General features: G+C 48.6%; 1 protein-coding gene and 1 non-coding gene across 3 annotated transcripts; both read right to left on the bottom strand.

Annotated features, from left to right (window-relative positions):
* Positions 1-65,582: 65,582 nt before the first annotated feature.
* LOC144511755 (monocarboxylate transporter 1-like) lies at positions 65,583-119,597 on the bottom strand. 2 transcript variants are annotated; one of them, XM_078241999.1, is made up of 5 exons: positions 119,395-119,597; positions 89,754-89,987; positions 72,262-72,405; positions 68,272-69,102; positions 65,583-66,868 (listed from the first exon to the last, which is right to left on the bottom strand). In XM_078241999.1, the coding sequence occupies exons 2-5, from the start codon at positions 89,968-89,970 to the stop codon at positions 66,618-66,620; spliced, it is 1,443 nt and encodes a 480-aa protein (XP_078098125.1). In that variant the 5' UTR covers positions 89,971-89,987; positions 119,395-119,597; the 3' UTR covers positions 65,583-66,617. The 2 variants fall into 2 exon arrangements, with proteins under 2 accessions (XP_078098125.1, XP_078098124.1); XM_078241998.1 differs by lacking the exon at positions 119,395-119,597 and adding an exon at positions 99,448-99,584.
* trnak-uuu (transfer RNA lysine (anticodon UUU)) lies at positions 115,761-115,833 on the bottom strand. Its single transcript has one exon. It is a non-coding gene; the product is annotated as a tRNA-Lys (tRNA).
* Positions 119,598-144,179: the final 24,582 nt, after the last annotated feature.

Raw genomic sequence — 144,179 nt, 5'->3', positions numbered from 1 at the left:
TGAAACTATCACTGCATTCAGAAGCTTCTGGCCTATTTTTAAGTCCACCTGCTCTGCATACTGAGAAAGGGGAAATTAATTTGCACCGTATTTAATTAAAGCATGAAGAAGCTTTGTGTAATCCCCTTGAGGTTTCTATTGATCATTAGTCAGGAGTTTGCTTCAACCTCGAAGCAATGTTGACTTTGATTGACTTTGTGAGGGAAAGCAGTTCACCGAGTGCTCGATAGAAAGATCTTCTTGGGGAATCTGAATCTCCCTCTCAGCTACCTGTCCAGAGCGAGCAGACTTTCACCTGTCTCCCAGCATGACAACTGTTGTGACTACAATGTTCTCTCTCCGAGTTCTCGGTCTGAGACGCTGACAAAATATTTAATTGGATCATTCCCCTATTCTGTTATCTGAGCTGCTCTCGAGATGTCTGAACAGATTTGTGCTATTAAAAATTTAAATATCTCTGCCTGACAGGCACAGGAGATGAAGCAAAGTGAAAGGCTAATGCTCAGACACATCCCCACGGCATTGACTATTATTCATCCTGAATTCCCCCCCCCCCCCCCCCACCCCCACAATGTGACCTCTGACCTGTTCTATCCCCATTCGCTGGATGCTTCCAGTTTTAATCTTGGCCAATCCATGGAGCTGGAGTGGGGGGGGGTTAACATTAAAATGGCCACAGTGACTCAGTTCATCCCAGCCTAGCCATAGAGTCATAGAGATTCACAGCATGGAAACAGGCCCTTCGGCCCAACTTGTGCATGCCGCCCCTTTTTTTAAACCATTAAGCTAGTCCCAATTGCCCATATTTGGCCCATATCCCTCTATACCCATCTTACACATGTAACTGTCTGAATGTGTTTTAAAAGACAAAATTGTACCCGCTTCTACTACTACCTCTGGAAGCTTGTTCCAGACACTCACCACCCTCTGTATGAAAAAGATTGCCCCTCTGGACACTTTTGTATCTCTCCCCTCTCACCTTAAACCTATGCCCTCTAGTTTTAGACTCCTCTACCTTTGGAAAAAGATATTGACTATCTAGCTGATCTCTGCCCCTCATTATTTTTATAGACCTCTGTACGATCACCCGTAAGCCTTCTACGCTCCAGGGAAAAAAGTCCCAGTCTATCCAGCCTCTCCTTATAACACAATCCATCAAGTCCGGTAGTATCCCAGTAAAGCCAGTGGGATTTTAATTTTAAATCGCTGGTTTGAGCAGCAAGATGAATCCTTCTTTAGCTCTGTAGTTCAGACCCTGGTTTTTAACCCAAGGTGCTCACAGGGGAAGCAGTCCTGGCTTTGTACTGTGTGCAGCAGCCTAAAGCCATTGAACTTGGGTTCTCTCTCGCTTTTGTTCTCATTGTGAACCCTAACCACATCTGATTGCGCCTGGCCGACCCACACCGTATGCTATATGTCGTCACCAAACCACCCACTTCCTTCTCTGTAACACCATCTGTCTCCCCACCCCCCACCCCCCCCGCCTCCCAATGAGATATCCCCATTCCCCCCCTCCCCACCCCCCACCAACCCCCACCATCCCAGCTCCTCTGCTGTGGAAACCTCATGCCACTGTTTATTGCCTCCACACTCGACAGTTCCAACACTTTCCTGGCTGACTTCCCACTCTTTATAAACTTGAGTGCATTCAAAACTCTTCTGCCTGTATCCTAACTTGAACCCAGTCCCATTCACCCGTCACTCCTTGACCTTTCTTTGCTCGCAGACCATCTACACTCCCAATTTTAAAATTTCTACCTTTGTTTCCGCATCCCTCCAGCACCTCGCTCCTCTCTTTCAGTGTAACTACCTGCAGCCTGACAATTCTCCAATACCTCCAATCACGACCCCTTCCACCTCCCTGATTTTAATCCTTCCACCAATTGTGGCTGTGCCTTCAGCTGCCTGAGCCCTATGTTCTGGAATTCCCTCCCTCAACTTCTCTGCCTCCCGACCTCTCTCTCCTCCTTTAAGACCTCCTTTAAGACCTATCTTTTGTTGTAATACACCTTTAAGAAATAGCAGCATGATGTCATTAGAAGGGAATGTATCATGTGATACATGACAAAGGGTCGTCGGGACTTGAAACGTCAGCTCTTTTCTCTCCTTACAGATGCTGCCAGACCTGCTGAGATTTTCCAGCATTTTCTCTTTTGGTTTCAGATTCCAGCACCCGCAGTAATTTGCTTTTATCCAGTGTATCATGTGATCCAGTCTCAGTTTCACTTTTACCTTTGAGCAGAGCACATACACACAGCTCTGCTGCTGATAGCTTCAAACTTTCTACCATCATATAAATGTGCTTAGTCTAAATAAATGAACCCACAACATGTTTACATATTCCCTTATCAGCGATTGATCTGTATATCATCATAAAAACACAACATGGTGCTTAGCAGTGGTCAAACAGCATGGCAGCATGACTAATTACAGGTACAACATGCTGAACAGCCTTAGATAATACTACATGTCCTGAGATGACCCTTAACATTCTGGCCTGACCACAATGGAGTCACAGCATTGGAGCATTAACATCATACCACGGTGACTGTGATGAGGAACATTGAAGAACCCCTCTTCTCTCTAGGGCTGTCGCTCCTGATTGAGAACAACTTTGTATCAATCCGTTTTATTTATTTCTTCACCAATCTCTTTATCTCCAATTTATTCCCAACTAACACCCTGTACATTTCATTCACAATTTTCTGACTTAAAATCAACGAGAAAGTGAAATATCGGGACACCAGGACGCTGTCACCTCTCTGTCAGCTCACAGTGCGGTTCACTCATCTCGGCTTCGCTGGGTCATCGCCTGAATACTTTGGAGCCCAGCAATGTTTGACAGTGTTTTCCCTGCAGTATTCCCAGTTGGTGCTGTCAGTTGGCCGATTCTGTACTGACCTCTGTGAGAAGCAACCTGGACTGGAATTTGAAGTGTTGAAGCTACCAACAGTTCAGCAATGATAAGACTGTATACTTGGTTTGCAAGAGAAATCTCTGGACAGGAGCACGATGCTGCCTGGGCTGGAGTGCTTCAGCTATGAAGAGAGGCCGGTTAGGCTGGGGTTGTTTTCCTTAGAGCAGGGAAGACTGAGGGGCGACCTGACTGATTCATAGAATCCCTACAACGCCATTCAGCCCATCGAGCCTGCACCAACAACAATCCCACCCAGGCCCTATCCCCATAACCCCACATGTTGACCCTGCTAATCTCCCTGACACTAAGAGGCAATTTACCACCTCACTTACACTTCTTTGGCGTGTGGGAGGAAACCGGAGCACCCCGGTGGAAACCCACGCAGACACGGGGAGAATGTGCAAACTCCACACAGACAGTGACCCAAGGCTGGATTGAAGCCGGGTCCCTGGCGCTGTGAGGCAGCAGTGCGAACCACTGTGCCACCATGCTGCCCGTGTACAGATTGAGGTGGACAAAATAATGAAGGACATAAATAGGGTAGGTAGGAAGGAACATTTCCCCTTAGCAGAGGGGTCAATAACTAGGGGTTGTAGATTTAAGGTAAGGGGCAGGAGATTTAGAGAGGATTTGAGGGTGGAGGGAATCTGAAACTCTCTGTCTGAAAGGGTGGCAGAGGTGGGAACCCTCACAACACTTAAGAAGCATTTAGATGAGCACTTGAAACGCCATAAAAGGATACAATCCAAATGCTAGAAAATGAGATTAGAATATATTAGTACTTGATAGTGTGGACCCAATGGGCCAAATGGCCTCTCGCTATGTTGTTAAACTCTATGACTAACAGCAACAGAGTGAGAAGGAGGAGTTCTGAGTCTCAGTAACTGATAGAGCAAAGGATCCCCTCTAAAACGATTTGAGAAATGCTTTGGACATTGTTGTCCAATTAAAGCTGGGACCCAGCAATCGCTGGACCTTTAGTCTCCATGATGTAGAACATGTGTGACACCGAGGAGGATTGATTGGACTCCAGGACCATGGATCCTGCACACGGACTCAATGAGCTGTTGCACGCTGACAATTTCACAGTAGTAGGTTCCACCATGGCCTTCCACATCTCTGGATACATAACTTTTAGAACTATCTTTTAGAACAGTTGTTGTATGTTGGTGCTTACCCCTGTGTCAATCTTGGCCAACAATGAATAGAATGAATAGGGGCGGCACGGTGGCACAGTGGTTAGCAGTGCTGCCCTCACAGCGCCAGGGACCCAGGTTCGATTCCAGCCTCGGGTCACTGTCTGTGTGGAGTCTGCACGTTCTCCCCGTGTCTGCGTGGGTTTCCTTCGGGTGCTCTGGTTTCCTCCCACAGTCTGAAAGACGTGCTGGTTAGGTGCATTGGCCATGCTAAATTCTCCCTCAGTGTACCCGAACAGGCGCCAGAGTGTGGTGACTAGGAGATTTTCACAGTGACTTCATTGCAGTGTTAATGCAAATCTACCTGTGACATTAATAAAGAAACTTTAACCTAGTTAACAGCTTTCTTAGGATAGATAGTTTGATTTTTGACCTTGGATGGTGAGATGTCATCTATATTGTCCACGAGACTGATGGTGTGAAACTGCTTGCTTCGTCACGCACATGATCGTGATTTTCTGGTTTGCCAATCACACCATGTGTATGTTTCTGACTGGACACCGACTGATCATTCTTATTGGTTGAAGGTAGCTGTTGTATACGGTCTGTTTGGATCAGTATACGGCTCTCTGTAGCTGCATCAGTTTTGGCTCTGGTTCACTGCCGCTGCCAATGGCCCTTTCTGCCACATGCTCTGCAGAATTGGTGGAAAGCTGAACATTTGCCACTTGGGGAATTTTGTGTACCTTCTGACAATATCAATCTCACCCTCTTGCTGCAGTAGTGCCTGGGGTGAGTGTTTCTATAGCAGCTTCCGCACGCTCTTTCAAATCTCCGCCTATTATCATCGCAACATTCCCAGGCCCCATTTTTATTACCTTTTTTTCTTTTTGTTTGACTCTCGCTCACATGCTGTCGATCTGACCACACGCGAGCCATTCACTTTTCCTGGCTCAGGCAACCTGGGCTTGGTCCTATTGAGCTGTTCCACTCATCACACAGAATCCACCCACTTACCAGCTCTTTGCTTTGAGCACTGCCCCAGCAATGGGTGGGCACAGTGGTTAGCACTGCTGCCTCACAGCGCCAGGGACCCGGGTTTGATTCCCGGCTTGGGTCACTGTCTGTGTGAAGTCTGCACATTCTCCCCGTGTCTGTGTGGGTTTCCTCCAGGTGCTCCGGTTTCCTCTCACACTCCAAAGATTTGCGGGTTAGGTGGATTGACCACGCTAAATTGACCCTAGTGTCAGGGGATTAGCAGGGTAAATATGTGGGGATACGGGATTATCCTATCAAAGTGATCTCCCCCTTCTTATTTCTCAGTTCTACCCATATAGATTCAGTGGGTGAACCCTCAGAAATATCCCCTCTCACTACTGCCTTGGTGTTCTCCCTAATCAAAAACGCAACTCCCCCTCCTCTCCTATCTCCTGTTCTATCTTTTCTATAGCATTTGTACACTGGAACATTGAGCTGCCAGTCCTGTCCCTCCCTTGGCCATGTTTCAGTAATAGCTATAGTATCCCAGTCCCACGTACCCATCAATGCCCTGAGTTCATCTGCCTTGCCCATCAGGCCTCTTCCCTTGCTCTCTGCCCTGCTCTTGCCTGACCCGTCTAGTACTAGGATTACTGACCCTGCCTTTACTATTTTATATGCTCTCTTTAACTTCTGTGCTGTCCTCAGCCTTCTCTTCTGTCTGCCTACTGCTCTGGGTCCTATCCCCCTGGCAAACTAGCTTAAACTACTGGGTGAAACTGGCAAGGGCACTATTTATTGCCCAGCCGTATTTGCCCTTGAGAGAATGGTAATCCACATTCCTGATTACAGAACAGCTTGCATGGCCATTTCAGGGGGCAGTTAGGAGGCAGTCGCATTGCTGTGGGTCTGGAGTCACATATAGGCCAGACCAGGTAAGGGTGACAAAGTTTATTCTCTAAAGGGCATGAGTGAGCGGTGTTTTTGCTGCAAACTAACCCATGGTCACCATTACACAAACTTGTTTTTTAGTTCCAGATTTCATAAAATTGATTGAATTTAAATTCCCAGCTGCCATGATGGGTTTGAACTCAAGAATTGAATTAATAGCCCAGTAACGTAACCACTGTGCTGTAATTCCGATCCAGCTAGCTAAGTACCAATATCCAAAGACAAGCTTTTGTAGAGATTTGTTAGCATTTTAACACTGTTACCATGTTATAACCAGGGCGATTATCCAATACGTGTTGCAGACAAACATTCAATAGTTAAAGTTTATTTATTAGTGTCACAAGTAGGCTTACATTAACACTGCAATGAAGTTGCTGTGAAAATCTCCTAGTCGCCACACTCCAGCACCTGTTCGGGTACACTGGGGGAGAATTTAGCATGGTCAATCCACCTAACCAGCATGTCTTTCAGACTGTGGGAGGAAACCAGAGCATCTGGACCAAACCCACGCAGACATGGGGAGGTCGTGCAGAGTCTACACAGATAGTGACCTAAGCTAGGAATCAAACCTGGATCCCCGGCGCTGTGAGGCAGCAGTGCTGACCACTGTGCCACCGTGCCAGTGGTTAGCACTGAGATACAGAGTAAGGGTTAGATACAGAGTAAAGCTCTCTCTACACTGTCCCATCAAACACTCCCAGGACAGGTACAACACGGGGTTAGATACAGAGTAAAGCTCCCTCTACACCGTCCCCATCAAATGCTCCCTGGACAGGTATTATTATAACATATTATATCATTATAATATGAAATCTTAATCATCTGATGTAAGTTCTTGCACCGCACCTCAGAATCTCACACCCTTCAATTATTGACAATTGCTCTGAATATTTCATCAGTACAATCAGATCCTGAACACCTTGCCTTCCATCCCAGAGACAGATTCACCAACATCGAGATTCCACCTATCCTTGCAGCCAATGCTGCTGTTTATAACAATAGATTCTCAGCGGATTCCTCTAGGTGGTGTGGCTGCACAGGAGGTTGTTGGTAATTGAGAAGGTTAAACAGACAAAGTTCCTCTTACTCCAAGCAGTGAATGTCAGCAGCTCCTGTTGAACAATGAGAAACGCAGACATTCACAGCAGCTTACAGCAAGAGGAGTGGAGGCTAGGAAGAAACAGAGGGAGAAAGAACAGGTTAGATACAGAGTAAATTCCCCCATCAAACACTCCCAGGACAGGTACAGCATGGGGTTAGATACAGAGTAAAGCTCCCTCTACACTGTCCCCCATCAAACACTCCCAGGACAGGTACAGCACGGGGTGTACCCGTGCCTCACAAATTTGATTGAATTTTTTGAGGAGGTAACTAAGTGTGTTGATGAAGGTAGGGCAGTTGATGTCATATACATGGATTTTAGTAAGGCGTTTGATAAGGTCCCCCATGGTCGGCTTATGATGAAAGTGAGGAGGTGTGGGATAGAGGGAAAGTTGGCCGATTGGATAGGTAACTGGCTGTCTGATCGAAGACAGAGGGTGGTGGTGGATGGAAAATTTTCGGATTGGAGGCAGGTTGCTAGCAGAATGCCGTAGGGATCAGTGCTTGGTCCTCTGCTCTTTGTGATTTTTATTAATGACTTAGAGGAGGGTGCTGAAGGGTGGATCAGTAAATTTGCTGATGACACCAAGATTGGTGGAGTAGTGGATGAGGTGGAGGGCTGTTGTAGGCTGCAAAGAGACATAGATAGGATGCAAAGCTGGGCTGAAAAATGGCAGATGGAGTTTAACCCTGATAAATGTGAGGTGATTCATTTTGGTAGGACTAATTTAAATGTGGGTTACAGGGTCAAAGGTAGGGTTCTGAAGACTGGAGAAACAGAGAGATCTTGGGGTCCATATCCACAGATCTCTAAAGGTTGCCACTCAAGTGGATAGAGCTGTGAAGAAGGCCTATAGTGTGTTAGCTTTTATTAACAGGGGGTTGGAGTTTAAGAGCCGTGGGGTTATGCTGCAACTGTACAGGACCTTGGTGAGACCACATTTGGAATATTGTGTGCAGTTCTGGTCACCTCACTATAAGAAGGATGTGGAAGCACTGGAAAGAGTGCAGAGGAGATTTACCAGGATGCTGCCTGGTTTGGAGGATAGGTCTTATGAGGAAAGGTTGAGGGAGCTAGGGCTGTTCTCTCTGGAGCGGAGGAGGCTGAGGGGAGACTTAATAGAGGTTTATAAAATGATGATGGGGATAGATAGAGTGAACGTTCAAAGACTATTTCCTCGGGTGGATGGAGCTATTACAAGGGGGCATAACTATAGGGTTCATGGTGGGAGATATAGGAAGGATATCAGAGGTAGGTTCTTTACGCAGAGAGTGGTTGGGGTGTGGAATGGACTGCCTGCAGTGATAGTGGAGTCAGACACTTTAGGAACATTTAGCGGTTATTGGATAGGCACATGGAGCACACCAGGATGATAGGGAGTGGGATAGCTTGATCTTGGTTTCAGATAAAGCTCGGCACAACATCGTGGGCCGAAGGGCCTGTTCTGTGCTGTACTGTTCTATGTTCTATGTTCTAGTTACAGAGTAAAGCTCTCTCTACACTGTCCCTATCAAACACTCCCTGGGCAGGTACAGCACGGGGTTAGATACAGAGCAAAGCTTCCGCTACATCATCTTTTTGTTCATACATGGGACGGTCCGAGGAAAGCTGAATGTCTGGAAAAGCCGAGACCTGACCAATTGAAACAATCCATAAAATACAACTCAACTGCCAACACCAGAAAATCCCAACTCCTTTCCTAATGCCCCTTTAAGGCAGGAAGGCTGCTGTCCTTATCTTGTCTGGGAGTTTACCTGACTCCAGTCCAACACCAACCTCACTACCCAGTAAAGTGACTCAGCCACTCAGTTGGTTCACTGCCACCTTCTCAAGGCAGCCGACAATGGAATGGTCCAAAAAAAACTGGGTTGTCCAGTGACGCAAGTGTTGTGAATCTGTGGAATTCCCTGCCCAGTGAAGCAGTTGAGGCTACCTCATTGGATGTTTTTAAGGCAAGGATAGATAAATTTTTGAACAATAAAGGAATTAAGGGTTATGGTGAGCGGGCGGGTAAGTGGAGCTGGATCTACAAAAAGATCAGCCATGATCTTATTGAATGGCGGAGCAGGCTCGAGGGGCCAGATGGCCTACTCCTGCTCCTAGTTCTTATGTTCTTACATTCTTGACATCTGCATCCTGAGAATGAATTTACAAAAGCAGTTTAGGTCAGGAGTCCACCAATATTGAGACCCCAAAGACCAGCTGTAGCACAAGCGAGTAGCTTTCTGTAATAGAAACTGTGAAGCTCTTAACTCAGCACAACTCAAATGGAATGTTTTTGATTTGATTTGATTTATTATTGTCACATGTATTAACATACAGTGAAAACTATTGTTTCTTGCGCGCTATACAGACAAAGCATACCATTCATAGAGAAGGAAAGGAGAGAGTGGAGAATGTAGTGTTACAGTCATAGCTAGGGTGTAGAGAAAGATCAACTTAATGCAAGGGAAGTCCATTCAAAAGTCTGACAGCAGCAGGGAAGAAGCTGTTCTTGAGTCGGTTGGTACGTGACCTCAGAATTTTGTATCTTTTTCCCAACGGAAGAAGGTGGAAGAGAGAATGTCCGGGGTGCGTGGGGTCCTTAATTATGCTGGCTGCTTTCCCAAGACAGTGGGAAGTGTAGACAGAGTCAATGGATGGGAGGCTGGTTTGCATGATGGATTGGGCTACATTCAGGGCCTTTTGTAATTCCTTGTGGTCTTGGGCAGATCAGGAGCCCATACCAAGCTGTGATACAACCAGAAAGAATGCTTTCTATGGTGCATCTGTAAAAGTTGGTGAGAGTTGTAACTGACATGCCAAATTTCCTTAGTCTTCTGGTGTATCAGGCCTGGCAGCCCTGGTTGCATTTCTAGCAGCTTTCATCACATGCTTTCCTGCATTCAACCACCCCCACTGCGTAAGTCAGCTTTTCCTTGCACCCCTTCGCCTCACACCCCCCCAAAACCACGACCCCCGCTGCACCCGGCACCCATCTGCAACTAATAAACAAGGATGATCTGAAAAAACCTGAAAGAAAGCACATCCCTCTGAATGCCATTTTGTCCCAGAGTTGCACTCAGCAGTGTCCCAGAGATTGATGTTTAGATCTCGGGGAATCCAGGGCAATCCTGGCGGGACACTAACTAATTGCATCTTGATTTACGAGACCCCAAATTCATCCATCAGCCACATCAATCACCATATGTACTGGCGTAAAAGTTAATCTTGTGTAAAGATCGACTCAAGCTTTTCAGCAATCAAACCGTGTGATGATTATTAATAAACTACGGGTAATTACTACGGTTTATTAATTTGAGCGTACACACAGGAAGCTTTAGATTTACCCTCCACCAATTCCAGCGGCAAACTCCCAGCCAATCAACAAGACCTATGTCTCCCACATGGTCTGGCATGACATCAAATGCCAGCTTTGGCAAAGGGTCATCTGGACTCGAAACGTCAGCTCTTTTCTCTCCTTACAGATGCCGCCAGACCTGCTGAGATTTTCCAGCGTTTTCTCTTTTGGTTTCAGATTCAGATTCAGACGCGTCCGCAGTAATTTGCTTTCATAACAAATCCCAAGTATGCAGTTCAATTTTAAAAACAGAAGTCGTATCATTCTCCGAGAATACTCATAATTCTACAGCAACGAGAGAGTTTAATGTTTCCGAGAAAATAATTAAAGATTGGAGAAAGACATCTAATAAACTAGAAAAGATGCTGAAGAATAATAGTGTCAGCAGAGGAAAACTGAGCAAATAGCCTTGCCTGAAGAAAAATAACGGCAGATTAAATTAATGTCACCCACACGCACAGCCATCTTTAAACACTAAGGAACAATTTAGCATGGCCAATACACCTAACCTGCACATCTTTGGACTGTGGGAGGAAACCAGAGCACCCGGAGGAAACCCACGCAGACATGGAGAGAACATGTAGACTGCACACAGATAGTCACCCAAGGCCAGAATCGAACCCGGGTCCCTGGTGCTGTGAAGCTGCCGCCCTATCTAAAAGTTATGGAACAATTAGGTACTGGAAGATGAAGAGACATAGACTTTTTTTAAAATTCACTTGTGGGACATGGGTGTCGCTGGCTGACCAGCACAGTTTGCCCATCCCTCGTTGCCCGAGGGCAGTTGAGAGTCAACCACATTGCTGTGGCTCTGGTGTCACATGTAGGCCAGACCAGATAAAAACGGAAGATTTCCTTCTCTAAAGGACACTAGTCAACCAGATGGGTTTTTCCGACAATTGACAATGGTTTCATGGTGATCAGTAGATTCTTAATTCCAGATTTTATTTTATTGCATTGAAATTCCACCATCTGCCGTGGCGGAGATTCGAACCCGGGTCTCCAGAACATTAGCTGAGTTTCTGGATTAATAGTCCAGCAATAATACCACTAGGCCATCGCCTCACCTGAGGGCAGGAATGTGTGAGGACCCTCATTAGCAGCATTGTGTCAATGGGTCATAGGTATGTGGAATGAACTTAGTCTGAATATTGTCTAAAATGGGGAATACCAAATCCACTCTCCATACCAAGGATGATAACTTGTGGAGTGATGATGCCGAAGTTTCAGTCTACAAGTAATGAGGATGATAGTGATGATGAAGACGAGGAAGATTGACATGATGATGTGATATAACCAGGATACTGGGGTGAATTGATTGGTGAATCAGATTAATTTAGAAGGTTTCAATGTGAAATGCTGCAGTGAATTGGTTATGTTGTGTATTTATATTACCCAGGGTTATTCCAGCAGCACAAGGGGCTGGGAGACATCAGCAAGGAGCCTTTTGCAAGGACACCGGTCGCAAGTCTCCCAGGCACTTTTTTTTAGTGCAATCAGTTCCGCACCGAAAATCGAAAACTGGTGCGGAGCTGATTATCATGTGGAAATATAGAACATAGAACAGTACAGCACAGAACAGGCCCTTCGGCCCACGATGTTGTGCCGAGCTTTATCTGAAACCAAGATCAAGCTATCATCCTGGTGTGCTCCATGTGCCTATCCAATAACCGCTTAAATGTTCCTAAAGTGTCTGACTCCACTAACACTGCAGGCAGTCCATTCCACACCCCAACCACTCTCTGCGTAAAGAACCTACCTCTGATATCCTTCCTATATCTCCCACCACAAACCCTATAGTTATGCCCCCTTGTAATAGCTCCATCCACCCGAGGAAATAGTCTTTCAACGTTCACTCTATCTATCCCCGTCATCATTTTATAAACCTCTATTAAGTCTCCCCTCAGCCTCCTCCGCTCCAGAGAGAACAGTCCTAGCTCCCTCAACCTTTCCTCATAAGACCTACCCTCCAAACCAGGCAGCATCCTGGTAAATCTCCTCTGCACTCTTTCCAGCGCTTCCACATCCTTCTTATAATGAGGTGACCAGAACTGCACACAATATTCCAAATGTGGTCTCACCAAGGTCCTGTACAGTTGCAGCATAACCCCACGGCTCTTAAACTCCAACCCCCTGTTAATAAAAGCTAACACACTGTAGGCCTTCTTCACAGCTCTATCCACTTGAGTGGCAACCTTTAGAGATCTGTGGATATGGACCCCAAGATCTCTCTGTTCCTCCACAGTCTTCAGAACCCTACCTTTGACCCTGTAATCCACATTTAAATTAGTCCTACCAAAATGAATCACCTCACATTTATCAGGGTTAAACTCCATCTGCCATTTTTCAGCCCAGCTTTGCATCCTATCTATGTCTCTTTGCAGCCTACAACAGCCCTCCACCTCATCCACTACTCCACCAATCTTGGTGTCATCAGCAAATTTACTGATCCACCCTTCAGCCCCCTCCTCTAAGTCATTAATAAAAATCACAAAGAGCAGAGGACCAAGCACTGATCCCTGCGGCACTCCACTAGCAACCTGCCTCCAATCCGAAAATTTTCCATCCACCACCACCCTCTGTCTTCGATCAGACAGCCAGTTACCTATCCAATCGGTCAACTTTCCCTCTATCCCACACCTCCTCACTTTCATCATAAGCCGACCATGGGGGACCTTATCAAATGCCTTACTAAAATTCATGCATATGACATCAACTGCCCTACCTTCATCAACACACTTAGTTACCTCCTCAAAAAATTCAATCAAATTTGTGAGGCACGACTTGCCCTTCACGAATCCGTGCTGACTATCCCGGATTAATCCGCATCTTTCTAAATGGTCGTAAATCCCATCTCTAAGGACCTTTTCCATCAATTTACCAACCACCGAAGTAAGACTAACCGGTCTATAATTACCAGGGTCATTTCTATTCCCTTTCTTAAACAGAGGAACAACATTCATGGAAATTCACATTTCCATATGATTAGCAGGCCCAGGACAGTATTCTCTGAACCCGCTAAAGTCTCACTCCCCCACTTAACCCCTCCCCAACCCCCACCTCCGACCCCCACCCCCCGCCTCCTGACCGCTGGGAGTAGTTCCCACCGTTAATGGGGAACAAGCATACTCATCTTGCTGGTGGGGACAGTGGCCATTGAGGGCCCCAGTGAGGTTGGGGGTAAAGGGGGGGTGACCTTTGGGCAGTACCAGCCTGGCACCCTGGCACTGCCCATGTGGCAAACTGGCACTGCCCATAGGGCACCTTGGCACTGCCCACCGAGTGCTGGGCAGTGCCACGGGGCAGGGCCAGAGGGGCGGGTCATACTGGTGGAGGGGCCTATTGGGGGCAATCGCAGGGGGGGTGAATCGGTGCCACTGCACTGGAAGCAGTGGGAGAGAGAGGGAGGAGGGTGAATGGGGTTTGGTCATTGGTGGGGGGGGGGTTGGTTTTCGGGCTCGGGCTTGGCCATCGGGGTGGGGGGGGGGAGGTGGTCTGGGCTGGCCGTCGGGGAAGGGGGTAGTTCAGGGCTGGCCCAGGCGGGGAGTCTGATAGGCCAGCGATGGGGGAATGGGGTTGGGAAGGCGAGCATTCCAGGGAGGTTCTGGGGAAGGCCAGCGATCGGGAGGCCAGCGATCGGGGGCCAGCGATGGCGGGGAGGGTGGGGGGCAGTGTGCATGTGCCAATCTCTGTGCTGACAGATCGGCGCACACACTGTGTCCCGCTCAGCACTGTACTGCCGGCCTCTCCAGTGGGATCAGGCCCCACCCCCAGCTTTTCAGCGTGAATCTCTCTGTGGCGTTCTGCATTGCTGAGAGTGCCGGAGATTCATTCTGGGAAGCACACCCAAAAAACAGAAATTTCTCCCATTTTCCTGCCCTTTGGGAACCCAGTTTTGATTTGGGAGAATCCCAGCCATTGTGTTGGATGAAATGCGGATAGTTTGCAGTGTTTTAAAATAAATAAACATGGGAGGATTACTATGAATTATTTGGTGTTGTTGTTTTCACTTCATTCCAATCTGATGGCCTTTTTTTTGGGGCTCAAGTTAAGCACAAGTCAATCCCTCAAAAGCATCGCCAGCAGTGGAAAAGTCGACCTGACATTTGATCTAAAAATTAGGTTCAGATATTCGACTTTTGCACAAGGATACGGAGTATTAAACAGGGGTGACCCTCATTCATCTCATTGCTGCTTTTGTGAATGCACTGTGGCAGGCGGACCGTCGCGTTCCCGTACACCACAACAGTGGCCACACTTTGAAACAAGTTCAATGTTGGCTGGGGGTGCTTAGGGCCGTCCCGAGGCAGCTATTTAAATGCAAGTTATTTCTTCTTAACTGTTTGCCCTTCGTGTGAGAATTAAAATCATCCAATTGTTCTGATGTTCTGGAGCAGAAAATTAAAATTAAAAACATGCAAAGAATGTTGGCAATGCCGAATCTTTGAATGAATAATGAATGCAGCAAATCCTGCTGCAAACTGCATCACATGCAATTAAAGAACTTGTCACACACCCTACGGTTCGAAAACACACAACTGCAAACTCTGCAGTTCACTCTCTTCCCCAATTTTACACCCAGACTAAATACAACTCAGAATCAGAGCAAAAGAATGAAAGAACAAAGAACAACGAAAATTACAGCACAGGAACAGACCCTTCGGCCCTCCAAGCCTGCACCGACCATGCTGCCCGACTGAACTAAAACCCCCTACCCTTCCGGGCACCATATCCCTCTATTCACATCCTATTCATGTATTTGTCCAGAGGTCCCTCAAAGGTCACTCTCGTATCTGCTTCCACAACCTCTCCCGGCAGCGAGTTCCAGGCACCCACCACCCTCTGTGTAAAAAACATGTCTCGTACATCTCCTTTAAACCTTGCCCCTCGCACCTTAAACCAATGCCCCCTAGGGGACTTGAATCTATATATGCATATATATATCGGATTATGGTATTGGGATATTTGTTAAAGTTTATTGGGTTAATGACAGCTATATGAACGGAGTGGGAATGGAGGGATACAAAAGAGTGGTCTAGTTTGGACCAGGGAGCGGCGCGGGCTAATTCTTCTTTGTTTCTCGTTTCAAGGCTTCATTCTATGATCATCTTGCTGGTGCCAGTTCAGAGCGAGACTGCGGATAGTTGGGAACCTGTCTCGGGGGCAGGGAATTCATATGGTGTTCGTGGAAGTGGAAATGAATAGGGTTGGGAAGCATTTTCCGATCAGGGCCAGTGTGATCTCCTGGACTCGTTTCGATCGCCTCAGGGGGTCGGAGAGGAATTTCCCAGATTTTTTTTTCCCCATATTGGCCCTGGGGTTTTCACTCTGGGTTTTCGCCTCTCCCTGGAGATCACATGGTCTGGAATGGGGGGGTAGGGGTGAGTTAATAGGTTGTGATGAACAAAGCATCATAGCTGTGAGGGACAGCTCGGGGATAGGATATTAGTATGTAGATAGGCTGGAAAATTGGGCGGGGATCCTGGATTCAGGATTCAATCCTGGACCGGGGAGCGGCGCGGGCTTGGAGGGCCGAAGGGCCTGTTCCTGTGCTGTATTGTTCTTTGTTCTTTGTTCTTAAGACGGAACCTGTATTTATATCGTACACCCCACAGCTTCAAGACATTCCAAAATACGCAATCATTTCCTTTTTGGATGTATAGCTACTGTTGCAATGTCAAAGCAATGGCAGACAACCTCTGCACAGCAAGATCCCACCAACAGCAATGTGAAAGTGACCAGATAATGCATTTGGTGGGTTTTAGGTGAAAGCTATTTTCCAAAACACCAGGGGGAAATGAGCCTGCCCTTCTTCAAAACAGCTGTTGAAGGATCCTTTTTTATTATTATTCATTTGTGGGACATGGGCATCGCTGGCTGGCAACCATTTATTGCCCATCCCTAGTTGCCCTTGAGCTGAGTGGGCAATTGAGAGTCAACCACATTGCTGTGGCTCTGGAGTCACATGTAGGCCAGACTGGGTAAGGATGGCAGATTTCCTTCCCGTTGTGAACCAGATGGGTTTTTTCTGACAATCGACAATGGTTTCATGGTCATCAGTAGATTCTTAATTCCAGATTCTTTTTTACTGAATTCAAACTCCACCATCTGCTGTGGCGGGATTCGAACCCGGGTCTCCGGAGCGTTGGCTGAGTTTCTGGATGAACAGTCTAGCGATAATACCACTAGGCTATCGCTTCCCCTTTACATCCACTTGAGAAGCGAGACCCAAGATTCTCACACATGATGAAAACACTAGGGGCTGGTATTGCGGATCCTGATGTCTTCAAGGAACTGGACTGGTTCTTGACTGAGGCAGTTCACACCATAAGGAAGGAATAGGATTAACACAGAATAAACAACTGGATTGACAGATTAACAGATGTGACACAAGTGACCTCCTGACCCCAGTTCTGATCCCCTGAGGGAATCAGACAAAAACTTCCCTGAGTTTTTTTGACTTACCTTTTCTCCCGCTTCCCCTTTTCTACATTCCACTTCTGTCTCCGCCCCCCTCCCCAACATCTTTATCTGTCACAGATTACAGTTTCTCTGCCGTTTGGCCATTCACACCCTTTATTCTCTCTGTGGACAGCTATTAGCAGTCTTTTCCCCTGGTTTCTGTGGCTATGACTCATCTTTCATTCCCTCTCCCTGCAGTATAAATATCTCCTACTTTCTATGCCTTTTAGCTTTGACAAAGGGTCATCTGGACTTGAAACATCAACTCTTTTCTCTCCTGACAGATGCTGTCAGACCCACTGAGATTTTCTAGTGTTTTCTCTTTTTTTTCTCTCTTATTGGTCCTGGGATTATCTGGGTGTGGAATGGGGTTGGGTGGGAAGTGTCTCATTCTAAGGCTCTGGCCATCATGCCTTTAGAGAGATTCCTGATGGACGTGCCTATCAATAATGCTTGTGTGTTTATCTATATGTGTTTGGATGTTCCAATGGCATCCACAATACCACACAGTCACTTGGTTTACTCAGATAGTCTGTGGGGATGGATATACTCTCAGTACAGACCGATCTAACAGTGACGCCAAGATATCCGATCTCATCTAATTCTGGTCACTTGTGCATCCCCGATTTTAATTGCTTCACCATTAACAACCACGCCTTCAGTTTCCAAGGCCCTAAGTCATAGAATCCCTGCAGTGCAGAAGGAGGCCATTCAGCCCATCGAGTCTGCACCAACCACAATCCCACCCAGGCCTTATCCTTGTAACCCCCACTCATTTACCCTGCTAATCCCCCTGATACTAAAGGTATCAGCCAATCAACCTAACCCGCACATCTTTGGACTGTGGGAGGAAACTGGAGCATCCGGAGTAAACCCACGCAGACATGGGGAGAATGTGCAGACTCCACATAGACAGTGACCCGAGGCTGGAATTGAACCCGGGTGCCCAGCGCTGTGAGGTAGCAGTGCTAACCATTCTGCCATCATGCTGCCAAGCCCTGGAATTACCCATTGTCAACTCAAACCTCTCTGCCCGTGGTGATTGTCCCATTAAGGGTAACAGATTGCCCTGCTCCCTGTCTCTTAAAACCCTAGCTCTCTGACCAAACTTTGGGTTTGCTTTTCTAGTATCTCATTATGTGGCATAGTGTCAACTTTAGATTGATAATGCTGCCATGAAGAATTTGGATCTTGTATCGCTTTCCAGATACAGTGCGAACACAAGTTGTGCTTGTTGTTGGAGTTCATTCACTCGGCAAATTAATGAATTTATTGGGGGGGATTGGATTGTAGAGCAGGGACGGCCAATCAGAGAAATCACAACTCCTGATCATTGAAGAGGAATTCTATCCTTGCCAAGTGAAAGGATATTTCAGCCACTTGAAAAATGCCCACCGCTCCGCCCTCACCCGCGGCAACCCCCAACCCTGGCACCCTCTGACCTTTCAGCACTGAGCTGCCAAGAGGCAGATGCCGATCTGTTTCAAGAGGCAGAGACAGGGACCACATTAAAACACTCAGCACCTCCTCCGCCTCAGTCTCCTGTGCACTCTGTCAGGCATCAAATAGGCAGAGGCATTAACAGAGGTCACAGGAGCAGCAGCAGCTCCTGAGAGCTTTCCCAGCTAAGCATTGCACCTCCCTTTAAATTCTGCAATGATTAAAGAGGCAGACATACCCACAGACTGGGAAAGAGAAAGCCAGGAAGACTCGCTATCATATAGTGCCTTTCAAAACCTCCCAACGTGCCAAAGTGCTTTACAGCGACTGAAGTATTTATGAAGCGCAATAGTTACTGGATGTTAAAATGTGTTGGGAGTACCTTATGGTTTAGGGAGTTAAGGCATTTTCCCATTTATTAGAGCAGTAAAGTATTACAATATTTATACAAACTTACAGGATAAAAATTTTACCGTCCCGCTAGCCACGGGAATCGGAGCGGGCAAAGGGCGGACAATGAGAAAGTCTGCTGATCTCAGGTGGGTGGGAGGGCACGGTGGCACAGTGGTTAGCACTGCTGCCTCACAGCGCCACGGGCCCAGGTTTAATTCCCGGACTCAGTTCACTATCTGTGTGAAGTTTGCACATTCTCCTCGTGTCTGCGTGGGTTTCCTCCGGGTGCTCCGGCTTCCTCCCACAGTCCAACGATGTGCGGGTTAGATGGATTGGCCATGCTAAATTGCCCCTTAGTGTCAGGGTGACTAGCGAGGGTAAATGCATGGGGTTATGGGGATAGAGCCTGGGTGGGATTGTGGTCGGTACAGACTCGATGGGCTGAATGGCCTCCTTCTGCACTATGGGATTCTATGATTCTAATCCCATCCAAGGGAGTTTGAGATGGATCTATTGCACCTCTCACATCCTTAGGAACCCCAAAATGAACTGTAGTCACTATTGTAATGTGGAACCACAGCAGCCAATTTGCACACAGTAAGATCCCACAAACAGCAATGTGATCAGACCCGCTATTTTTCTGAGGGTTGAGGAATGCATATTGACCAGGACACCAGGAATGACTCCCCTGCTCTTCCAAATAGTGTCCCGGGGGCAGAGAGGGGCTCAGTTTAAAGTTACAACCAAAATGTCATCACTTAAGGGATACGGTGGGGTAGTGGTAATGACGTTAAGCTACTAATCCAGAGGCCCAGGCTAATGCTCTGGGGACAGGGGTTCGAATCCCACCAAGGCAGCTGGTGGAATTGAAATTCAATTAATAAATGTGGAATATAAAGCTCGTCTCAGTGAGCACGAAACTTATCAACGATTGTTGTAAAAACCCACTTGGTTCACTGGTGCGCTTTAGGGAAGGAAATCTGCCATCCTTACCTGGTCTGGCCTACATGTGACTTCAAATATAATTGAATCTTAATTGGCCTAGCAAGCCAGTCAGTTCAAGGGCAACTTAAGAATGACACCCACATTCATAGAAGCATAGTGCAGAAGAAGGCTATTCAACTCATCGAGCCTACACCGACAACATTCTGACCCAGGCCCTATCCCTGTAACCGCATGTATTCACTCTGCTAATTCCCCTGACACTCGGGGGCAATTTAGCATGACCAATCCACCTAATCTGCACATCTTTGGAGTGTGGGAGGAAACCAGAGCACCCAGAGGAAACCCATGCAAACTCCACACCGACAGTGACCCAAGGCTGGAATTGAACCTGGGTCCCTGGTGCTGTGAGACAGCAGTGCTAACCACTGTGCCACCATGCCGCCCTTATTCCATAAAAGAATAAAGAACTTTCAACAGCGCAGCACAGTGGCACATTGGTTAGCACTGCTGCCTCACAGCTCCAGGGACCCAGGTTCGATTCCTGGCTTGGGTCGCTGTCGGTGTGGAGTCTGCACGTTCTCCCCGTGTCTGCATGGGTTTTCTCCGGGTGCTCCAGTTTCCTCCCACTGTCTGAAAGACGTGCTGGTTTGGTACATTGACCCGAACAGGTGGCGGATTGTGGCGACTAGGGGAATTTCACAGTAACTTCATTGCAGTGTTAATGTACTTGTGACCCTAATATATAAAATTTTAAGAATAAACTCCACTGGGAGTTTCAATCTAGATTCCCTACTTCAACCTTAAAGACAAGCTGTGCTACCAGTGGGTCACTGGAACCCGCTTGGCAAAGCTCCTCCCCGAGAGAGCAGACCCCAGATTTGGTCCCAGCTGAGACTCAGTGATTTTTAAAGGATTATCAGGGAAAACCAGCCTAATTTTCAGATTCATTGATTTCACACCTGGGACGGAGGGTGAAAATCTACCTCGTGAAAGATTGTTGCTGTGAAATAGCAATTCTTTCGCCTTTTCGTAACTCGTATTAGAAATCTCAATTAATGTGACAAAATATTCAAACAAATCTGCTCCACAGTGACCCCAAGTGTCTGGAGATTGAAATTACACTATCACATTAAGGGGAAGAAATTATTTATAAGGTGACGTGTTCCTAGATTGAAACTCAGTTAATATCTGATAGTCACACGGGCAGCATTGACTGCTAAATGAAACAAATAGCAAGACAAAACAATTTAAGAATAAATTTCATATGTAAGAATATCGATATTAATTGATGGGGGCGAAATATTGGAGTAGGGATTGGTTAAACCTCTCAGATAGCTACCACAGATCTGACGTTGTCTACCTGATACGCTGAAGGAATGGATGTCCCGAGGCATGGTACATCGGTGAGACCATGCAGACACAATGACAGCAGATGAACAGACACCGCTCGACAATCACCAGGCAGGAGTGTTCCCTTCCTGTCGGGGAACACTTCAGCAGTCACGTGCATTCAGCCTCCGATCTTCGGGTAAGCGGTCTCCAAGGCGGCCTTCAAGGCACACGACAACGCAGAATCGCCGAGCAGAAACTGATAGCCAAGTTCCGCACGCATGAGGACGGCCTCAACCAGGATCTTGGGTTCATGTCACACTGTAACCCCCACAACTTGCCTGGGCTTGCAAAATCTCACTAACTGGCCTGGCTGGAGACAATACACATCTCTTTAACCTGTGATTATCCCTCTCTCCACTCACATTGTCTGTATCTGTAAAGACCTGATTATCTGTAAAGACTCGCATCCCAATCAAAATTGTGTCTTTGCCTATATATGCCGTGTTTGTGAACCCAACTCTCCACTCACCTGATGAAGGATCAACGCTCCAAAAGCTCATGATTCCAAATAAACCTGTTGAACTTTAACCTGGTGTTGAGAGACTTCTTACAGATCTGAAGGATAGATTGTATTTTTTGCTCGCTCATGGAGTGTGGGTGTCACTGGCTAGGCCGGCATCTATTGCCCATCCTTAATTGCCCTGGAGAAGGTGGTGGTGAGCTGCCTACAGAACAGCTGCAGTCCATGCGATGTAGGTACACCCACAGTGCTGTTAGGGAGGGAGTTCCAGGATTTTGGCCCAGTGACAGTGAAGGAACAGTGACATATTTCCAATTGGAGTGAATTGGAGAGGAATCTCCAGGTGGTGGTGTTCCCAGATATCTGCTGCCCTTATCTTTCTAGATTGTATCAGTTGTGTGTTTGGAAGGTGCTGCCTAAGGAGCCTCGGTGAGTTTCTGCAGTGCATCCTGTAGATGGTGCTCACAGCTACCACTGTGCATTGGCGCTGAATGTCTGTGGATGGGCTGCTAATCAAGCGGATTGCTTTGGCCTGGATAGTGTCAAGCTTCTCGAGTGTAGTTGGATCTTCTGCTATAAAATCGCTTGATTCCAGTCTTTAAACATGGCCTGATTTCCAGTGGTGGCACAGTGGTTAGCACAGCTGCCTCACAGCACCAGGGACCCAGGTTCAATTCTGGCCTTGGTCACTATCGGTGTGGAGTTTGCACGTCCACTCCAAGTCTGCATGGGTTTCCTCCGGGTGCTCCGGTTTCCTCCCACACTCCAAATATGTGCAGGTTAGGTGGATTAGTCATGGTAAATTGTTCCTTGGTGTCCAAAGATGTGTAGGTTAGGGGGATTAGCGGAGTAAAAAAAAGTTTATTTATTAGTCACAAGTAAGGCTTACATTAACACTGCAACGAAGTTACTGTGAAATTCCCCTAGTTGCCACACTGCGGCGCCTATTCGGGTCAATGCACCTAACCAGCACGTCTTTCAGACTGTGGGAGGAAACCGGAGCACCTGGAGGAAACCCACGCAGACACGGGGAGAACATGCAAACTCCACACAGACAGTGACCCAAGCCGGGAATCGAACCCGGGTCCCTGGCGCTGTGAGGCAGCAGTGCTAACTACTGTGCCATCATGGGGTTATGGAGATGGGGCCTGGGTAAAATGCTCTGTCGGAGGGTCGGTGCAGACTTGAATGGACTGAAAGGCCTCCTTCTGAACTGTAGGGATTCAATGAAAGGCACTGGGGCCAATTTTAGGTCCTTCCACCTGCACAGGTTAGCGAGTTGTGACCATGTGGATCCGTATGAAACATCAGGCGATTGTCAAGGATTAAATAGAACGGGTTCTCACGATCTTCCCACCCAGAAAGTTGCATAAAATCAGCCCATTGTCTAGAATAAATACAAAGATAGACTGGAAGATCTCAGCGGGTCTGGCAGCGTCTGTGGAGAGAGAAACAGAGTTAACATTTCAGGTCAGAATTGAGTATCTGCTTCCCACAGAGGTCACGGGCTTTTGACCCCTACTTGTGATTGGCTGGAAAGCCTCCCTGCTGCTCACCTTATCCAATAGGTCAGGTAGGTGGGGGTAAGAAACAGTTAGCCGCAATCTAATTAAACCCAGAACAGTTTCAAGGTGCTTACCGGACCACACTATGTTTATATATTCCTGCTTATGTTGCTAATTCCAGCGTTGCTACTTCCCTACATTCCCAGATTCTTCCATTGCTGAGGTTGGAACACACCAGCACTCGGATTCCTTGAAGCTCTGACTAAGTTTGGACAAGTTCCATTTTCTGGACTCTCTCTAATGAACACATAAATATCAGCACCGCAGACGGTAGATAATCCGGCAGTGTTATTATCCGATGAACAATTATTATCCCCCACAATGCAGAATGATTCAAAAGTAATCAAATTATCTGAAAGCTGATGGACACCCGGGGACGGGTACAGGGGACTGGCAAATGTCTGCGACCTCACTGTTGTGGAGGAGCTGCAGACAGAGTCAGAATCAGAGATTTATATCTGTGAAAAAGATAAACAAGTGTCTTCCAAGCATCATAGAAATAGGGGAAAGCCATTCAGCCCATTGAGTCTGCACCAATGACGGGGCGGTACAGTGGAACAGTGGTTAGCACTGCTGCCTCACAGCGCCAGGGACCCGGGTTCAATTCCCAGCCTCAGGTCACTGTCTGTGTGGAGTTTGCACATTCTCTCCGTGTCTTTGTGGGTATCCTCCGGGTGCTCCGGTTTCCTCCCACAGTCCAAAGATATGGGGGTTAGGTGGATTGGCTGTGCTAAATTGCCCCTTAGAGTCAGGGGGACTAGTTAAGGTAAATGCATGGGCTATGGGGATAGGACCTGGTTGGGATTGTGGTCGGTGCAAACTCGATGGGCCAAATGGCCTCCTTCTGCATTGTAGTATTCTAAGATTCTATGATTCTGCCCGCGGCTCATCGGACCTCGTGAAATTATCAAAAGTTCCAGAGGAATGAACTATAAGTAAACCCAAAATTGGGTGAAGTGTTGAGGAGTCTTGGCCAACAGCTTCCTGTATTGGTTGGAGAGAAGCTTTGTGGATGGGGGGTGGGGGGGGGGGGATGTGGGGGGGTGCGTAGAGAGAGAGAGAGTGGGGGTTGTAGATTGGTAAGGGACCATGATTTCCAACAATGTCACTGAGGACGGAGCGACCCCGGGATCGATGCCCCTCCCATGGGACTCCACATCTACCCACCGCCCCCCCCCCCCACCCCCCTCCCCACCATGGCTGCCGTGTGGGTCCAGTGTACAGGCGGCACAGAAGTGACTCCCCAAGGTTACTGTAAGCAGCACTTTCCAAACCTGCGACTAACAGCACTCAAATGTGAGAGCAACAATGTCGTGGGAACGGTATCACCTCCAAGTTCCCCTCTGAGTCAGGCACCAGGCTGAGTTGGACAGAACCCGTCATGGCGCTCCCTAAATCCAGCTCACGTTGACACAGTCTCTTCTTTTCATCTTACTCAGAAACTGTATTGATTTTGTTCTGGGAATTAAAAGCGACCTTAGCCTTTTGAATCTCTTAAATTAAGACCTGTATTAAACGGTTTGCCTTTGGACTGATGAAAACTGACTGTTTAATCCTCTCTGCACTAAGGTAATGAAACATCACTGAGAGTTGATTGAAGTCTTTAAGATAGGAGGAATTACAGACTTCCTGGTCACAGACGCTCCACTCCGCTCACTGGTTTATCACAAGTTTAGCAGCATTCACACTCAGGAAGTGGTAGGGAAGGAGCTGCCAGGTGTTTCATAGAACCATGATTACAATACAGACAGAGGCCATTCGTCCCTTCAAGACCATGTTAGCTCTTTGCATAAGCCATTTATTTAGTCCCTCCCCTTTTCCAGAACTGCTTTTTCCCTTTGGCTAATTATCCAATTTCCTTCTGTAAGCAACAACTGAACCTGTCTCCACCACACTCTCAGACAGTACATTCCAGACCCTAACCACTCGCTGTGTGAATCTGTCTCCACCACACTCAGACAGTACATTCCAGATCCTAACCACTCACTGTGTGAACCTGTCCCCACCACACTCTCAGACAGTGCATTCCAGATCTGAACCACTCGCTGTGTGAATCTGTCTCCACCACACTCTCAGACAGTACATTCCAGATCCTAACCACTCGCTGTGTGAATCTGTCTCCACCGCACTCTCAGACAGTGCATTCCAGATCTGAACCACTCACTGTGTGAATCTGTCTCCACCACACTCTCAGACAGTACATTCCAGATCCTAACCACTCGCTGTGTGAATCTGTCTCCACCACACTCTCAGACAGTGCATTCCAGATCCTAACCACTCGCTGTGTGAATCTGTCTCCACCACACTCTCAGACAGCACATTCCAGATCCTAACCACTCGCTGTGTGAATCTGTCTCCACCGCACTCTCAGACAGTGCATTCCAGATCCTAACCACTCACTGTGTGAATCTGTCTCCACCGCACTCTCAGACAGTGCATTCCAGATCTGAACCACTCACTGTGTGAATCTGTCTCCACCACACTCTCAGACAGTACATTCCAGATCCTAACCACTCGCTGTGTGAATCTGTCTCCACCGCACTCTCAGACAGTACATTCCAGATCCTAACCACTCACTGTGTGAATCAGTCTCCACCACACTCTCAGACAGTGCATTCCAGATCCTAATCACTCGCTGCGTGAATCTGTCTCCACCACACTCTCAGACAGTGCATTCCAGATCCTAACCACTCGCTGTGTGGAGAAGATTTTCCTTATGTTGTCATTAAATCTTTGGCCAATCACTTTAAGTCCATGTCATCTGGTTCTCAATCCTTCTGCCGACAACAACAATTTTTCCCTCTCTACTCTCTCTAAACTCTCCATGAATTTGAACACCTCCATCAAATCTCCTCTCAACATCCATTTCCCTGAGGAGAATAGCGCAGCTTTCTAAATCTAGTCACGGAACTGAAGCTCTTCATCCTCAGAAATATTCCAGCAAATCTTTGAAATGATCACAGAATCATAGAATCCATACAGAGCAGAAGGAGGCCATTTGGCCCATTGAGTCTGTACTGATTCTCTATTAGAGCATTTTACCCAGGTCCTAGCCTGTAACCCCACACATTTACCCTGTTAATTCCCCTAACCTGCACATCTTTGGACAGTAAGGGGCAATTTAGCACGGCCAATCCACATAACCTGCACATCTTTGGAGATGGGAAGAAACCGGAGCACCCGGAGGAAATCCACGCAGACACGGGGAGAACATGCTCACTCACACACACACACACACACACACTCGCTCACACACACACTCGCTCACACACTCACACACACACACTCACACACACACACACACACACACTCGCTCACACACACACACTCGCTCACACACACACACTCACACACACACACACTCGCTCACACACTCACACACACACACACACACACACACTCACACACTCACACACACACTCACACACACACGCTCACACACACACTCGCTCACACACTCACACACACACACACGCTCACACACTCACACACACACACTCACACACACACACACACACACTCGCTCACACACTCGCTCACACACTCGCTCACACACTCGCTCACACACACGCACACTCACACACACGCACTCACTCACACACACACACACACTCGCTCACACACTCACACACTTACACACACACTCACACACGCGCACTCAGACACACACACTTACACACACACTCACACACACTCATATACACACACTCACACACACACACGCCCGAAGACACACACTCTCACACACATACTGACACACACGCTCACACCCAAAGACAGTCACACCGTCACACACACACATACTCACTCACACAGTTCATTGTGATTAGCCGATATTTCTGTGACTATCAGGAAACTCGATGCTGAACTCCGTGGATTCTGTTCTTTCTCCATCCTCCATTTCGACCCGTGTACCGAGTAAATATTAATTCCAGTCTCGTCAATGTTGAACGAGCTGAAGGGGCCGAATGGTCTCTTTCCTATTCCTGATGATCTCCTATTTGAGTTCAGGACGAGTTAACAAGCAAATTGTAACAATGCAGCGACTGAGCAAACACCGCTCTAACAACCAATGAAGTTAAATGGAAAGACTGCAGTCCCAGAGAATCTGAGTATTAATCAAACATAGCAACAAATTCATCATTAATTCTGTGTTTATTATAAAATAACAATTGGTCATCTGTAACTCTGCCTCAGCAGTGCAGTGTTTACATCACATTAACACCCAACTTCATTTCAATTCACATTTCTCTGCTTTTAAATATGGAATATTAGTTGTGAAAATAATATCCAATGGCTCATTCACATGGATCTGTTTATTCCGTAAGGATTGCCTGCATCCTTTTATTTGCGTTCCATTTCCACTGCCATCCATGTGTGAAGTCTTAAAGATTAGTTAATGTTTTTAAAAAGTTAAAGTTTATTTGAGTCACCAGTAGGCTTTCATTAACACTGCAATGAAGTTACTGTGAAATCCCCTAGTCGCCACACTCGGCACCTGTTCGGGTACACTGAGGGAGAATTTAGCATGGCCAATGCACCCAACCAGCACAGTCTTTCGGACTGTGGGGGGAAACCGGAGCACCCGGAGGAAACCCACGCAGACACGGGGAGAACATGCAAACTCCACACAGACAGTGACCCAAGCCAGGAATCGAACCCGGGTCCCTGGCGCTGTGAGGCAGCAGTGCCAACCACTGTGCCACCGTGCCGCCCCAATAAATAAAGGAACTGAACTCAAATCCTTGTCAGTCACTGACCCATGTTTGCCTCTTCCCCACCACGCTCGGGAGAGGCCATGTGTGACTGGAGCGCACCGGCCTGCATTAACCTGGCGTTGTTAAAACTCTTACTGTGTTTATCCCAGTCCACCGCCGCATCTCCACATCATTTCACACATAATGGCAGGGGAGGAGTGTGCGATAGGGGAAGTGAGAGGCCCCCTCGCTCTCGCCCGTTTAACTACGTCAACTCAAGCATCCACTTGACAGGGTGGACGCTGAGAGATTGATTCCATTGGTCAGGGAATCTAAAACATTGCGGGGGGCACGGTGGGGATAAGAATTTAGGGGTGGCACCGTGGTTAGCACTGCTGCCTCGCAGCGCCGGGGACTCAGGTTCAATTCTGGACTCAGGTGACTATCTGTGCGGAGTTTGCACGTTCTCCCTGAGTCTGCGTGGGTTTCCTCCCACACTCCAAAGATGTGAGAGTTAGGTTGATTGGTGCGATTGTTGGTGCGGTAGAGGCTCGATGGGCCAAATGGCCTCCTTCCGCACTGTGGGGATTCTATGGTTTAGGACTGAGTTAAGGAGAAATTACTTGACTCAAAGGGTTGTGAATCTTTGGAATTGTCCGCCCCGGGGGGTTGTGGATGCTCCATCGCTGAGTATATTTGGGATCGACAGGATTTTGGTGTTTGGGGAATTAAGGAAGATTGGGAGCAGGCAGGAAAGTAGAGTTGAAACACAAGCTCAGCCATGATCGTATTATTGAATGGCAGAGCAAGCTCGACAGGCCGTGCGGACGACCCCTGTTCCTGTTTCTTGTGTATTCACGTTCAGCTGGCTAATTAGTGTGATGCACAGCTCCTTCCTGACAAGAAAACCCCGCACACCAATATCAAGGTCCCCTCGCCCTCTCACTCTCTCCATAATCATTCTGTCAGCTGGTAGGACCTGAATAAATCAAATATACTGACAGCCAACACTCCAGTGTGAGGGTGTTTAGCAGAGCAAGGTTTAACGTGGGACTCCAGAGCAATAAAGCCCAAATATGATGGAGAGAGTTACACGATGATAGACTGTGCGTAGACGAGTCAAGCGGAAACAGGGCTGTATGTTGGAGATGTGTGTGGTTCTGGGATACCAATAAACGGTTCATGTTCAACTGTACAAGTCTCCGGGTATATTAGTGAGGCACCACACAACCTTACAGCAGCCATCTCTCGCAGGAGACCCTGCTGCTTGACGGGCCCATGGAACCACCTACAAGTCTCTTCATTCATCCCTTTGCCAACTGGGCGATGTCTGGTGCCATCATTCATTCCCAAAGCTTTCCCTGTGCACCTCACGTGAAATGGAGTTGTCCTCAAAAAGTTTCAACCCTTTAACAATTTGTTCAGCTTCCGATTTTGTGACCTGTTCCTCTCTCTGTCTCTCGCGCTCTGTGTGTCTCTCTCTCTCTCTCACTCTCTGTCTGTTCTCTCCCTCTCTGCCTCCCTTTCCCTATCTCTGTTTCTCTCTGTCTCTCTCTCTCTCTCTGTCTCTCCCTCTCTCTCTCTCTGTTTCCCTCTCTGTCCCTATCTCTCTGTATCTCTATCTGTCTCTCTCTCTGCCTCCCTTTCCCTATCTCTCTTTCTCTCCGTCTCTCTCTCTGTCTCTCCCTCTCTCTGTCTCCCTTTCCCTATCTCTCTTTCGCTCTGTCTCTCTCTCTGTCTCTCCCTCTCTCTGTCTCCCTTTCCCTATCTCTCTTTCTCTCTGTCTCCCTCTCTCTCTGTCTCTCCCTCTCTCTCTCTGTCTCCCTCTCTGTCCCTATCTCTCTGTATCTCCATCTGTCTCTCCCTCTCTCTCTCTCTGTCTCCCTCTCTGTCCCTATCTCTCTGTATCTCCATCTGTCTCTCCCTCTCTCTGTGTTCTAGTAGTTCTGTGACTCTGTGATTCCCGATGTCCATACGTTGGCCATAGTGAGTAAAGGAGCTGTTGCAAACTCATCTCGGCTACCAAATAAACCTGTTGGAGTTTAACCTGGTGTTGTTAAAACTCTTACTGTGTAAACCCATCTCACCAGCAGGTGTCAGCCTCGGAGTGCTTTCTCCCCCAGCTCCAGCAGTGGTTCGACGAGACATTGGACTTTAACCAGCTTCAGATCCAATCACAGTCTTAAAGCAAAACTGTGAGCGAAGCCCCTGAGACAATGTCCATCATCTGAATGCCGCTGGCTCCCACTTCCCCATCCTCAGTCAGTAGATCATCAGTTCAAGCCTTTCTCCGAAGACTATTTCAGATTCAATTCACATTTTGGGTCACTGTCTGTGTGGAGTCTGCACATTCTCCCCGTGTCTGTGTGGGTTTCCTCCGGGTGCTCCGGTTTCCCCCCACACTCCAAAGATGGGCAGGTCAGGTGGATTGGCCGTGCTAAATTGCCCCTTAGTATCAGAGGGACTAGCTGGGTAAATGCATGGGGTTGTGGGGGTAGGGCCTGGGTGGCATTGTTGTCAGTGCAGACTCGATGGGCTGAATGGCCTCCTTCTGCACTGTAGGGATTCTAGGATTCTAAGTCACTAGACCACAAAATCTAAGCTGCTGCACTGAGGAAGTGCTGCACTGAGGGAGCGCTGCACTGAGGGAGTGCTATACTGAGGGAGTGCTGCACTGAGGGAGTGCTGCACTGAGGGAGTGCCGCACTGAGGGAGTGCTGCACTGAGGGAGTGCTATACTGAGGGAGTGCTGCACTGAGGGAGTGCTGCACTGAGGGAGTGCTGCACTGAGGGAGTGTTGCCCTGAGGGAGTGCTGCACTGAGGGAGTGCTGCACTGAGGGAGTGCTGCACTGAGGGAGTGCTGCACTGAGGGAGTGTCGCACTGAGGGAGTGTTGCCCTGAGGGAGTGCTGCACTGAGGGAGTGCTGCACTGAGGGAGTGCTATACTGAGGGAGTGCTGCACTGAGGGAGTGCTGCACTGAGGGAGTGCTATACTGAAGGAGTGCTGCACTGAGGGAGTGCCGCACTGAGGGAGTGCTGCACTGAGGGAGTGCTGCACTGAGGGAGTGTTGCCCTGAGGGAGTGCTGCACTGAGGGAGTGTTGCCCTGAGGGAGTGCTGCACTGAGGGAGTGCTATACTGAGGGAGTGCTGCACTGAGGGAGTGCTGCACTGAGGGAGTGCCGCACTGAGGGAGTGCTGCACTGAGGGAGTGCTGCACTGAGGGAGTGTTGCCCTGAGGGAGTGCTGCACTGAGGGAGTGCTGCACTGAGGGAGTGCTGCACTGAGGGAGTGTTGCCCTGAGGGAGTGCTGCACTGAGGGAGCGCTGCACTGAGGGAGCGCTGCACTGAGGGAATGCAGCACTGATGGAGTGCTGCACTGAGGGAGCGCTGCACTGATGGAGAGATGCACTGAGGGAGTGCTGCACTGATGGAGAGATGCACTGAGGGAGTGCCGCACTGAGGGAGCGCTGCACTGAGGGAGTGCCGCACTGAGGGAGTGCTGCACTGAGGGAGTGTTGCACTGGGGGAGTGTCGCACTGAGGGAGTGCTGCACTGAGGAAGTGCTGCACTGAGGGAGCGCTGCACTGAGGGAGTGCTGCACTGAGGGAATGCAGCACTGAGGGAGCACTGCACTGAGGGAGTGTCGCACTGAGGGAGTGCTGCACTGAGGGAGCGCTGCACTGAGGGAGCACTGCACTGAGGGAGTGTCGCACTGAGGGAGTGCTGCACTGAGGGAGCGCTGCACTGAGGGAGCGCTGCACTGAGGGAGCACTGCACTGAGGGAGTGTCGCACTGAGCAAGTGCTGCACTGAGGGAGTGCTGCACTGAGGGAGCACTGCACTGAGGGAGTGTCGCACTGAGGGAGTGCTGCACTGAGGGAGCGCTGCACTGAGGGAGTGCTGCACTGAGGGAGTATCGCACTGAGGGAATATTGCACTGAGGGAGTGCCGCACTGAGGGAATGCTGCATTGAGGGAGTGCCGCACTGAGGGAGTATCGCACTGAGGGAATATTGCACTGAGGGAGTGCCGCACTGAGGGAGTGCTGCACTGAGGGAGTGCTGCACTGAGGGAGCGCTGCACTGAGGGAGCGCTGCACTGAGGGAATGCAGCACTGATGGAGTGCTGCACTGAGGGAGCGCTGCACTGATGGAGAGATGCACTGAGGGAGTGCTGCACTGATGGAGAGATGCACTGAGGGAGTGCCGCACTGAGGGAGTGCTGCACTGAGGGAGTGTTGCACTGGGGGAGTGTCGCACTGAGGGAGTGCTGCACTGAGGAAGTGCTGCACTGAGGGAGCGCTGCACTGAGGGAGTGCTGCACTGAGGGAATGCAGCACTGAGGGAGCACTGCACTGAGGGAGTGTCGCACTGAGGGAGTGCTGCACTGAGGGAGCGCTGCACTGAGGGAGCACTGCACTGAGGGAGTGTCGCACTGAGGGAGTGCTGCACTGAGGGAGCGCTGCACTGAGGGAGCGCTGCACTGAGGGAGCACTGCACTGAGGGAGTGTCGCACTGAGCAAGTGCTGCACTGAGGGAGTGCTGCACTGAGGGAGCACTGCACTGAGGGAGTGTCGCACTGAGGGAGTGCTGCACTGAGGGAGCGCTGCACTGAGGGAGTGCTGCACTGAGGGAGTATCGCACTGAGGGAATATTGCACTGAGGGAGTGCCGCACTGAGGGAATGCTGCATTGAGGGAGTGCCGCACTGAGGGAGTATCGCACTGAGGGAATATTGCACTGAGGGAGTGCCGCACTGAGGGAGTGCTGCACTGAGGGAGCGCTGCACTGAGGGAGAGATGCACTGAGGGAGTGCAGCACTGAAGGAGTGCTGCACTGGGGGAGTGCCGCACTGAGGGAGAGATGCACTGAGGGAGTGCTGCACTGAGGGAGTGCCGCACTGAGGGAGTGCCGCACTGAGGGAGTGTCACACTGAGGGAGCGCTGCACTGAGGGAGTGCCGCACTGAGGGAGAGATGCACTGAGGGAGTGCCGCACTGAGGGAGTGCTGCACTGAGGGAGAGATGCACTATCGAAGGTGCCGTCTTTTGGAAGGAGCAGTAACTGAGGCGCTGCCTACTCCCTTTGGGAAATGTAAAACCCGACAGCACGATTTTATGAATGAGTTGGGGTTTTACCCCCAGTGACACAAAGACAGGAAAATGCTGGAAAACCTCAGCAGGTCTGACAGCATCTGTGGGGAGAGAATAGAGCCAACATTTCGAGTCTGGGTGACCCTTTGTCAGAGCTGAGGGGAAGGCAAGTCTGCAAAGATTTATCCTGTGAGAGTGGGGACGAGGGGTGGAATTTTGCGTTTATTTTATCCCAGTGCCCTGGGGCCCAAAATCACTAAAACCAGATGATCGGGTCATTATCACATAATTGTTTGTGGGATCTTACTGTGCACACATTGGCTACTGCAAAGCTTACTCTATAACAGTGACTACACTTCATTGGCTGTGAAGCTCATCTGATTTGATTTGATTTATTATTGTCACATGTATACAGTGTAAAGTATTGTTTCTTGCGTGCTATACTGACAAAGCATACCATTCATAGAGAAGGAAACGAGAGAGTACAGAATGCAGTGTTACAGTCATAGCCAGGGTGCAGAGAAAGATCAACTTAATGCAAGGTAAGTCCATTCAAAAGTCTGACAGCAGCAGGGAAGAAGCTGCTCTTGAGTCGGTTGGTACGTGACCTCAGATTTTAGTGCATTAATTAATTCCAGGGACATGGGCGTCGCTGCCTGGCCAACATTTATTGCCCATCCCTAGTTGTCCTTGAAATTGAGTGGCTTGCTAGGCCATTTCAGAGGGCAGTTGAGAGCCACATGTCGGCCAGACCAAGTAAGGAGGGCAGATTTCCTTCCCTAAAGGACATTAGTGAACCAGATGGATTTTTCCGACAATGGTTTCATGGTCCTCTGTAGATTCTTAATTCCAGATTTTTAAAAATGAATTCAAGCTCCATCAGTTGCCATAGCCGGATTCGAACCCGGGTCCCCAGAACATTAGCTGAGTTTCTGGATTAATAGTCTAGCAATAATCCCACTAGGCCATCACCTCCCCTTGTCTGGCTGTAACTTGCTCAGTGATACTCTGAGCTTCAGACACCCTCTGATACCTGTACCTGTATCATCCAGCCAGGAGGGCAGACAAGATCTGAGTTTAATGTTTAAACTGCTTAGTCATCACCTCCAGCAGTGCAGCACTCCCTAAGTACCCCACTCCCTCAGTACCGCACTCCCTCAGTACCCCACTCCCTCAGTACCGCACTCCCTCAGTACCCCACTCCCTCAGTACCGCACTCCCTCAGTACCGCACTCCCTCAGTACCGCACTCCCTCAGTACCGCACTCCCTCAGTACCCCACTCCCTCAGTACCGCACTCCCTCAGTACCGCACTCCCTCAGTACCGCACTCCCTCAGTACCGCACACCCTCAGTACCCCACTCCCTCAGTACCGCACTCCCTCAGTACCCCACTCCCTCAGTACCGCACTCCCTCAGTACCGCACTCCCTCAGTACCGCACTCCCTCAGTACCCCACTCCCTCAGTACCCCACTCCCTCAGTACTGCACTCCCTCAGTACTGCACTCCCTCATGACCCCACTCCCTCAGTACCGCACTCCCTCAGTACCGCACTCCCTCAGTACCGTCCTCCCTCAGTACCGCACTCCCTCAGTATCACACTCCCTCAGTACCGCACCCCCTCAGTACCGCACTCCCTCAGTATCACACTCCCTCAGTACCGCACTCCCTCAGTACCGCACTCCCTCAGTGTCACACTCCCTCAGTACCGCACTCCCTCAGTACCGCACTCCCTCAGTACCACACTCCCTCAGTACCCCACTCCCTCAGTACCGCACTCCCTCAGTACCGCACTCCCTCAGTACCCCACTCCCTCAGTATCGCACTCCCTCAGTACCGCACTCCCTCAGTACCGCACTCCCTCAGTACCCCACTCCCTCAGTACCGCACTCCCTCAGTACCGCACTCCCTCAGTACCGCACTCCCTCAGTACCGCACTCCCTCAGTACTGCACTCCCTCAGTACCGCACTCCCTCAGTACCGCACTCCCTCAGTACCGCACTCCCTCAGTACCGCATTCCCTCAGTACCGCACTTCCTAAGTACCCCACTCCCTCAGTACCGCACTCCCTAAGTATCCCACTCCCTCAGTACCGCACTCCCTCAGTACCGCCCTCCCTCAGTACCGCACTCCCTCAGTACCGCCCTCCCTCAGTACCGCCCTCCCTCAGTACCGCACTCCCTCAGTACCGTCCTCCCTCAGTACCGCCCTCCCTCAGTGCAACACTCCCTCAGTACCGCCCTCCCTCAGTGCAGCACTCCCTCAGTGCAGCACTCCCTCAGTACCACCCTCCCTCAGTGCAACACTCCCTCAGTACCGCCCTCCCTCAGTGCAGCACTCCCTCAGTACCGCCCTCCCTCAGTGCAACACTCCCTCAGTACCGCCCTCCCTCAGTGCAGCACTCCCTCAGTACCGCACTCCCTCAGTACTGCACCCCCTCAGTACCGCACTCCCTCAGTGCAACACCCCCTCAGTACCGCCCTCCCTCAGTGCAACACTCCCTCAGTACTGCACTCCCTCAGTACCGCCCTCCCTCAGTACCGCCCTCCCTCAGTACCGCACCCCCTCAGTACCGCACTCCCTCAGTGCAACACCTCCTCAGTACCGCCCTCCCTCAGTACCGCCCTCCCTCAGTACCGCACTCCCTCAGTACCGCACTCCCTCAGTACCGCACTCCCTCAGTACCGCACTCCCTCAGTACCGCACTCCCTCAGTACCGCACTCCCTCAGTACCGCACTCCCTCAGTACCGCACTCCCTCAGTACCGCCCTCCCTCAGTGCAGCACTCCCTCAGTGCAGCACTCCCTCAGTACCACCCTTCCTCAGTGCAACACTCCCTCAGTACCGCCCTCCCTCAGTGCAGCACTCCCTCAGTACCGCCCTCCCTCAGTGCAACACTCCCTCAGTACCGCCCTCCCTCAGTGCAGCACTCCCTCAGTACCGCACTCCCTCAGTACTGCACCCCCTCAGTACCGCACTCCCTCAGTGCAACACCCCCTCAGTACCGCCCTCCCTCAGTGCAACACTCCCTCAGTACTGCACTCCCTCAGTACCGCCCTCCCTCAGTATCGCCCTCCCTCAGTACCGCACCCCCTCAGTACCGCACTCCCTCAGTACCGCACTCCCTCAGTACCGCACTCCCTCAGTACCGCACTCCCTCAGTACCGCACTCCCTCAGTACCGCACTCCCTCAGTACCGCACTCCCTCAGTACCGCACTCCCTCAGTACCGCACTCCCTCAGTACCGCCCTCCCTCAGTACCGCACTCCCTCAGTACCGCCCTCCCTCAGTACCGCACTCCCTCAGTATCGCACACCCTCAGTACCGTCCTCCCTCAGTACCGCACTCCCTCAGTACCGCCCTCCCTCAGTACCGCACTCCCTCAGTACCGCACTCCCTCAGTACCGCCCTCCCTCAGTACCGCACTCCCTCAGTACCGCACTCCCTCAGTACCGCACTCCCTCAGTACCGCACTCCCTCAGTACCGCACTCCCTCAGTACCGCACTCCCTCAGTACCGCACTCCCTCAGTACCGCACTCCCTCAGTACCGCACTCCCTCAGTACCGCCCTCCCTCAGTACCGCCCTCCCTCAGTACCGCCCTCCCTCAGTACCGCCCTCCCTCAGTACCGCCCTCCCTCAGTACCGCCCTCCCTCAGTACCGCCCTCCCTCAGTACCGCCCTCCCTCAGTACCGCCCTCCCTCAGTACCGCCCTCCCTCAGTACCGCCCTCCCTCAGTACCGCCCTCCCTCAGTACCGCACTCCCTCAGTACCGCACTCCCTCAGTACCGCACTCCCTCAGTACCGCACTCCCTCAGTACCGCACTCCCTCAGTACCGCACTCCCTCAGTACCGCACTCCCTCAGTACCGCACTCCCTCAGTACCGCACTCCCTCAGTACCGCCCTCCCTCAGTACCGCACTCCCTCAGTACCGCCCTCCCTCAGTACCGCACTCCCTCAGTACCGCCCTCCCTCAGTACCGCCCTCCCTCAGTACCGCCCTCCCTCAGTACCGCCCTCCCTCAGTACCGCACTCCCTCAGTACCGCCCTCCCTCAGTACCGCCCTCCCTCAGTACCGCCCTCCCTCAGTACCGCACTCCCTCAGTACCGCACTCCCTCAGTACCGCACTCCCTCAGTACCGCACTCCCTCAGTACCGCACTCCCTCAGTACCGCCCTCCCTCAGTACCGCACTCCCTCAGTACCGCACTCCCTCAGTACCGCACTCCCTCAGTACCGCACTCCCTCAGTACCGCACTCCCTCAGTACCGCACTCCCTCAGTACCGCACTCCCTCAGTACCGCACTCCCTCAGTACCCCACTCCCTCAGTACCCCACTCCCTCAGTACCCCACTCCCTCAGTACCGCACTCCCTCAGTACCGCACTCCCTCAGTACCGCCCTCCCTCAGTACTGCACTGGGAGTTTGAGTCCAAGTGCTCCAGTCCTGGGGTGTGGTTTAAACACACAGAATTGTAACTCATTGCATCAAGTTAGTGTGTAAATAGCGCACGGTCAGTTATGCAATTGACAGATGGTGCATCAGCTGAAATCAATAATGGAGCTAATAGTGGATAAACCTTCTCTGAAATCCTTTCCAAAGCAAAGGTCAGAATCTCTCTTTTTGGAACCGAGCTGACAGGTCACAGAAAGTTTCAGCAGTTGCTGTATCCCCTGTTTGCAGCAGAGGGCGCCCGATCATCCACGCGTCCACCATCTTCTGCTCTTTGCCTAACAACAGCTCCAACCCACGGCCCTGCAACCTCTGCCACAGCGAGTGTCCCAATCCAGTCGGAACAGGCATCACACCCCGTGGCATCAGTCTGATCCACACCAACCAACCAGCCAACTGCCCCCCCCTCCCCCAACCCACAGAGGGTCCGAGTTGCCATGGAGACAAGCACTTTCCCATGCTCCCAGTCTGGAGCTATGGACAGTGATGGTGGAAGCTCCAACTTCCTTTGCATTACACAGCTGGCACGGCGGCCCAGTGGTTGGCACTGCTGCCTCAGAGCGTCAGGAACCCGGGTTCGATTCCCGGCTTGGGTCACTGTCTGTGTGGAGTTTGTACATTCTCCCCGTGTCTGCGTGGGTTTCCTCCGGGTGCTCCGGTTTCCTCCCGCAGTCAGAAAGATGTGCTGTTAGGTGCATTGGCCGTGCTAGATTCTCCCTCAGTGTACCCGAACAGGCGCCGGAGTGTGGCAACGAGGGGATTTTCACAGTAACTTCATTGCAGTGTTAACGTAAGCCTACTTGTGACACTAATGAATAAACTTTAAACCTGGAGACTCTCTCCCGCTCTTACTTCCAGCCATTGCTTTGTGCTGGAAGGATTTGGCAGGTTTAATACCCAATCTCTTTGTCCCACCTTCCTTGGCCATCAAGTCCGGGAGTGGGACTCGAACCCGAAGCTTCTGGCTGGAGGCAGAGATGTCCCAGTCTCTGCCCATTGACTATGGACCCAATTGAATCCTATCAAATCTACTTCCATCATCCTTTCAATCAGCATAGAAATCATAGAATCCTACAGCACAGAAAGAGGCCATTCGGCCCATCGAGTCTGCACCGACTACAAGCCCACCCAGGCACTACCCCCATATCCCTACATATTTGCCCACTAATTCCTCTAACCTACACATCTCAGGACACTAAGGGCAATTTTAGCATGGCCAATCAACCTAACCCGCACATCTTTGGACTTACAGCAGCTTTGAGATCACGACTGTCCACTACAGGAAAGCCATGACGTGGAGATGCCGGTGTTGGACTGGGGTGGGCACACTAAGAAGTCTCACAACACCAGGTTAAAGTCCAACGGGTTTATTTGGAATCACGAGCTTTCGGAGCGCTGCTCCTTCCTTCTTCTTCTTGGAGATCCTCTCCACTTTGAGCTAGTGGTTTGTGGTGTCGGTGGTAGCCATGATGTGAAGATGATGTGGTCCACTCACCTGAGGAAGGAGCAGCGCTCCAAAAGCTCGTGATTCCAAATAAACCTGTTGGACTCTAACCTGGTGTTGTGAGACTTCTTACTATGCCCACCCCAGGAAAGAATATTCTCCTCGCATCACCTCTGCTTCCTTTGCCAATTATTGTAAATCTGAGGCCACTGGTGACTGACCCTCACGTATCTCATTACCGACACTACCAGGACTCTTCATGGATTTTAAACCTCCATGGAATCTCCTCTGAAGCACTTGAGCTGAAGGTTGAGCCCCAACAGATCTTTATCCAGAGGAAGCAGCAGCAGCGAGTGGGTTCTGGATTTTATTTTCCAAGTTTAAAGGCAGCTCATTCAGAACACTGGTTACTTCCAAAGTTGCACTTTATTGGCATGTCAGATGCTGGTTGAGATCAGGGAAATGGACCACAGTCACACAGAACGCTGTCTAATCCACTAGAAATAACAGGTCCTTCCAAGTAGCTTGAGGCAATATTTGTAGGTGTGAGGTGTGAGCATAGTCACCTGACGGAGTCAAGCATTTTCCCAGGCATTGAATGAGTCTGAACAATTTGTTACTTCCAGGCATATAAATACCCATTCACAGGGCGGCACAGTGGTTAGCACTGCTGCCTCACAGCGCTAGGGACCCGGGTTTGATTCCTGGCTTGGGTCACTGTCCGTGTGGAGTTAGCGCGTTCTCCCCGTGATTGCGTGGGTTTCCTCCGGGTGCTCCGGTTTCCTCCCACAGTCCAAAGATGTGCGGGTTAGTTTGATTGGCCGTGCTATATTAACCCTAGTACCGGAGGGTAAATATGGGAGGTTGCATGAATGGGGTCTGGGTGGGATTGTGGTCGGTGCTGACCCGATGGGACGAATGGCCTCCTTCTGCACTGTAGGGATTCTGTGATTCTATGATAACACCAACAACCAAATCACAGCTGAACAAATGATCCAGGGAACTGGAATGCGTAATGGGTTACGATTCTGTGAGGCATTAATGCACGGTCCCTCTCTTCCAACCCTCTTAAATCTCCACACTCCTCCAATCCTGGCCTTATGCACTCCACAAATTTAATCACTCCGCCATTAGCGACTGTGCCTCCAGTTGCCAGAGCCCCAAGCTCTGAAATTCCTTCTCCAATCCTTCCCATCTCTTTCAGCTGTTCTAAGACGCCTTCTAAAATTTGACCAAGCTCCTTATCACTGTCTCTTTATGTGACTTGGTGCCAAATTCCGCTGATTTGCTCTTCTGTGAAGCACCTTGCAACATTTTACTGCCTTAAAGGTGGCTATACAAATGCAAGTGGTTGTTGTATTTGTTTCGAGGCTTTTCCAGCTCATCCCACTTCCCCCATCGGCAGGAGAGCAACAGCTGACCCGGAATCATTGATCCTACCACCTCAACGCAGCCCCTCGGTCCCTCACTCCACCTCTGGCATTTACAGCCCACTGGAATATTGAAATGAGGCCGGACAGCCGGTTTCGGGCTGGTTTTGGGTCTGCCGGGCTGGTTATTCCGATCAGGGAAGGAGACTAAAGCAACTAAACAGACCAGATGATGGAATGCTTTCTCCATCGGACATGCTTCACGGCGCCAGGGACCCGGGTTCGATTCCCGGCTTGGGTCAATGTCCGTGCGGAGTTTGCACGTTCTCCCCGTGTCTGCGTGGGTTTCCTCCGGGTGCTCCGGTTCCCCCCACAGTCCAAAGATGTGCAGGTTAGGTGGACTGGCCATGCTAAATTGCCCCTTAGTGTCAGGGGGGACTAGCTAGGGTAAATGCACGGCGTTATGGGGATAGGATAGGGCCTGGGTGGGATTGTTGTTGGTGCAGACTCGATGGGCCAAATGGCCTCCTTCTGCACTGTAGGATCTTTTTTTTATACATTTCCAATTCAATCAAATCAAATCCAATTCAGAGTCTCAACAAGTTGAGACATTTCAGATCCAGGCTGACAAGACAGGGCAGGCGACCAAACCACCCTGTCCTGGGCCTGATCTACATGAGCCAAGCTGATTGGAGAAGCGGGAGGTTCCTCCTCCAAGACTTGAGCTCATTTGCATCTTAGCCAAAAGGCCGAGATGCCGCTTTTAAAAATTGCTTCATATGAAACATATGAAGCTTCAGTGTAACCTAATGACCTCAACCAAGTGCAGGCGATCCATACTACACTTGATCTTAGCCAAAAGGACTGTAGGATTCTGTGATTTTATGATTATGATGTGGAGATGCCGGCGTTGGACTGGGGTAAACACAGTAAGAAGTTTAACAACACCAGGTTAAAGTCCAACAGGTTTATTTGGTAGCAAAAGCCACACAAGCTTTCGAGGCTCTGAGCCCCTTCTTCAGGTGAGTGGGAATTCTGTTCACAAACAGAACTTATAAGACACAGACTCAATTTACATGAATAATGGTTGGAATGCGAATACTTACAACTAATCCAGTCTTTAAGAAACAAAACAATGGGAGTGGAGAGAGCATCAAGACAGGCTAAAAAGATGTGTATTGTCTGGAGACAATACACATCTTTTTAGCCTGTCTTGATGCTCTCTCCACTCCCATTGTTTTGTTTCTTAAAGACTGGATTAGTTGTAAGTATTCGCATTCCAACCATTATTCATGTAAATTGAGTCTGTGTCTTATAAGTTCTGTTTGTGAACAGAATTCCCACTCACCTGAAGAAGGGGCTCAGAGCCTCGAAAGCTTGTGTGGCTTTTGCTACCAAATAAACTTGTTGGACTTTAACCTGGTGTTGTTAAACTTCTTATTTTATGATTAACCAATATTCGGTTTACAACGCACAAAATGTGAATCAAATCAGTTTCTTCCAGTACTGTATGTTACATTTACAACCGCAGTTAATATTTACTCATTACAAGTCGGATGTACAGACCGGTGGGGGTGGTTTCATCCCCTCGGTGTATTAGACAGCAACATTTCCCGACTGTGCCTTTGAGACGTCTGCCCCAAGCTTTAGTGCGTCTCTCGGCATGTGGTCCTGGACCGAGGAATGTGCCAATTTGCAACACTGCGCAGTGGATATCTCTTTGCACTGAGTCCCAGTGGAGACCGGAAGGAAAATATAAACATTTATGTACGCCAGCTGGGCTACTCTGAAAAATTATCATTTTTGTGTTTAAAAATGGACAAGCCATGACTCATACCAGAGGAATCACTAACCTTCAGGAAAACCAACAGAGTTTCCTTAAAAAGACACTCAAACCCCTTCCTGGAGTTGCACAAGACTTCCTTGCATTCCTAAAGGAGAATTCAAGTCACCAGCAAGAGTGTGTCTCCGAGAACTAAGGCAGCTGTTTGTGACCTCAATGTGGTGTTCATGGCCTGACCGTTACCTGCTCCCAAACACAACGCGTTTCAGCCAGGGTTTGGTCAATCCAAAACTACACGGTTACATGACCAAGAAGCGAGCCGTCTGAATTCCTTTAATTAATAAACTGTTGGATCTTTTACCTTCAGTCATTGCTTGACCTCCAAAGAGAATAGGACACCAGAGAGCAGTCTGTTTCTGTCGACCATCTTACCATTGAACAGGTAGCAGCAGAAGGAGCTCTGTCCAGGTGCAGTTGTCTGGCCCTCATTCTACACTGTGGATTACGGGAACACTGGAACTGGGGCCTTCAAAACTAATTCAAGCCTCTCTGCTTCCCCCCTTGGGGAGGTTTTCACTTCAGGAGAGACGGATCACCCTGCGACAGTCAACCAGTTTACCCTCTGAACAAACCCTCCATTAGACTTTTGATTCTGGAATCATGCAAAACCATAACTTCATAGAAATCATCATAGAAACCCTACAGTACAGAAAGAAGCCATTCGGCCCATCGAGTCTGCACCGACCACAATCCCACCCAGGCCCTACCCCCATATCCCTACATATTTTACCCGCTAATCCCTCTAATCTACGCATCCCAGGACACTAAGGGGCAATTTTAGCATGGCCAATCAACCTAACCCGCACATCTTTGGACTGTGGGAGGAAACCGGAGCACCCAGAGGAAACCCACGCAGACACGAGGAGAATGTGCAAACTCCACACAGACAGTGACCCAAGCCGGGAATCGAACCCAGGTCCTTGGAGCTGTGAAGCAGCAGTGCTAACCCACTGTGCTACCGTTGTATTTTTATTGTGGTCTGGCCCTTATCCCTTGTGCAGACATTGTGAAACCTCTTTTTCACATTTTGTGTGTGTGAAATAAACCAACACCTTTTATCTTATCTTACCTCGAGTTTGCTGCGAGTTAGTCATAGAGATTCGGAACACTCCAAATTTAAGGGTTGGGGAAAATTTGACACCACTTATGAAATAAAGTTAAAGTTCATTTATTAAGGCTTACGTTAACACTGCAATGAAGTTACTGTGAAATTCCCCAAGCCGCCATAGTCCAGTGCCTGCTCAGGTCAATGCACCTAACCAGCACGTCCTTCAGACTGTGGGAGAAAACCGGAGCACCCGGAGGAAAGCTACGCAGACACGGGGAGAACGCGCAAACTCCAAACAGACAGTGACCCAAGCCGGGAATCGAACCCGGGTCTCTGGCGCTGTGAAGCAGCAGTGCTAACCACTGTGCCACCGTGCCGTCCCAGGAATCAAAAATCAAAATCACCTTCCTGGCGACAGACGGGTCGTGAGAGGAGAAATCAGGGATCTTTAAATTAATCCCCCTCTGTCTGTAACAAACTTTTACAGATACACCACAGAAAGCATTCTTTCTGGTTGTATCACAGCTTGGTTTGACTCCTGCTGTGCCCAAGACCGCAAGAAACTACAAAAGGTCATGAATGTAGCCCAATCCATCAAGCAAACCAGCCTCCTATCCATTGACTCTGTCTACACTTCCCGCTGCCTCGGCAAAGCAGCCAGCATAATTAAGGACCCCACGTACCCCGGACATTCTCTCTTCCACCTTCTTCCATCGGGAAAAAGATACAAAAGTCTGAGGTCACGTACCAACCGACTCAAGAACAGCTTCTTCCCTGCTGCTGTCAGACTTTTGAATGGACCTACCTCGCATTAAGTTGATCTTTCTCTACACCCTAGCTGTGACTGTAACACTACATTCTGCACTCTCTCCTTTCCTTCTCTATGAACGGTATGCTTTGTCTGTACAGCGCGCAAGAAACAATACTTTTCACTGTATGTTAATACAGGTGACAATAAATCAAATCAAAGAAACTGTGGCTCATCCAGGAAAACCCAATATGAATTTGACTGGAGTCCAAGTTAAGAAATGAGCCAACTTAGAGATAAAAAGAATCAATTATGAAGCCAAAAGAGGGAAGCTCAGTGACTGGAACTGATTTTAAGCAACCTCCTTGTTCTGACACTAAGAAAACGGCAACATTTGACGGCCACATGTTTATTCAGGAAGGGAATTTCAGCGAGGGGATTTTGGAGATCCTCAGGACGGATCAATTGGTATCTCCAGTTCGGGAGACACAGTACAAATAGCCCAGAAAAATCAAAAGAAGTGAACTAGTCCTGGCATTGGTAGAACACCTGGGCCTGATGGTGCCAGTGGAGCAGTCAGAGGAAAAGCTTAGTCGCCAATCAGGAACCCTCACCCTCAGCAACATTGAAGCTTGAATTGCAGCGAGAGACTCAGGAGAGGGAAAGAGAGGAAGAGAAATTCCAGAGAGGGAAAAAGAGAAAGAGAGAGGGGAATTCAGGAGAGGGAAAGGGAGAGAGAGAGGGGGAAATTCAGGAGAGGGAAAGGGAAGCCCCCATACGGACCCTCCTTTGGTAAAGAATTTACCTTGCTCAGATTTAAACCGAAAGGAACCTACACTCCTGCTGGGTGAGGAGGAGGTCTGGCCACCCAAATCCACCTATCTGAAACTGGAGGGAGACCCCAGAGATTCCCAAATGGCCCCCGAGTCAGTGTGGAAGCTGCCTCCCCCAGTCGAAAAGCCACCAGGCAGCGTAGAGAAAAGCAAATCGCTGCAGATGCTGGAATCTGAAAAAAAAACAGAGAATGCTGGAAAATCTCAGCAGGTCTGACAGCACCCGGAGAGAGAGCAGAGAGAGGATTCTCCGATTGGGCATTTTACAGCCTCCCTGACTGAACATTGAGTTCAACAACTTCAGAGCGTGAACTCTCCCCTCCATCCCCACTCCATCTCTGTTTATTTTATTTCATTTCTTTTTATCTTATTTATCCATTTTTATCATTTTGTGTTATTATTTTTAATTTTAATTCCGTCCATTGTTTCATTCGTTCACTTCTTAAACCTTGCTCTCCATCTTGTTTTCACACTCCCCCCTTCCCCCTCCACTCACCCTCCCCCTCTCTCCCCCCGCACCCCCCCCCCCCCCCCCCCCCCACCCCCCGCACCCCAGGGCAATCTGCCACATGCCTCAGGTTGTCCTTTGACACTCTGCACTTTTGGTTTACCGTTTACACATTCCAATTTCTTAATGGCCGCTATTAGCACCATTCTCGGCCTTTATCGCCACCATTTACGTTTCCTTTGTCTTTCTGTCGATGACATCTTGGTCAATTACACAAACCCCTTCACCTTTGCAGTATAAATTTACTTTCATTTCCTTTGTCCCTAGCTCTGACGAAGGGTCATCCAGACTCGAAACGTTGGCTCTATTCTCTCTCCGCCGACGCTGCCAGACCTGCTGAGTTTTTCCAGCATTTTCTGTTTTTGCACCAGGGGACCTGGCTGGATCTGCACCTCCACTAGAGGGCAGTGGTGTTCCAGAGGACTTGGGAGATTCTCCTCCAGGCTTGAGGCTTCGGCCAGGAAGCCAATGCTTGATTTCACTGACAACATATTCAAGGAATCTCAAACTGGACCACATTTCCATGAAACCACCTCCCCCCCGCCCCCTCCCCCCCAGCACCTCCACCGTATGTTACAATGGCCAAAACTACACACGGTACCTCGAGGTCCAGTCACACAGAAGCACTCTCCAATGCACAGTGGATCAGAAGAGGAGGGAACCATTCGGCCCCTCAAGACTTTTCCACCTCCAGTTAGATCGTAAGTGTTCGACTGGAGATTGTGAAACTGTCCCTCAGAAGTCGGCATCTTGAGGGGGGGGGAAGGGAGAAGGAAACATACGGACAAAAGATTGAGATAACATTGTCACACTCACTGATGGTAAATATTGAAGTGTACAGGGAATTCAATTAGATCATGGCTGACCTGGGCCTTATATACGCGTACTCCATCCTGCTCCCATTATCCTTAATCCCTTTGCCTAACTAGGATTTGAATTCCAATGGTTTGGCCCCATATGCCATTTCAGCTATTTTGGGTTTTGCTGTCTCACTTCTGTTTAGTGAATGTCAAATCAAATTTGGCCATTCCAACACTCGCCATGGCAAGTTTGACCCCCTCCCCTCGCCCCCCGCACCCCCCCCCCCCCACCCCAGCCTCCCAAGGAGTGCCACCAAGATTGGGCAGCATGGTGGCACAGTAGTTAGCACTGCTGCCTCACAGCGCCAGGGACCTGGGTTCTATTCATGTCTTGGGTCACTGTCTGTGTGGAGTCTGCACGTTCTCCCCGTGACTGCATGGGTTTCCTCCGGGTGCTCCAGTTTCCTCCCACAGTCTGAAAGACGCGCTGGTTAGGGTGCATTGGCCGTGCTAAATTCTCCCTCAGTGTACCCGAACAGGCGCCGGAGTGTGGCAACTTGGGGATTTTCACAGTAACTTCATTGCAGTGTTAACGTAAACCTACTTGTGACACTAATAAATATACTATAAAAACTATTTAGAAAACGAGATATCTCCCTGGGCAGATGTACGTAGGTTATTACGGTAGATGCACATTTGCTCCTCGTTCACAGTACAACCAATAAAATTATCTGTTAACAATTCCCCAGTTTTATTGGCACATGAAGACACTCTGTTTAAGCAATGCTTAATCGGACGGTCCTGTTTACCTCAGTTTAATGACACTGCAATTGCAGAGTTATTGCTTTACCATCTCACCATTCTAATGTGTGTATCAATAAACTGCCCAGTGAAATGTGAGACTCGGTGAATGTTCCGGGAGCTGTTCACTTCTCCCAGCCAATCAGACTGGAATTTTTCAAAGACTTCATTCCACAGCCACCATTTAGGATGTGAGATAGTCGTCTCCCAAATGCCTGAAGTTCCTATAAATGTTCCCAGTCGGCAAACATTAGAGCAAAAAGTTCCCTCCTCCCCCAATAAAATCATACAAATATCCATTCAGCCAACTTTGTTTGTACCAATGCTTTAGTTCCAAAAAACTAGCAGATCTAAATCTAATCCCACACTCTCCCTCACTCCCCGCATCTTTTAATATCCCACCCAGTCTAATCCCACTCTCCCCTCACTCCCCGCATCCTTTAATATCCACCCAGTCTAATCCCACTCTCCCTCACTCCCCCACCCTTTAATATCCCACCCAGTCTAATCCCACTCTCCCCTCACTCCCCCACCCTTTAATATCCCACCCAGTCTAATCCCGCTCTCCCCTCACTCCCCACCCATCTTTTAATATCCCACCCAGTCTAATCCCACTCTCCCCTCACTCCCCCCCACCCTTTAATATCCCACCCAGTCTAATCCCACTCTCCCCCCTTACTCTCCACACCCTTTAATACCTCACTCAGTCTAATTCCACGTTCCCCCTCACTCCCTGCACCCTTTAATATCCCACCCAGTTTAATCCCACTCTCTGCCTCACTCCCCATACCCTTTACTATCACACCCAGTCTATTCCCAATCTCCCCCTCACTCCCTACATCCTTTAATATCCCATCCAATCGAATCCCACTTTCCTGCTCACCTCCCATTCAGTTTAATATCTGCCATCAGTGGATGGTGATCTCCTCAAGGTGCTGATAGTTGAGTTGCCAGTTTCTCAGTATCCACTCCACCTCCATTAACTCAGTCCGCAGTGAGATGCAGAATTCCCTCCCTCCTCCTCCACTCTTACCATCAGTCTGATCCCTCCTTCTTCCCACAAGTTGTTGAGTGTGTTAACCATTGGGAATGGTTTCCAAACATGTTGATGATACTTGAATAGGAAAAAATAGAAACAATTCTGCGGATGAAGACTGCATCAATTATGATGCTGAATAAACAGTAGAGTGGGCAAGACTGGAGTATCGTGTGCAGTACTGGAGGAAGATTATGGACACAATAGGGAGTGTACTGAGCAGATTCACTCAGATACTTTCCAGAATAGCAAGAGATTCCTGATATACAATTAAAAACAATGGTTTGAAAAATTGGAGCTATTTCCCATCCAATCGGAAATATTAAGAGTTGTTTGATAGAGGTGTTCAAAATTGTGAAGGGATGGGGCAGAGTATAGACACAAATGAAGTGTTTGCAGTGAACAAAACAGGGCATGGGTTGAAAGGTTCTAGAATGGGGGTAGATAGAAATGTTACAGAACAAGGGGGCATTGATACATGAGGAAATATAAGAGAATTAGTAGGAAAATCATTTTAATGCAGCCCAAGTTTTTAGGTGTCCAGATCACCAACAACCTGTCCTGGTTCCCCCCCCCCATGCTGACACTATAGTTAAGAAAGCCTACCAACACCTCTACTTTATCATAAGACTAAGGAAATTTGGCATGTCAGCTACGACTCTCACCAACTTTTACAGATGTACCATAGAAAGCATTCTTTCTGGTTGTATCACAGCTTGGTATGGCTCCTGCTCTGCCCAAGACCGCAAGGAACTACAAAGGGTCGTGAACAAAGCCCAGTTCATCATGCAAACCAGCCTCCCATCCATTGACTCTGTCTACACTTCCTGCTGCCTCGGCAAAGCAGCCAGCATAATTAAGGACCCCATGCACCCCGGACATTCTCTCTTCCACCTTCTTCCGTCGGGAAAAAGATACAAAAGTCTGAGGTCACGTACCAACTGACTCAAGAACAGCTTCCCTGCTGCCATCACACTTTTGAATGGATCTGTTTTAAAGTTTATTTATTAGTCACAAGTAAGGCTTACATGCAGTTACTGTGATATTCCCCTAGTCGCCACACTCCGACACCTGTTCAGGTCAATGCACCTGACCAGCACGTCTTTTAGACTGTGAGAGGAAACCAGACCACCCGGAGGAAACCCACGCAGACACAGAGAGAACGTGCAAACTCCACACAGACAGTGACCCAAGCCAGGAATTGAACCCGGGTCCCTGGCGCTGTGAGGCAACGGTGCTAACTACTGTGCCACCGTGCCACCCCTTGCCTTAGGCTGATCTTTCTCAACACCCTAGCTATGACTGTAACACTCTCTCGTTTCCTTCTCTATGAACGGTATGCCTTGTCTGTATAGCGCGCAAGAAACAATACTTTTCACTGTATACTAATACATGTGACAATAATAAATCAAATCAAAATTACCTCAGCAACTTTACAGAGCAAGAGTTGAGCATTTGACACCACTGGGATTCTCAGGTCCACATTTATAACATTGTTCCTGTGGGAAAATAGGTTCCGACTAAATATACTGCCTTTATATTCAAAATTCCTTCCATTCTTGATAAATCTCATGAAAAATAAGGAAATGATTGGGAATTTAACTTGGCAATGTATCTCTGTGAGCTTTAATATTAAATGCAGAATGCATACCTTTCATTTCTTTTCTGCTGTCAGACTTTTGAATGGACCTACCTTGCATTAAGCTGATCTTTCTCTACACCCTAGCTATGACTGTAACACTACATTCTGCACTCTTTCCTTTCCTTCTCTATGAACGGTATGCTTTGTCTGTATAGCGCGCAAGAAACAATACTTTTCACTGTATGTTAATACATGTGACAATAATAAATCAAATCAAAATCTGTAAATTAGGAATTGTAGGGTGGCACGGTAGCACAGTGGTTAGCACTGCTGCTTCACAGCTCCAGTGACCTGCGTTCGATTCCCAGCTCGGGTCACTGTCTGTGCGGAGTTTGCACATTCTCCTCATGTCTGCGTGGGTTTCCTCCGGGTGCTCCGGTTTCCCCCCACAGCCCAAAGATGTGCGGGTTAGGTTGATTGGCCATGCTAAAATTTCCCCTTAGTGTCCTGAGATGCGTAGGTTAGAGGGATTAGCGGGTAAAATGTGTAGGGATATGGGGGTAGGGCCTGGGTGGGATTGTGGTCGGTGCAGACTCGATGGGCCGAATGGCCTCTTTCTGCACTGTAGAGCTTCTGTGATCTGTGACCTGCATTTTGCAGCGTATTGCAATTATTTGCCCCCTAATGTTGATGATTGGGCAATTATTTTATTATTTTATTCTTCTTTATTTTAATGATCAACTGAGGCTAGTTATGAATTAGGATTACCTTTTGTTTGCATCGTCATCCCAATTCAGCACCTGCCACCGTGATCATTCAGTAAACAATTTTATCTTGTCCCCTTTGATGTGTTGAGTGCTTATCCTGGGAGTTTGACCTTCTGTCCCTGAATTATTATCTATATCGGCCAACCCAGGACCTCCAACAGCAGGGAGGGTAAAGGGTAGTGAGTTTACGGGGGCTCCATTGCTGCCCTCCCTCCTTTCCCTTCACTGCTTTCCTTGCCTGGTGCTGTGTGCTGGATTTATTCCAGTAATGGGTTTGCCATGGAACTGCATTGCCTCCTTCCCACTTGAACTCGCACTATTGCGTTGACTCATGCTCCCCCCGCATGGCACTATTTATCTTCCACCTTAGCCCTGCCGTTGTTCATTATCAGCCTTCAGTTTGTGTATTTTCCAATCTGTGTGCACATATTTGCGTTTATACTCATTGGCCACTGACCCAGTTCATATCATTCTGGATTCCAATACTCATTCCCTTAACTGCTGCTGTGTTTTCACTATTTTAAAACTGCAACAACCTGTTTTGGGTCTACGGGTGGGCAGTTACCCCCTCCTCAACACTTAGAAATCAAGCTTTTCCCTCTATTTGCGGCCTTGACAGAAGTCACAGGCCTGGATGAGCACTTGGCGTAACATTCGAGGCCAAGTGCTGGTAAATGGGACGAGGTGGAAGGTCAGGTGGTTCTCGCGTGTCGGTGCAGACTCGATGGGCCAAAGGGCCTCCTCTGCACGGCATGATTCTACAATTCTACCCCCACATCTCCCAAACTGAGGGTTTGCGTTTCTGTACCACCTTTCCTGACCTCAGGAAGCCCCCAGTCTGCCAATGAGGTTATCTGTTGGAGGGCAGTCACTGTCGCGGTGTCGGAAATGTGACAGATAACTTGTGCACAGCAAGATCCCACAGAAGGAGCAGCGATGAGCTGATGATTTTTTTTTTAAAATGTGTTGGTTGAGGGATAAACATCGGCCAGGACACCAGCGAGGGCTCCCCGACTCTGCTTCAGGTGGTGCTCTGAGTTCTTTCGAGAGCAAATGCGCCCTTTAATGCCTCACGTGCGCCTCAGGACCTTCGACAGTGCATGCGATTCATTTGTATTTCATTGGCCCTCGATAGTGGGCACAAAGTCTCTGGGGTGAGGCCTGAATACACTCGGACTCAGGGGAAAGTGCGTTGCGACAGAGATGAAGTGAAAGATTCATTACGCGTCTGCCTCAATAAAAGTCCTTATGTAATTGGAAAACGGGAGGAGTGCCAGCACAGATCAACGTGTATGAACGAGGTTCTTGTTTCCTGTGGAGATGAGGGCAAAGTCTGCAGGCTGGATGAAGAAACTGACCACACGCTGTGTTAAAGGGGACCATTCGAATGGAGGACTGAAAAGGAAGGTGGTAGTAATAGAAGGGGGTGAGGGGGGAAGGTGGTGGGGGGTGGGGAGGAGGGGGCGACATACTGTCCTCTGCCATTGTGATTAAACACAGTAAGAAGTTTAACAACACCAGGGTAAAGTCCAACTGGTTTATTTGGCAGCAAAAGCCACACAAGCTTTCGGAGCGTTAAGCCCCTTCTTCAGGCGAGTGGGAATTCTGTTCACAAACATAGAAATCCTACAGTACAGAAAGAGGCCATTCGGCCCATCGAGTCGGCACCGACCACAATCCCACCCAGGCCCTACCCCCATATCCCTACATATTTTACCCACTAATCCCTCTAACCTACGCATCTCAGGACACTAAGGGGCAATTTTAGCATGGCCAATCAACCTAACCCGCACATTTTTGGACTGTGGGAGGAAACCGGAGCACCCGGAGGAAACCCACGCAGACACGAGGAGAATGTGCAAACTCCACACAGACAGTGACCCAAGCCGGGAATTGAACCCAGGTCCCTGGAGCTGTGAAGCAGCAGTGCTAACCACTGTGCTACCGTGCCGCCCAGGGCAGGGCATGTGTGGCTTTTGCTACCAAATAAACCTGTTGGACTTTAACCCGGTGTTGTTAAACTTCTTACTGTGTTTACCCCAGTCCAACGCCGGCATCTCCACATTGTGATTAAACACAGTAAGAGTTTTAACAACACCAGCTTAAAGTCCAACAGGTTTATTTGGTAGCAAATACCATTAGCTTTCAGAGCGCTGCTCCTTCGTCAGATGGAGTGGAAATCTGCTCTCAAACAGGGCATACAGAGACACAAAATCAAGTTACAGAATACTGATTAGAATGCGAATCTTTACAGCTGATCAGGTCTTACAGAGTAAGAAGTTTAACAACACCAGGTTAAAGTCCAACAGGTTTATTTGGTAGCAAAAGCCACACAAGCTTTCGGAGCCCCAAGCCCCTTCTTCAGGTGAGTGGGAATTCCCACAGGCGGGGGGAGGGGGGGAGCGGGGGGGGGAGGGGGGAGGGGGAGCAAGGGGGGGGAGCAGGGGGGCCAGGGGAGAGGGGGGAGCAGGGGGGAGGGGGTGTTGGTGGGGTGGTATCAGCTCATGGAACATTGACACCAGCACTGAAGCAACGGCTCTTGGATCCATCGGTACAAATGCCACTTAAATTAGTCCTTGCAAATCAAGTAACTGTAGACAGTACTTTGAACTAAAGGCGGCTGAGGGGGTGAGTTCAGGTGAAAGTGGTATTATAAATCTAAAGAGAAAAGATCAGGCCACAGGGCAGCGTTGGGGCTTAAATCTGATGTCTGAAAAATGAGGTTTTGGAGGTCTTTCCACCGTCCTTGCAGCACCGAACTTTGGTTCCCCTAAAGGCTTGTGCCCCCAGAAAACAGAGCACTGAATTCCAGATGCACCATGGCACCTGAAGCATTCATCTTTTAAACCTGGTGTAATTGAAGCTGAAACCTTCTACCATTCTCATAGGAGCAAAGATCATTCAGCCCCCTGAGTCCATTCCTCTATTCAGTTAGATCTTCAGTTAGATCAAGACTGATCTGTACCCCAGCACCATTCACCCACCTTTCCTAACTTTAATATGTGCAACAGACGACCAAATCTCTCCATTCTTCAACAGTTCCTACTCTCCTCACCACAAGCTCAAACTGCGGGCACTGTACCAACTACTGGCTCCTATTATTCGGTATCACTCACAGTTATCCATGTCTGCAGCACAAGTTGGGTGTGAATTTGCAGAAATATTTCAAAAACCCTGGTGGTAAAGAATTAAGTTAAAAGCACAGGAAATAAAATTAATTTTCGCGACCTGATGGAACAGCAGCAACAGCTGAGGTCGCGGCCGTGTAACTGTTCTGTGTTCACGGCTTTCTATCATTACATCCTGCTTCCCGTACTCTCCCAATCTTAAACTGCCACAGCTAGAAAGGCAAAGGGTGAAAAACAACATGATGTAATTATAAACCCGCGTGCGTCTTTTATTCATTAACACGGTGTAATGAACTTTGTAAATGTCTCGTCTGAAACCATAGCCCGCCTTGGGGTGGCGGGGTGGCACGGTGGTTAGCGGTGCTGCCTCACAGCGCCAGGGACCCGGGTTAAATTCCAGCCTCAGGTCAGTCTGTATGGACTTTGTACATTCTCCCCGTGTCTGCGTGAGTTTCCCCTGGGTGTTCCGGTTTCCTTCCAAAGATGTGGGCGGCACGGTAGCACAGTGGTTAGCACTGCTGCTTCACAGCTCCAGGGACCTGGGTTCGATTCCCGGCTCGGGTCACTGTCTGTGTGGAGTTTGCACGTTCTCCTCGTGTCTGCGTGGGTTTCCTCCGGGTGCTCCGGTTTCCTCCCACAGTCCAAAGATGTGCGGGTTAGGTTGATTGGCCATGCTAAAATTGCCCCTTAGTGTCCTGTGATGCATAGATTAGAGGGATTAGCGGGTAAAATATGTAGGGATATGGGGGTAGGGCCTGGGTGGGATTGTGGTCGGTGCAGACTCGATGGGCCGAATGGCCTCTTTCTGTACTGTAGCGTTTCTATGATTCTATGATTTCTATCTGCGGGTAAGGTTGATTGGCCATGCTAAATTCATCCGAGTGTCAGGGGATTAGCAGGGTAAATAGGTGAGGTTATGGGGATAGGGCCTGGTTGCGATTCTAGTCAGTGTAGACTCAATGAACCAAATGGCCTCCTTCTGCACTGCAGGGATTTTGTGAATTTTTTTTCATATTCATTCTCATGATGTGGGCGTTGCTGGCTAGGCCAGAATTTATTGTCCATCCCTAAATGCCCCTTGAGAAGGTGAGGGTGAGCTTCCTTCATGAATCACTGAAGTCCATGTGGTGTCGGTACACCCTCAGTGCAGTTAAGGAGGGAGCTCCAGGAGTTTGACCCAGTGACGGTGAAGGAACAACCGATATATTTCCAAGTTAGGACGGTGAGTGGCCTGGAGGGGATCTTGCACGTGTCACATGTTCCCATGTGTCTGTTGCCCATATCCTTCTAGGTGATAGTGGTCACGGGGTTGGACGGTGCTGTCAAAGGAGCTAACTGGAGCCAAAGGATTTACATTTTTCGAAATTTCACAGATTCCCAAAGGAGAATTCCCACTGTCCGGCATTTCCACAGCCAGTCCCAGTGAGCTAATGGATAACACCACAACGGCGCCCCCTGCCCCCTGCCCCCTGCCCCCCACCCCGCACCCCGCAATGGGCAATACTGCTATCGCACACCCTCCAATGGGCAATATCACCATCGTGTACCCCCAATCAGCCATGCCACCATGGCACAATGGCACACCTGCCCATTACTGAGTTTAGCCAATGGGAAAAATCCAATCATTGAACCTACTCTCCACTACGGGCACTGCCATTAATGGGCTCTCGTGGCAATGAGAAGTTGCACTAATGGATCTTCCATGAACAGCCTGTGATATACAAGGGTTAGCTGGTGGTTAGCTAGCTCAAACTGCTGCCCATCCTACCCTGACTCCGACATTGTCTATCAATATTCCTACAACACTAGGCCCAGGACAGTTGGCCATTCCTGGACTGAACATCAGGTCATCAGGTGAAGCACCGTCTAATGATCAACAGGGTTCCAGCTGAGAACCACCTCCTCAATACTTCAACCAACATCACTAAAACAGACTATCCATTCAGTTACCTGCTGATTGTTAATGGGAGCTTGCTGTGTGCATATTGGTTGCCGACATTTCCCTCAATGGTTTGGCTCCTGCTTTGCCCAAGACCACAAGAAATTTCTTCGGGTCGTGAACGAAGCCCAGTCCATCACGCAAACCAGCCTCCCATCCATTGACTCTGTCTACACTTCCCACTGCCTTGGAAAAGCAGCCAGCATAATCGAGGATCCCATGCACCCCGGACATTCTCTCTTCCACCTTCTTCCTTCGGGAAAAAGATACAAAAGTCTGAGGTCACGTACCAACCGACTCAAGAACAGCTTCTTCCCTGCTGCTGTCAGACTTTTGAATGGACTTACTGATGCGCGATTAAATCACTCGGGAGGCTAGATCGTACCCGGGAAATAAAGGCTTTTATTAGCAACAAGAATAGAGCATACTGCTTAACAATACAATCCCAGACTAAAGGGTCACTAGGAAGTGCAGTGACCTTTATACTCCTATAGGAAGGCGGAGCCAACCGGAGTGTACCACAGAACAATGCTAACAGGTGGAACACCCCAGCCCTAACCCCAACAGTAACAAGAGTAACATATGTACAAGTACCCATAGTGATAACCATCTATGGTTCAGTACCCATAGTGGTAACCATCTATGGTTCACCACACTTACCTCGCACTAAGTTGATCTTTCTCTACACCCTCGCTATGACTGTAACACTACATTCTGCACTCTCTCATTTCCTTCTCTATGAACGGTATGTTTTGTCTGTATAGCGCGCAAGAAATAATATTTTTCACTGTATGTTAATACTTGTGACAATAATAAATCAGATCAAATCAAATGTGCAACAGTGACTATACATCAAGGGTGGAATTTTGTCGGCACGTCCGCCCAAGGTTGGTACGATCCCAACAGAGAATGCTGTTCTCCGAGCCTCGCCCGCCCCCGGAATCGCGGCGGCAAAATTCCGGCCCAAATGTCCTTCAGTGAAGCACGTTGGAACATCTCGAGATTGCAGAAGGCGCTATATCAATGCAAACCATTGTTTCTCTTCATCAATTCCTTTTCCCGTTAAAATAGAGAACAGGGAAGATCTCTCCGAGTTGGGGGAATCAGACTTTGAATGTGATGCCAGCCCAGCGACTGAGAGCAAGGCCCCAGTCTGCTGCCAACTGTTTTCCATCTTTAGCTTTAATTCACGTGGAGCAATTTGGCACAGGGAACAGAATTTTAAGTGTTTGTAGGAGTGAACGCTAAAATAGTAACAGGAATCTGTGATACTCTCCAGATCAGCCTGTGCTGAAATCGGCTGGCCTTGGAATGGTTTTGTGACAGTCCGTCAAGGACTCGCAGTATTGGACCTGTGACCAGTGAGGGCTACGGCCAATAGCTGGGCCTCCCCACCCACCCACCCCGCCCATCTCCCCGACCCCCACCACCCGGGGGAGAGAGCGCGGGGGAGAGAGCGCGGGGGAGAGAGCGCGGGGGAGAGAGAGCGGGGGAGAGAGAGCGGGGGAGAGAGAGCGGGGGAGAGAGAGCGGGGGAGAGAGAGCGGGGGAGAGAGAGCGGGGGAGAGAGAGCGGGGGAGAGAGAGTGGGGGAGAGAGAGCGCGGGGGGAGAGAGCGCGGGGGAGAGAGCGCGGGGAGAGAGCGCGGGGGAGAGAGCGCGGGGGAGAGAGCGCGGGGAGAGAGCGCGGGGGAGAGAGCGCGGGGGAGAGAGCGCGGGGGAGAGAGCGCGGGGGAGAGAGCGCGGGGGAGAGAGCGCGGGGGAGAGAGCGCGGGGGAGAGAGCGCGGGGGAGAGAGCGCGGGGGAGAGAGCGCGGGGGAGAGAGCGCGGGGGAGAGAGCGCGGGGGAGAGAGCGCGGGGAGAGAGCGCGGGGAGAGAGCGCGGGGGAGAGAGCGCGGGGGAGAGAGCGCGGGGGAGAGAGCGCGGGGAGAGAGCGCGGGGAGAGAGCGCGGGGGAGAGAGCGCGGGGGAGAGAGCGCGGGGGAGAGAGCGCGGGGGAGAGAGCGCGGGGGAGAGAGCGCGGGGGAGAGAGCGCGGGGGAGAGAGCGCGGGGGAGAGAGAGCGGGGGAGAGAGAGCGGGGGAGAGAGAGCGGGGGAGAGAGAGCGGGGGAGAGAGAGCGGGGGAGAGAGAGCGGGGGAGAGAGAGCGGGGGAGAGAGAGCGGGGGAGAGAGAGCGGGGGAGAGAGTGGGGGAGAGAGAGCGGGGGAGAGAGAGCGGGGGAGAGAGAGCGGGGGAGAGAGAGCGGGGGAGAGAGAGCGGGAGAGAGAGCGGGAGAGAGAGCAGGAGACAGAGCGGGAGAGAGAGCGAGAGAGAGCGAGAGCGAGCGAGAGCGAGAGCGAGCGAGAGACAGCGAGCGAGAGAGCGAGAGAGAGCGAGAGAGAGCGAGAGAGCGAGAGAGCGAGAGAGCAAGAGAGAGAGCAAGAGAGCGAGCGAGAGAGCGAGCGAGAGCGAGCGAGAGAGCGAGAGTGAGCGAGCAAAAGTGAGCGAAAGCGAGGAAAGCGTGAGAAAGCGTGAGAAAGCGTGAGAAAGCGAGAGAAAGCGAGAGAGAGCGAGAGAGCGAGAGTGAGAGAGCGAAAGCGAGAGAGAGCGAGAGAGCGAGAGCGAGAGAGAGCGAACGCGAGAGAACGCGAGAGAACGCGAGAGAGCGAGAGAAAGCGAGAGAAAGCGAGAGAGAGCGAGAGAGCGCGAGAGAGCGCGAGAGAGCGCGAGAGAGCGAGAGCGCGAGAGAGCGCGAGAGAGCGCGAGAGAGCAAGAGAGAGCGAGAGAGAGAGAGCGAGAGAGAGAGCGAGAGAGAGAGCGAGAGAGCGCGAGAGAGCGCGAGAGCGCGCGAGAGAGCGAGAGAGAGAGCGAGAGAACGCGAGAGAGCGAGAGAGAGCGAGAGAGAGCGAGAGAGAGCGAGAGAGAGAGCGAGAGAGAGAGCGCGAGAGAGAGCGAGAGAGAGAGCGAGAGAGAGAGAGCGAGAGAGAGAGCGATGTTCACACATGCTCCCCAGTGGAGACTGGCAGCTGTCCTACAATTTCAATGTTAAAGGCCATTGACGTTTCCAAGTTGAAGATGTAAAGTTCACAGCAATTAATCGTAACCACTGAGGGACACTGTGAAAGATCATTGTTTACTGACAGGCTCAGCGCTTAGTGTGACCCCTCACCTCCACACCCACACTACCCCCCACACAGCTCCCCCACCCCGAGACTGCTCCCCCCCCCCACACTGCCATCCCCCCAGCCCCCCACCCCCACCAACCACACTGCCCTGCTTCCCGTTCCTCTCTAACCTGCAAACACTACCACCCAAGTGGGTCTCCGTCCTCATCTATTTCCGGTCTCCATTCCCTACTTTAATCACTAACCGCCTTCACTCATGAACTCTGGACTCCCTCCCCAAATCGCCCAGCTTCTTTCTCTCTCTCTCTCTGGTCAAGCTTTACTGACCTGCTGCAGTATCTCTTTAGCAGCTCAATGCCAAATGTTGTTTGATAAATGCTGCTGTGACTTTCTGCTGCGTTAAAGGTGAGGTCACGGGCCAACCGACTCAAAAGCAGCTTCTTCCCTGCTGCCGTCAGACTTTTGAATGGACTTAACTTGCATTAAGTTGATCTTTCTCTACACCCTAGCTATGACTGTAACACTACATTCTGCACTCTCTCCTTTCCTTCTCTATGAATGGTATGCTTTGTATAGTGTGCAAGAAACAACACTTTTCACTGTGTGTTAATGTGACAATAATAAATCAAATTAAATATCAATGTAAGTTGTTGTTGGGGTCAGGTGTTTGATTGCCAGATGTATTTTTATTACATGTACCATCCTGGAGGGTTGTTTTAGTAACCTCTTCCTGGCGAATGGAGATGTGAGTTCCAAACCCTGAATTTTCCGTCGATACTGAGTGTGGATCATCCCGTCCAATAGGAGATGGGTGATGGCCGCTTGATCATGTCCGGCTGGATCTCCTGGTGTGAAACATGCAATCAGCAGAAATGGCCTCCTTCATATAACATAGAAGCAGGGGGAGGCCATTTGGCCCTTCAAGCCTGCTCTGCTATTCAACAAGATGATGGCTGACCTATCACCTCAGCATTTCACCCTTCAATACAAAAACCCCAAATCCTTTCATTTTTTCTTAGTTCATTCATGAGATGTGGGCATCACCGGCAAGGCAATTTCCCATCCCTAATTGCCCTGAACGAAGTGGTTTGCTCGGCCATTTCAGAATGCAATTAATTGAGAGTCAACCACATCACTGGAATCACATGTAGGCCAGACCGGGTAAGGACAGATTTCCTTCCCTAAAGGGCATTGCAGACCCAGACGGGTTTTTACAACAATCGACAATGGTTTCACAGTCACCATTAGACTTTTCATTCCAGATTTTTGTTAAATTCAAATTTCACCATCTGCCGTGGTGGGATTTGAACCCGGTTCCCCGAATTGCTCTGGATGATTAATTCAGCAACAACTGGCGGGAAACCTGCCACAGGGGAACCGGAAATTCCTAGTCCCAGTTTACACATGGGACTGTGCCCTCATCCCAGGAGCCAGTCTCGCGAACCTTGGCTGCTCTCCTCGGACGGTCATGTCCACCCTTGCGTAAGGAGATCAAAGCCGCCCTCAGCACTCCAGGTGCCACCTCACAAAAACCCACTTCCAGTGGATCTTCACCAATCGCCGATGGACTCATGTTGACAACCTTATCATCACAGAATGTCCAGAATTGCTCACGGTATTTCCACTGTGACCTAACAAACATCACACACAAATTCAACATCATTTTCAGAGACTTTTATATTCAATTTCTGGTATATGAATAAAACAAATCTACAATGATTGCTTCACACAGAACTATCGGACGGCTATTACAATGGGCTGTCAAAATACCTCTAGTTGAATATTAAATCCACATCTTCTAAGGAACTGAGTATATTCTGGCCTTGTTTCTGAGTGAATGAGGTAGTAACTGGACATCCCTCACGAGGGTTTGCGATAACACAAGAGCATTAAAACACCCCGAATTCCACATCAACCGCAGCACTGCCCAAGGCACATGGTGGAAGATGTGTAAATACTGAGGCGTTACTGGGGACAGAAGAGTGAACACTGGCAAGGCCAGCATTTATTAAGGAGAGCGCCACCATTCCAACCCATTAAAGCAAAATGAAAACTCCGTTTATCAACAGCACCCACCCTCTGCCCAGAGAATGGTGAAATCCCAGACACGCTGCGGGAATGATGTAGAAGACCCACTGTTCCTATTGTCTCCATTGTAGCTGGTACCTGGTTCTCCATCAGTTAGGACAGCTCCAGGGACCTGGGTTCGATTCCCGGCTTGGGTCACTGTCTGTGTGGAGTTTGCACATTCTCCTCATGTCTGCGTGGGTTTCCTCCGGGTGCTCCGGTTTCCTCCCACAGTCCAACGTTGTGCAGGTTAGGTTGATTGGCTATGCTAAAATTGCCCTTAGTGTCCTGGGATGCGTAGGTTAGAGGGATTAGTGGGTAAATATGCAGGGATATGGGGGTAGGGCCTGGGTGGGATTGTGGTCGGTGCAGGCTCGATGGGCCGAATGGCCTCTTTCTGTGCTGTAGGGATTCTAAGATTCTAAGAAATGCACGGATGAGACAAAGCCTGACTCCTCCAGCTTCTGATCCCTCAAACCCACTTGGGTTCAATAAATGAGAGTGGTTTGGGGGGGAAGAGGGGAAGAGCTGTAATCCCCCAGCAGCCACACTGAGGGAATTGACATTGCAACATGCTGCTGTGGATAAAACTCCAGGCACATCCATCTCTGCTGGGGTAACTCTGGGCCACTGCGCTGCTGGTCTGCCCGTACCCACTGTCTTGTAACTCACAAAGCACACTTCTATCCTATGTCGCTGACGTTTCGTACCCATCCCTAGTTACCCTGAGAAGACAGTGTAAGATCTTCTTCCCAAGTCGCTGACAACAGTTCGATATAGCACAGCGATTTTGCTGGCTTACTCAGGGGGACAGCTAAGAGTTAATCACAAGGGTGTGAGATCGCAGTCACAAAAAGGCTCAGACCCAGTAAGGACGGCAGGATTCCTTCTCAAAAGGAATATTATTTATGACAATCTAACAGCTTCATGGTCACTGCTAGTCATTTACATACTTGTTTAAAATTGAATTTTCAAACACCCATGACCAGTGCAATAATAAGGCCAAAAGGAATAAAGAACACGCCCTGGGTTAATTTCTACAGAGGCAGCATTGTTCATATGTTTTTATCTAAACTTTGGTTAGACCACACTTGAAAAACTGAACAGTTCTGAGTTCCATATTACAGAAAGGATATAGAGGCACTGGAGAAGGTACAACAAATATTATAACTAAAACAGAGAGGTTATAACTATCAGGAAAGATGGACAGAACAGTCTGAGATTCTTATCTCAAAGAGAAGCCCAATAGTAATCTTTAAATAGAAGAAACTTGCACGCCAACACCCCCAACCTCGTCCGTGACTAGGATTCTGCAGCAAGTTGGCACAGTGTTTAATACTGCTGCCCCTCAGCGCCAGGGACCCGGGTTCCATTCTGGCCTTGGGTGACTGTGTGGAGTTTGCACATTCTCCACGTGGGGTTTCCTCCGGGTGCTCCAGTTTCCTTCCACAGTCCAAAGATGTGTAGGTTAGAGGGATAGGGCAGGTGGTGGGCCTGGGTTAGATGCTCCGAGTCAGTGCAGAGTCGATGGGCCGAACGGCCTCCTTCAGCACTGGAGGGATTCTATGGTTTTCCAGTGCCACTGAAGTGAGTAGAGTTTTGACTGAGCACCAAACTCTCCATTCTCACTGGCAGCGGAGCGGGCACGGACAAGATCGGAGAATCCCACCCATCGAATAGATTTCCATTCGTGGGGCTGGGGATAGGGGGCGACCAAATGTACATATAAGCCATAAATATAAATTAATCACTTCTAAATCCAATAGGAAATTCAGAAGAAACTTCTTTACCCAGAGTGGTGAAAATGTGGAACCCTCTTCCACACGGAGTGATAGAAACAGAGAAACTAGAAGCAGGAGGAGGCCATTCGGCCCTTCGAGCCTGCTCCACCATTCATTTTGATCATGGCTGATCATCGAATTCAATATCCTGATCCCCCCTTCCCCCCATATCTCTTGATCCCTTTAGCCCCAAGAGCGATATCTAATTTCTTCTTGAAATCACACATTTTGGCCTCAACTACATTCTGTGGGAGTGAATTCCACACATTCACCACCCTCTGGGTGAAGAAATCTCTCCTCACCTCAGTTCAAAAAGGTTTACCCCTTATCCTCAAACTATGATCCATAGTTCTGGACTCCCCCCACCATCGGGAACATTCTTTCCGAATCTCCCCTGTCTAACCCTGTTAGAATTTTATAAGTTTCTATGAGATCCCCTCTCACTCTTCTAAACTCCAGTGAATATAATCCTAACCGACTTAGTCTCTCCTCATATGACAGACCTGCCATCCCAGGAATCAGCCTGGTAAACTTTCGCTGTACTCCCTCTATAGCAAGGACATCCTTCCTCAGATAAGGACACCAAAACTGACAATATTCCAGGTGTGGCCTCACCAACGCCCTAAACAATTGCAACAAAACATCCCTATCCCTGTACTCAAATCCTCTTGCTATGAAGGCCAGCATACCATTTGCCTTCTTTACTGCCTGCTGTACCTGCACGCTTACTTTCAGCGACTGATGCACAAGGATTCCAAGGTTTCGTTGAGTATCCACCTCTCTCAATTTTCACCCATTCAAGTAATAATCTGTCTTCCTATTATTGCTACCAAAGTGGATAACCTCACATTTATCCACATTATACCGCATCTGTCATGCAAATGCCCACACACACAGCCTGTCGAAATTATACTGCAGCATCTCTGCATCCTCCTCACAGCTCACCCTCCCACCCAACTTTGTATCATCTGCACATTTGGAGATAATACATTCAGTTCCCTCTTCCAAATCATTAATATATAATGTGAACAGTTGGGGTCCGAGCACAGATCCCTTCGGAACCCCAGGAGCCACTGACTGCCAATCAGAAAAAGACCCATTTATGCCAACTCTTTGCTTCCTATCTGCTAACCATCTTTCTATCCATCTCAAGACATTACCTGCAATTCCACGTGCTTTAACTTTACATCGTAGTGATTGTGGCGAATAGTGTCATTGTATTTAAGGAGAAGCTGGAGAAACATGTGAGGGTGAGATAGAGGGTGGGAGGTGGCTTGTGTACAGAATAACCCCCAGCACGGACCAGATGGGCCAAATGGCCTGCTGCTGTGCTGTAAATTCCACACGTGCGAGTGGTTCTGGTATTGGTCTAACAATCGGAAGCTCTTAAGTTCAAGAACCACCTCAGCAAGGAGTGAGTTCCAGCAACTAAAAACCTGGGGGAGAGCATCAATAAATTAAAACATGAGAAACAATTAGTTCATTAATATCTCTATGTGACTCCAGCGCGAGAGCAAGTGAGTAAATCTCAACCGAGCCCTCAGGCCGACTAGTTAACAAAAGCCCAGGAGTCTGCTTATTTGGAAATAAATCCATGACTGCATTTAATTCGAACTTCTCAATCAGTTGGTGCGTCTGGTATAACACTCACTGCTCAGTATAATCCCTTATTACACATGACTCATCAGCAACCACACCCCCCCCCCCCCCCCCCCCAACCCTCTACACCCCCACAGAGTGACGGGGGGTGGGGGGAGGGGGTTACACGTCTCCCTCAGGTTTGATGTGAAGCTGGGCTGTAAAACTATTCTCACTTTTCACTGTCATTTTCAGCGGGGAAAGTGTGGGCATAGCGATATTGTCACTGGACTAGTATTCCAAAGACCACCATAGCCGATAGTGGAGTTTGAATTCAATAAACAAAATTCAATAAAAAATCTGGAATTAATTTTTTTTTATTCATTCGTGGGACACGGGTGTCGTTGGCTGGGTCAGCATTTATTGCCCATCCCTAGTTGCCCTTGGAGGGCAGTTGAGAGTCAACCACATTGCTGTGGCTCTGGAGTCACATGTAGGCCAGACCGGGTAAGGACGGCAGATTTCCTTCCCTAAAGGACGTTGGTGAACCAGATGCTTTGTTCCGACAATCGACAATGGTTTCATGGTCTTCAGTAGACTCTTAATTCCAGATATGTTTTATTGAATTCAAATTCCACCATCTGCAGTGATGAGATTCGAACCCGGGTCCCCAGAACATTAGCCGAGTTTCTGGATTAATAGTCTAGCGATAATACCACTAGGCCATCGCCTCCGCACTAAATCCAATGATGACCATGAAACATTGCCGATTGTCACAAAAGCCCATCTGGTTCACCAATGTCCTTTAGGGAAGGAAATCTGCTGTCCTTACCCAGTCTGGCCTAATGTGATTCCAGAGCCAAAGCAATGTGGTTGACTCTTAAAATGCCCTCTGCAAAGGGCAATTATGGATGGGCAATAAATGCTGGACTAGCCAGTAACGCCCAGAGCCCACAAACAAATAAGAAGTCTACTAGGTTCCGTATAATGGCCTGGTCCGACTATTTGAAGGCGAGGTCCACTTGACACATGATTAATACAGAGAATCCTTGGTGCTAGTTAGACAGTTATAGTAGTTATGTTAATGATCTGTGAGGCAGCAGGTCCTATGTCCACTCAGGGTGGGGGGGAGGGGGGGGGCGGGGTACATGGTCAATGTGAGGGGTGAAGAAGGGTAATGAGGGGGTCACAATGTTAAGGTGTGAAAGCCCCAGGTTAGAGCTTCAGGAGATGGTTCTTTTCCCGGTGTGAACTGCCCCACTGATGGACACTGACCCGCTGTAACATACCAAACGAGAGCTGGAGCTGTTTTTGGTGGCACTAAAATCACCTTGTACACGAGGACATGGGACAAGTGCTGGAAAATGGGACTAACGTGACTTTAGTGGTAGTTATTGTCGGTGTAGACTCGATGGGCCAAAGGGCCTTTTTCGTGCTGCACGACCCTGTGATGGGCACAGTGGTGAGCACTGTTGCCTCACAGCACCAGGAACCCGTGCTCTCTGTATGGAGTTTGCACATTCTCCCCGTGTCTGCATGGGTTTCCTCCGGGTGCTCCGGTTTCTTCCTACACTTCAAAGATGTGCGGGTTAGGTTTACTGGCCATGCTAAATTGCCCCTTGCTATCAGGGGGACTAGCAAGGTAAATATGAGGGGTTACAGGGATAGGGCCTGGATGGGATTACTGTCAATGCAGACTTGTTGGGCTGAATGGCCTCCATCTGCACTGTAGGGATTCTATGATTCTTTGATTCCACGAGGTAGGCACTGTATGGAATTATCAGATTCCAAAGAATCTCCTGGATTGCTTCGTGATCTGCACAGTGGGATCAGAGTGGAATTTTCCCAGATTTATTTTGCCCCGAAATCAATTGAGGATTTTCTTTTTTTAAATCTGGGTTTTTCACCTCTCTTCCGAGATCAATGGTTTTGAGGTGAGATGGAGACTGAGTAAGATTTTGAGGGGCCGTTGCAGACCATTCGGCCCATCAAACATGCTCCACCACTCATTATGATCATGGTCGATCTTTTACCTCACCTCCATTTTGCCACCTGATCCCACAATTCCCTGAGAAATCTGTCTATCCCGGCCTGAAATCTATTCAAGGATGGAATATCCACAACCCCCTGGGATAGAGGATTCTGGAGATCCACAACCCTCTGGGATAGAGAATTCCGGAGATCCACAACTCTTTGGGATAGAGAATTCCGGAGATCCACAACCCTTTGGGATAGAGAATTCCGGAGATCCACAACCCGCTGGGATAGAGAATTCTGGAGATCCACAACCCTTTCAATGAAAATAATTCCCTTCATTGGGGTACACGCCACAGGGTGTGGGGCCCACCAGGGTGGGCCAGAAAGTCTAAAGCCCACCCACAGTGCCCACCTGAAATGAGAGTGTCCCCCAATCACAATGGGGATTCATTAGTGTTGACAATTCTCATTGGACATACTTCTGGAGGTTTCAATACAACCTCTCGTGCCTCCCTTGCTCAAACAGCCATTTATCTCCAATATTGGTAAGCACTAATAAAATAAAAATATACAAAAGGATAAAAACATCTCATTTTAATGCCCCTGTGATTTTGTTTTATCTTTGACTGCTCACGGCAGTGCCCAGTTCCTGAAAACTTCAGGGCAAATCTGGAGCACTGGTAACCCAAGGAGGTAATGGCCAATGAAGGGATTGAGAGTGGGAGGAGGAGCAAGTGGGACGGGAGAGGGGTGGGGGTGGGGGGGGGAGGGAATGGAGGTTGGTTGGGGGAAGGGAGCGGCACCTACAATGATTATGGCCCCTTGATAAATGTTCCCCAGCACCCAACACTCCGCCAATCGCTCGCTGCGCCTCTCCAGAAATGAGAGTCTGGGAGAGACTCCCAGTCAAACCAAGTGTACCAAAATAAACCAGAACTCTCCCCATCCTCAAATATCTGTGTCCTGCTCCATTGCTCCATCTTGACATTTCTGCTCTGTGGATGAAATTTCAGGTTTGGTCTCGTTCAAGTCAATCGTCGCTTCGTGTTTCGAGTTCTGTTCTTCTGCTCGCCTCTCCTTCTCAAGTAGGCGGTAATTTATCGCATTGCCAATGAACAAGTAGATACTTGCGACAATCAGAACTGCCCCACAAGCAAAGTACACATAGCGGAAATCGTTGTATGCGTCCTTCAACATACCTGCAACAAATAAACAGCTCTGCCATCACTGCACGTCATTCCCACAATTCAGCATCAAGTCAACAGGCAAACATCTGTGGATCCATTCCCCCCCCCCAACTAATCTCTCCCTCTCCCCACTGTAAAATCACTGCCACCTCTCCCAATGCCCCCACTGTACGGTCACGCATTCTCCCCAACCCAATCCTGGCGCCACGGTGGCACAGTGGTTAGCACTGCTGCCTCACAGCTCCAGGGATCTGGGTTTGATTCTCAGCTTGGGTGACTGTCTGTGTGGAGTTTGCACGGTCTCCCCCTGTCTGCGTGAGTTTCCTCCGGGTGCTCCGGTTTCCTCCCACAGTCCGAAAGACGTGTTGATTAGCCATGCTAAATTGACCCTAGTGTCCCGGGATGTGTACGTTAGAGGGATTAGCGGGATAAATGTGTGGGGATAGGGCCTGGGTGGGATTGTTGTCGGTGTAGACTCGATGGACCAAATGGCCTCCTTCTGTGGGGTTTTTATGGTTTCCCAATCCACCCACCCCTGTCCCCTCAGGCTTAAGGCTTGGGGGTAAAAGATACAGAGGGATGTGAGGAAGACATTTTACACACAGCATGTGGTAATGACATAAAACACACTGCGTTGCTGGGGGGCTGGAAGTGGAGATGAAGGACGATTTCAAAATGAAATTAGATCGACACTTGAGGGACTTGCAGGATAGAGCAGGTGAATGGGAGTGGGTTGGATTGTTCTAGAGAGCTGAACTTCATGGGCCGAACAACCTCCTTCTGCCACGATGACTTAATGGCAACATTGAGGTTGAATTGTAAATTGACTGTCCAAGGGCCCCCAGTTCTGCCTTAGCTGCTGAGGAATTCTTTCCTTGGGGATTTTACAGAGAATCTTCAGTCACAGGGAGAAAGCGGAGAAGCTGGGCTTGAGGAACGTTACTATGGGAAGATTTCATCGAGGTGTTCAAAATTATGAAGGGATTTGGGAATAAATATTGAGGAGAAATTGTCCCCAGTGGGAGGGAGGGTGAGTCACCGGAGGGCAGAGGTTTAAGATGCTAGCAACAAATCTGGAGGTGGGGGAAATGTGGAGAGATTTCTTTACAGAGTGTTATTGTGATCTGGAATGCGCTACCTGAAAGGGAAACAGTGGAAACAGATTCAATAATAACTTCCGTAGGGACTGGATCAATAATAGAGAACAGAACGTTCACAGAACTATGGAAAAGTATTAAATTTGCCCCACTGTCTGAGCATGGTCTCCTGCATTCCATGACTCTGCCATGCAATATCCTCCTCACCACCATACCCCACGCTCACCCCAAACCTCCCCACACCTCTTCCCCCCTCACCCCAAACACCAACCTCCAAACCCCATCCTTCCCCACAACGTCAGACAAAAGCCAGTTTACCTAGGAGTGGGGGACCCAGCAGTACAGGACAACACTCCACTATGGTCACTAATCCCACTGCGCTGGAGAACCTCTGTGCCCCCACCATGTCCATCAAGGTCTCGAACAGTACAGAGCTCAACATGCCAAAGGCAAACCCGAAGAAGATGGTGTAGATCACCAGGCCGGTATAGTTCGTCGCCAAGGGCATCATGATGTGGCAGACCCCATTGTAGAGGATGGAGAAGGAGAAGAAATATTGGATCTTAGGCCTCACCCACTTGGTGTTGGCCAACAGTCCCATGGATGGTCGCGCAAACATGTCCACAAAGGCCAGGATGGAGAGGAGGAAGGCCGCTTTGTACTCATCAATGCCCATATTCTTGGCATAAGAGGACAAGAAGACCAGGGGTGCAAACAGACCAAAGAACATGATGACATTGCCAGACAGGTAGATCAGAAAGCCCCTGTGTTTGAAGAGCGTCAGGTCCAAATAGTTACTGATGGTTTGGAGAATGCTGACCTTTGCTTTGGTTTCACCGCTCAGAAGGTCAGAGTTCACGCCGGCCTCTTGCTTGACGTCCACTGGCGGTTTGGATGCAGTGATCTGCTGAGGACCTATGGGACGCATGAGGGATCCGGCCACACAGCAGTTGAGTAGGATCCCACCCAGGATCAGGAAGCCCCCACTCCATGAGTAATGGTCAAAGAGGTATTGGTTAAGAGGAGCCAGTGTGCTGAGGATCACTGGGCTTCCAGCCATCGCTAGCCCATTAGCCAAGGGGCGTCTCTTGTAGAAGTATTTGCCGATCATAGTCAGCGCCGGTTGCAAGTTGAAGGCAAGTCCGAATCCTGGAAAGAAATAATTTTTTAAAACGTCAGTCAGCTGTGGCTAAGTGTTACTCTGCGTAAATTAACACTTGGTTTTAAAATGAGGGCTGGATGTTTAAGGGTGTGTGTGTTCACGATACTGACACTGATTCCTGACTTCCAGCTTTAACTACAAATCCCTCCATGGCCTGACCCCTGCGCCCAGCCATGGAAATGAAGCAGCTCAGTGGCACAGTGGTTAGCACTGCTGCCTCACAGCGCCAGGGACCCGGGTTCAATTCCGGCCTTGGGTGACCGTCTGTGTGGAGTTTGCACATTCTCCCCGTGTCTGCGTGGGTTTCCCCCGGGTGCTCTGGTTTCCTCTCACAGTCCCAAGGTGTGCAGGTTAGATGCATTAGCCACAGGAAATGTGTGGGGTTTACAGGGGTAGGGCGCAGCAGAGGACCTGGGTAAGATGCTCTGTCAGAGCCGGTGCGAGCTCGATGGGCTGAATGGCCTCTTCTGCACTGTAGGGATTCCATGATTCTAATCCCTCTGATTTCTCTATTCTCATCCACTGTCGCTCTTCACGCACATCCTCAATTTTAATCACTCCACTATTGGAGGAGAGTTATTCGATTGCCCATGCCCTAACATCTGGAATTCCCCCTGCAAACCTCTCTCTCTCTGTCTCCCTCGGTCTCTCTTTTAAGATACTCTTATCTCTTTGATCAGGATTCTGGTCACCTTTCCTCCATACGTGGCTCAAATCATGTTCAGCTTAGCTCCTGCGAACCACTTTGGGGGATTTTGTCACATTAAAAGGTGCTATCAAATGCAAGTTGTTGTTGTAACGAATCTCTTATACAAGGGAGTGTGTCCGCGGAGTTACGCAGTCCGGATTTACGGGGGAGTTCGCCCCGGCGAACTTGGCCATCATTTATTTCTCAATCACCATCGCTAAAAAAAAAAGAGGTTCTTTGGTCATCGTTACCACACTGTTTGTGTGAGCTTGCTGTGTACAGATTGGTTGCCATGTTCCCTACCACAGCAACCACACATCAAACAGTACGTCATTAGCTGTAAAGCAGTTTTGGACTCCCGCTCATCATAAAAGACATTCTATCATTGAAACTTAGACACGAGAGGCAGGAGGAGGCCATTCGGCCCTTCGCTCCTGCTCCGCCATTCATTTTGATCATCAAATTCAATATCCTGACTCCCTCCCTTCCCTCCATATCCCATGATCCCTTTAGCCCCAAGAGCTGTATCTAATTTCTTCTTGAAATCACACAACGTTTTGGCCTCAACTCCTTTCTGTGGGAGTGAATTGCACACATTCACCACCCTCTGGGTGAAGAAGTATCTCCTCACCTCAATCCTGTCATAGTATAGATATGCATCAGGGATTCTTCTCCCTGTACAATCAGGGGTGTGGTCCTGAGGCCAAGTCTAAATCCAGAGTTTAATGAGTTGCGAAGTGCTGTCAGCACTCTCAGAACACCAACACCAGGTTCAATTCCGGCCTCAACACAGAACTCCACTAAAGGGACTGGAATGCACTGAAAAGAGTTCCACTCTGAACGGAGTGGCAGTAGTGAGCATGAAGTTCTCAGTAACTTGGGGAAGGTCAGCTATGTTGGTTCATGTGCAGACAAGTTCAGCAGGTTGGGTCTACACCTATTGGAGTTTAAAGGAACGAGAGGTGATCTTACTGAAAGAATCATCATAGAACCCTGACAGTGCAGAAGGAGGCCATTCAGCCCATCAAGCCTGCACCGAAACAATCCCACCTCGGCCCTATCCCCGGAACCCCAATTATTTTACCCTCTAATCCCCCGACACTAAGGGGCAATTTAGCACGGCCAATCAACCTAACCAGCACATCTTCGGGCTGTGGGAGGAAACCAGAGCACCCGGAGGAAGTCTACGCAGACACGGGGAGAACATGCAGACTCCACATAGGCAGTCACCCTAGGCCGGAATTGAACCCGGGTCCCTGACACTGTGAGGCAGCAGTGCCACCCATAGGAAACATAGGAGGTTCTGAGGGGATTTGACAGGGTAAATGCTGAAAGGATGTTTCCCCTTTTGGGAGAGACTAGAACTAGGGAACACAGTTTAAGAATAACCTTACAGGGCAGAGATGAGAACTATTTTTCTCTCAAAGTGTCATTAGTCTATGGAATTCTCTTCCAGAGTACAGTGGTACCTGGGTAAGTGAATTTATTCATGGTAGAGTTACGCCATAGATAAAGGATTATGGGATGACAGACAGGAATCTGGAGTTGAGACCACTATCAGATCAGCCTTGATCTTATAGAATGATGGAGCAAGCTCAAAGGGCCAAATGGCCTACTCCTGCTTCTAAGTTCTATGTTCCAATAAGAGTTAAAACCTTTCAAGGCCAAAAGTGGCTGAGAGTGAGATATATAAAACAGGCATTGACTGAAAGGGAAGTCAGGAAATATTTTTATTTTATAATAATGCCAATGTCAATGTCAACAAAACGAAGGAAATGGTCATTGACTTCAGGAAGCGTAAAGGAGAACATGCCCCTGTCTATATCAATGGAGATGAAGTAGAAAGGGTCGAGAGCTTCACGTTTTTAGGTGTTCAGATCACCAACAACCTGTCCTGGCCTTCCCATGCCGACACTAGTTAAGAAAGCCCACCCACGCCTCTACTTTCTCAGAAGACTAAGGAAATTGGCATGCCAGTTACGACTCTCACCAACTTTTACAGAGACACCGTAGAAAGCATTCTTTCTGGTTGTATCACAGCTTGGTATGGGCTCCTGCTCTGCCCAAGACTGCAAGAAATTACAAAAGGTCGTGAATGTAGCCCAATGAAGCTAATGCAGCATACAGGAGGTATGTGTGTGTTTCACAGAGTTACTGAGTGCAGGACTGGAAACAATCCTGTATTCACTCACACCAACAGAGTCACCTGCTCACAGCAGAGTTTCTAAATCCAAGCGATGTCACTGGGGGCAGTAATATTTCGGTTTGCTAGGGTTTCTGGTGTTACAACAGAGGCAGCAAATGTCACAAAATGGGTAAGTGGCGACCTGCTGGAGACTCTCAGTAACAAACCAGAGTTACATCACCAGGAAATACAACTGGTGCATCAACACTCACAGATTATTCATTCATTAATAAAACACAAGAGTGAAATAACACAGAATGATTTGACGCTTACCCCCGACCACTCCTATACAGAAATAAAGTGCCACAATATCCTTGCAGAATGAAGCCATGATCATTCCGGAGCTCGCCAGCAGTCCGCCCAGTAGTACCACAGGCCGACTTCCATACTTGTTCACCAGGACACTGCTGAGGGGACCTGAAGGAGAGTAGATTGATTGGTTAATATGGAGTGTGGGGAGTGAGGGGATTTAGCCTTGTACATTTGTCAGTGTGACGTGAAGTCTCTCTCTCTCTCTGAAGTTATGTGAAGCCGAGATGGTCCCACGAACAGAGCTCTGATTCTCAGTCATAGAGGTTTGCAGCATGGAAACAGGCCCTTTGGCCCAACTTGTCCATGCCGCCCCTTTTATTAACCCCTAAGCTAGTCCCAATTGCCCGCGTTTGGCCCATGTCCCTCTATACCGATCTTGCCCATGTAACGCTTTTTAAAAGACAAAATTGAACCCGCCTTTACTACTACCTCTGGCAGCTCGTTCCAGGCGCTCACCACCCTCTGTGTGAAAAAGAATTGTCTCTCTGGACCCTTCTGTATCCTCCCCTCTCACCTTAAACCTTTGCCCTCTAATTTTAGACTCCCCTACCTTTGTCAGATACTGCTGGAAATGGATAGGCCAAGTTCGTACAACAAGACATGCTCCTCAGAGTTCCTGTTCTTCCACAGTATCTGATCACACTCTAGCTGAGACAAGAGCCCTTCCCCACCCGAGTTAGAAACACAGAGACGGGGGAGGCCATTCAGCCCTTCTAACCGTTCAGTGAGGTCATGGCTATTCTCTAACTTAACTCCATCCACCCACTTGGTCCCATAACCCTTTAAACACTTAGAACAGAAACAGCTAACAGTCCCTCTTTTACAGCATGAAGCAAACTGAGCTCATTGATCGAGACCTGTTCTGTCACCACCCAGAGGAATTAGATCAAACGTGTCTGCCCACTCAAGATGTGCAAGGGTCAGCGTAATATCCAGCAATCCCGAGGAGATCCCAGGTGTGCAGGATGTAAGCAGTAAATGGCATAAATAACATTTCTCAGTATGCTAAAATTTCCTGGATATCTGGAGAAACACAAGACCCAGCAAAGGGAAGTGAGAGAGCTGCTCAGAGACCCTTGGTAACACTGGAACATTAACCACTTACTAACTGGTTACCGGCATCACGTTTTGGAGGAAAAAAAGATACATTGAGGTTGCACCATGGAAAGAGGCCATTCAGCCCATTTGCTCCAAAATGCTGTTTCCTCTCCATGAAAGTGAATAGTCCAAAGCACATTTACCCATCCTGTTTCTGCTCCGTCCACCTCTCCCACCCGCCCTCTTCTATTCATTCCCATGATTCCAGCCATGGCTCCGTGGTTATCACCCTCTTACCTCTGAATCACAAGATGTGGGTTTAGGTCTCACTCCAGACACTTGAGCACAAAAACCTAGGTCAACATTTCTAGTGCAGCACTGGAGGAGATCTGCACTGTCATAGGGTGCTGCCTTGCACCCAAAATGTTGAACTGGGACCCCATCTGTTTGACGTCAAAAAATCCGGCGACACTATTTCAGAGAATAACTGGCGCGTTCTCTCTGGTTTCCCACCCAATATCAATCCTACAACCCACACCACAGAAACAGATGGGCTGACCATTAGCACTGGTGTTGTGTGTGTAACTTGGCCGTTGTGTTTCCGAAAGATACTAGTGCCCACACTTCAAAAACACTTTGCCTCCTGCAGAGCATTTTTCAGATATCCCGAGGCTTGTAGAAACGTAAGTGGTTTTATTCTTTAGATGAACATTATAAACATAGAACGGCCAATTGAGAGAGTGTTCTAGGATCCCACTGTTCAGATGGACTCATTGCCGCAGATTATTTAACCCACTGAGACAGTGGAGGCAATGCAATGAAATTCCTTGAATTCTATTCCTCTGAACCTTGTGCCAAGTCATGGGAAGTGGAAATTCATGGTTGATGTATTTTGACAAAATTGTGTCCTGAGACTGCACTTTGTACGCACTTAAAATGTTAACTCTGTTTCTCTCGTCTCAGACACTGCCAGAGCTGCTGAACTTTCCAGCATTTATTTCACTTTTCCAACATCTGCAGTATTTTGTTTTCATTAAAGGAAAAAAACTTGTCTTTATATAGCATATTCTACAATCTCAAGATGTTCAACAGGACCTTAAGGACGATGAGGAATGTCTGAAGTGTGGTCACTGTTGTAAAATGCAGCAGCCAATTTTGACCAAATAATTGTTTTTGGTTGCGATAAGTATTGGACAAAGAACTTGGTAGAACACCCATGCTCTTCTCTTGAGTATAAATATATGGATTAGCAGCAAGAATAGGCCTTTAGGCCAATAGAACCATGGCTGGTCTCCATTTCCCTGTCGACCCACTATATCTTTCGACTCTCTTGTCGATCAAGAATCTAACTCAACCCTGAAGATACTCATTGATCCAGGCTTCACCACCCTCTGGGGAAAAGAGCACCAATGATTCACAACCTTCCAACAGAAAATAATTTCTCCTCATCTCGACCGTACATCACCCTCCCTGCACCATGAGCTCTTATTTTGTGTAGTAACCTTTGATGTGGCACCTTGTCAGATGCATTCTGGAAATCTGAGTACAGTACATCCAATGGTTCCCCTTTATCCATGTTGTTAGCTACTTTTCGTTAGTCAAACCTGATTTCACTTTCACAACACCGTGCTGACTCTGTTTAAATGCACTGAGATTTTCTCAGTGCCCCACTATGACGTTCTTAATAATAGATTCCCGCGTTTTCTCGATGACACATGTTAAACTCACTGGTCAGTAATTTCCTGCTTTCTGTCTCCTTCCTTTTTTGAATAGCAAAGTGACATTCGCTATTTTCTAATCCGATGGGACCTTTCCAGAATCTAGAATTTTGCACAATGCCAAATAATCCCTACAGTGCAGAAGGAGGCCATTCGGCCCATCTCGTCCTCACCGACTCTCCGAAAGAGCATTTTACCCAGGTCCACCCCCACCCCCGTAACCCCGTGCATTCACCATGGTTGACCCACCTAACCTACACATCTTTGGATACTAAGGGGCAATTTAGTGTGGCTAATCCACCTAACCTGCACATCTTTGGACACAAAGGGGCAATTTAACATGGCCAATCCACTTAACCTGCACATCTTTAGACATTAAGGGGCAATTTAACATGGCCAATCCACCTAACATGCAGTTCTTTGGACTGTGGGAGGAACTGGAGCACCCGGAGGAAACGCACACAGACACGGGGAGAACGTGCAAACTCCACACAGTCACCCAAGGCCGGAATCAAACCTGGGTCCCCGCCTTGTGAGGCAGCTAACCACTGTGCCATTTGGCCAATGTGATTCACCCAATTTGTATGTAGATTAAAATCATCCATTATTATCACCATATCTTTCACACAAGCCCCAATTATTCCTTCCTGTGTACCCTGTTCCACAATGTGGTTACTGTTAGGGGAACAATAAACTATTCTCACAAGTGACCACCAACCTTTACTATTATTCATCTCTACAAAAACTGATCTACAAGGGGGAGGCAATGGTCGAGTGGTATTATCGCTAGACTATTAATCCAGAGACTCAGCTAATGTTCTGGGATCCCGGGTTTGAATCCCGCCACGGCAGATGGTGGAATTTGAATTCAATAAAAAATATCTGGAATTAAGAATCTACTGATGACCGTGAAACCATTCTCGATTATCGGAAAAACCCATCTGGTTCACTGATGTCCTTTAGGGAAGGAAATCTGCCGTCCTTACCTGGTCTGGCCTACATGTGACTCCAGAGCCACAGCAATGTGGTTGACTCTCAAATGCCCTCGGGCAACTGGAGACGGGCAATAAGTTGCTGACCCAGCCAGTGACACCCATGTCCCACAAATAAATAAATAACAATCTTGAGCTTTAGAACCAAGATAATCTCTCGCTATTGTACTGTCATCCTTAATTAGGATGTCGAGTTGCCGGCGTTGGACTGGGGTGGGCACAGTAAGTAGTCTCACAAAACCAGGTTAAAGTTCAACAGGTTTATCTGGTAGCACGAGCTTTCGCTACCAAATAAACCTGTTGAACTTTAACCTGGTTTTGTGAGACTACTTACTGATCCTTAATTAACAGAGCTGCCCCACCAACTTTTCCCAGCTTCCTGTCTTTCTCAAATGTACCCTTGAACATTCAGATCCCATCCTATGTCACGTGTAGCCAAGTCTCTGTAATGGCGATCAGATCATACTTACTTATTTCTATCTGAGCTGTTGGTTTCTGTGTTTTTATCTGAATGCACGCAGCAACGAGCCTACAAGCATTTTTGCCATTTTTGCAATGTCTGGCCTTGCCTGCTGATTATTCTTAAGTGATGTGGAGATTTGCTACCAAATAAACCTGTTGGACTTTAACCTGGTGTTGTGAGACTTCTTACTATTCTTAAGTGGCCATGGGACCTTTTACATCCACCTGAGGGGGCAGACAGGACATCACTTTAACAGCTCAACCAAAGACCGCATCTCCAACAGTGCGGCACCCACCTCAGTACTGCAACGAGTGACAGCCTCAGCTGTGTACTCAACTCGATGGAGTTGGTCGTGAGTAATTGGCCCGATCAGCCCCGGGCACCTGCTAAAGCTCATACCTTGAGGAGAGAGTCACGATGACGCGAGACTTTCATGACTGGTGCCAGGTCCATGTGCCAACCCAGCACCATTTTTCACTTCCTGCTACATTGCTCTGTGCCAAAATACCATCAAGCCCAACCAGAGCTTGGTCAACCATCCGCCAGAGGGAGGTCCAGTCGATGTCAGCCACTCAGCATCAAGGACTAAGAGCAAAGAGACTCTCTGGTGAACACTGCCACCACTTGTGTTGCATCTCTACAGTTAACAGATGCCAGGGACACGGTACCTATGCTTGGATATGTGTGCAGCTTCTGCTGAAACCTGCAGTTAATCAGCCTCCCCGATCTGGCAAATAAATTAAAAAACAAAAGGCCCCTCACGTTGACTGAGTTAGAGCAGCTCTGGGTAACTAACCATAACCTCACACCCTCTTCATTAAAGAATCAGATCTCAGTTTCTTCAGCCTATACAGTTCTGGTCAACCTATTGTGGAAAGTTATTATTAAACTAGAAAAAGTGCAGAAGAGATTTACTAGGATGCTACCAGGACTTGATGGTTTGAGTTATAAGGAGAGGCTGGATAGACTGGGACTTTTTTCCCTGGAGCGCAGAAGGCTGAGGGGTGATCTTATAGAGATCTATAAAATAATGAGGGGCATTGACCAGCTAGATAGTCAATATCTTTTCCCAAAGGTAGGGGAGTCTAAAACTAGAGGGCATAGGTTTAAGGTGAGAGGGGAGAGATACAAAAGTGTCCAGAGGGGTGATTTTTTCACACAGAGGGTGGTGAGTGTCTGGAACGAGCTGCCAGAGGCAGTAGTAGAGGCGGGTACAATTTTGTCTTTTAAAAAGCATTTAGACAGTTACATAGTCAAGATTGGTATAGAGCGATATGGGCCAAATGTGAGCAATTGGGACTAGCTTACTGGTTTTAAAAAAAAGGGCAGCATGGACAAGTCGGGCCGAAGGGCCTGTTTCCATGCTGTAAACTTTTATGACTCTATGCATTAGCCACGGAGCTAAAGGATGAGAGAGAGATGGACAGGGTTAGGGAGGACACTTCGCTTTATATGAATTTGCCTCGTGTTTCCATGACATGTGACCAGTGCTGTAAACAGACCCTGCTCACAAGCTGGGCTGAAACTTCATGGGAAACTGGATTCAGAATTAGCTGGGAGGCCGTGTACCAGCACTCTGTCATCACACCCCCATGATGAAACAGCCCGTCCTCCCATCTCCAAAACACGGGCCTGTATCTGCCTCACCCCAATGCCCTTGGCTGCTCCTTTCTTCTGCAACCAGCTATCACCGTGCAGTCACCCAGTGCCATGTGGAAACAGCACCAGAAGTATCGGCTGTGGCTCAGTCGATCAGACTCGCCCGAGCCAGAACGTTGTGGGTTCAAATCTCATTGAGACTTGAGCACATGGTTTAGGCTGAATTCCCAGTACAGCACCAAGGGGGTGGTGGACCCTCTCCACGCAGGTATAATACAGGTTAGATAGAGTAAAGCTCCCTCCACACCGTCCCCATCAAACAAACAATTTGGGGCAGCACGGTGGCACAGTGGTTAGCACTGCTGCCTCACAGCGCCAGGGACCCGGGTTCGATTCCCGGCTTGGGTCACTGTCTGTGCGGAGTCTGCACGTTCTCCCTGTGTCTGCGTGGGTTTCCTCCGGGTGCTCCGGTTTCCTCCCACAGTCCAAAGATGTGCGGGTTAGGTGGATTGGCCATGCTAAATTGCCCCTTAGTGTCAGGGGGACTAGCTAGAGTAAATGCATGGCGTTATGGGGATAGGGCCTGGGTGAGATTGTGGTCAGTGCAGAGTAAATGGGCCGAATGGCCTCCTTTTGCACTATAGGAGTATATAATTCTATGAATCCTAGGACAGGCACAGCAAGGGGTTAGACACAGAGTAAAGCTCCCTCTACACTGTCCCCATCAAACATTCCCAGGACAGGTACAGCACAGGATTAGATACAGACTTAAGCTCCCTCTACACTGTCCCCATCAAACATTCCCAGGGGCAGGTACAGCACGGGGTTAGATACAGAGTAAAGCTCCCTCTACACTGTCCCCATCAAACACTCCCAGGGGCAAGTACAGCATGGGGTTAGTTACAGAGTAAAGCTCCCTCTACACTGTCCCCATCAAACATTCCCAGGGGCAAGTACAGCATGGGGTTAGATACAGGGACTGGGAACGTCCGACATGTGGAGTTTTTTCAAGGAGCAGCTACTGCGAGTCTGTGATAGGTATGTCCCTGTCAGGCAAGGAGGAATTGGTAGGGCTAGGGAACCGTGGTGCACCAAAAAAGTTTCTTTGTTGGTTAAAAAGAAAAAGGAGGCTTATGTTCGGATGAGACGTGAGCACTCGGGTAGTGCACTAGAAAGCTTTAGATTGGCTAAGAGGGAGTTGAAGAGCGAGCTTAGAAGGGCTAAAAGGGGACATGAGAAGACTTTGGCGGATAGGGTTAAAGAGAATCCTAAGGCGTTCTATAGGTATGTCAAGAACAGAAGGTTGGTTAGGGCAAGTTTAGGGCCAGTTATAGATGGCAGAGGGAAGTTATGTGTGGAACCGGAGGAGATTGGTGAAGCATTGAACCAATATTTCTCTTCGGTGTTCACGCAAGGGGACATGAATATAGCTGAGGAGGACACTGGGTTGCAAGGGAGTAGAATAGACAGTATTACAGTTGATAAGGAGGATGTGCAGGATATTCTGGAGGGTCTGAAAATAGATAAATCCCCTGGTCCGGATGGGATTTATCCAAGGATTCTCTGGGAGGCAAGAGAAGTGATTGCAGAGCCTCTGGCTCTGATCTTCAGGTCGTCGTTGGCCTCTGGTATAGTACCAGAAGATTGGAGGTTAGCGAATGTTGTCCCATTGTTTAAGAAGGGGAACAGAGACTTCCCCGGGAATTATAGACCGGTGAGTCTCACTTCTGTTGTCGGCAAGATGTTGGAAAAAATTATAAGGGATAGGATTTATAGTTATTTGGAGAGTAATGAATTGATAGGTGATAGTCAGCATGGTTTTGTGGCAGGTAGGTCGTGCCTTACTAACCTTATTGAGTTTTTTGAGAAAGTGACCAAGGAGGTGGATGGGGGCAAGGCAGTGGACGTGGTATATATGGATTTTAGTAAGGCGTTTGATAAGGTTCACCATGGTAGGCTTCTGCAGAAAATGCAGATGTATGGGATTGGGGGTGATCTAGGAAATTGGATCAGGAATTGGCTAGCGGATAGGAAACAGAGGGTTGTGGTTGATAGTAAATATTCATCATGGAGTGATGTTACAAGTGGTGTACCTCAGGGATCTGTTTTGGGGCCACTGCTGTTTGTAATATTTATTAATGATCTGGATGAGGGTATAGTTGGGTGGATTAGCAAATTTGCTGATGACACCAAAGTCGGTGGTGTGGTAGACAGTGAGGAAGGGTGTCGTAGTTCGCAGGAAGACTTAGACAGGTTGCAAAGTTGGGCCGAGAGGTGGCGGATGGAGTTTAATGCGGAGAAGTGTGAGGTAATTCACTTTGGTAGGAATAACAGATGTGTTGAGTATAGGGCTAACGGGAGGACTTTGAATAGTGTGGAGGAGCAGAGGGATCTAGGTGTATGTGTGCATAGATCCCTGAAAGTTGGGAATCAAGTAGATAAGGTTGTTAAGAAGGCATATGGTGTCTTGGCGTTTATTGGTAGGGGGATTGAATTTAGGAGTCGTAGCGTTATGTTGCAACTGTACACAACTCTGGTGCGGCCGCACTTGGAGTACTGTGTGCAGTTCTGGTCCCCACATTACAGGAAGGATGTGGAGGCTTTGGAGAGGGTGCAGAGGAGGTTTACCAGGATGTTGCCTGGTATGGAGGGGAGATCCTATGAGGAGAGGCTGAGGGATTTGGGATTGTTTTCGCTGGAAAGGCGGCGGCTAAGAGGGGATCTTATTGAAACATATAAGATGATTAGAGGTTTAGATAGGGTGGATAGTGATAGCCTTTTTCCTCTGATGGAGAAATCCAGCACGAGGGGGCATGGCTTTAAATTGAGGGGGGGTAGTTATAGAACCGATGTCAGGGGTAGGTTCTTTACCCAGAGGGTGGTGAGGGATTGGAATGCCCTGCCAGCATCAGTAGTAAATGCGCCTAGTTTGGGGGCGTTTAAGAGATCCGTAGATAGGTTCATGGACGAAAAGAAATTGGTTTAGGTTGGAGGGTCACAGTTTTTTTTTTTAACTGGTCGGTGCAACATCGTGGGCCGAAGGGCCTGTTCTGCGCTGTAATGTTCTATGTTCTATGTTCTACAGAGTAAAGCTCCCTCTACACTGTCCCCATCAAAAATTCCCAGGGGCAAGTACAGCATGGGGTTAGATACAGAGTAAAGCTCCCTCTACACTGTCCCCATCAAACATTCCCAGGGGCAAGTACAGCATGGGGTTAGATACAGAGCAAAGCTCCCTCTACACTGTCCCCATCAAACACTCCCAGGACAGGTACAGCATGGGGTTAGATACAGAGTAAAGCTCCCTCTACACTGTCCCCATCAAACATTCCCAGGGGCAGGTACAGCATGGGGTTAGATACAGAGCAAAGCTCCCTCTACACTGTCCCCATCAAACATTCCCAGGGGCAAGTACAGCATGGGGTTAGATACAGAGTAAAGCTCCCTCTACACTGTCCCCATCAAACACTCCCAGGACAGGTACAGCATGGGGTTAGATACAGAGTAAAGCTCCCTCTACACTGTCCCCATCAAACACTCCCAGGACAGGTACAGCATGGGGTTAGATACAGAGTAAAGCTCCCTCTACACTGTCCCCATCAAACACTCCCAGGGGCAGATACAGCATGGGGTTAGATACAGAGTAAAGCTCCCTCTACACTGTCCCCATCAAACACTCCCAGGACAGGTACAGCATGGGGTTAGATACAGAGTAAAGCTCCCTCTACACTGTCCCCATCAAACACTCCCAGGGGCAGATACAGCATGGGGTTAGATACAGAGTAAAGCTCCCTCTAGATATCATCGGGCATTTATCCACTGTCAGCGCACTTCCAGATTTCTGATACCCAGATCTCTGGATCCAATTAAAATGTTGTTGAAGCTTTGAGCAGATTTCCACATGTTTGTAATTTGATGTAGCGACTGCACTGAGAGGGCATGGAGTCTGTAAACAACAAAGACACACTTCCTCCGGGTCTTAACTCCCACCTTATCCTATTGGCAGAAAGTGGAAATACAGCTTGTCTAAAATATTTTAACAATGGCATTTGGGGCCCTTGTCAACACCAGCCAGCTGATTGTGACAGTGTTTGCAGTCAGTCCCTGTCCCAGGACAGCTCAAAGACGGCAAACTTTCCTTCTCTACCTGTACTGAGCTATCAAGGTGTCAACTGTGACTCAGTGAGTGTCGCACATTCACCTCCGAGGCAGGAGGTTGTGGGTTCAAGTTCTTGCACCATTAATAGTCCCGCTCGCTGCTAGCCCCCTCTGTTCTAAGGAAAACACCTCCAGCTTTTCTACCTGTTGCAACTGAATCATAGAAGCCCTACTGTGCAGAAAGAGGCCATTTCGACAGAGCATCCTAACTTGGCCCATTTCCCGCCCTATCCCCGTAACCCCACATATTTGCCCCGCTAATTCCCCTAACCTTAATATCATGGGACACTAAGGGGCAATTTGGCATGGGCCAATCTGCCTTAACCCGCACATCTTTGGGCTGTGGGAGGAAACCGGAGCACCCGGAGGAAACTCATGCAGACATGGGGAAGAACGTGCAAACTCCGCACAGACAGTGACCCAAGCCAGGAATCGAACCCGGGTCCCTGGTGCCGTGAGGCAGCAGTGCTAACCACTGTGCCACCCCGTGAAGCTCGTCAAACCTTAGCAAAGTTCCGGAAAATCTCCTGCTCCGACCTTTTGAAGAACATCTCATCTTTCCCAAACTGTAACGTTCTCTCACAATTACAGTATTTCTCAAGGATTTCATTGGCTGTAAGGCAGTTTGGGATGTCCTGAGGTTAGGAATGGGGCTGTAATTGTTCTATTTAACCCCCTGGGAAATGTCAATCGGTCTAGAAGCAGAAAGCAATCTCGTGCCGCGCCCCGGTGTGAACCCTTTGATGCAGCAGTGAGTCTGTTTATGAACAGAATGCCGTTTGGGGCGGACACCCGCCTCACATTCAGTAAATCCAGCCTTTGTCAAAGCTAGAGGCTCAATCACACGGTGAGGGAGATGTTGCAACACCGCCCTCACTGACCCCAGTCACAACCTTCCCTCATCCAACCTTCTCTGTTTTTGCAGAAAGAGTTGCTATCTCCGATCCTAATTGGCAATAACCCAATCGTGTTAAATGTCAGCGACCCCCATCGATGCACTCAGTGCAGTCACACTGGCTTCATGTGATAGCATCATGAGGCAATATAATTATAGGTTTTGACTTTTGTTGTTGAACCACAGGAACAGAATGTGTGTGTGCGTGTGTGTGGGGGGGTGGGGGTAGAGAGAGAGAGAGAGAGAGGAAGAGCACTTGCGTAGAACACTAGCCCAGGCTAAACAAAGTACAGAAAGCAGAAAATTTCCTGCCCCATAATGTGTGCCTGGACACAGGGTGCAGGGGGGATGGTGTCTTTGTGGGCGAGTGGGAGTCAGCCATGGCTCAGTGGGTTGCACTCCCACCTCCGGGTCCAAGAGTTTGTGGGTTCACTTCACTGTCCAGAGCGCTGCACCCTTGCAAGTGCACTCTTTTAGATTTGACACTTAACTGACCTCTTATTTGTGTAAATGAGCTCATGGCACCGTCACAAAGAATAGGGCAGTTCATCTCAGTGTCCTGACCAATATCTAACCCTCAGTCAACATCACAGATTATCTGGTCATTGTCATATTGACCTTTGTGGGAGCTTGCTGGGCACACATTGGCTGCCAGGCCTCCTATATTACAACAACAGCTGCACTTTAATCATACTCCTTTGGTTGTAATAATCGGTACAAGAGAAATGCTTGGCTTTCTTTGTGTGTGTGTGTGTGTGTGTGTGTGTGTGTGTATGAATGTGTGCACTTAGCATATCTGGCAGAGTAGACAGGCTGAATGGCCTCCTCGGCTGCAACTATTGAGTTGAGTTTTATAGAGTATAAAAGTTGGGGTCTGATGTTGCAGATGTATAGAACGTTGGTTCGGCCGCATCTGGAATACTGCGTCCAGTTCTGGTCGCCACACTACCAGAAGGACGTGGAGGCTTTGGAGAGAGTGCAGAGGAGGTTTACCAGGATGTTACCTGGTATGGAGGGGCTTAGTTATGAGGAGAGATTGGGTAAATTGGGGTTGTTCTCCCTGGAAAGACGGAGCATGAGGGGAGACTTAATAGAGGTGTATAAAATTATGAAAGGCATAGATAGGGTGAACGGTGGGAAGCTTTTCCCCAGGTCGGTGGTGACGTTCACGAGGGGTCATAGGTTCAAGGTGAAGGGGGGGAGGTTTAACACAGATATCAGACGGACATATTTTACACAGAGGGTGGTGGGGGCCTGGAATGCGCTGCCAGGCAAGGTGGTGGAGGCGGACACACTGGGAACGTTTAAGACTTATCTAGACAGCCACATGAACGGAGTGGGAATGGAGGGATACAAAAGAATGGTCTAGTTTGGACCAGGGAGCGGCGCGGGCTTGGAGGGCCGAAGGGCCTGTTCCTGTGCTGTATGGTTCTTTGTTCATTCTATGTTCATTTGTGTCTACATCAGGTTCATGAGCGCACTGAATGGCCTAACTCTGCTCCTAAATCTTGTGAACTAATGAGCTGCCTGTACACCCGTGTGTTGTGGCTGATACCAGTTCCTCATCAGTGACGATGTGGTGACCTCGATTGGTTCAATGTTATGAAGAACCTGAAACTGTCTTTGGAAGAGCGATTGACAACATTAAAAAGGCACGAATTTAACACCATCCAGTGGAGATCTGATAAACCCAATCAGACAGCCCCAGACTGTCTCCACAAGCAGTTACAGCACAACTATCAAATAATTTAACTTCACCATGCGTCTTATCAATACATTTATCAGATTTACTTTATTTATTGTACTTTTATTATTTACTTTATTATTTACTTATGCGTCATTACGCATTTATTATCGGCACTCCTGTACTCAGAGAGAAGTTTCCGCAGCAAATTCAGGAAATATTTATTGACTGGCAGGGTAGTGGAAATCTGGAAAAGTTTCCCTCAAAAAGCTGGAAGGAGTGGATCAATTGAAGCTTCCAGATCGGAGATTCATAGATTTGTTGGGGAAGGGTATCAAAGGGGGGAAACTGAGTTAAGATGTAGATCCAGACATGACAAAACTGAACAGCAAAACAGCCATTTGAGGGGCTGAATGACCCCCGACTTTTCCTGTCTTCTCTTTATCTCCTTACTGGACAAATCATCTCACAATCTCTGCCACTCAAAGGCACTGGAGGGCTCCCTCCCAAAATTAAAGTTTTTAAAGTTTATTTATTAGTCACAAGTAGGCTTACATTAACATTGCAATGAAGTTACTGTGAAAATACTGTTGTCGCCACACTCCGGTACACTGAGGGAGAATTTAGCATGGCCAATCCACCTAACCAGCACATCTTTGGACAGTGGGAGGGAAACTGGAGCACCTGGAGGAAACCCACGCAGACACGGGGAGAACATGCAAACTCCACACAGACAGTGATCCAAGCCGGGAATCGAACCCGGGTCCCTGGCGCTGTGAGGCAGCAGTGCTAACCACTGTGCCACCCCTCCCTCAGTATCTCTGCCCTCTCAAGAAAGGCACATGGAACTCCTGGACTCGGCACCCAGTTTTTGCCATGGGAGATGGTAAGGTCTGTGCCCACAGTGTCACCCTGGCATTCCTCCAAAGTACAAATTCCTTCCATTCCTTCCCCTCCGTCTCTCTGATCCCAAAAGATACACTCACCCTATCCTAGCTCCTGTCCTCCTTTCCTGCAGCCTCAGCACAGTAACGGGGGAGGATGATGATGATCCAGGGGATTATGAGCGCCTAGTTATCTAGCATGATCAGAGAGCCCATTCAGCCCAACATGCCCGTGCTAGCTCCAATTAATCCCATCTCAAAGAACAAAGAACAGTACAGCACAGGAAACAGGCCCTTCGGCCCTCCAAGCCTGTGCCGCTCCTTGGTCCAACTAGACCAATCGTTTGTATCCCTCCATTCCCAGGCTGCTCATGTGACTATCCAGGTAAGTCTTAAACGATGTCAGCGTGCCTGCCTCCACCACCCTACTTGGCAGCGCATTCCAGGCCCCCACCACTCTCTGTGTAAAAAACGTCCCTCTGATGTCTGAGTTATACTTCACCCCTCTCAGCTTGAGCCCGTGACCCCTCGTGATCGTCACCTCCAACCTGGGAAAAAGCTTCCTCTCCACCTCTTTTCCCCTCTTAGCTCCATTACCAATTTCCTTCTGAAAATTATGGAAACCGCTCTGTGCACGCACAGACACATGCAGGTGTGCACAGGAACACGCACACATATGCACACACACACACATATGCACACACACACAGACACATGCAGGTGTGCACAGACATGCATATACGCACGTGCAGACATAGCATGCACGTACAGGCACACACATGTGCAGGTGCAGACACACAAACAGGTGTACACACACACACACACACACAGTCATGCAAACACATACATGTGTGAGTGCAGACACAGGCAGCACAGTGCACGATGTTAATACACTAAAGTGTGTGCATTCCATTGTGGTCACGGAAATACAAATGCTCATATTGGGACTTGGTGTCCGTGTACACAGTCTAACACTGTGACATCATTCGCACAAAGAGCCGGCACAGGTTGATGGGCCAAATGGCTTCCTCCTATGACGTAACCATTCTATATTTTGATTATTCTGTCTATGTTGTGAAACTTGCACTGTGGAGCTTGAACAAACAGGCAAGCTGCCAATCACAAAAAGGACCAGAGTCTTTGGGTCACTGAAAAAAAACATTTCCAGAGCAAAATAGAACGGGAAACATCGTTAAATAGAATTAAAGTTTAAAAAATCTAAATTGGAAGTGTTTTCAGCCAGAAAGCGTGGGTTGTCTGGAAACTGAAGTGTGACGGTGAACCTGTAATAGCAACCCCTCACCCACTATCCTTCCCCCCCCCTCCCCCGCACCCCTGCCCCACCACCCACCCCTCCCCCGGCCCACCACCCACCCCCAACTTCACCAAGAAACCGGCTGATACTGGGATCGGAACTCCTTCTGGAGCTGGCGGGATCCAGGATCAGCTCATTTTAATAATTTTAAGCAGTTCAGAGGTTTTTCACCTCTCGCTTTGCGTCAGTGTTGAAGTTTGTGCAGCGGTGCTGCCAACTCACACATTCGCTGGCGGGAACCCTTTGGCACAGCAGAGGATCCACACACACTCATCCCAGCGACAGGACCTGACCACTCCCCTCACACTTTCCCGCCAGACCTCCCGTGACGTCAAGCCAAGCTCTCCAACACCTGTTTCAGCTAGCTCTCCTGTTTCAGTCTAAGAGAATACTGGCATTCCTTTAAGGGCGGCACAGTGGCACGGTAGTACAGTGGTTAGCACTGCTGCCTCACAGCTTCAGGGACCTGGGTTCAATTCCAGCCTTGGGTGACTGTCTGTGTGGAGTTTGCACGTTCTCCCCGTGTCATGATGTGGAGATGCCGGCGTTGGACTGGGGTGGACACAGTAAGAAGTCTCACAACACCAGGTTAAAATCCAATCGGTTTATTTGGAATCACGAGCTTTCGGAGCACTGCTCCTTCATCAGGTGAAGTGGTGTGGAGAAGGTTCTTCAGGTGACAAAGGAGCAGAGTTTCGAAAGCTTGGTGATTCCAAATAAACCTGTTGGACTTTAACCTGGTGTTGGACTTTAACCTGGTGTTGTTAAACTTCTTACTCGCCCCGTGTCTGCATGGCTTTTCCTCCGGGTGCTCCGGTTTCCTCCCACACTCCAAAGATATGCTGGTTGGGTGGATTGGCCATGCCAAATTGCTCTAGTGCCCAAAGATGCGTAGGTTAGGAGATTAGTGGGGTAAATGCACGGAGTTATGGGAATAGGGCCTGGGCAAGATCCTCTGTTGGAGAATTGGTGCAGACCCAATCGGGCTGAATGGCCTCCTTCTGCACTGTAGGGATTCTGTGAAGAGTACAAAAGCAGGGAAATTAAACTGACATTTAGAAGTCACTGCTTGGGCCTCACCTGTGTCTGAAGCTAGGCATCACACTTTAGGCAGGATGTCAGGACTCTGCAGTGGCTGTGGAGAAGATTTACTGCTCATCAATGGGTTGGGATTAGCTAGCTCAGTGGCTGGACAGCTGGTTTGTGGTGCAGAGCGACACCAACAGCACGAGTTCAATTCCCATACCGGCTGACATTATTCAACATTGCCCCCTGCCTGAGGTATGGAGATCCTTAGCTTAAGTCAGCTCCGCCCAAAAACTCATCGTAACTTCAGAAGTATACCAAGGACGTGGGTTCCAATTAATGTGCAGAGACGGGAGAAGCTGGGATTCTTCTCCTTAGAGCAGCAAATCTAAAAGGAAGATTTGATAAGAGTGTTCAGAATCATTTTGGTTTCGCGAGAGTAAATAAAGAACTGTTCCCATTGGCCAGAGAGTCAGTAACCAGAGGGACACAGACTGAAGGTAATTGGCTAAAAATCCGGGAGAAGATGAGGAATTATTTTATTTCCAGCGAGTTGTTGTGCTCTGGAATGCACTGCCTGAGGGGCACTGGAAACAGATTCAATAATAACTTTTAAAATGGAAAAGGGCTAACACAAGAAAAGGAGATGTTTTCCAGGTGACGGGAATAGAGAGGAGGTATAACTAACAGAAAAGCTCCTTCAAAGAGCTAGCAGATGTTCAAGGGGCTGAGCGTCCTCTTTTGATGCTGCAGATTTAATCTTGTGTTTCTAACGATTACAAAAAACTGTTAGATTTTGCTTCCAAAAACAGGCAAACGTCAGAATCTCCATGTAAATCAGCTGTACCACATTGGCAAAATCCCCAGTCTTCTGTTAACAAACAACAGCTGGCAGCGATGCTTTGGTTAGTGGCACTTTCCCATTGTGGGAACTGGGCACAGAAACAGAGGCCATTGCGCGCACCGCATTACCGAGGGAGTGCCGCACCGTCAGAGGGCTAGCGCCGAGGGAGCGCCACACCATTAGAGGGCCAGCGCCGAGGGAGCGCCACACCATTAGAGGGCCAGCGCCAAGGGAGCGCCACACCATCAGAGGGCCAGCGCTGAGGGAGCGCCACACCATCAGAGGGCCAGCGCTGAGGGAGCGCCACACCATCAGAGGGCCAGCGCTGAGGGAGCGCCACACCATCAGAGGGCCAGCACCACACTGTCAGAGGGTCAGCGCCGAGGGAGCGCCGCACCGTCAGAGGGCCAGTGCCGAGGGAGCGCCACACCACCAGAGGGCCAGCGCTGAGGGAGCGCTGCACCGTCGGAAGTGCAGTCTTTTGGGATGAGATGTGAAACTGGGATCCTAAGTGTTCTTTCATGTGGATGTGAATGATTCCATGGCAGTTCTTCAATGAAGAGCAAGTTGGAGTTCTGCACAGTGTCTGGAGCCAATATGCATCTCTGACGTGACAACACTTAAAGAAACAGACCATCTGATCATTTATCTAATTGCTGTTTGTGGGAGCTTGCTGTGCACAAATAGGCTGCCATTTCCTACATTATAATAGTGACTCCTGCTCAAAAAGAGAATCAGTACTTGGCTGGCTGGATGGAGCATTGGGACATCCCGGGGTAATGAAAAGTTTCACACTGACAAACATTCTTTAGCCCTGGCCCACTCAGTCCCACTCACCTCCAGCGTACATCACGGCCAGCATTATGGAGGAAATCCAAGACACCTGGCTGTCGGTGGAATTAAAGATCTCCTTGATTTCCTTGAAGAAGACGGTGATGGCTTTGGGGAAAGCATAAGAGAATCCGATGGAAATGAAGGCTGCCAGCACCACGGCCCAGCCCCATCCGCCATCTGGGGGAGCGTACTCCTTTGGCCCTCCCACTGACGAAGGCATCCTGGAACCGAGTGTTACTGAAAGAAAGTAAAGGAAGCATTAACAAGAGCAAAAACAACATGGAAAGCAGACTCCAGACAAGGGAGAGCAACTTACTTACTAAAGTAGGGAAGATAGATGTGAGAAATGGAATGAAAGGTCCAGGCCTGTACAGCATGGGTGCAATAGGAGCTGGTTTGGGAACGTTTGATGGAATAGTGTTTCTTTTAGTCGATTCATGCAATGTGGGCATTGCAGACAAGGCCAGGATTTATCACTCATTTCTAATTGCCCTCAAGAAGGAGACAATGAGCCACCATCTGGAATAGAATTGTGCACTCATTTAGAGTCAACCACATTGCTGTGGGTCCGGAGTCCCAGGTAAGGATGGCAAATTTCCTTCCCTAAAGGGCATTGTGATCCAGATGGGTTTTTAACAACAATCACTCGTAGTTTCATGCTCACCACCATTGAAGCTAGTTTTTTTATTCCAGATTGATTTAATTAATTGAATTTAAATACCTCATTCATTCTGTTAGGATGTGAGCTGATGTCTCCAGATCATTATTCCAGGTCTACTGGTCACAACAACATAAATGTTACATTACCGTTTGCATTTGCAGAGGGAGCTTTACTTAACCCCGTGCTGTACCTGTCCCGGGAGTGTTTGATGGGGGACAGTGTAGAGGGAGCTTTACTCTGTATCTAACCCCGTGCTGTACCTGTCCTGGGAGTGGTTTGATGGGGGACAGTGTAAAGGGAGCTTTACTCTGTATCTAACCCCATGCCGTACCTGTCCTGGGAGTGTTTGATGGGGACAGTGTAAAGGGAGCTTTACTCTGTATCTAACCCCGTGCTGTACCTGTCCTGGGAGTGTTTGATGGGGACAGTGTAGAGGGAGCTTTACTCTGTATCTAACCCCGTGCTGTACCTGTCCTGGGAGTGTTTGATGGGGACAGTGTAGAGGGAGCTTTACTCTGTATCTAACCCCGTGCTGTACCTGCTCTGGGAATTTTTTCATGGGGACAGTGTAAAGGGGGTTTTACTCTCCACAGAATCTGTGATGTTGTTATTGACATGCCAGTTCCTTGATGGTCAGTAGAAATTCATTCCACCCAAAAAGCCTGTCTAATTCAGAAGGAAGTCGCTATCTGAGGCCTGGTTGTGTTCTTAGGCTCCTTTCTACTGATACCCAGAATCAACATTCCGTTGCACTCTGGAGCTCTTACGAAACTCAAATATTGACTCCTCTCCCAGGAGGTGAAGTACAACATTCCACAAATATTTATCCCCCTTTTCCAACCTGACAAAAGCTGAACTCAAAAACACCGCTTGCTATTCCTCACCCTGAGCACTGCGTTATACAAATACTGGTCAACATGACAGAGTGACTGGGCATTGGCAACAGAAGGGCAGACGCTGACAATAAACCCCTTCACCCCCACGTGTCACGTAGACAGCTCAGCAGCTCCCTGGCCCCACAGAGTGGGGGGGGGGGGGGGGGGGGGGGGAGGGGGGTGGGGGAGGAGGAGGAGGAGGAGGAGGAGAAAGACTCCACAGTGGGACCAGGTGGAATTTCAGAGAATTGCTCGTTGGATCAGGTTAAGTGCCCTTACCCGGGACTCTGAACCCGCAGCAATGCTGTACACTCTTATTGGCTGCACAATTCTATTCAAAATAGTGGCTCACCATCCCCTTTTCGAGGGCAATTAGGGTTGGCCATTCCCGGTTCAGCACTGGCAAAGATGAGTAGCCAATCTGCAAAATTATCTGTCCATTTGTGGGCTGATTGCGAATGTCACCCGGAAAAATGCCCACTTAGGCCAAACCCGCCTGGTGCCAGCTTGCCGGCAGCTGGATTGGGTGCACCCGCAAGGCCTCCTGTTTTAACCCCCACCAGAACTACTGGGCCACATGGGTGAACTCATCAAACATTTTTGGAAGGTTCCTTCCTTCTCCATAGGTGGCACTGCCTACTTCACCCGCTGGACTGCTGTCCCTCTGATTGGATCTATAGCATCAAGGGTCTGCTCATCATCCCCAAATGGTTGGCAGATACGGAGGCAGCCTCCTAATTGGCTGCCTCCAGGAGGATTTCCGAGGCAAGCATCCTAACAGCCAAAGTGAGGTCAAGGCCAGGAAATGGTCCCAATTCACGGACCGGGCCCAAGACTGGAAGTCGCTGCCCAGTGTCTTATCAAAGGGCACAAGCAGCCGGATCTGTGACGCTGCAGGTCCCAAGGTCTTGGAGCTGCTGTGACTAACAGGTATCGGCAGTGACAACAACGTGAATTTGTATAGCAATTTTAACATCGTAAAACATCCCAAAGTCCTTCACAGGAGCTCAATCAAACTGAATTTGACTTTGAATCACATGAGGTGACAATTGGGACAGTTGATCAAAAGTTTGGTCAAAGAACTGGGATTTTAAAAAGAGTTTCATAAAGGAGGAAAGCGAGGTAGAGAAGTGGCACGGCGGCACAGTGGTTAACACTGCTGCCCCACAGCGCCAGGGACCCGGGTTCAATTCCCAGCCTCGGGTCACTGTCTGTGTGGAGTTTGTATGTTCTTCCAGTGTCTACATGGGTTTCCTCCGGGTACTCCAGTTTCCTCCCACAGTCCAAAGATGTGCGGGTTAGGTGGACTGGCCGTGATAAATTGTCCCTTAGTGTCAGAGGAATTAGCACAGTAGACATGTGGGGTTACGGGGATAGGACCTGGGTGTCGGTGCAGGCTCGTTGTCAGTGCAGACTCGATGGGCTGAATGGCCTCCTTCTGCACTGTAGAGATTCTATATGTTTAGGAGGGAAATGCAGAGCTTGGGGTCCAGGCTGCCAATGCTGCTGTGATTAAAATCGGGAAGTGCAAGAGGCCAGAATCGGAGGAGTGCAGTGATCTCGGAGGGTTGAGAAGCTGGAGATCAGAGATAGGGAAAGGTAAGGCCATGGAGGGATTTGAAAACAAGGATAGGAATTTTTGAATTGAGGCATTGCTGGACTAAGAGCTATTGTAGGTCAGTGAACACGGGATAGGACCCAGAAAACAGCGTTCTGCACATGTTCACATTCACAGAAATCCTCCAATGAGGTTTGCTGGGATCGTGGGCAGGATTTTCCTGTCCCGTCAGTGGCTGGCATCATTGCAGGCGGGACGGGAAAATCTGGAGAGCAACCAAGTGGAAAATCCCACCCCCCTGTTCAGGAGGGAGGCGGTTGGTTGACAATTGCCTCCAGCGCAGGAACTATGTCAGGATTCCAAGCTATCCAGATCCACGATCGCACAACCAGAGGAAGTGATCGAGACAGATGCACCATAGAAAGCATTCTTTCTGGTTGTATCACAGTTTGCTATGGCTCCTGCTCTGCCCAAGACCGCAAGGAACTACAAAAGGTCATGAATGTAGCCCAATCCATCACGCAAACCCGCCTCCCATCCATTGACTCTGTCTACACTTCCCGCTGCCTCAACAAAGCAGCCAGCATAATCAAGGACCCCACGCATCCCAGACATTCTCTCTTCCACTTCTTCCATGGGGAAAAAGATACAAAAGTCTGAGGTCACGTACCAACCGACTCAAGAACAGCTTCTTCCCTGCTGCCATTAGACTTTTGAAAAGGACCTACCTCGCATTAAGTTGCTCTTTCTCCACACCCTAGCTATGACTGTAACACTACATTCTGCACTCTCTCATTTTCTTCTCTATGAACGGTATGCTTTATCTGTATAACGCGCAAGAAACAATACTTTTCACTGTGTGTTAATACATGTGACAATAATAAATCAAATCAAATCAGTTTGCTCCTATACTCATTGGATTGAAAAGGAGGAGAGGGGATCTTATTGATTTTACAACACCCTCCCTGTTGGGTGTTCCTTTGTAATGTAACATTTGATAATTGGCTAGCCTACCAGATCCCCCACACCATTGCCCTCCCCCCCAAACCCCACCACCCCCACACGCTCACCCCCATCATCCCGTGAGCTCTCCCCCATATCATGGGTTGATGGGCAAGCACTGAAATCGGCAGCCCTTCACCAACTTTTAATAATTAACGGGCAACTGAGAGTGTTAACAGGTTGGCAAGGACAGGCGGGCGGGATTGGACAAGTCAAGTGTTTGAAAGTCTGGAAGAAAGGTGAGACACAAAATGACTGACGGACAGAGCCAATCGGAGTGGCAAAGACAGATGAGGTCGGTAGAAAGAAAGGGAAGAGAGAGGAAGCTAGTGATAGCAGCGAGAGGGTTAAGGGTGGGAAGGGATAGAGGGAAGGGTCATTCCGACAGGAACATGCAGTCAGCAGTAGTTTTGCGTGCATATTAGTTGTGGTATTTCTAAACACACGCCATGCTGACCAGCAGGGGAAGAGTTGAGAGCTGGGTTGAGACGCTGGAGTTATAGAACCATTGCCTTAGGCAAACTAAACACTAATTACAGTTGCAGGAGAGCTGTGCCAATCACTAAGTAGTTAAGAGAATGTAATTCAATATTCTGTAAAGTTAACCATTGCGTAAAGCAGCTAACCAAGCGGAATGTGTCAAATTCCCCTCAAATCAGCCTAACAGCCAAAGACATCTCTGTGCCCTGCTGAACCTGCCTCAGTGTTACGGAGAGGCCCAGACACTTTCAGAGGCAGACAGACTCCACTCCAAACTGTCGGTCTAGACACTGGATGTCACCTGGCTCTTTGGCCACAGGTGGTGAGGTGGGCGGGGGATCGGATTAGCGCTCAGCCTAATCCTGGCCTCCTCTGAAGCCACAGTCACCTCACCAGCCCCCATCAAATACCACAGCAAGGGTACGGAGGCTCATTGTAGTACCACTACCACTCCCCCGGGAAAGACTGGGTTAACTGAACGCAATCTGGTAAATTTACACCATCACAGAATCCCTAAAGCGCAGAAGGAAGCCATTCGGCCCATCGGGTTTGCATCGATTCTCCGAAACAGCATCTTACCAAGGCCCACCACACACATTTACCATGGCAACTCCACCAAACCTACACATCTTGGGACACTAAAGGGCAATTTAGCACAGCTAATTCACCTAACCCGCACGTCATTGGACTGTGAGGAGGTAACCCATGCGGACATGGGGAGAACGTACAAACTCCACACAGACAGTGACCCGAGGCCGGAATCGAACCCGGGTCCTTGGTGCTGTGAGGCAGCAGTGCTAACCACTGTGTTAGCCTATCAGGGGTCATTCCTCAGTGACAAGCAACCTCTCTACGATAGGTGACCACAGAATCCCAAAATTGTTTCAGCTATTCGGCCCATAATGTTTGTACTGACTTTCCAAATGAATATTTCCCTTGGTGCCACTCTCCTGCCTTCTCCCCATCATGTTGCACATGCCTCCTTTCCAAGTAACAGTCCAATTCTATTTCAATAGCTCGAGTGAACCTCCCTCTATCACACTCTCAGGCACTGTTGTTGCATTCTACAAAATTTTATGATTTACCTGAAGACTTTTCAAGATTGGGTGGATTTCCTAATTAATTCCCCTCAAGCTCAGCTGGTGGAAGCCAGACTCAAAGACACATAACTGGCTTTCTGAGTCCTGGTCAAACCTCAACTAAAGGAGTGAAACCAGCCTGAAAATTTTCCTCCGGGTGCTCCAGTTTCCTCCCACAGTCCAAAAATGTGCGGCTTGGATGGATTGGCCATGCTAAATTGCCTTTTAGTGTCAGGGGGATTAATGGGGTAAATAGGTCGGGTCATGGGATAATCTTTTTTTTATTAGTGACACAAGTAGGCTTACATTAACACTGCAATGAAGTTACTGTGATAATCCCAAGTCGCCACACTCCGGCACCTGTTCGGGTTACACCGAGGGAGATTTTAGCAAGGCCAATGCACCCTAACCAGCACGTCTTTCGGACTGTGGGAGGAAACCAGAGCACCCAGGAGGAAACCCACGCAGACACGGGGAGGACATGCAGACTCCACACAGACAATGAGCCAAGCTGGGAATCGAACCCGGGTCCCTGGCGCTGTGAGGCAACAGTGCCAACCACTGTGCCACCGTGCCAATAAGTACAGCGTCCAGCGAGATAATAAGATGAGACATAGCATTCTTTTATCCGATTGTGGTTGTATTTTTATCAGGGCTAGCACTGTATGCTGATACGCTGGTCGAATAGCAAGAACCATAAAATACTTTTTTTTAAGTCTGTGTATATCTAATCAGTGAATTTATATTGTAGTGAGGAGTTAACCATGTTATTTTGCAAACAGGTTTTTGACTCTCGTTTTACTGGGAGTTTACCCAAAGTAACTTCCAACCTAATATTCCTGCATTAATTCCATATTATTTGATCCTTATTCCTTCACAATACATTCCCAAACTGAACCAACCACCGAGTGAAAATGTTTTTCCTTATGTCGCTTTTGCTCCTTTTGTCAATTACTTTCAAATCTGTGCCTTCTTGTTCTCGATCCTTTCACGATCGAGAACAGTTTCTCCCCGTCTAGTCTACCCATAACCCCTCATGATTTTAAATTCCTCTCATCGGGTTGCCTCTCAGCCTTCTTTTCTCCAAAGGAAAACAGGCCTAATTTCTCCAACCTATCTTCATAACTGACATTCCTCATCTCTGGAATCATTCCCATGAACCTTTTCTGCGCTCTCTCCTATGCCTTAGTCAATAGTTAGTCAATTCCACACCCAATAGCATGCATCTCTCACTATCTCTGTCTTTCCGTGTGTATCTGTGTGCATTTTTCACCTTCAGTCTGTGCCTGGTGGTATTTCTCTCCATCTCTTGCAGCAGAACTTTACTCAGGCTGCAGTGATGAGGGGGGTGGAAGGCTGCATTCTTAAGAATTTCCTGTGCTAAATCAGGCCATTTGGCCCACCCTATTTGTGCTAACTCTTTGCTTGAGCGAACCAGAGCTCCAGAACTCCCTCTTCTTTTTTTAATCTTTCTCTGCTCTCACACATTGCATCACATTCTCAAACTCTCGCCTTTACTCCTTCTGCGGTAAATTAAAATTTAAGAGCCCTCATTAAGACACCACAAGTTATTAGTTTTTACAGTTACAGAGCACGGGTCATTTCAAACAGGTTTGGTTAGGCACAGGGAGTAAGACTAATCTAATGAATACATCTGGAAAATAAAGCTGTGTCAGTGCGGGACCAAAGAGTGTGCCTGGAACATTGAGAAATATCCAGCAAGGTTACACATTAGAAAATGATTCTCACATCCACTAGGGTAATGAAGAGATTATCGGTGTAAGAACTTGACAGATTTAGATCTGGACGGTGCAGTTTTTGAACGAAGCGTCCGAGATTTCTAGGGAGTGAATTTCCAGTGCATTTTCCCAACTGCACTCTCCCAGGATCACCAATGGGAGCAAAGGAGACACTTAGCCACAGGCTGATATTTTGCTTTCATCTGTGTGTTTTGGAGCAAATTTTACATTTTGCTGGGAACATTTATAAGTACGAAGTCTCACAACACCAGGTTAAAGTCCAACAGGCTCATTTGGTAGCAAATACCATAAGCTTTCGGAGCACTGCTCCTTCGTCAGATTGGGGCAGGAGTTACAGAATATTGATTAGTATTCTGTAACTTGATGTTGTGTCCCTGTGCACTGTTTGAGAGCACATTTCCACTCCATCTGACGAAGGAGCAGCGCTCCGAAAGCTTATGGTATTTGCTACCAAATAAACCTGTTGGACGTTAACCTGGTGAGACTTCTTACTGTGCCCACCCCAGTCCAATGCCGGCATCTCCACATCATAGAAATAATGGAAAAATTATGGCAAAGACAGGGCCATTCAGCCCACTGTGTCACTGCTAACCATTTAGAGTCATCCTGCCTAATTCCTCTTTGCAGCTCTTGGTCTGTAGCTCTTTATATTACTGTTCATTTACACAGTCGATTTTTTGTAATGTACAAAATGCAACTTTCCTCGGCTTGCTTTTCAGTGTCATGGACTCTGTGGGACCTCAACTAAAGTGATGTGGTTCACACAGCGGTACAGGCTCGAGTGTGGGAAAATTACAGCGAAATGCGGGAGGCCGGGAATTCTGCAGCAAGTAATCCCTGATTCCCCAACAATGTCCACCATCTACAAGACACAAGTCAGGAGTGTGATGGAACACTCCACACTTGCCTGGATGGGTGCAGTTGCAACACTCAAGAAGCTCAACACCATCCAAGACAAAGACTTGATTGACACCCCATCCATTGGCCCAGGAACTTGGAATTCTGCTGGGGGAGGGGGATTGGTTCAGTTGGCTGGACAGCAGGCATGGATCCGGTTGATGCCTACCGCATGGGGTACGATCCACGTTCTGGTTGGGATGGGGTTGTGACCAGCCTTATTACCCTATCTGTGGGTCAGGTGGGGAACAGAGAGAGAGGCTGAATGGCCAACATATGTTCAATGTTCTTTCCTACATGGAGTTCTTGGAGCTCTTTTCAGCCACTCACTGACTGGGGAAAGCTGACAGGCCAACAATACATTTACTGAATGCTGAGCTTTAGGGAAGTACGGACCGACAATCTTGCCACATGCCAAAAGAGTCAAAGATTACCACGCACACTATCACAGAAAGAGGAAATCCGAATGGTGCAATGCACCAGACCCTCCAGAGACAAACCCCCACTCCCATCCCACCCCCTACAACACTCCCATAAACAATTACCCCCAACCATCAAACATTAACCCTCTCTCCTTTAATACCCTCAACAATTACCCAACCCCCCCCAAAAAATCTTCCCCATTACTCTCAATTCTCAAACCCAAAGACTCAGTCCTCTCCTGCACCAATCCAATCCTCTAACCCCCCCCAACACAACTCCCGCACAATTACCCCCAATTCCACCCAAAAAGCCCTTCTCCTTCAACCCCTCTGAAATTTACATGCGACCCCCAACTGTCTCCATTATAGTCACTCCAGACCCTCCAACAAGCATCAGCCTGTCCCCCAATTCCCCCCAAACTCTCCCCCAATTCCCCAGTCTTGCTGCTGACTCTGCAGTTCCCTATCAGGAACTGTACACGTGGCCCACGAGGTAACAGGGCTCACTCACTAACTGGGGAAAGCAGCCAGAGAGTGAAGTTTCGTTCAAAACAGAACAGCCCGGAGTCCCAAACGCCAGGTGTCACCCCATACAGAGAGGGAGAGACAAAGAGTGGCTGTATTTATTTAGTCCACACTTGGACCATGCAGGGCTTGTCCCAGGGGCAGCAGGGGAATTGGGGGGGACAAGCTGTGTGTCACAGTGGAACAATTCTCCAAATAGACTGTGCCCCCCTCCAGCCCCACTCTCAAACAGAGCGCACAGATAGAGATTCACCTCCTGGCAAGTAATAACCTCCAAAACATCAGGAACAAAACTTCCCCAACTCCTGAGTAACTGTGAGAGAGAGAATAAAAATCAAACTAAAGGCGAGAATTGTACACGCAGTGACAGAGAGGCCGAGAGAGAGAGAGGAAATCATGTGGATTCTGTGATTTCAGAGCAGCGTTCCGTTCACAAACCTTTCTCTGTGTAGAGTTCCGAGCGCTCCCTAACGCTGGCTTCCTGGCTCCATTCTGTGTGCAACGCATTGTTAAAACTGCATGAAGTGCTGCCCTCCCAACCCCACTCCTCCCCTTCTGCTCAGACAGATTGCCATAGTGATCTTGCCAAGTAGACCTCTGTCACTCAGAGCTGCAAAAGCAGGAAACTGACACTCCCTCCCTCCAACATCAGCGAGAATCAGAACTGCTTCCACTCACACACACCCACCCACTGCCCGCTCCAAGGTCTCACTGGGTCTGCTAATAACACTCACTAACCCAGAGAGAATTCAAATCCCATTCTGGCAGTTTGAACATGTACAAGTCTAAAGGAATGATCGAACAAATGCCCTGCTTGTCAGTAAGAGCGAGCATAAAGCTCGCAGATTGCTTTTAAAGCTCCAAATGGTACACTTTAAGGGAAAAGGGAACGCTGGCTTCCTGAAATCTATGTGACTCCAGTCCCACACCCACTCCAAAGCCACCCGGTACTGTGTCTCTCAATCATTCTCATCCTTCCAAACGCACAACCACTTCTGTCTAGAAGTTCGAGGGCAGCAGAATACATGGGAACAGGGGTGGCGCAGTGGTTGGCACTGCTGCCTCACAGTGCCAGGAACCCGGGTTCGATTCCCAGCTTGGGTCACTGTCTGTGTGGAGTTTGCACATTCTCCCCTTGTCTGCGTGGGTTTCCTCCAGGTGCTCCGGTTTCCTCCCACACTCCAAAGACGTGCGGGTTAGGTGGATTCCCCTTGGTAAATTGCCCTTAATGTCAGGGGGACTAGGAGGGTAAATATGTGGGGTTACAGGGATAGGACAGGACCTGGGTGGGATTGTTGTCGGTGGAGACTCAATGGGCTGACTGGCCCCCTTCTGCACTGTAGATTCTATGAACCACCACCAAGTTCCCCTTCAAGCCACTCACCATCCCGACTTGGAAATATATCGGCCGTTCCTTCGCAGTCACTGGGTCAAAATCCTGGAATTCCCTCCCTAACAGCATTGTGATCAACTCACAGAACCTGGACTGCAGCGGTTCAAGAAGGCAGCTCACCACCACCTTCCCAAGGGCAACTAGGGATGGGCAATAAATGCTGGCCATCCAGTGACGCCCATGTCCCATGAATGAATTTAAAAAAACATCACTTACAGATCCAAGCCCAGCCTCTCATACTTCCCACCACAAAAAGAATGAATGAGATCCTGCAGAAACGATATACTTGGCTGCTTTTTTTGCTTCTAAATTATTTATTTGCATGAATTTGTTTTTGTTACTCATTCAAGGGATGTGGGCATAACCGATTAGACCAGCATTTATTGTCCATGCCTAGTTGCCCTTGAGAAGGTGGTGGCGAGCTGCCCTCTTGAATCGCTGCAGTCTCTGAGGTCTCGGTACACCCAAAGTGCTGTTAGGGAGGGAGTCACCGAATTTTTAAAACATTTTTTATTCCATTCTTAAAGTTTCAAAGCCAGTGCACAGAGTGGGCCAGGCAGACCCGAACCCATCTCCCTGCTTGCTCCGAAAACCAAATTCAAACTGAATCCAATTCATGGTCCCCACAAGAGAGACACACACAAGACCCAAACTGACAAGAAAAGGAACCACACACAATCCTGGGCTTGATCCGACCCTTGATCTTAGCCAAAAGACCAAGAAGTGCCTGTCTGGTCATGTTTTCACCCTTGCCAGGATTCTGATCCAATGACAGTGGAGGAGGAACAATATATTTCCAAGTCAGGATGGTGTGTGGTTTAGAGGGGAACCCCCAGGTGGTGGTGTCCCCATGTATCTGCTGCCCTTGTCCTTCTAGATGGTAGTGGTCCTGGGTTTGGAAGGTGCTGCCTAAGGAACCTTGGTGAGTCCCTGCAGTGCATCTTGTAGATGGTACACACAGCTGCCACTGTGCATCAGTGGTGAAGAGAGTGAATGTTTGCGGAAGGGGTGCTAATGAAACGGGTTGCTCTGTCCTGGATGGTGTCCAGCTTCTAAAGTATTATTAGAACTTCACTCATCCAGGGCAAGTGGAGAATATTCCATTACACTCCTGACTTGTGCCTTGTAGATGATTGACAGGCTTTGGGGAGTCAGGTGGTGAGTTAATCGCTGTGGGATTCCCAGCCTCTGACCTGCTCTTGTCATCACAGTATTTATATGGCTGGGTACAGTTCAGTTTCTGGTCAATGTTAACCCCCTGGATGATGATAGTGGGGGATTCAGTGATAATAATGCAATTGAATGGAGATGGAGATAGTCCTTGCCTGGCACTTGTGTGGCATGAATGTTACTTGCCACTTCTCAGCCCAAGCCTGGATATTATCTAGATCTTGCTGCATTTGGACATGGGCTGCTTCAGGATCTGAGGAGTTGCGAATTGTGCTGAACATTTAAGTGAATAATTAATTCATGCCAGAACCAAAAGTATAAACATTTTCATATCATAAACATTAATATTACAACAGGACATATTTATTTAAAACATTCACATAAAATTGTAACAGTAACCTTCTTCTGAGAAATTAATATTATCTTCGATCAATATTAACAAAATGGGTGGCATGATGGCACAGTGGTTAGCACTGCTGCCTCACAGCGTCAGGGTTCGATTCCAGTCTCGGGTGACTGTGTGGAGTCTGCACGTTCTCCCTACTTCTGCCTGGGTTTCCTCCAGGTACTCCAGTTTCCTCCCACAATCCAAAGATGTATGGATTAGGTGGATTGGCAGTGCTAAATTGTCCCTTAGTGTCCAAAGATGTGTAGGTTAGGGACATTAGTGGAATAAATACGTGGAGTTACGGGGATAGGGCCTGGGTAAGTTGCTCTGTCGGAGAGCCAGAGTAGACTTGGTGGGTCAAATGGCCTCCTTCTGCTCTGTAAGGATTCAATGATTGTGAGAAAATGAAATTAACAGTTACATAAATTTTGCTTATATAACATTGCTGCTCACGTTTATAACCACACTGGCACGTGGGATATTGTCATGTTGTATGGAATCACATGATGTTCAGACAGTGTTTATCAGAGTAATACCTGAATGGATGGGTTATTTTATGAGGAAAGGTTGGACAGGCTCAGCTTGTATCCATTACTGGAGTAAGAGGCGACTTGATCGAATCCTTTATGATCCTGAGGGGTATTGACAGGGTGGACGTGGAGAAGATGTTTCTTCTTGTGGAAGAACCTAGAATTCAGGGTCACTGTTTGAAAGTAAGAGGTTGCTCATTTAGGACAGAGATGAGGGGATATGTTTTCTCTCAGAGGGTCAATCTTTGGAACTTTCTTCCTCAAGAGGCAGTGGAAGAAGAGTCTTTGAATATAATTAAGGTTTTTATCAAGGGGGTGAAAGATTCTGGGGGGTCGGTGGGAATGTGGAGTTAAGGTTACAATCAGATCAGCCATGATCTAATTCAATGGCGAAGCGGGTTCGAGGGCCGCTTGGCCTACTCCTGCTCCTAATTCATATGTATGTGTCAGTGGGGATCCTGATCTGTTCTCTCCTATTGCCTCATACGTCACATGGTTCAGCCCATGGCTCATCTGGATCCGCCCTCACGGACTGCCCTTTAGCATTATAACCTCTGCAGTTAGACCATCTCAGCCTTGTAAACTCAAGTTTAGGGACAAGTAGGAACGGGCACTAAAGAACCCACTGTAGTCGGCAACGCCCAGCTACCTAGAATTCATTTTAATTTTCGTAAAGGATCAGTGAATGCAGAATGCCTCCAGTTACACAGAGTATCAAATGAACTGGTTTACATCATCTGAGTGCAAGTTTCAAACTGCCTCCAAAAGGAATGTCACTTCACAAATAAGTAACACTACACCATTTGCCACACTTTTCCAGGAAATAATGTCCATCGTTGCTCCCTGCAGTGCATTGTGGGTATAGCCTGTCAGGCCAAGGTGACAAATGTGGCGGTCCTGTCAAAGACAGAACTGCCATGTGTGCTGCATTTGTAGTATGAGAGGTTAATTCTAACTGTGTGATATGCCCAGAGGCACTATACATTATCACAGGAAGTGACACAATCTCTCAAGTTCTTCCTCCCCCTTGCCTCATGGCGAGAATGTTCCTGATGTGTTCCAATAAAGTTAACAGTTTCCTCATCTCAACGGACTCTGTGTGTTAGCACAATGGGATACATAGGAACCCTACAGTGCAGAAGGATCAGGGATCAAGAATATTAAAGCAATAATCAGACAGAGGTGGCTCTGGTGGATCAGACACCAGGGTGAAAATTGCTCACATACCCAGTGTCTTCTGCGGTGAGGCAGGTGGAGCCAGGTGGTTATCCAAGGGCCCACTTCATGGATGTTCATGAGGACATGAGGGGCCTTAAGGTCGACTATCACAAATGGCAGTCACCAGCTGGCGCAAACGGGCAATGGTCACACCCCCATGAGCTTGCAATACCACGATGACCAGAGGCTGCCGTAGCAGGCACCAATGTCAAAACCAACAAGCCACAACATCACTTGGTAGCTTAATCTGCCCGTGGAGAACCTGCCTGTCAGGGATTGGCCTTCACAGTTAGCAGCGGAAGGGCACCAGACGAAGACCCCTCCCCCACCTAAGGGGATTATTCGCTTCATATCCATCATCTCTCTGGAGGGCCACACAACAGCATCGCTGCATGGGCACATACGTGTTCAATGGTCAGATGTCAACAGCCTATCAGTTAGCAGCTGGTATCCTGGTACAGCAAGAAGTCTCACAACACCAGGTTAAAATCCAACATGTTTATTTGGTAGCACAAGCTTTTGGAGCTCCTTCATCAGATGAGTGATCCACAGCACATGGACTCGAGTCCACATCATGGGTACCCTGATATGATCGATTTTGGTTAGGCTAGGGATTCCAGGGTTACAGAATCAAAGTTAAAGCTTATTTATTAGTCACAAGTACACTTACATTAACACTGCAATGAGGTTACTGTGAAAATCCTCTGGTCGCCACACTCCAGCGATTGTTCAGGTACACTGAGGGAGAATTTAGCACGGCCAATGCACCTAACCAGGACGTTATCCATCATCTCTCTGGAGGGCCACACAACAGCATCGCTGCATGGGCACATACGTGTTCAATGGTCAGATGTCAACAGCCTATCAGTTAGCTGTGGGAGGAAACCGGAGCAGCTGGAGGAAACCCACGCAGACACGGGGAGAATGTGCAGACGCCACACAGACTGTGACCCGAGCCGGGAATTGAACCCGGGTCCCTGGCTCTGTGAGGCAGCAGTGCCAACCACTGTGCCACCGCGCCACCCCCGAGCTGAGTAAACTGAGTGGAGATACAGAAAAACCAGGATCAGCAGAGAACCAGAGGAGGGATAAAGATTCTGCAGTACCAACAGAGGCAGTTTGGGAATGATGGCACACTCCCAGTCTCCAGTTCACAGTTCATTAAAATTGGTTTAATGGTTGTGAAAACCCATCTGGGTCACTCATGTGGAATCTGCTGTCCTTACCTCGTCTGGTCGACATATGATTCCAGACACACAGCAATGTGGGTGACTCTCAAATGTCCTCTGAAATGGAGGGCAGTTAGGGATGGGCAATAAATGCTGACCCAGCAACGCCCACGTCCCGTGGAATGAAATTTTAAAAAGTCACGGTGGCACAGTGGGGCATCACCCGGCACAGTGGTTAGCATTGCTGCCTCACAGCGCCAGGGACCCGGGTTCAATTCCCAGCTTGGGTCACACAAGAGTTTGCACATTCTCCCGGTGTCTGCATGGGTTTCCTCCGGGTGCTCCGGTTTCCTCCCACACTCCAAAGATGTGCGGGTTAGGTGGATTGGCCATGCTAAATTGCCCCTTAGTGTGAGGTTACAAGAATAGGGCCTGGGTGGGATTGTGGTCGGTGCAGACTCGATGGGCCGAATGGCCTCCTTCAGCACTGTAGGGGCACTACGACCCTATGGGTCTCACCCTCGCCAACAGCACTCCCTCAGTACTGCACTGGGAGTCTCGGCTTGGACATCTGGAGTAAATCTGGAGTGGGACTTGAACCCACAACAATCTGACTGAGGGAAGAGAGATGGCAGAGTGGGGGAGGGGGTGGGGTGGGGGGGTGGGGGGTTGTTGATGACCCTTAGAAATCAAGCGGTCATGTGAAGGAATCCTCCATTATTCACAAAGTTCCGATGACATCTGTTTGCAATGGACACAGGGCAGGAGCTGGGTTTGTTACTGAACGGATCGAACTCGCAAAGGAGATTAAAAGAAAAAGGAAAGGCCGCGCTGATAATCTGAGCTTCTTTAACTGAAGCCACTCGTCAACGAAACTGTTCAGCCCTCACAAACTTCAAACCGCAAAGGAAGTGAAAGGTCTGTACCCCCCCCCCCCCAGGGCCCCGGAGGCATGCCAATGGGTCGAACTATTCAAGAGACATTCTTATTGGCTCTCCGGCTCACACACCCTCTCTACAATCGTACAATTGCATGTTCACAGATCGGTGCAGTTGTCACTCCCCGATTTCCGATCCAAGTAAGTTGCACGAAGATGCTGCAGCATTTAACCGAGGTGAAAGCAAGCATGGAAAATTTAACCCTCGCTTCACTGGTGCAGAATGTATTTCGGTGCCTGCCTGTTGCTGTATTTACACAGAGCTCTGACTGACTGGCTCCAGCCTCCCAGTGTAACTCGGCAGCCATAGCCTTCTTTAGTGTGGCTGACTGCATCTTCCACATAGAATCATCTGCACTGTCCCCGTAGCTCCACGTATTTAATGATTTAATTATTCGGCACTAAGTGGCAATTTAGCATGGCCAATCCACCTAACCTGTACAATTTTGGTCTGTGGGAGGAAACCGGAGCACCCGGAGGAAACCCACGCAGACACGGGGAGAACGTGCAAACTCTGCACAGACAGTGACCGAAGCCAGGAATCGAGCCTGGGTCCCTGGTGCTGTGAGGCAGCAGTGCTAACCACTGTGCCACTACTCCTCTCCCCCTCACCCCCAGCTGGACTTGGATGGGGTTGCTTCTTGGAGCCTGCAGATTAGGTTAGGGAAGGAAGGTGCGATGCTCGTGCACAGGGCTACTTTGTGTTATACTGAGTCTACAGCACAGAAAGAGACCATTCAGCCCCACTGCCAGTGGTAAGCCTCTGATCAAACATCTTTCCAGTCCTCTCCATCTTGCCCTGTCAATGTATAATTTATTTATTTATTTATTAGTGTCACAAGTAGTTTTACATTAACACTGCAATGAAGTTGCTGTGAAAATCCCCCAGTCACCACACAACGGCACCTGTTCGGGTACACTGAGGGTGAATTTAGCATGATCAATGCACCTAACCAGCACGTCTTTCGGACTGTGGGAGGAAACCGGAGCACCCGGGGAAAACCCACGCAGACACGGGGAGAACGTGCAGACTCCGCGCAGACAGTCACCCAAACTAGGAATCAAACCCGGGTCCCTGGCGCTGTGAGGCAGCAGTGCTAACCACTATGCCACCGTGCCACCACTCTGGCAGGTGGTTCAGGGGGGGATGTGATGAAAACTTATTTACCCAGAGGGTGGTGACGGTCTGGAATGCGCTACCTGGGAGGGTGGTGGGGGCAGGATGTCTCACATCCTTTAAAAAGTATCTGGATGAGCACTTGGCACATCATAACATTCAGGGCTGTGGGCCAAGTGCTGGCAGATGGGATTAGGTGGGAGTTCAGGTGTTTCTAATGTGTTGGTGCAGACTCGATGGGCCGAAGGGCCTCTTATGTAATGTCTGATTCGATGATTCTATTCCTTTCTTCCCCATGTGCTTTTGCAACTTCTCTTTGAAACCATGAGTGTAATTGGGGTGGCACGGTGGCACAGAGGTTAGCACTGCTGCCTCACAGCGCCAGGGACCCGGGTTCAACCCTGGCTTGGGTCATTGTCTGTGTGGAGTTTGCACATTCTCCTCGTGTCTGCGTGGGTTTCCTCCGGGTTCTCCAGTTTCCTCCCACAGTCCAAAGATGTGCGGGTTAGATGGATTGGCCATGCTAAATTGCCCCTTAGTGTCAGGAGGACTAGCTAGGGTAAATGCATGGGATTATGGGGATAGGGCCTGGGTGGGAATGTGGTTGGTGGAGACTCGATGGGCCAAATGGCACTGTAGGGATTCTATGATTCTATGATTGACTGAGGAGAACCGGTTTAGGCAATGGAAAGGGCTTGTCTGAGTATCATTTCAATAACTTATTTTTACACAGTAACACTTAATGTGGAAATTTGCCCCGAGGCTATTGACAGGAACATAAAACAGGTCAAACCAACACTGAGTTATTAAAGACTTACATCAAGTTACATCATGTATCCATTAGACTTTGCGTTCGAGATTTTTGTTGCACTCAAATTTCACCATCTGCCGAGGGGGATTTGAACCTGGCTTCCAGATCTTGCTCTTGGTTTCTGCATTACTCGTCCAGTGACATCTGGCCCAACTGGTCTATCCTGGTGACTATGCTTCACATGAGGGCCTCCTCTCACCCTACTTGATTCCACCCCATTGGGACAAGTGGCCAAAGCTTGATCAAAGAAGTAGATTTTAAGGAGTTTCTTAAGAAGGGAGAGAGATGGAAAGTTTTGGGAATTCCAGAGCGATGGAGCCTAGGCAGACCACCCATGGTGGAGTGAAGGGAGGGGAGACGTCCTCCCATCTCCAACCATCCTATCTGGTCAAACAGCCCTTTACCCTCATAGAATCATAGAATCCTACAGTGCAGAAGGAGGCCATTTGGCCCATCAAGCCTGCATCAAGCACGATCCCACCCAGGCCCTATCCCCTTAGCCCCACGCATTTACCCGAGCTAGTCCCCCTGACATTAGGGGGCAATTTAGCATGGCCAATCCACCTAACCCGTACATCTTTGGACTGTGGGAGGAAACCAGAGCACCCGGAGGAAACCCACGCAGACAAGGGAGAACTTGCAAACTCCACACAGACAGTGGCCCAAGCCGGGAATTGAACTGGGGTACCTGGCGCTGTGAGGCAGCAGCGCTAACCACTGTGCTACCCCCCCTTATCTTCAATAATTTTATATCTAAACCAAAATTGGTCAAAGAAAATTAAAAGAATGTCATTTTATTTAAGGTCTCAATGATTTCCTCCCCAGATTTTTCCTCATAGCAATGTCCTGGGGATTATGAGGAGGCAGTGACACGGTGGTATTCTCACTGGACTAGTAATCCAGAGACCCGTAGGTGTGTGGAGGAGGAGGAAAGGGAGGATAGGAGGAAGAGGAGAGAGGAAAGTTCAGGAAGTGGGAGATAGGTAGGAGGAGGAGGAAGGATTTAGGTAGCAACCCATCCCACACCTGTAGATGTCTGCTCTCCCCTCTTCCCAGCCTGAACCCTGGAACACACTACAACAACTTGCATTTATATAGCAACTATAATAGGGAAGAAGACTCAAGGTGGTTCACAGGAAAGTAATCAAACAGCATTTGAGTGATCTGAGAAGGAAGTAATGTCGACAAGAAGCCTAGTTTAGGAGAATCCACAGAGAGAAGAGAGAGAGTTGGGATGTTGAAGAGGTTTATGAGGTTTTGGTGACATTGATAAGGGCTGTTTGAAGGCTGCACTGAGGAAAAACACTGACACGAGAGATTGAAACAGGCTGCTGTGGGAAAGAAGGGTATAAATTTTGTTGAAGATTTTGCCTAAACCTCTTCACTTCCCCGACTCCCAGATCCCGCCCTCTCCCACCATCCATTTCCAGCAGGAGCTGCCGAATTGGGAAAATCGCAAGGGTACATCCCACCTCCGAACCGGGGTATTTATCACCAGCTGCAGAGTGCGGGACACGAAAAAAGACAGGTGGCAACGTAAGAAAGATGCTAGCCAATTTATACCAAACACCGCAACAAACAAGATTGAGGGATAAATATTGGCCAGAATTCTCCAGTCTCGCCCGCCTCGCTACCCCTGCCAGCGAGAACGGAAAACATGGCGCTCAGCCAAATCTCCGCTTACAGCAGCGAGATCGGATAATCCTAGCCACGAGCGAGGTCGGAGAATTCCGGCCATTATTCAGGAAACTGGAAGAAAGACGGAATGAGAAAAGGAAATAAATTGCGAAAGAAGGGTAGAAAGAAAAAAAAAGAAAGGAAAAAGGAAGGAAAGTACGAAAGGCCTAGGTTGTATTTAGTAAAAGCAAAATACTGTGGATGCTGGAAGTCTGAAACAAAACAGAAAATGCTGGAAAAGCTCAGCAGGTCTGGCAGCGTCTGTGGAGAGAGAAACAGAGTTAATGTTTCAGATGTTCTAACTTGTATTTATACAGGATCTTTCACATCCTAAAATGCTTAGCAGCCAATTAAATAACTTCAAAAAATGGCGAATGTTTTTAGTCGTCACTTTTGCGCACAGCAAAACAGCAATTTGATAAACGGCCAGATGGCATGTTTATTTTCAGTGATGTAGGTGGAGGGAGGATGTTGGAGTATTGAGCCCATATAAAGGCAGAATGCTGATGGCGGGGGAGGGGGTGGGGGGGTGACTACAATCTGAGAGAGACAGGAAGTATCTCCATAGAGACGGGCTCTGTGCCAATCGCTAATCAGACTAGCCACTGTGTCACCGGGGCACAGCCCCAGCCACCAGCACCAAGCATTTCTTCCCCGAAATAACTCCTTTCAGTTGCTTCATTGCATAGACCACAAACAAGTCTGTCACGCATGGTATCATTAAGCACGTCCCCAAACCCACAATATTCTGCAAGGCCTTTAAGCACTGACTGACTCCCCCTCCTCTTGATTTATTTGATGGAATCTAAAGTGTTCTGCATCACCAAGGGTTTTGGTGAAAAACTTGCTTGCAAAATTTCCAGAATCTGCTTGTACGGTTTAGTGCCTGGCTTATCAGGTTGCGGAGGAGATTAAAAGTCTTTCCTCGCATCACACTCAGGAAAGTGGGCACCATAAAATCTTCATCTATTTTGTTCACCAGCACAAAATAGTCAAAGCGTTCCGTATAAGATCTCCATCATTTCATCAAAAGATCCGACAATGCTGAAAACTCCCGTCATTTTCCACTCGTGCAGATTTCTGCAGCCATGTTTCCAGCAGCTATTTCAGTTGCCTCATTCACACTAGGTACTGATTTGAGCTGAAATCGGTTTTTAGAGTATCCTTTATTCACGTCCACACTAGGTCTGCGTCATTTTTCCTTCTGACTTTTCTTCTTAAACTTCTTCTTTTGAGTGGTTCAGCAAATGGATGTTTGTTATCCTCATTGCCTGCTTTGTTGTGGATTTGGAGACATGATACTCAAGAGGCTTTGGTAGAAACGGAAATGAACTTTACCTGTGATGTGTGTTCTCTCTCATGTCTGCTGCTTTTCGCTGTTTCCCGCTCGACATCTCATTAGGTCAAAAGCACACATGCACACAAATAGGGTCAAAGTTTGTGAGAATACTTCCTTGTATCCATTAACACAGTAGGGCGTTACAGTGAGCCAAAATACGTAACAAAAGCATTTACAAAACCACGAAGAAAGAACAGGAAACCAGGATCAACTGAGTTGCTTAACCAAAAAGCCGGTTAGAATTGTGAAATTGTAAAATCCTATGAGTTCTCCGATTGCCTTTTGAAAGTTACAAATTGATAATCCCGCCCTATCTCGGTAATGAGCCCCAGCGTTATGACCCACCCAGATGTCTGAGCTTTCCTGTGTCTGCTCTCTGCCACATCCCCAGTTTTCATCACTTGATTTGATTTGATTTGATTTGATTTATTATTGTCACATGTATTAGCATATAGTGAAAAGTATTGTTTCTTGCACCCTATACAGACAAAGCATACCGTTCACAGGGAAGGAAAGGAGAAAGTGCAGAATGTAGTGTTACAGACATAGCTAGGGTGTAGAGAAATATCAACTTAATGCGAGGTAGGTCCATTCAAAAGTCTGACAGCAGCAGGGAAGAAACTGTTCTTGAGTCGGTTGGTACGTGACCTCAGACTTTTGTATTTTTTTCCCGACGGAAGAAGGTGGAAGAGAGAAGGTCCGGGGTGCGTGGGGTCCTTAATTATGTTGGCTGCTTTGCCGAGGCAGCGGAAAGTGTAGACAGAGTCAATGGATGGGAGGCTGGTTTGCGTGATGGATTGGGCTACATTCACGACCTTTTTTGGTCATCCATTCACCCCACCATTGGCAACCAATAGCCATAGCCGCCTAAAATCTGGATTTCCCTCTCTTCCCCCTCTCCCCTTGCCACCCCCAGCTCGCTTCCTACCTTAACACCCCACCTCTTTGACAAAAGGTTTGTCCTCTTTGTCCTAAAATCTCCTATGAAGCATCCTGGGATGTTGGACTATGTTGAATGTGCTATTTAAATGTAAGTTGTTATTGTAGAATCTGCTTCCACCACCCTTACAATTAGTGCATTCCACATCATTACATTCACCACGTAAAAATGTTCACATATGTTGCCTCTGCCCCATTTCCAATTATCCTAAATCTGTGTCCTCGACCTCCAACTGACCTGACCTGTAAACAACTTCTCGTTATCATCAAAATCAGTAGCAGAGAATTGCAATGGTGCAGAAGGAGGCCATTTGGCCCACTGCGTCAGTATTGGCTCTCCAAACTTAGTGCCATTTCCCTACCTTTCCCCTCGCTATGACAGTAACACTACATTCTGCACTCTCTCCTTTCCTTCTCTACGAATGGTATGTTTTGTCTGTATAGGGTGCAAGAAACAACACTTTTCGCTGTATGTTAACACATGTGACAATAATAAATCAAATCAAATCAAATGGAACCCTGCACATTGTTTCTATTGAAGTAATCACCTTGTATGCCTGATGCGCATCAATTGGACACGAGGCACAAAGCTTCGGTAAAAGAAGGCTTTTATTAACTAACAATGGAACTATCAGAACTTTAACACACTATCCCAGACTGAAGAGGTCCCGCCCGAGCAGGGGGTCTTATACCTCTCCCAGGAGGCGGAGCCCGACTGGGATGTGCCACAACAGTTACAACCACAGGTGTATCAATCCCACCCTCGCCCAACAACAACATTAGAACAATCCACAGTGGGAACCAACGATGGTTCACCACAATGCCTCAATTGAATCTGCCTCCATCACACTTCCGGGCAGTGCATTCCAGACCTGAACCACGCGCTGTGTGAAAATGTTTTGCTTCTTTTGCAAATCACTTTAAATCTGTATCCTCTCGTTCTCAATCCTTTTACGAGTGGGAACAGCTTCTCCCTAACTACTCTGTCCAGCCCCCTCATGGTTTTGCACATCTCTATCAAAATTCCTCTTAGCCTTCTTCTCTCCAAGGAGAACAGTCCCAACCTCTCCAATCCATCCTCATAACTGAAGTTTCCCATCCTTGGAACCATTCTTGTAAACCTCTTCTGCACTCTCTCCAATGTGTTCACATCCTTCCTATAGTGTGGCACCCAGAGCTGGACACAATACTCCAGCTGAGGTCTAACCAATGATTTATAAAGGTTGATTATAACTTCCTTGTTTCGTACTCTATCTCTCTATTCATCTATTCAAGCTTTTTCCCAGGGTGGAAGAGTCAATTACTAAGGGGCATCGTTTTAAGGTGCGAGGGGCAAGGTTTGAAGGAGATGTACAAGGCAAGTTTTTTACATAGAGGGTGGTGGGTGCCTGGAACTCGCTGCCGGGGGAGGTAGTGGAAGCAGATACGACAGTGAGTTTTAAGGGGCGTCTGGACAAATACATGAATAGAATGGGAATAGAGGGATATGGTCCCCGGAAGGGTAGGGGGTTGTAGTTCAGTCGGGCAGCATGGTCGGTGCAGGATTGGAGGGCCGAAGGGGCTATTCCTGTGTTGTAATTTTCTTTGTTCTTTGTTCATGCTCGGTATCCCACATGCTTCTTTTAAATAGCCTTATCACTTGTTATGCATCTATGCAGCATGCTCCATAACCTCAGGACGTCCCAAAGCACTTTACAACCAATAAAGTACCTTCTTGAAGTCACTGTAGGAAATGCAGTAATCAATGTGTACACAGCAAGATCCCACTAACAGCAATGTGATAGTGACCAGATAATCAGATTCAGTGATGTTGGTTGAGGGATAAATATTAACCAGGACACGAGGGAGAACTCTCCTGCTCCCCTGAGAGGGAAGGCAGGGCCTTGGTTCATCACCTCATTTGAAAGTTGCCTGCGGTGACAGTGCAGCACTCCCTCAGTCTTGTCGGCCAGGATACTGGAGCTGACTGACTTCACTGAAGATCACTCGCTGCTCACCTCCTGCTTACAAAAGTTTCCAAACTGCCTTTTCATTAAAAATAAAACAGAAAAAACACAAGTACTGATAATGGAGTAATTCCCCTCCCTTCATTTACTGAGGTTTTACAATTTCTTCTCGACTTTACAAACCTGTCTGGCCTCAGTTCTGTGGGAGACTGAAAATATTGGCCCCAAGGTTATTTAACATCTGGCATGCTGGGAATTTGCAAACCCAAAGATTCTGCTGATTCACTGATTCCTCTCAACACAGATACCTCCTCCATCGTTAATGTTTACCACAAGTTAAGACCTGCTTAACATGTCACAATCTCAAACCTCCCTCCTCACTTCATGCTCCCCGGTACAGACCCACTCAGATACCCTGGTACTGAACCTCGTTACACCCCGGTACAGACCCACTCAGATACCCTGGTAAAAAACCTCGTTACACCCCAGTACAGACCCACTCAGATACCCTGGTACTGAACCTCGTTACACCCCGGTACAGACCCACTCAGATACCCTGGTAAAAAACCTCGTTACACCCCAGTACAGACCCACTCAGATACCCTGGTACTGAACCTCGTTACACCCCGGTACAGACCCACTCAGATACCCTGGTAAAAAACCTCGTTACACCCCAGTACAGACCCACTCAGATACCCTGGTACTGAACCTCGTTACACCCCGGTACAGACCCACTCAGATACCCTGGTAAAAAACCTCGTTACACCCCAGTACAGACCCACTCGGATAGCCTGGTAAAGGCCCTCTTCACACCCTGGTACAAACCCTCTTAAATACCCCGGTACTGAACCTCGTTACACCCTGGTACAGAAGCACTCAGATAGCCTGGTAAAGGCCCTCTTCACACCCTGGTACAAACCCTCTTAAATACCCCGGTACAGAAGCACTCAGATACCCTGATAAAGAACCTCTTCACATCCTGGTATGGACCCTCTTAAATACCCTGGTAAACAACCTCATTACACCGTGGTACAGACCCTCTTGTGCACCCTGGTACAGACCCACTCAGATACCCTGGTAAAGACCCTCTTTACACCCTGGTGCAGACCCTCTTTAATACCCCGATACAGAACCTCGTTACACTCTGCTACAGACCCTCTTAAATATCTCAGTACAGACCCTCTTGTACACCCTGGTACAGGCCCACTCAGATACCCTGCAACAGAACCTCCTTACACCCTGGTACAGATCCTCTTAAATACTCTGGTACAGATTCTCTCATACACTGTGGTACCAACCCTCATATACACCCTGGTACAGACCCTCTCAAATACCCTGGTACACATCCTCTCATACACTCTGGTACAGACCCACTCATATACCCTGGTACAGACCCACTCATATACCCTGGTACAGACCCCTCATATACCCCGGTACAGATGCTGTTAAACATCCTAAGACAATCTGTTATGTATTACATGCTGCCAGGACCCATTGGTCTCATTCTAAACCGCAGACTGCATGGTTTAATAGCATACACCTGTTCAATTTTAAACATTTCCACAAATGAATCAAAGTATTAGTCAGGTGATGTGGAGGTCCCCCACATTCAAAACTTCCACCAGCCGGACTGGAAGTTGCTAAGAAATATTCTAAATTGGGGAGTTTAGGGATTTCATCTTAAAATTCCAGGCAGGTCGTCACGGATGATGTCAGGAAGCACTTCATCACACAAAGCGGAGAGAAAACCTGGAATTCATCATAGAATCATCAAAACCCTACTGTGCAGAAGGAGGCCATTTGGCCCATCACATTCGCACCGACAACAAACCCACCCAGGCCTTATTCCCGTAACCCCACATATTAAACCTGCTAATCCCTCTAACCTACGCATCCCGGGACACTAAGGGGCAATTTAGCACAGCCAATGCACCTAACCCTGCACATCTTTGGGGTGTGGGAGGAAATCGGAGCACCCGGAGGAAACCCGCGCAGACACAGGGAGAACGTACAAACTCCACACAGACAGTGACCCAGGCCGGGAATCGAACCCAGGTCTCTGGAGCTGTGAGGCAGCGGTGCTAATCACTGTGCCACTGTGCCATCCATAAAATGAATGCCCGAACAGGGACTTGAACCCTGAACCCTCAGATTAAAAGCCTGATGCACTACTGACTGAGCTATCCGGGCCCTTATTTTCTGCCCCCAAAGAGCTAAGAATCAATACAAAATTTCACAACTTGGATTGAGAGATTGTGGTTGGTGAAAGGCATTATGGTTTATGGAACCAATGGAGTTACGATACAATTAGGATAGCGTTAGCAATCTAATTGAACGGTGAAACAAGCTCAAAGAGTTTAATGGGCTCCTCCTGTTCCTAAGTCTCACTAAAATATACTTACAAGACAGAGATGGATAGATTTTTGGACATGGAGGGAATCGGGGATATGGGGATAGTTGAGGTAAAAGACCAGCCATGGTATTATGAAATGGTGGGACAGGCTCGAGGGGCCAAATGGCCTATTGCTCCTCTTCCTTATTTTCTAATGTAAACAGTCCCCCGCAGTGCTGGAACGGGGTTAAATGGAGAATGGCTGCGAGCGTGACCATAGCTTCCACAGGAAGGTCAACCAGAAGCAGAGAGGTTGCTGAAGCAGCATTTCTGTTGTGCTTTGCGAGCTAGAATCCTTCGTAACTTTGATAAAAGCATGTCGCTTCCTCCTGGGAGCGAGGCCTTGTGACTGGAGCTAACTGGGATGACGAATCCTGTTTCGACAGTGTTCGTGTCTGGAATCACATCAGCACTAAGGATCCCATTCAGGACTGGTCAGCATTTGAAAACAAGTCTTAGGGCAGAGGAGCTCCCAGGCTGTCTGTTTTATTTCAGCGATGGGCGATAAACACTGGCCTGGCCAGCGACACCCACATCCTGTAAATGAAATTTTTAAAAACAGCAGCTACAGCCTGGGGGTGGGGGGGGGGGGGGGGGGGCGCGGTGGCAGCGAGGGGGAGGGGGGGCGGTCAGGCTTCTTGTAGGACACCTGGGTTTTATTTCCTAGCTATTCATGCAGGGAATAGTGGAGGCGTTAGTTATGATCTTTCAAAAGTCACTGGAGTCAGGGAAAGTCCCAGAGGATTGGAAAATCGCTGTTGTAACCCCACTGTTCAAGAAGGGAACAAGAAAAAAGATGGAAAATTATAGGCCAATTAGCCTAACCTCAGTTGTTGGCAAAATTCTAGAATCCATCGTTAAGGATGAGATTTCTAAATTCTTGGAAGTGCAGGGTCGGATTAAGACAAGTCAGCATGGATTTAGTAAGGGGAGGTCGTGCCTGACAAACCTGTTAGAGTTCTTTGAAGAGATAACAAATAGGTTAGACCAAGGAGAGCCAATGGATGTTATCTATCTTGACTTCCAAAAGGCCTTTGACAAGGTGCCTCACGGGAGACTGCTGAGTAAAATAAGGGCCCATGGTATTCGAGGCAAGGTACTAACATGGATTGACGATTGGCTGTCAGACAGAAGGCAGAGAGTTGGGATAAAAGGTTCTTTCTCAGAATGGCAACCGGTGACAAGTGGTGTCCCGCAGGGTTCAGTGTTGGGGCCACAGCTGTTCTCTTTATATATTAACGATCTAGATGACGGGACTGGGAGCATTCTGGCCAAGTTTGCCGATGATACAAAGATAGGTGGAGGGGCAGGTAGTATTGAGGAGGTGGGGAGGCTGCAGAAAGATTTAGACAGTTTAGGAGAGTGGTCCAAGAAGTGGCTGATGAAATTCAACGTGGGCAAGTGCGAGGTCGTACACTTTGGAAAAAAGAATAGAGGCATGGACTATTTTCTAAACGGTGACAAAATTCATAATGCTAAAGTGCAAAGGGACTTGGGAGTCCTAGTCCAGGATTCTCTAAAGGTAAACTTGCAGGTTGAGTCCGTAATTAAGAAAGCAAATGTAATGTTGTCATTTATCTCAAGAGGCTTGGAATACAAAAGCAGGGATGTACTTCTGAGGCTTTATAAAGCACTGGTTAGGCCCCATTTGGAGTACTGTGAGCAATTTTGGGCCCCACACCTCAGGAAGGACATACTGGCACTGGAGCGGGTCCAGCGGAGATTCACACGGATGATCCCAGGAATGGTAGGCCTGACATACGATGAACGTCTGAGGATCGTGGAATTATATTCATTGGAGTTTAGGAGGTTGAGGGGAGATCTGATAGAAACTTACAAGATAATGAACGGCTTAGATAGGATGGACGTAGGGAAGTTGTTTCCATTAACAGGGGAGACTAGGACGCGGGGGCACAGCCTTAGAATAAAAGGGAGTCACTTTAGAACAGAGATGAGGAGAAATTTCTTCAGCCAGAGAGTGGTGGGTCTGTGGAATTCATTGCCACAGAGGGCTGTGGAGGCCGAGACGTTGAGCGTCTTCAAGACAGAAATTGATAAATTCTTGATTTCTCGAGGAATTAAGGGCTATGGGGAGAGAGCGGGTAAATGGAGTTGAAATCAACCATGATTGAATGGTGGAGTGGACTCGATGGGCCGAATGGCCTTACTTCCGCTCCTATGTCTTATGGTCTTATGGTCTTATGGAATGGCAATGTGTCCAACACCATGAGCAGCGGCCTATAGGACAGCGCAACCGATCAGCCGTACCCAGTCAGCAACTCCAACCCGGCCACAGAACACAAGCATAGCTACGCTACACTGCAAACCCACGCCTGTCTGCCCCCTCATAGATATTAGAGACTCCACACCATTCTTTTGAAGTAGAATAGGGGAGTTCTGCCCATGCTCTGATCCAATGTTCATCCTCCAACCCCTAACACCATGAATGAGAAGATAATCTGGACATTATCCAGATAACTTGTGGGGCCGAAGGGCCTGTTTTGTGCTGTAGTTTTTCTATGTTTTCTTTCTATTATCACAGTGCTGTTTATGGGATCTTGCTGTGCACGCATCGACTGCCATGTTTCTTCCATCACAACAGTGACTGCACTTTGGAAGTATGTCACTGTAAAGTGCTTTGGGATGTCCTGAAGCCATGAGAGGCGCTATATAAATGCAAACTGTTTCCCCAGGTGCAGGTTAGGTAGATTGGCCGTGTTAAATTGCCCCTTAATGTCCCAGGATGTGTAGATTAGATGGATTGGCCATGCTAAATTGCTTCTTAGTGTCCCAAGGTGTGTAGGTTAGGTGGAGGGTAAATTTGTGGGGTAATAGGGGTAAGGTGGAGTGGAGGGCCTGGGTGGGATGTTCTTTTGGAGAGTGGGTGCAGACCTGATGGGCCGAATAGTCTCTTTCTGCACTGTCGGGATTCTATGGTTCCTTCTCCTTCTCTTCACACCTGTGAGTCAGGGTCCCATTCTCGATCATATTTTATCATGGACCCAGTACATTCATCCTGTCACTTGTGTACAAGTTACAACTGCCTCTCGCTCAGGACAGTATCCTATGGGACGGGGATATTCTGGCTATCAATAGCACTTTAAAATCCTCTGGGAATGTGCATACTGACTCTTCCCTTGGTCTTCCAGCAAGGCAGCAGCTCAGGATGTGAGTTTCAGGAAACTGCATCTGACCCCATTCAACCTAGCAGTGTGGCCAAGCTCCATGTGTATGAGCACTAGAGAAGCAACTAGTGCCAAAACCCAAGGCTTCACTTGGAATGCCTGTGCCTGCAACAAAATGTCCAGTAGCTGTTTGACTGACTCTCATAACCCAACAACCCCCAAAACACACTGTACCTGCTCGAGTGGAAGTCCAAAATGCCCCTTCAGTATTCAGACTGGTTTCAGTTGCAGGAGTTCAAAAATTTGGAAGTGTCTGTGTGTAACTGACTCCAGGGTACAGCAATCTCTGACTTCTTGGTAAATCCTCGTGGTGCCGGGTTTAGAACTGGTTAAACAAACTCACTTCCGACTCACAGTCTGATGCAATTTTCCAAAAGAGGGTCGGCTGTTTGCTTGGGGAGAAGACAGATTCAGCTCAACCCACCCTCCACCAATCAGGCAATGTTTAAACTACACACACTCAGTGAAATCCCACCCCTCAGGAACAGACTCCCAAGTGTTCACTGCAGCCCGCTATTCCAGAGCCTCATGGAAAGAAAATCAGAATGTGTTATAATTCTGCTGCCAAGTCAAAGTTTGGAGGCAGCATTAACAGCACAGGGACACTGATTATCCAGAGGCAGCCCTCATTTATTTCCTAAACTATCGGGATTCCTGGTTAAGACAGCAAAGACACTGAGATTTGACTCGGGCAGCTTGGTTTTTCATCTAAATAGACAGCGAAAGAGATCCAACAGGGCCCAGTCCAGTCCATATTGATTCAGGTTCCTGCCTGAATCTGGTGTTTGGTCCATTAAATTGTGTGAGGGGAGGCGAGGGTCTTAGGTCCAGTTACAGGCCTGTTTTTGTTTGACATGTTAGGTGGGAAATGGTCCCAATGTGTGCCCTGCATCTTGTATTCGCTTTACCGCAGAGACATGGTGGCACAATTGAAGCCCTTAAAGATGGCAGGTCTTTTCCTGCCCTACATTAAGATGGTGGGGGAGATGGTTAATGGGTTCAGAAAGCTCGATACAATGGATAGGGAGTGATGGAAACATCAGGCTTGGCTTAGTGCATAATGTTCCATTATAGACTTAGTCCTGGAGTCAAGCTCATGTTCTTGAGACTTCATTGTACAATCGACACTTGGGTCTAGCACAGAGGGAATGCGGCACTCTCGAATCGCTCTGTCTTTCCAATGAGATGTTAATCTTCCTAAACTGCCTAATCTTCAAAAACCTATTTGAAGAGAAGGTGAGTTCCTTCCTATGTCCTGGGATAATATTCCTTCACAAATCAACATCACGTAATCTTAGTATGCGGTCGTCATCCTATTCTTGTTTGGGGCGTTTGATGTATGCAAATTGGCAAAAACACAGACCCGTCCCCACCAGTGGTGTACCAGTGTTATACAGTGACAGATGTGTCCCCCCCCCAGTACTGTACCCCAGTGTTATATAGTGACAGACCCGTCCACACCAGTACTGTACCCCAGTGTTATACAGTGACAGACCCGTCCACACCAGTACTGTACCCCAGTGTTATACAGTGACAGACCCGTCCCCACCAGTACTGTACCCCAGTGTTATACAGTGACAGACCCGTCCACACCAGTACTGTACCCCAGTGTTATACAGTGACAGACCCATCCCCACCAGTACTGTACCCCAGTGTTATACAGTGACAGACCCGTCCACACCAGTACTGTACCCCAGTGTTATACAGTGACAGACCCGTCCCCACCAGTACTGTACCCCAGTGTTATACAGTGACAGACCCATCCCCACCAGTACTGTACCCCAGTGTTATACAGTGACAGACCCATCCCCACCAGTACTGTACCCCAGTATTATACAGTGACAGACCCATCCCCACCAGTACTGTACCCCAGTGTTATACAGTGACAGACCAGTCCCCACCAGTACTGTACCCCAGTGTTATACAGTGACAGACCCATCCCCACCAGTACTGTACCCCAGTGTTATACAGTGACAGACCCGTCCCCACCAGTACTGTACCCCAGTGTTATACAGTGACAGACCCATCCCCATTATTTAGGTGACATCTCTCCAGACATAGCTTGCAGTGAGAGAGTTTATAAATTTCTCGAGTGATTTCACAGCTGGAGGACACCGTGTACAGATTTCACACACTGACAGCTACAATTTACTGTCCACTTTGCAACCCCAATGAGCCCTTGTGATTTCAAGCTGCCTTGTTGACAGCCACTTTACTTCCAGAAGTCTTACTCTGCTCTCCAAAGCAAAGTTCCGAGTTTTGGAGCCTGGTTTCCTCTCCCTGTGCTGAATGCAGTGTGTTAATTGGAGTGCGGTTACTGTGTGTCATCAGTTCTGGTTTCAGCTGGACGGAGATACTATCTTCGCAGCAACTCAGTCTCAACCAGTAATTAAAGGGAGCTGCTTTTCCAAAACAGGCACCCCCGCTCCCTCTGTGTCACTGAAATATTTGACTTTGCAGTGAGTGCTCTTGAATCCTTGCCAACTTTGCCCCATCCAGATTCAGAAGGCTCATACCTTTCTGCAGAAAAATGAGTATAAAAATGCAGGCTGATGTGTGCAGTGCAGTGCTGAGTGAGTGCTGCACTGTCAGACGTGCAGCCTTTTGGCTAAAACATTGCAGTGAGGCACTCTCGGCCCTCTTGGCTGTACTTGGGAGAGTTCTCCCAATGTCTCGGACAAGACCTTTCCCTCCGTGAATACAGGCTGTCTCGTTGATTTGATCTGATTTGATTTATTATTGTCACATGTATTAACACACAGTGAAAAGTATTGTTTCTTGCGCGCTGTACAGACAAAGCATACCGTTCATAGAGAAGGAAACGAGAGACTGCAGAATGTAGTGTTACAGTCAAAGCTAGGGTGTAGAGAAAGATCAACTTAATGCGAGGTAGGTCCATTCAAAAGTCTGACGGCAGCAGGGAAGAAGCTGTTCTTGAGCCAGTTGGTACGTGACCTCAGACTTTTGTATCTTTTTCTCGACAAAAGGCAGAAGAGAGAATGTCCGGGGTGTGTGGGGTCCTTGATTATGCTGGCTGCTTTGTGAGGCAGCGGGAAGTGCAGACAGAGTCAATGGATGGGAGGCTGGTTTGCGTGATGGATGGGGCTACATTCACGACCTTTTGTAGTTTCTTGCGGTCTTGGGCAGAGCAGGAGCCATACCAAGCTGTGATACAACCAGAAAGAATGCTTTCTATGGTGCATCCATAAAAGTTGGTGAGAGTCATAGCTGACATGCCAAATTTCCTTCATCTTCTGAGAAAGTAGAGGCGTTGGTGGGCTTTCTTAACTATAGTGTCGGCATGGAGGGGCCAGGACAGGTTGTTGGTGATCTGGACACCTAAAAACTTGAAGCTCTCGACCATTTCTACTTCATCCCCGTTGATGTAGACAGTGGCATGTTCTCCTTTACGCTTCCTGAAGTCGATGATAATCTCCTTCGTTTTGTTGACATTGAGGGAGAGATTATTGTTGCCGCACCAGTTCACCAGATTCTCTGTCTCATTCCTGTACTCTGTCTCGTCACTGTTGGAGATCTGACCCCTACGGTGCTATCATGTTCCTGGCTGTGGGATCTTGCTCTGCATAATTTGGCTGTCGTGTTTCCTCCACTACAGGAATGACTCCATTCCGAAAGTCGCCCATTGGCTGCAATTGGAATGTCTGTGGTTACGTAAATGCAACTCATAAATGCAAGTTTTTCTCATTTTCTCCTCTGCTCCCAAAGGCTCTGAATTAGTTTGTCAACTGTTGACCTGAGTTATCCTCCAAGGATCCAACATCAATCTCCCGGCTGCTCACAGGAATGGAAGAGGAGTCCGAGGGAATTTGCAGTGAGCTTAAAATCGTCCCTCTCAAAACCGAATATTCAATACTCCCCTGAAAGCTTACATGGGGTCATGCAGCAATGCTATGATGAGTGTGCGTTTCGGCACAGTGCAATCTAATGATTCATTCCATCCTGAAGCTGCCATAGAGACAGGTGCTTTTAAATGTAGTCACTGTTATGAAGAGATTTACTAGGATGCTACCGGGACTTGATGGTTTGAGTTATAAGGAGAGGCTGGATAGACTGGGACTTTTGTCTCTGGAGCGTAGGAGGCTTTGTGGGGATCTTATCAAGGTCTATAAAATAATGAGAGACATAGATCAGCTAGATAGTCAATATCTTTTCCCAAAGGTAGGGGAGTCTAAAACTAGAGGGCATAAGTTTACGTTGAGAGGGGAAAGATACAAAAGTGTCCAGAGGGGCAATTTATTTACACAGAGGGTGGTCATTGTCTGGAACAAGCTGCCAGAGGTAGTAGTAGAGGCGGATACAATTTTGTCTTTTAAGAAGTATCTAGACAGTTACATGGGTAAGATGTGTATAAAGGGATATGGGCCAAATCATAGAAATCATAGAAACCCTACAGTGCAGAAAGAGGCCATCTGGCCCATCGAGTCTGCACCGACCACAATCCCACCCAGGCCATATGCCCCATATCCCTACACATTTACCCACTAATCCCTCTAACCTACGCATCTCAGGACACTAAGGGGCAATTTTAGCATGGCCAATCAACCTAACCCGCACATCTTTGGACTGTGGGAGGAAACCGGAGCACCCGGAGGAAACCCATGCAGACACGGGGAGAATGCGCAAACTCCACACAGGCAGTGACCTAATCCGGGAATCGAACCCGGGTCCCTGGCGCTGTGAAGCAGCAGTGCTAACCACTGTGCCACCGTGCCATCCCCAGTAAGGAAAGGAATGTTCTTACTGGAGGAATATACTGAGATGTGTTGTAGCCATAAACAGCTGTTTTCCTTGGACCTACCTCAAAGAGGACATGATGAGTCATCCGTGTCAACTCGAAGAGGTAATTGTTTTGCCTGCTTGAGCATCTCAGTGAATTTAATAAGCTTTTCAAAAGAGCAGTTGGAAAGCTATCAATATTGTGGCTCGGGGAAGACCAACTTTTTAATGCACAGAACTTACGAAGACTTCATCACGATAGTGGCAGAGCGACTCAGAAACCAACTCACTAATGAAGTAAAAAATGCCAAAAGCTATTCCATAACAGTTGATTCAACACCTGATGTGAGTTAAATGGGCCAACTAACATTAATTTAAAGATATCTGACCAGCGATGGTGACGTTTGTAGAGCGATTTCTCTGTTTTGTCCAGCTGCAATCCCACATTTCTGAGTGTTTGGAGAAAACTGTTTTGGAAATCTTTGCAGATTTAGGTTTGGACATCAAAAATTGTCCTGGGCAGAGCTTCGATAATGCCACAAATGTAGCAGGAAAATAATCAGGGCTGTAAGCAAGACTGAACAATGCAAGTCCCTGTGCATTATTCATCCCAGGTTCCAGTCACTCCTTGAACTTAATCTGCAGCTGAATCATGTGAGGCAGGTGTACGTGTTTTTTTTACTTTCTTCAAATCTTGTATGCCTTTTTTCGGTTTCCTCGCATCGGTTGCAATCACGCTTGGAAAACATTTGACAGTTAAAAGATTTTGTGACACCAGGTGGCCAGATCATGCAAATGTTGTTTTTGGCTTTGAAACTAAACATTGCTGATATAAAGGATATCAGACATAACCACATCAAATTCAGAAAAACCACACGTACAAGCTGAAGGAAAACCTTTTCGCAGAGAAGTTTGCAAAGTATGATTTTGCTGCTTTTATTCTTTTGTGGAACTGTCTACATCAAAGAATCAACACTGTCAGCAAACCGCTGCAAAACGTTGAAAGTTTTGTCATGGAAGTTTGAAATGAGTGTAGGTCGGTGGAAGCAGAGACACCAACACTAACAAAAAATCCAGATCCCTCTGATGAGGAGAAGCATACAAGATGCAGGAAGTTATTTTTCAGTGAAACTAAAGACAATGAAATTACTTTAAAAGGGAAAGAGAAGATCATCTTTGGGACTGTCAATGTTATTTGTGATACAATAATGGTGCTATTGCAGAGCACATAAGACCATAAGAACTAGGAGCAGGAGTAGGCCATCTGGCCCCTCGAGCCCCTCAACAAGATCATGGCCGATCCTTTCATGGACTCAGCTCCACTTACCCACCCGCTCACCATAACCCTTAATTCCTTTACTGTTCAAAAATTTATCTATCCTTGCCTTAAAAACACTCAGTGAGGTAGCCTCAACTGCTTCACTGGGCAGGGAATTCCACAGATTCACAACCCTTTGTGCAAAGAACTTCCTCCTCAACTCAGTCCTAAATCTGCTTCCCCTTATTTTGAGTAGAAGTGAATCTCTGAAGAAAATTGTTGGTTTATTTTGTGTGCTTTTTGACATAAATTTGGATGAGGATGCTAAAAGCCACATCAGTAAGAAATTAAGTAAATTTTACCGGGAGGTCTTTAAACACAAATCTTCTTGAAGATGAAGGAAAGCAATCCATCCAAGTCTTCGCTAATAATGATGAGCTCTTTGCTTTGAGATCACCAGCTGATTTGTACAGATTTGTACCTGATGGTTTGCAGGCAATCTTTCCAAATGTGGAAACCATTCTGAAAATATTTTTAACAATACCTGTCACAAAAGCTTCCGGTGAATGTTATTTTCCTGTCTTGAAAAGAGTTCATCATTAATTATGACGTACAATGAATCAGGACCCATTGACAAGTTCAGCAATATTGATGATTGAATGTGCGTCTTTACAAGATTTTACCTACAATGATTTAATTGTTGACTTTCTAAAAGAAAAGTGTGGGAGAAAAACTATCTAAATTGCTGCTCTGATATAAAGGCTGCAGCTGGTCACATGCTGGGAGTTGTAACCACTATCACTCTCAAGACTGGCCTTCAGAAAGTCTCTAGGACAAAGAATGGAATCCTGCCAGACAGAACTACTGATATTGGACTTGGACTCACTGGACACTCCACTCACGTGAATTTATGGCAATAACGTCCTTGATTTTGTGAGAAGAAGTTACATTTTATTTTTTAAACTGAATGAGACCCTGAAATAGACAGAATGGCAGCGTGTACATCTTGCTGATTGGAGCATTTGCTCCTGCGCTGGATTGGCTCATTCTGTCCTGCATCGGCCTATACTGCAGTGGTGTCATAGAATCATAGAATCCTACAGTACAGAAGGAGGTCATTCGGCCCATCGAGCCTGCACTGACCACAATCCCCCAGGCCCTATCCCTATGGGGCGGCACGGTAGCCCAGTGGTTAGCACTGCCGCTTCACAGCGCCAGGGATCCGGGTTCAATTCCCAGCTTGGGTCACTGCCTGTGTGGAGTCTGCACGTTCTCCCCGTGTCTGCGTGGGTTTCCTCCGGGTGCTCCGGTTTCCTCCACGTTCTGAAAGACGTGCTGGTTTGGTGCATTGACCCAAACAGGTGCCGGACTGTGGCAAATTTCACAGTAACTTCATTGCAGTGTTAATGTAAGCCTCACTTGTGACTAATAAATAAACTTTACTTTACTATCCCCATAACCCCATGCATTAACCCTAGCTAGTTCCCCTGACACCTAAGGGGCAATTTAGCATGGCCAATCCACCTAACCCGCACATCTTTGGACTGTGGGATGAAACCCACACAGACACGGGGAGAACGTGCAGACTCCACACAGACAGTGACCCAAGCCAGGAATTGAACCTGAGTGCCTGGCACTATGAGGCAGCAGTTTGAACCATTGTGCCACCGTGCCGCCCTCAAATGTCTTTGGCTGATTATTCCATCTCGTTGCTCATCAGCAAGTTCCATGTGTGCTCACACATCACAAAACTGACCATCTTTACTGTCACTCCGACAAGAGGTAAGCTTGGATTTCAATTCAGTCATTATCCATACAGTCGTGTTTTTACAAGTTAAAAAGCAGTCATCGATTTGTGCAATTTTGTGGCTTTGTGAGCGGCATGGGGGACATGACATCATTGGGGAGGGTGTGATGTCATTGGGATAGGTGTGACATCATTGGGTGGAGGGGTGTGATGTCACTGGGCGGGTTGTGACATCATTGGAGAGGGTGTGATGTCATTGGAGGAGGGGAGTGATGGCAGCACAGAAATTAAGCTGAGGGTGGGGCCCCATAGAAACCGAGGTGGGGGGGGTGGGCGGTAGAAGGGTTATTTGAGACGTCAGTAGGGTGGTGGTCCCAGGCTGAGGTAATTCTCACAATCAGAATTACAAATCATGGCCATGACGGAACCAGCAAATTCTCAGTGGTGATGGCGGAGGAGTTCCCTGAGGAACCAGCTGCTCCAGATGGATGATCCTTTGGGAAGTGGATCTTTGTGTCTAATTAAAGCATTTATGAGGAACACAACAGAATTTCACTTCCTGGCGTCATTTCCCAGTCTGATTCCCCGTTGAAATTGGGAACGGGAGGCTCAACACTGGAGCATAAAGTACAAGACCAGGAGGTGTGGAGAATTGAGCAGAGAGTGAGTCCACGGTGAGAACACGGCCACACAGAAACTGTGAATCAGATCAATATTCAGCAACATAGGACCAGGGAACAGCCATTGAGCCCATCAGGGATCTTCGACCATTCAATTAGATAGAAGTTGATTGATACCTGAGTGTTATACAGTGACAGACCCATCCCCACCAGTACTGTACCACAGTGTGATACAGTGACAGACTGATCCCCACCAGTACTGTACCCCAGTGTTATACAGTGACAGACCCATCCCCACCAGTACTGTACCACAGTGTGATACAGTGACAGACCCGTCCCCACCAGTACTGTACCACAGTGTGATACAGTGACAGACCCGTCCCCACCAGTACTGTACCCCAGTGTTATACAGTGACAGACCCGTCCCCACCAGTACTGTACCCCAGTGTTATACAGTGACAGACTGATCCCCACCAGTACTGTACCCCAGTGTTATACAGTGACAGACTGATCCCCACCAGTACTGTACCCCAGTGTTATACAGTGACAGACCCGTCCCCACCAGTACTGTACCCCAGTGTTATACAGTGACAGACCCATCCCCACCAGTACTGTACCACAGTGTGATACAGTGACAGACTGATCCCCACCAGTACTGTACCCCAGTGTTATACAGTGACAGACCCGTCCCCACCAGTACTGTACCACAGTGTGATACAGTGACAGACTGATCCCCACCAGTACTGTACCCCAGTGTTATACAGTGACAGACCCGTCGCCACCAGCACTGTAGCCCAGTGTTATACAGTGACAGACCCATTCCCACCGGTACTGCACCCCAGTGTTATACAGTGACAGACCCGTCCCCACCAGCACTGTAGCCCAGTGTTATACAGTGACAGACCCATTCCCACCGGTACTGTACCCCAGTGTTATACAGTGACAGACCCGTCCCCACCAGCACTGTACCCCAGTGTTATACAGTGACAGACCCATCCCCACGTACTGTACCCCAGTGTTGTGCAGTGACAAACCCATCCCCACCAGTACTGTACCCCAGTGTTATACAGTGACAGACCTGTCCCCACCAGTACTGCACCCCAGTGTTACACAGTGACAGACCCGTCCCCACCAGTACTGCACCCCAGTATTATACAGTGACAGACCCATCCCCAACAGTACTGTACCCCAGTGTTATACAGTGACAGACCCGTCCCCACCAGTACTGCACCCCAGTGTTACACAGTGACAGACCCGTCCCCACCAGTACTGTACCCAAGTGTTATACCGTGACAGACCGGTCCCCACCAGTACTGCACCCCAGTGTTACACAGTGACAGACCCGTCCCCACCAGTACTGTACCCCAGTGTTATACAGCGACAGATCCGTCCCCCCAGTACTGTACCCCAGTGTTATACAGTGACAGACCCGTCCCCATCAGTACTGTACCCCAGTGTTATACAGTGACAGACCCGTCCCCATCAGTACTCTACCCCAATATTATACAGTGACGAACCCCAGTGTTATACAGTGTTGGGCGTTCCGGGGTATAGATGTTTCAGTAAGTGTAGGGAAGCTGGTAAAAGAGGTGGACGAGTGGCATTGTTAATCAAGGATAGTCTAACGGCTGCGGAAAGGCACTTCGAGGGGAATCTGCACACTGAGGTAATATGGGCTGAAGTTAGAAATAGGAAAGGAGCGGCCACGTTGTTAGGAGTTTACTATAGGCCCCCAAATAGTAATAGAGATGTGGAGGAAGAAATTGCTAAGCAGATTATGGATAGTTGTGGGGGTCACAGGGTAGTTGTCATGGGGGACTTTAACTTTCCAAATATTGATTGGAACCTTTGTAGGTCAAATAGTTCAGGTGGGGCAGTTTTTGTGCAGTGTGTGCAGGAGGGTTTCCTGACACAATATGTGGATAGGCCGACAAGAGGTGAGGCCACATTGGATTTGGTACTGGGAAATGAGCCGGGCCAAGTGTTAGATTTGGTTGTGGGACAGCACTTTGGAGATAGTGACCACAATTCGGTGTCTTTTGTTATTGCAATGGAGAGGGATAGGGCCGTACGGCAGGGCAAGGTTTACAATTGGGGGAGAGGAAATTATGATGCGATTAGGCAAGAATTAGGGGGCATAAGATGGGAACAGAAACTGTCAGGGAAAGGCACTAATGAAAAGTGGAACTTTTTCAAGGAACAAATACTGGGTGTCCTTGATAGGTATGTTCCTGTCAGGCAGGGAGGAAATGGCCGAGTGAGGGAACCATGGTTCACGAAAGAGGTGGAATGTCTTGTGAAAAGGAAGAGGGAAGCTTATGTAGAGATGAGGAAACAAGGTTCAGATGGCTCGATTGAGGGTTACAAGTTAGCAAGGAATGAGCTGAAAAAGGGGCTTAGGAGAGCTAGGAGGGGACATGAGAAGTCCTTGGCGGGTCGGATCAAGGAAAACCCCAAGGCTTTTTACTCTTATGTGAGGAATAAAAGAATGACCAGGGTGAGGTTAGGGTCGGTCAAGGACAGTAGTGGGAACTTGTGTATGGGGTCAGTAGAGATAGGCGAGGTGATGAATGAATACTTTTCTTCAGTGTTCACCAAGGAGAGGGGCCATGTTTTTGAGGAAGAGAAGGTGTTACAGGCTAATAGGCTGGAGGAAGTAGATGTTCGGAGGGAGGATGTACTGGCAGTTTTGAATAAACTGAAGGTCGATAAGTCCCCTGGGCCTGATGAAATATATCCTAGGATTCTTTGGGAGGCAAGGGATGAGATTGCAGAGCCTTTGGCTTTGATCTTTGGGTCCTCACTGTCCACGGGGATGGTGCCAGAGGACTGGAGAGTGGCGAATGTTGTTCCTCTGTTTAAGAAAGGGAATAGAAATGACCCAGGTAATTATAGACCGGTTAGTCTTACTTCGGTGGTTGGTAAATTGATGGAAAAGGACCTTAGGGATGGGATTTACGACCATTTAGAAAGATGCAGATTAATCCGGGATAGTCCGCACGGATTCGTGAAGGGCAAGTCGTGCCTCACAAATTTGATTGAATTTTTTGAGGAGGTAACTAAGTGTGTTGATGAAGGTAGGGCAGTTGATGTCATATACATGGATTTTAGTAAGGCGTTTGATAAGGTCCCCCATGGTCGGCTTATGATGAAAGTAAGGAGGTGTGGGATAGAGGGAAAGTTGGCCGATTGGATAGGTAACTGGCTGTCTGATCGAAGACAGAGGGTGGTGGTCGATGGAAAATTTTCGGACTGGAGGCAGGTTGCTAGCGGAGTGCCACAGGGATCAGTGCTTGGTCCTCTGCTCTTTGTGATTTTTATTAATGACTTAGAGGAAGGGGCTGAAGGGTGGATCAGTAAATTTGCTGACGACACCAAGATTGGTGGAGTAGTGGATGAGGTGGAGGGCTGTTGTAGGCTGCAAAGAGACATAGATAGGATGCAAAGCTGGGCTGAAAAATGGCAAACGGAGTTTAACCCTGATAAATGTGAGGTGATTCATTTTGGTAGGACAAATTTAAATGTGGATTACAGGGTCAAAGGTAGGGTTCTGAAGACTGTGGAGGAACAGAGAGATCTTGGGGTCCATATCCACAGATCTCTAAAGGTTGCCACTCAAGTGGATAGAGCTGTGAAGAAGGCCTATAGTGTGTTAGCTTTTATTAACAGGGGGTTGGAGTTTAAGAGCCGTGGGGTTATGCTGCAACTGTACAGGACCTTGGTGAGACCACATTTGGAATATTGTGTGCAGTTCTGGTCACCTCACTATAAGAAGGATGTGGAAGCGCTGGAAAGAGTACAGAGGAGATTTACCAGGATGCTGCCTGGTTTGGAGGGTAGGTCTTATGAGGAAAGGTTGAGGGAGCTAGGGCTGTTCTCTCTGGAGTGGAGGAGGCTGAGGGGAGACTTAATAGAGGTTTATAAAATGATGAAGGGGATAGATAGAGTGAACGTTCAAAGACTATTTCCTCGGTGGATGGAGCTATTACAAGGGGGCATAACTATAGGGTTCGTGGTGGGAGATACAGGAAGGATATCAGAGGTAGGTTCTTTACGCAGAGAGTGGTTGGGGTGTGGAATGGACTGCCTGCAGTGATAGTGGAGTCAGACACTTTAGGAACATTTCAGCGGTTATTGGATAGGCACATGGAGCACACCAGGATGATAGGGAGTAGGATAGCTTGATCTTGGTTTCAGATAAAGCTCGGCACAACATCGTGGGCCGAAGGGCCTGTTCTGTGCTGTACTGTTCTATGTTCTATGTATACAGCGACAGATCCGTCCCCCCAGTACTGTACCCCAGTGTTATACAGCGACAGATCCGTCCCCCCAGTACTGTACCCCAGTGTTATACAGTGACAGACCCGTCCCCACCAGTACTGTACCCCAGTGTTATACAGTGACAGACCCGTCCCCACCAGTACTGTACCCCAGTGTTATGCAGTGACAGACCCGTCCCCACCAGTACTGTACCCCAGTGTTATACAGTGACAGACCCGTCCCCACCAGCACTGTACCCCGGTGTTATACAGTGACAGACCCGTCCCCACCAGTACTGTACCCCAGTGTTATACAGTGACAGACCCGTCCCCACCAGTACTGTACCCCAGTGTTATACAGTGACAGACCCGTCCCCACCAGTACTGTACCCCGGTGTTATACAGTGACAGACCCGTCCCCACCAGTACTGTACCCCGGTGTTGTACAGCGACAGACGCTTCCCCACCAGTACTGGTTCCCTGTATTCAGTTAGTGTGTTATTCAATGTGTTGGTGAGTTCTGTTTTCAAGTGGAACATTCCTAACAGTCTTTTTGGAGATGGTTCCAGTTTATAAATAACTAAGAGAATTTATTTTCCAGAATAGCTGATTAATATTCTGCTGACTACAATAAACAGATGCTGACACGCACTACTAATTGTAACATCTATTGCACCAAATGCCATTAACATAACAGCTACGCCTGCTCTTATGATCTCTGCTCCTGAGGCTTTCCAATCCCAGTTGATCATACCTACCTAGTGACAGCTTTGACCTTTAAACACATCTCCGCAGATAACTGGATAGTGTCCAAACTTGGTAAAGAAATGGAAACTGAGTGGCTTTCGAAGTGAGGGATCGGTTTATATTTGGAGAGAGGTACAAGGCAGTTTCAGAACAGCCCCGTCTCAGTTCAGCGGAACAGAGTCCCTGCAGGAAGTCTGAAACTGACAGTAGAGAGACAGCAACTGACCAGCAGGGAGTGTGTGACTGACCAGCAGGAAGTGTGTCACTGACCAGCAGGGAGTGTGTGACTGACCAGCAGGAAGTGTGTCACTGACCAGCAGGGAGTGTGTGACTGACCAGCAGGAAGTGTGTCACTGACCAGCAGGGCGTGTATGACTGAGCAGCAGGGAGTGTACAACTGACCAGCAGGGAGTTTGTGACTGACCAGCAGAGAGTGTATGACTGACCAGCAGGGAGGGTGTAACTGAACAGCAGGGAATGTGTAACTGACCAGCAGGGAGTGTGTAACTGATCAGCAGGGTGTGTGTGACTGACCAGTAGGGAGTGTACAACTGACCAGCAGGGAGTTTGTGACTGACCAGCAGGGAGTGTATGACTGACCAGCAAGGAGTGTATGACTGACCAGCAGGGAGTCTGTGACTCACCAGCAGGGAGTGTATAACAGACCAGCAGGGAATGTGTGACTGACCAGAAAGGAGTGTATGACTGACCAGCAGGGAGTGTATAACTGCCAGTAGGGAGTGTGAGACTGACCAGCAGGGAGTGTGTGACTGACCAGCAGGGAGTGTGTGACTGACCAGCAGGGAGTGTGTAACTGACCTGTAGGGAGTGTGTGACTGGCCAGCAGGGAGTGTGTGACTGGCCAGCAGGGAGTGTATAAGTGACTAGCAGGGAGTGTGTGACTGACCAGCAGGGAGTGTGTGACTGGCCAGCAGAGAGTGTGTGACTGACCAGCAGGGAGTGTATAAGTGACTAGCAGAGAGTGTGTGACTGACCAGCAGGGGGTGTGTGACTGACCAGCAGGAAGTGTGTGACTCACCAGCAGAGTGTGTGTGACTGATTAGCAAGGAGTGTGTGACTGACCAGCAGGGAGTGTGTGACTGACCAGCAGAGGGTGTAACTGACCAGCTGGGAGTGTGTGATTGAGCAGTGGGGAGTGTCTGACTGACCAGCAGGGAGTGTGTGACTGACCAGCAGGGGGTGTGCGACTGACCAGCAGGGGTGTGACTGACCAGCTGGGAGTGTGTAACTGATCAGAAGGGGGCGTGTGACAGACCAGCAGAGGGTGTGTGACTGACCAGCAAGGTGTGTAACTGAACAGCAGGGAGCAAGTGACTGACCAGCAGGGAGTGTAACTGACCAGCAGGGAGTGTGTGACTGACCAGCAGGGAGTGTGTGACTGACCAGCAGGGAATGTGTGACTGACCAGCAGGGAGTGTGTGACTGATCAGCAGGGAGTGTGTGACTGACCAGCAGGAAATGTGTGACTGACCAGCAGGGGGTGTGTGACTGATTAGCAGGGAGTGTGTGACTGACCAGCAGGGAGTGTGTGACTGACCAGCAGGAAGTGTGTGACTCACCAGCAGGAAGTGTGTGAATGATTAGCAAGGATTGTGTGACTGACCAGCAGGGAGTGTGTGACTGACCAGCAGAGGGTGTGACTGACCAGCTGGGAGTGTGTGACTGACCAGCAGGGAATGTGTGACTGACCAGCAGGGGCTATGCTACCGACCAGCAGGGTGTGTGACTGACCAGCAGGGAGTGTGTGACTGATCAGTAGGGGGCGAATGACTAACCAGCAGGGAGTGTGTGACTGACCAGCAAGGTGTGTAACTGAACAGCAGGGAGCGAGTGACTGACCAGCAGGGAGTGTAACTGACCAGCGGGGAGTGTGTGACTGATCAGCAGGAAGTGTGTGACTGACCAGCAGGGAATGAGTGACTGACCAGGAAGGAGTGTATTACTGACCAGCAGGGAGTGTGTAACTGACCAGCAGGGCGTGTGTGACTGACCAGCAGGGCGTGTGTGACTGACTAGCATGGAGTGTGTGACTGACCAGCAGGGGGTGTGTGACTGACCAGCAGGAGGCAGGGTCAAGAGTCAGACTTAAATACGCCCAGTTTGACATTTTAGGTTATTTAAATGTCGATGTGTGGGATTTTCCAGCGCTGCTGGGTGTCACTGTGCTTTTGGCAAGGCTGCAAATCTCCCGTGGCACAACCCGCCACAACGGGGCCTGAACGGGTGCCAAAGCAGCATGGTGGCACAGTGGTTAGCGCTGCTGCCTCACAGCGCCAGGGACCCGAGTTCAATTCCAGCCTTGGGTCACTGTCTGTGTGGAGTTTGCACATTCTCCTCGTGTCTGCGTGAGTTTCCTCCGGGTGCTCCGGTTTCCTCCCACAGTCCAAAGATGTGCGGGTTAGGTGGATTGGCCATGATAAATTGCCCCTTCATGTCAAGGGGGACTAGCTAGGGTAAATGCGTGAGATTATGGGGATAGGGCCTGGGGGATTGTGGTCAGTGCAGACTCGATGGGCCGAATGGCCTACTTCTGCACTGTAGGATTCTGTAATTCTATAATTCTATAATCCCAGCCTCAGTCTCCCACAAGAAAACATACCACCTTACCCCAGTGCCCCTGTACTACTATGTCCCCATACTCCTATGCCACGCTAACCACTTGCCCCCCATACCCCCTCCTCCAACTCATGCCCCTGCACTCCCACGCCATCTTACTCCTGTGTACAGAATGATCCTGTCTTGACCGTGTGCTGGATGATAACCCCGGCCCCCATTATGGTTTCCCTCACGGTTCTGATGGAATCCCTAACTGGGACTTTAGTTCCATTTAGGATCAGTGAAGCAATTCCCGCCACCAAGAGGGAGTATCGATCCCTCGGGAATGGCCGTGCTGGAGTGGGATCATCTCAACAGATACTGAGACCAAAGTCATTGAGGACAAGATTGGAGAGGGAGAGGAGCCCACCACAAGGAATACAGGAGGAGGCCATTCGGCCCTTCAAGCCTGTTCTGCCATTCAATGAGATCATGACTGATTTGTGATCTTTCTCCATATATCATTGCCCCATATCCCTTAATATTTTTGGTTAACAAAAGTCGATCTATCTTAGAATTAAAATTAACAATTGGTTAAGAAACAACAGAGGACAGTTACAAAATTTTCCCTGCAGACCCTTTGCACAAAGAAATGTTTCCTAGTTCCACCCGTGAAAGGTTTGTCTCCAGTTTTCACATTCTTCCCTCAATTCTCCCACCAGTGGAATTTATTTTTTAATTCATTTGTGGGACATGGGCGTCGCTGGCCAGCATTTATTGCCCATCCCTAGTTGTCTGAGGGCAGTTGAGAGTCAACCACATTGCTGTGGCTCTGGGGTCACATGTAGGCCAGACCAGGTAAGGACAGCAGATTTCCTTCGCTAAAGGACATTAGTGAATCAGATGGGTTTTTCCGACAATCGACAGTGGTTTCATGGTCTTCAGTAGGTTCTTAATTCCAGGTATTTTTTTATTGAATTCAAATCCCACCTTCTGCTGTGGTGGGATTCAAACCCGGGTCCCTGGAACATTAGCTGGGTCTCTGGATTAATAGTCTAGCGATAATACCACTAGGCCATCGCCTCCCCAGTCTCTATCTGCCCGATCTGCTTCTCTTAATGTCTTGAAAACTTCAATCAAATCAGATGTCTTAACCTTCTGCATTGCAATGAATACAACTCTTGTTTAGGTCTTGGCAACTCTTTCTCAGAAGTAGCAGGGACAGGGAATGTAGGCCAGGCTGTGAGATTACAGGAGGTGGGCACCCATATGTTCCCTCATTTTGGGGAATTGTTGAGAAAGTTAAGTTTAAACTCATCCAAAATTCTGCTGCTTGTATTCCAACCCATTCCCGATCCTGTTCACCACATGTTCACTGACCTAATGGGCTCCAGGTCTGGCAATGCCTCCAATTTAACATTCTCACCTTTGTTTTCAAATCCCTCCATGGCCTCGCTCCTTCCTCCCTATCTCTATAATCTCCTCAAGACAGAAGTACGGGGAAAATGTGGAGGAATGGCACCAAGCCTTGATGCTAGTTTTGCAGAGCCAGTGCAGACACGATGGGCTAAATGGCCTCCTCTGCACGGTAACAAATCTGTGATTCGGCGAGCCTTCCTAGATCTCTGCACTCTTCCAATTCAGGCCGCTTCAGCATCCCCCAATTTCAACCACTCCACCTCCCCCTTGTCCCCATCCCTTCTTCCTCCCCCATTTGTAGCTGTACCATCAGTTGGCCAGACCCTAAGCTCTGGAATTCCCTCCCTAAACCCCTCCACCTCTCAACACCTTTCCGCCTTTAAGATGCTGCTAACAGTCTACCTCTTTGAGCAAGCTTCAGGTTACCTATGCTCATATCTCCCTATGTGGATTGGTTCACTAATGTCCTTTAGGGAATGAAATCTGCCGTCCTTACCTGGTCTAGCCTCCATGTGACTCCAGGGTCACAGCAATGTGGTTGACTCTCAAAGAACAAAGAAAATCACAGCACAGGAACAGGCCCTTCAGCCCTCCAAGCCTGCACCAATCATGCTGCCCGTCTGAACTAAAAACTCCTACCCTTTCGGGGACCATATCCTTCTATTCTTTGATTTGATTTGATTTTTATTGTCACATGTATTAACATACAGTGAAAAGTATTGTTTCTTGCACGCTATACAGACAAAGCATACCGTTCATAGAGAAGGAATCAAAAGAGTGCAGAATGTAGTGTTACAGTCATAGCTAGGGTGTAGAGAAAGATCAACATAATTCAAGGTAGGTCCATTCAAAAGTCTGACAGCAGCAGGGAAGAAGCTGTTCTTGAGTCGGCTGGTACGTGACCTCAGACTTTTGTATCTTTTTCCCCCGACGGAAGAAGGTGGAAGAGAGAATGTCCGGGGTTTGTGAGATCCTTAATTATGCTGGCTGCTTTGTCGAGGCAGCGGGAAGTGTATAATGGATGGGAGGCTGGTTTGCGTGATGGATTGGGCTACATTCACAACCTTTTGTAGTTTCTTGTGCTCTTGGGCAGAGCAGGAGCCATACCAAGCTGTGATACAACCAGAAAGAATGCTTTCCATGGTGCATCTGTAAAAATTGGTGAGAGTCGTAGCGGACATGCTAAATTTCCGTAGTCTTCTGAGAAAGTAGAGGCGTTGGTGGGCTTTCTTAACTATAGTGTTGGCATGGGGGGGACCAGGACAGGTTGTTGGTGATCTGGCCACTTTAAACCTTGAAGCTCCTGACCATTTCAACTTCATCCCTGTTGATGTAGACAAGGTAAGAAGTTTAACAACACCAGGTTAAAGTCCAACAGGTTTATTTGGTAGCAAAAGCCACACAAGCTTTCGAGGCTCTGAGCCCCTTCTTCAGGTGAGTGGGAATTCTGTTCACAAACAGAACTTATAAAGACACAGACTCAATTTACATGAATAATGGTTGGAATGCGAATACTTACAACTAATCCAGTCTTTAAGAAACAAAACAATGGGAGTGGAGAGAGCATCAAGACAGGCTAAAAAGATGTGTACTGTCTCCAGACAAGACAGCCAGTGAAACTCTGCAGGTCCACGCAACTGTGGGAGTTACAAATAGTGTGACATAAACCCAATATCCCGGTTGAGGCCGTCCTTGTGTGTGCGGAACTTGGCTATCAGTTTCTGCTCAGCGACTCTGCGCTGTCGTGTGTCGCGAAGGCCGCCTTGGAGAACGCTTACCCGAATATCAGAGGCCGAATGCCCGTGACCGCTGAAGTGCTCCCCAACAGGAAGAGAACAGTCTTGCCTGGTGATTGTCGAGCGGTGTTCATTCATCTGTTGTCGCAGCGTCTGCATAGTTTCCCCAATGTACCATGCCTCGGGACATCCTTTCTTGCAGCGTATCAGGTAGACAACGTTGGCCGAGTTGCAAGAGTATGTACCGTGTACCTGGTGGATGGTGTTCTCACGTGAGATGATGGCATCTGTGTCGATGATCCGGCACGTCTTGCAGAGGTTGCTGTGGCAGGGTTGTGTGGTGTCTTGGTCACTGTTCTCCTGAAGGCTGGGTAGTTTGCTGCGGACAATGGTCTGTTTGAGGTTGTGCGGTTGTTTGAAGGCAAGAAGTGGGGGTGTGGGGATGGCCTTGGCGAGATGTTCGTCTTCATCAATGACATGTTGAAGGCTCCGGAGGAGATGCCGTAGCTTCTCCGCTCCGGGGAAGTACTGGACAACGAAGGGTACTCTGTCCACTGTGTCCCGTGTTTGTCTTCTGAGGAGGTCGGTGCGGTTTTTCGCTGTGGCGCGTTGGAACTGTTGATCAATGAGTCTAACGCCATATCCTGTTCTTATGAGGGCATCTTTCAGCGTCTGGAGGTGTCTGTTGCGATCCTCCTCATCCGATCAGATCCTGTGTATACGGAGGGCTTGTCCGTAGGGGATGGCTTCTTTAACGTGTTTAGGGTGGAAGCTGGAGAAGTGGAGCATCGTGAGGTTATCCGTGGGCTTGCGGTACAGTGAGGTGCTGAGGTGACCGTCCTTAATGGAGATGCATGTGTCCAAGAATGCAACCGATTCCGGAGAGTAGTCTATGGTGAGTCTGATGGTGGGATGGAACTTGTTGATGTCATCATAGAGTTGTTTCAGTGATTGTTCACCAATCACTGAAACAATCACTGAAACAACTCTATGATGACATCAACAAGTTCCATCCCACCATCAGACTCACCATAGACTACTCTCCGGAATCGGTTGCATTCTTGGACACACGCATCTCCATTAAGGACGGTCACCTCAGCACCTCACTGTACCGCAAGCCCACGGATAACCTCACGATGCTCCACTTCTCCAGCTTCCACCCTAAACACGTTAAAGAAGCCATCCCCTACGGACAAGCCCTCCGAATACACAGGATCTGCTCGGATGAGGAGGATCGCAACAGACACCTCCAGACGCTGAAAGATGCCCTCATAAGAACAGGATATGGCGCTAGACTCATTGATCAACAGTTCCAACGCGCCACAGCGAAAAACCGCACCGACCTCCTCAGAAGACAAACATGGGACACAGTGGACAGAGTACCCTTCGTTGTCCAGTACTTCCCCGGAGCGGAGAAGCTACGGCATCTCCTCCGGAGCCTTCAACATGTCATTGATGAAGACGAACATCTCGCCAAGGCCATCCCCACACCCCCACTTCTTGCCTTCAAACAACCGCACAACCTCAAACAGACCATTGTCCGCAGCAAACTACCCAGCCTTCAGGAGAACAGTGACCAAGACACCACACAACCCTGCCACAGCAACCTCTGCAAGACGTGCCGGATCATCGACACAGATGCCATCATCTCACGTGAGAACACCATCCACCAGGTACACGGTACATACTCTTGCAACTCGGCCAACGTTGTCTACCTGATACGCTGCAAGAAAGGATGTCCCGAGGCATGGTACATTGGGGAAACTATGCAGACGCTGCGACAACGGATGAATGAACACCGCTCGACAATCACCAGGCAAGACTGTTCTCTTCCTGTTGGGGAGCACTTCAGCGGTCACGGGCATTCGGCCTCTGATATTCGGGTAAGCGTTCTCCAAGGCGGCCTTCGCGACACACGACAGCGCAGAGTCGCTGAGCAGAAACTGATAGCCAAGTTCCGCACACACAAGGACGGCCTCAACCGGGATATTGGGTTTATGTCACACTATTTGTAACTCCCACAGTTGCGTGGACCTGCAGAGTTTCACTGGCTGTCTTGTCTGGAGACAGTACACATCTTTTTAGCCTGTCTTGATGCTCTCTCCACTCCCATTGTTTTGTTTCTTAAAGACTGGATTAGTTGTAAGTATTCGCATTCCAACCATTATTCATGTAAATTGAGTCTGTGTCTTTATAAGTTCTGTTTGTGAACAGAATTCCCACTCACCTGAAGAAGGGGCTCAGAGCCTCGAAAGCTTGTGTGGCTTTTGCTACCAAATAAACCTGTTGGACTTTAACCTGGTGTTGTTAAACTTCTTACTGTGTTTACCCCAGTCCAACGCCGGCATCTCCACACGAAGTAGACAAGGGCATGTTCTCCATCCTTAACAAATACATGAATAGGATTCCCATCCTATTCATGTATTTGTCAAGGTTCCCCCTCAAAAGTAACTATAGCATCTGCTTCCACTACCTCCCCCGGCAGCGAGTTCCAGGCACCCACCATCCTCTGTGTAAAAAAAACTCGCCTCGTACATCTCCTTCGAACTTTGCCCCTCGCACCTTAAACCTATGCCCTCAACTGCCCTCTGAAATGGCCCAGCAAGCCACTCAATTCAAGGGCGACTAGGAATGGGCAATAAATGCTGGCCAGCCAGTGAGGCCCACATCCCATGAATGAATAAAAATAAATTGGTGTCAAATTAAAGGTGCTTACATAAAATCAAATTGTGGAGGTGCCCAGGATGTTGGAAAGGAAAGCTTTAAGATACGATTCTGCTCTCCTGTAGTGTTCTGTGTTCCATACACACATGTACACACTGCTTTGGAGTTGCTGGGTTGTGTAGAAATGACAGGCATTTTAAATGGGTTATTTTGAGTGTTTTAGCAGCTCCTACCTGCTGAGTGTGCAGCCAACGCCGCTGAGAACTCCCACACTAACGACATGTCACTTTCTGTGTACAGATCATCACACTATACACATGTACACGCAGTCTACACACATGTGGCAGTGACATCACGCCAATCCGTGCCACACTAGGATTTGCGGGGCACCAGGGATACAGCCCGTATGTGTTAAATTATCAGTCACAATGAGGCTTCCGCCAACAGCCCACCAGAAAACAAACAGCAAGCAGAATTTGATTTGATTTGATTTATTATTGTCACATGGATTAACATACAGTGAAAAGTATTGTTTCTTGCGCGCTATACAGACAAAGCATACCGTTCATAGAGAAGGAAATGAGAGGGTGCAGAATGTAGTGTTACAGTCACAGCTAGGGTGTAGAGAAAGATCAACTTAATGCGAGGTAGGTCCATTCAAAAGTCTGACGGCAGCAGGGAAGAAGCTGAACTTGAGTCGGTTGGTACGTGACCTCAGAATTTTGTATCCTTTTCCCGACGGAAGAAGGTGGAAGAGAGAATGTTCGGGGTGCGTAGGGTCCTTAATAGTGCCGGCTGCTTTGCCGTGGCAGCGGGAAGTGTAGACAGAGTCAATGGATGGGAGGCTGGTTTGTGTGATAGATTGGACTACATTCACGACCTTTTGTAGTTTCTTGCGGTCTTGGGCAGAACAGGAGCCATACCAAGCTGTGATACAACCAGAAAGAATGCTTTCTATGGTGCATGTGTAAAAGTTGGTGAGAGTCGTAGCTGACATGCCAAATTTAAACATCTGGAGTGTTCCTGACCAGAGACTGACGCACTACCTGTAACACACGATACAGTCACTGAATCCAACTGGTTTAGACAGAAATCATAGACATGGCAGGGAGACAGGCTAAGCCAGATGTCCTGTGGATCCAGCCCATACTTATCGCATTGTGACCATGTCTCCACCTGCACCGATTATTTCCAGATCTTTCTGACAAATTCCCTCGGGGATGTCACAGCTTTGCTGAAGCAACAGGTTTGATTTATTCTGAATGATACGGAGAGGAGGCCAGAAGCTCAGGATTGAACAGAGTTGTGAATACAGGAGTCAGTGTGATCATACCCCTTACACCAGAAACACACCACACCACATGTATAATCCTGTGTGTGCTGTACCGAGCACTGTACACTCTGTAGATACCTATGGGGGCAATGCATGGTGTGCGGATACATACAGGGCAATGTATATGTGGGTATATAGTGGGGACACAGCTCAGTGTGTGGGTATACAGAGGCACTATACAGTGTGTGGGTATACATAACTGAACTGTACAGTGTGTGGGTATATGTTTGGAATGCTGAACAGTTTGTGGGTTCACACAGGCACTGTACAGTGTGTGGATACACAGAGGCACTGTACAGTGTGTGGATACACAGAGGCACTGTACAGTGTGTGGATACACACAGGCACTGTACAGTGTGTGGATACACACAGGCACTGTACAGTGTGTGGATACACACAGGCACTGTACAGTGTGCGGATACACACAGGCACTGTACAGTGTGTGGATACACACAAATGCTCTGTACAGTGTATGGGTACCACAGGGGCACTGTACAGTGTGTGGGTACACACAAATGCACTGTATAGTGTACACAAAGGGGCACTGTGTAGTGTATGGGTACACACAGGAGCACTGTACAGTGTGCGGGTACACACAGGGACACTGTACAGTGTGTGGGTTCCACAGGGGCACTGTACAGTGTGCAGGTACACACAGGAGCACTGTACAGTGTGCGGGTACACACAGGAGCACTGTACAGTGTGCGGGTACACACAGGGACACTGTACAGTGTGTGGGTTCCACAGGGGCATGTACAGTGTGTGGGTACACACAGGAGCACTGTACAGTGTGTGGGTTCCACAGGGGCATGTACAGTGTGTGGGTACACACAGGAGCACTGTACAGTGTGTGGGTACACACAGGGACACTGTACAGTGTGTGGGTACACACAGGGACACTGTACAGTGTGTGGGAACACACAGGGACACTGTACAGTGTGTGGGTTCCACAGGGGCATGTACAGTGTGTGGGTACACACAGGAGCACTGTACAGTGTGTGGGTACACACAGGGACACTGTACAGTGTGTGGGTACACACAGGGACACTGTACAGTGTGTGGGAACACACAGGGACACTGTACAGTGTGTGGGTACACACAGGGACACTGTACAGTGTGTGGGTACACACAGGGACACTGTACAGTGTGTGGGTACACACAGGGACACTGTACAGTGTGTGGGTACACACAGGAGCACTGTACAGTGTGCAGGTACACACAGGAGCACTGTACAGTGTGTGGGTACACACAGGGACACTGTACAGTGTGTGGGTACACACAGGGGCACTGTACAGTGTGTGGGTACACACAGGGACACTGTACAGTGTGTGGGTACACACAGGAGCACTGTACAGTGTGTGGGTACACACAGGAGCACTGTACAGTGTGCAGGTACACACAGGGACACTGTACAGTGTGTGGGTACACACAGGAGCACTGTACAGTGTGCAGGTACACACAGGAGCACTGTACAGTGTGCAGGTACACACAGGAGCACTGTACAGTGTGCAGGTACACACAGGGACACTGTACAGTGTGTGGGTACACACAGGAGCACTGTACAGTGTGCAGGTACACACAGGAGCACTGTACAGTGTGCAGGTACACACAGGGACACTGTACAGTGTGTGGGTACACACAGGAGCACTGTACAGTGTGCAGGTACACACAGGGACACTGTACAGTGTGTGGGTACACACAGGGGCACTGTACAGTGTGTGGGTACACACAGGAGCACTGTACAGTGTGTGGGTACCATGGGGCACTGTACAGTGTGTGGGTACACACAGGGGCACTGTACAGTGTGTGGGTACACACAGGGACACTGTACAGTGTGTGGGTACCATGGGGCACTGTACAGTGTGTGGGTACACACAGGAGCA

Source organism: Mustelus asterias, chromosome 25, assembly GCF_964213995.1.
Source record: "Mustelus asterias chromosome 25, sMusAst1.hap1.1, whole genome shotgun sequence".
In the NCBI taxonomy this organism is placed as follows: domain Eukaryota; kingdom Metazoa; phylum Chordata; class Chondrichthyes; order Carcharhiniformes; family Triakidae; genus Mustelus; species Mustelus asterias.
This window is presented reverse-complemented; position numbering and strand designations above follow the sequence as displayed.

Excerpts from the sequence above, each read along its gene's own strand:
- LOC144511755 (XM_078241999.1), bottom strand. The coding sequence starts at position 89,970 with ATGCCTTCGTCAGTGGGAGGGCCAAAGGAGTACGCTCCCCCAGATGGC. Across the intron at positions 72,406-89,753 it reads GGCCGTGATGTACGCTGGAG|GTCCCCTCAGCAGTGTCCTG; the intron begins GTGAGTGGGACT and ends ACTCTCCTTCAG. Across the intron at positions 66,869-68,271 it reads GCTGGGTCCCCCACTCCTAG|GTATGTTGAAGGACGCATAC; the intron begins GTAAACTGGCTT and ends TATTTGTTGCAG.